This window comes from Cricetulus griseus, assembly GCF_003668045.3.
Source record: "Cricetulus griseus strain 17A/GY chromosome 1 unlocalized genomic scaffold, alternate assembly CriGri-PICRH-1.0 chr1_0, whole genome shotgun sequence".
Lineage (NCBI taxonomy): Eukaryota > Metazoa > Chordata > Mammalia > Rodentia > Cricetidae > Cricetulus > Cricetulus griseus.
The window spans coordinates 80,447,864-80,592,042 of record NW_023276806.1 but is presented as its reverse complement, the minus strand read 5'-3'; the positions used below and the strand labels follow the sequence as shown (position 1 = coordinate 80,592,042).

Sequence of the window (144,179 nt, the reverse complement as noted above, 5' to 3'; positions counted from 1 at the left end):
TTATGCTTCTAAGAAGTTGAGGGTGGCTGGATTTATGTTGAGATCTTTAGCCCATTTGGACTTAAGTTTTGTGCATTGCAATAGACCTGGATCTATCTGCAATCTTCTACATGTCCGAATCCAGTTATGCCAGCACCATTTGTTGAAGATGCTTTCTTTTTTCCATTGTATAAATTTAGCTTCTTTGTCAAAAATCAGGTCTTTGTAGCCGTGTAGGTTAATATCAGGGTTTTCATTTCTAGTCCATTGGTCTATCTGTCTACTTTTGTGCCAATACCAAGCTATTTTCAGAACTGTGACTCTATAATAGAGCGTGAAGTCAGGGATAGTGATTCCTCCAGAAGTTCCTGTACTGTACACATTGTTTTGGCTACCCTGGGTTTTCTGTTTTTCCATATAAAGTTGAGTATTGTTCTTTCAAAGTCTGTGAAGAACTGTGTTGGGATTTTGATAGGAATCTCATTGGATCCGTAGATTGCTTTTGGCAAGATTGCCATTTTTACTATGTTGATCTTACCTATTCAAGAGCATGGGAGATCTTTCCATTTTCTGGATCTTCTTTAATTTCTTTCTTTAAAGACTCAAAGTTCTTACTGCACAGGTCTTTTACTTTTTGGTTAGCATTATGCCAAGATATTTTATGTTGTTTGTGGCTATTGTGAAGGGTGATGTTTCTCTGATTTCTTTATCATTGTGTTTATCATCTGTATATAGTAGGGCTACTGAGTTTTTTGAGTTAATCTTATATCTTGATACTTGGCTGAAGGTGTTTATCAGCTGTAGGAGTTCCCTAGTAGAGTTTTTCAGGTCACTTATATAGACTATTATATTGTCTGTGAATAGTGAAAATTTGACTTCTTCATTTCCAATTTGTATTCTCTTGATCTTCTTTTGTTGTCTTATTGCTCTACCTAGAACTCTAAGTACAATATTGAAGAGATATGGAGAGAGTAGACAGCCTTGTCTTGTTTCTGATTTTAGAGGTATCATTTTGAGTTTCTCTCCATTTAGTTTGTTGTTGGCTGTTGGTTTGCTGTATATTGCTTTTATCATGTTTAGGTATGTTCCTCCTATTCCTGTTCTCTCCATATTGTTTATCATGAAGGGATGTTAGATTTTGGCAAAGGCTTTTTCAGCATCTAGTGTGATGACCTTGTGTTTTTTCTTTTTCAGTTTGTTTGTATGGTGGATTACATTGATGGATTTTCATATATTGAACCATCCTTGCATCCCTGGGATGAAGCCTACTTGTCAGGGTGGATGATTTTTCTGATGTGTTCTTGGATTTGATTCTCCAGTATTTTGTTGAGTATTTTTGCATGGATATTCATGATGGATATTTGCCTATAATTTCCTTTTTAAGTTGTATCTTTATGTGGCGTGGGTATCAAGGTAATATAACCTTGCAAAAGAGTTTTGCAATGTCCCTTCTGCTTCTATCATGTGGAATAATTTGAGGAGTACCTGTATTAGCTCTTGTTTGAATTTCTGGTAGAACTCTGCAGTGAAGCCAACTGGCCCTTGGCTTTTTTTGGTTGGTAGACTTTTGATGACTGCTTCTGTTTCATTAGGGGTTGTAGGTAGATTTAAGTTGCTCATCTGTTCTTTATTTAATTTTGTTAAGTGAAATCTGTCCAAAAATTGTCCATTTCCTTTACATTTTTTAATTTTGCATTGTACAGGTTTTCAAAGTATGACCTGAAGATTCTCTGGATTTCCCCAGTGTCTGTTGTTATATCCCCCTTTTCATTTCTGATTTTGTTAATTAGCATGCTCTCTCTCTGCCTTTTGGTTAGTTTGGATAGTGGTTTTTCTATCTTGTTGATTTTCTCGAAGCACCCACTTTGTTTCATTGATTCTTTGTAATGTTTTCCTAGTTTCTATGTTATTGATTTCAGCCCTCGGGTTGATTATTTCCTGGTGTCTACTCCTCTGTGGTTAGTTTTGCTTCTTTTTGTTCTAGAGCTTTCAGTTTTTCTGTCAGTTCTCTAGTGTGACTATTCTCCAGTTTCTTCATGTGGGCACTTAGTGCTATGTACTTTCCTCTTAGCACTGCTTTCAACTTCTTCTTTCTTAAAAGAACCAGGATTTGCTCCTCTGTCCATGAACCTATGCTATTTGTTTTTGTTGTGGTTCTTTCAAATTACAACACCTAATGAAGTATGGCATACAGAATGCTATGCAACTCCTGAGATTACATTTTATTAGAATTTAAAAGCCCATTAAATGAATGCCAGTTAATAAAGAATCCTACATGCTATATTTTACATGCTGAGAAGATAATTGCCTCATAAATTTATATTTATATGGAAGCATTTATTAGTTAATAGTAGAATCTTCAATTTTTAAAAAGTAGATTGGAGGGCTGTCTAGATTGATGTCAACCTGACACATGCTATAGTCATCTGAAAGGAGGGAACATGATTGAAAAAAATGACTCCCAAAGATTGGGCTGCAGACAAGCCTGAACAGCATTTTCATAATTAGTGATTCATGTGACAGGCTCAGTTTATTGTGGATGGTGGCATCCTTGGGCAGGTGGTCTTGTAAGAAAGCAGGTTGAGCAGTTAATGCAGAACTCCACCATGGCTTCCTCATGAGCTCTTTCTTCCATGTATGTCCCTGACCTGTTTGAGTTTCTGCCATGGTTTCCCTCAATGAACTGTGGTTCAGTTATGTAGGTTAATTAAACCCTTTTCTCCACTAGTTGCTTTGGTCATGGTTCCATCACAACAATAGAGATCTAAGACATGTGGTAATCTACCAGAAAACGAGAGAACTTGTTTGTTTTCTGTATTTGATTTCTGAGTAACAATAACAGATATAAGTGACATATTGGAAATTACAGAAATAAATTGAAAATTATTGGGAAAACATCATTATTCCTAATCACTGAATGCTACACTATGTCTAGTACATCAACATAGCACCTTGTGACAGAAGTTGATCAACCAGAGAAGCCTTTGATATATCCACAAAGAAATCAATGTACATAATAATGCCTGTGATCAATTAGTTACAGAATACAAACAAATCATATGGATTATATAAACAATTCATAAGTTGCAATTGCCAGGCAAGAAAACAATTATAAAGCAGAAAGTTTCAAGAGTTACAGTTTATCTTATCCTATTAATCATTAGTTAAATTGTAACAGTATCCAAGTATCTTTACTTTTGGTTAATATAAACTGAAAACTATACTTTCACCTTAGCAGAATATTTTAAATAATTTCTTTACATTTTAGCATGAACAATAATAATTTAAATTCATACTATCTTAAATGATTACAAACATTAGAATTTTTGGTTTTATATATCCCACTTGCTTCTAAAATTCATATAACTCTTGCTGCTGACATTTCTGTTGCCTAAAGTATTAAGAACTGCTTAAATGTAGTGATGTAAGTTGCTTCTCTCACTCAAATAATTTTATTTATTTTCAGTTTTATTTCTTTCCTGTAATCACCTGACTTATTATGCTCTGTATGTGTCAGATAATTTGACATTTTAAAAGCAGTTCTTGATCATTTTTACTTGATAATTTAGGGGACAAAAAGATTAATTAAATATTTTGCCTTTTATGTATGCTGAAAATATAATTTTAATCTCTGAATGGAAATATTATTAATATGCTACTAAAATATTTTAGATGTTAACTGCATATATTATTTAAAATCTTATAGAAATTATAAAGAAGATGCCATCAAGGATCACTCAATACAAAAAATGACTAGAAAGCACACATATTTAATATTACAATATTATTTAGAATTATGTGAATATTACACACTATCTGTGGATAATTCACACTGATATTCATATTTCTTAAATAGTAAGACTTCTAGATTTAAAATATATATGTATTTTATATTTCAAATGTGATTCTTAGAATAAATGTATAACCGAATGAAACTTTATGTCTTATCTTGAAGCTATCTGGAAAGGATGAATTTGTTCTCTCTTAACTATGGAGTATTTCCTTAAATACATTTTAGTCATACCAATCAACTCTGCAAAATCTACATTATGCATGTATTTTGTGGAGGGGAATAAGCAGTATATATTTGTTATTGAGTTCTCACATTGTTATGATCTATAAAATAGAAAATGAAACAAAATTTTGATTCACTTTAGTTATGGAGTTCATAAACTCTCAGTTTTAAATCATAGTAATTAACCCAGAATATAAATTAACAAGTGTTATTAATAATATTCATATGCAAGAAAGTTGAACTTGAGATACCTTAAACCCAACTTTGAAGTAGAAATTCTTTATGGTCATAGTGTTCATTGAGAGACCCTTGTTCCAAGCCTCTGAGATTTTACCCTGGCTAACTTCACCTAAGTTTAAATGCTTAATTCCCTAAAAGTGTAAAAGCTAAAGAAGCAGGCAAGGATTGTATAAAGTGCCTGTGGTTCTAAGAGAGAAATCTGCTTTAGCAGCATGTGTTGTTGTCACTCAGTCGACTTTATGGACATGACTGCCTATAAAGAAACATCAGGGAAGGGAAGATCATCTATTAAGTGCCAGGAGCATCCTCACTGTTCATAGACTGCCTGTGAAAGACCCACAAGGAAATGCATTCTTTGCCTGTTTCCATTATGCCAATCTCAAATTTTAATAGAGCTTATTTTGACTCATGCAAGCAAAATCTTCACTGCTTTACACACACACACACACACACACACACACACACACATACACACACACACTGCATATATACACATGCTAATACACAAATATTCATACATAAATATGTATGTGTTTATATTTGAATATATGCAGGTATATAAATACACACAAAATAAGCTTCATTATGAAATTTAGCAAAATTTAATGGGAAGAAAAATCAATTGTTACAAAAAAGGCAAAGATCAGAACTTCAAATATGTCTTAGTAGCAAATAAATTTGTTATCATAAGATACTCTTCTCTACACTTTTGTGAACATTGACAAAGATTACACTGTGTCTCCTTTGGCTCCTTCAAAAGAATATTGACATAAAAAACATTGCCTCCTCAAGCATATATTTGAACAATGAAACAATAACTTGGAAATTCACTGTATTTATAAGAATTGACTTTTATGCAGGTTAGTTCTCCCCTTGAATTCACCCACCATCTCTTTAATACCATTTCTCTGTGTATGAGGTATTCTGTATGGACAATTGCTTGCAGGCAGCCCTGCCTAAAGTATCTTTCTCAAGGAAGGCTAAATTCCATATGCACACAGGCATACATCTGTAAAAATATGTATGTGCACCAAATACATATTTTTCTGCACTAAATATTAAAAGTAAATACAAAGAAATTGTATTTTTGAGCTATGATGAGTTGTGGGAAGGCTTCTTTTACTTTTGAGTTTTGGTATTTCATGCCATCAGAGTGTAAGAACCTGTCAAAGATAATACTTCATAACAATCTTGATTTAGTTACCTGGAAACAAAGTAACTTAAAAGACACCAGTGGAATTATTTTGCACACATTCAAAAATCACAGCTCTTATATTCCATCTGTAGGTTAAACTTTTGTAGCAGGTTGTCATATATGTAAAAAAAAATTCTGTTTGTATCGATATTTGGTTCATTAAATTATCTTTCAGAAATAGTATGAAATGATTCTGAAATTTTTAAGAAAGAAATCTTTGTGAACTGCAGCAGTTAACGTGTTTTATAATGCTAACTGGTGCCGACCTTCAGTGAAATCCTGTAAGCTTGCACTGTTTCCAGATTGTGTAATCAGAACAAGAGTAAAACAGCCCTGTATTTCTTAAAATGTTCTGCATGAGCCATCTGTATGTGATAGCTGGGAATTACTTTATATAAACTTTGAGCTCAAACTTGCTTCAAATAGTAAATTATAAAACCTGTTAGAATAGAAATCAGAATGTGAAATGTAAACTTTTCTATATTGTTCTGAATCTATTACACTTAAACACTCACTTCCAATTTCCTCTTGCTAATGGAGAAGAATGGCCTTCAGAAAAAGACGGGCTGCAGTATAGCTGACTCACTTGTGGCTAAAAAATAGAAGGGATAGAAGAATTTCATATATACTTTTCCTAAAAATTATTTTCAAATGTCCTTATATACAGAAAGTGTAGAATATCTCCTCCATACTTTTGAGCAGGCAAGCTACTATAAATTTATAAATAAGATATGACCCTTGCAAACTGAATAAATTCAAATTAATAGTTGTCCACCAGTATTACATTATGAATACAGACACAAATATTTTTTAAATTTCAAATTAGTAAAAATGTGAAATATTTACTTCATAGATATGTTTCCCTAAAATGTTTTTCCATAATATGAAAAAAAGAACAGATAGTTTTATTACTATAAATGTAATTAAATTGTGAATTCAAACCTCAGTTTAAAGTGTAAAAAGTGGCAATCTCTGGAAACACAAAAACTAGATTTAAAACCTCAGATTATGGTTCCCATGCTGTAGAGCGAGCTCCATGCCTGAGAGTCTTCACAGGACTTGCTTTAGTGTGTGCTGACTGGGAGCAAGCTATGTATTTCATTTTTAAAATGCATTTTATATACAAATATGTGTGTGTGCACCTATATATACATATAGAGAGGGGGGACATAGAAATATTCATAATCATAATTTAAAAATTTAATAGTTCTTTTATTTATTTAAACCTGGCCTATAGTCGAAATCTTAAAAAAGAAAAAAAAAAAAAAAACATGTGTAGGAGTTTCACAGTTCTGCTAAACAATTAATTATTTAACAGAATTAGCATAAATTGTGGCCTGACCTTTCCAAGGTTGAATCATTACAGAATTTTAGTTCTCAGTTATACTCTTTAGAATTCGTCTATTTTTCTTACATCCCAGCCGTAGCCTTTCACCCAACCTCCATCCTCCCCTCCAAATCCCGCCCCCACATCCTCCCCTTCCACCCTCACCCCTCTCCTCTTCCATCTCCTTTCAGGATATGGCAGATTTCCTATGAGTATCAATTAAACATGGCATATCAAGGTGCAGTAAAGACGAAGTATCTCCCTTTTATTAAGACTGGGCAAGGGAACCCAGTACGAGGCATAAAGTCAGAAAAACCAGTAAAAGAGTAGGAGGCAGCCCCTGTTCCTGTTAGGAGTACCATAGGAGGACCAAACTACACAACAGTAACATATGCAGAGTGCCTAGATCAGTCCCATGCAGCCTCCTGGGTAGTTGGTTCAGTCTCTGCAGCCTGGGCCTAAGAGCCCAGGTTAGTTGATTGTGTGAGCCTTCCAGTGATGTCCCTGACCCTTCTAGCTCCTACACTCCTTTCATCCACTCCTCCCCAGGATTCCTGAACTCCACCTGAGGTTTAACTCTGCATCTGCCTCCATCAGTTCCTGGATGGCATCTCTCTGATGACAACTGGGTGAGTTTAGGCTAGTTATTCACAATGGCTAGGAAACTAAACTGGGGTCTTCCCCATAGACTACTGGGAGATTCCCTTGAATGAGGCTTCCACCAACCCCAAAATGTTCCCCCACCAGCAGTCCCCCTCAGAACCAGGTCCAACCTGATTGCTCATGCTCCTGTCTCTGCCTGCTCTCAGTCCACTCACAAAAATCTCTTTTATTTCCTCTTCCAAAAGAGATCTGGGCAGCCTCCATGAACTCTCCTTTTACCTAGTCTCTCCAGATATGAGGATTGTGGCATGCTTACCTTTTATCAGATATACTTCTTTATTCCAAAATAGTTAAAATACTAATCCTTTGAAAACTAGTGAAATGTCTCATCTTTATAAAAGAACTACACTTTGATACACAACTTTTTTATCTCTTTGTGTTAAATATATTTAATAAGATATAGGGTTGGACCAAAAGGCAAAAATGTTCCCCTATTGTGTATGGAAAATTGTCTATGAAAAACAAATAAACAAAATAGCAATAGAAGCAAAATGTAGATCTTACCTCAAAGGGAATAGTTTATTCTGGAGCCAAATTTGAGTAACTATGGCCCTGAATGCAAGAAACTAGGCTGGCCCAGGTTCCAAGTTCTAATGTGGAGGCAGTTTGAGAGTTTTTATTGGAGCACAACAAAGAATGTCATAAATCAAGGCAATTTGATAACCCACTGGTGGGTGTATCAGAGAAGCAAGTTGCAGCAAGGCACATGGGTTCAGGCACCATTTGACTGCATTCTTTGCTCTTTCTTGGTAAACAGAGGGTTTTAGGTCTGATAGGTCAAGGGCAAATAATGGCTCTTTTGAGGGCTAAAGATAGCCCCAAGGAAATTCTCAGTAGGTTATCAGCAACATTCTCAACTCTCCAATTCTTTAAGGTTTTATCAGCCACCAATTTTTATTCAAAAATTATCATTTAAATCCACAAGGCTGATGGCTTATTCAGTTCTGGAACTCGGGGTGGAAAGAAAGAACTCATTTGCTGTTTCTAACTGCATTCTACCTTTAACCCCACTTCCAAGAATATTCCAAACCCACATCATACACACATGCCTGCAAGCGTGGGTGAGCATGTGTGTGTATGTGTGTGTCTGTGTGTGTGTGTGTGTGTGTGTGTGTGTGTGTGTGTGTGTGTCCATCAGTCTATTGATGTGTGCACATGTACATGCAATAATGATAGTATTGTGAAGTTGTCTATGATGTTGTTAAATGTTCATATTAGTCTGTTCTTCCAGGAGTTTGTAAATTTTTACCTTTACAATTCTTTAGCTTTATGCCACACATTATTTCAGTGCAGATATGTAAAATGTTTACATATAAACATAAACTCCTGAATGGCAGAGATAATTGCAATAAACAGGAAAACCAAGGGTAGAGAGAGCTGAATCAGAAACAAGTCTAAAATGTGGTCTAAACTGCTCTGTGCCTCTTCCTTTTTTTTTTTCTTTTTTTTTCTTAGTTCAAAATTAGGAACAAGCTTGTTTCACATGTCAATCCCTTCTCCCTCTCCCTCCCCTCACCCTCACCCCTCCTACTGCAACCCGACCTACCCCCCATCCCATCCACCCTCCACTCCCCAGTGCCTCTTCCTTTTATGAGGTATATGCTTGCTACATTTTTTTTAATGACCTGGAAAAGGATAACCTTGTTTAAAGTTCCTCTTTTCACTGAGGTAAAAATATTCTAACTGTTGGAAGAGTTACATATATAGGAACAGAGACACTATTCCCTCTGCCCCATTTAAAAAAAAAATGTAGTCTATAATATAGACAAGAGGGCTTCTGCAGCTCTAGGAATAGAAAAATACATCTATGCGGCTCCTTTTCTCCATTATTGGGCTCCCTGTAGGCTACAAATACTCACACAGGCACCTATCAAAGATAAGAAGATCCTTATTGAGGCAAACAGGGTACACTTCCAGTTAGGTTGCAAAGGATAGAGGGAATAAGGAAAGAGTAGAAATAAAACCTCTTAGGAAGCAGATTGCTTTAATCAAGACAGTAAGGGGCAGAGGTCTCCCTGCTGGAGTAGAGACGGTATTCCTTGTTGCAGAAGGCTTGAGGGGGTCTACAGGGCGGAAAGGGGAACTTATGTGATGGGAGATTCCATTTCCCACACTTGTTTCATAGGACCTCAATGTATCAGTCCTTTCTGTGGATCAACAGTAGAGGGCTATAGTTGTTGCCCTCTACTAGAAAACAAGCTCACTGAAGGACATGAACATAGAAACTATCAGAAATGATATTATCAAGCAAACAAGATCTCTTATAATCTATGTGTTGCAACAGTTTATGGATCAGCCTTTGTGATTAAGTGGGAAGAACTCATAACTCAATTAATTGGCATTGCTGGAATGGAAGCTGATGTTTCAGATCATTTAATATAAAGTCTACAAAGCAGATACTTGAACTAAGTGTGTGAATTTTAAGAAAGAGAACAATCACTTTTTCTATTGTAACCTTTTATTCACCCTTTGTTAGACTGACATTCTATAAAAATAATTTAATCTAGAATTTTGGATGGGTGTCCAATGTTTGTCAACATGAATTGCTTCAGTTCTACTATATGACGAATGGTATTAGCTTTCTTGGTTCCATTCTCTACAACGGCCAAGTCATTCCTTCAACATGAGGTCATTCTTTTTTTCTGCTGCTTATCTTAACAATATGTGTTATAGTGTATTTTACATTAGAGTAATGTGTTTTTAAATTCCTTCCTGAAGCAAGGTGTTTTAGATCTCTCTCCTTTTCATTCTTTCCTCCCACCTTTCTCCCCTCTCTCTTGTAAATATCTTCCTCTCCTATATAGAACAGCATGAGAGTACTAAAGAGTGAGTTGCATTTACACTTTAATAACTGCTGCTGGAGTCTGAGTGATGACCATCAATGGTGCTAATCAATTTCTTTTTGTTTTTCAAATACAATGAATTAGCAACCACACTCTCAATAACAGAGGGCATACCTGCTGACAGAAGCCAATTCTCCACAGAGGCAGATGTTTGCATGGCCTCAGGTGGTAAAGAGAAAGCACATCATGCTGCTTTCCCAGTTATATCTGTATTAGAGAGTTGTGATGTGGCTTACTTTATGTCATGCAAAATGTATAAAACTCTAGTGACACCAGGAAATTGGACTTTAGTCATGCCTGCAATATGCAAAGAAAACAAACTTCAGAATGAATCACCTGCAGCACAGTAAGTCTAAAAGTATTTATATTGTGAACATGCTTAATTTAAAGGTTCAACTGTCCACTTGAAGGAACCAGCTTCCCTTTGGCAGCCATAACGGTCCAGCATGTGCTTCTATGACCTTGTCCTAGAAACTAGAAAGTCAGATGCCTGTCTCGTGACAAGGAACCAATCAGAAGTTAGCTGGTGGCGCTATGCTTTACGACCCTGGGTGTGCTTTACGGACAAGTGCACAACAATGACATAGAGAGCATAGCAACCACCCTGGGAGGGCCTATGGGCCATAACAACCAGTTGACCAATCAACTCAGGGCAAGCCCTCCAAGCCTGGAAGCACACCAATCGTGAGCCTGTGCGTAAGCCTGTGCGTACCCCTAGACACTCCCCTTACACTGCCCTGTAAAATCTTTTGGGAGACCCTAGGAGCCTTCTTTGCTAGCCATCCGCCATGGCGGGTGGGTGAAAGACCCGAGCTAACATGGGGTTAGCTCGTTAAATTACAATAAAGCCTCGTGCAGTTTGCAGCAAGCTCTCGAATCCGCCTGGTGATTGGGGTAACCTCGAACGTGGCCTGGGACCCCGAATACTTGAGTTTTCGGGGGTCTAACACACTAAAGCTACAATTTTATGATGTTGAAGATTGTAACATTATAGGTATGCAATTAGATGAAACATGAATAAAACTTACTGGAAATTTTACTTTTATAAAGAAATATTTTCTGAAAAAATAACTCAGAATGAGAATAAGAAATCATCGCTATGGAAATTTTCAAGCTAAACTATTTGTACAAGTTAGTTTTGAAAATGTGAACTTGAGCCTGGGTTTGGTGGCACATGCCTTTAATCCCAGCACTCGGGAGACAGAGGCAGGCAGATCTCTGAGTTCGAGGCCAGCCTGGTCTCCAGAGAGAGTGCCAGGATAGGCTCCAAAGCTACACAGGGAAACACTGTCTCAAAAAACCAATAAATAAATAAATAAATAAATAAATAAATAAATAAATAAAATGTGAACTTGATTTTGTTTTTATTTAGCAGAATTGGCAACAATTGCTAACATCCTACAAAACTACACTAATATAAATATATTATTTAAAAATACTATTCTCCACATAAAGAAATCAATGAAAGAAGTCATCAATTTCAAACCTGAAAGATAATGTTTAATAATGAAAATACTAAATACTAAAATTTTTTAAATGTGATAGTTGAATTATATATTCATTTGGCTAGGGTATATAGTTTGGTCAAACCCTAATCTAAACACTATTGTAATGGTATATGGTAGATTAACATTCATTATTACTTCATATAAATATTTTCTATCTGCTTAGATAGTTACTTATTCTATATATTCTTACGCATGGATGCACATATTCACAGCATGCCAGCAGAATTGAGGGGACAACTTTGTCCCATGTTACAGGTAAGACTCATTCAATAGTGTAAAGTTTTTAAATTCTAAAACTGATGATTGCAGAAAAGACATTTTTGTCTCAGATTACACATAGAAATCTTGTCCCAGTTTTCAATTCAATGTTCTGTCACAGATCCTCAACTAAATCTCCAACTGAAAGGATTCTGTTTGGAAATCTCAGATTTCCAATGTTCTACCACAAAATGAAAGGAACAGAAAAGTTTCAAAGCCAGCAGACTATAGAGGAGAATGAGCAGACTGCAACAGGCAGAGAGGGTGATGAAGGGCTCCCAGAGAAAAACGTTTCAACCTTAACTAAAATGGTGTGGATGGCAGAACCACTCACTGAATAACCAGATAACACACATCACTATATGGTCTGTTCCTAAATAATTTCACACTATGGCAAGTCCAGTGAATTAGATTCAACATTTGAGGATTGACACTAAACCTGCTGGCAATCACTTGATCACCACAGTTACCACTGAAAAGAGAGATGAAGCTGATTCAATTATGTATGTATGTATGTATGTGTGTATGTATGTATGTATGTATTGCAGACTGAGCTTAAGAAAAGAAAATGAATGCTTACTCAACACTTGGTAATGATTTTTTTCCTTATGTTTTTTTTAATTTGAATTAGAAACAAGATTGGTTTACATGTCAATCCCAGTTCCCTCTCACTCCCCTCCTCCCCTACCACCCCCCCAACTAAAACCCTACCTATCACATATCCTTTCTGCACCCCAGGGAGGGTGAAGCCTTCTATAGGGGGTCATCAGAATCTATCATATCCTTTGGGATAGGACCTAGGCCCACCCCCATGTGTCTTGGCTCAGTGAGTATCCCTCTATGTGGAATGGGCTCCTAAAGTCCACCCCTATGCTAGGGATAAGTACTGAACTACTACAGGAGGTCCTGTAGATTTCTGAGGTCTCCTCACTGAAACCCACGTTCATGGTGTCTGGATCAGTCTCATGCTAGTATACCAGCTATCAGTCCAGGGACCAAGAGCTCCCCGTTCTTCAGGTCAGTTGTTTCTGTGGGTTTCACCAGCCTGGTCTGGACCCCTTTGCTCATCACTCATCAGATTTTTAAAAAGCACCCCAACAAAATAGAAATATGTAGAAACAGCTGCAAGTTGATAACGTATAAGAATATGAAAACAGTGGAGAAGTGTTCCCCTTTCTCCACATCCTCTCCAGCATGAACTGTCATTGGTGTTTTTGATTTTGGCCATTCTGACAGGAGTAAGATGGTAACTCAGAGTTGTTATGATTTGTATTTCCCTTATGGCTAAGGATGTTGAACACTTTCTTATGTGTCTTTCAGCCATTTCAGCCTCTATTGAGAATTGTCTATTTAGTTCTGTACCCCAATTTTTAATTGGATTGTTTGGTGTTTTAGGTACTAGCTTCTTGAGTTCTTTGTGAATTTTTGAGAACAGCCCCTTGTCAGATGTGGGGTTGGTGAATATCTTTTCCCAGTCTGTGGGCTGCCGTTTTGTCTTGCTGATTGTGTCCTTTGCCTTACAGAAGCTTCTCAGTTTCAGGAGGTCCCATTTAACAATTGTTGATCTCAGTGTCTGTGCTACTGGTGTTATGTTCAGGAAGCAGGCTCCTGTACCAGTTAATTCAAGGGTATTTCCCACTTTGTCTTCTAATAGGTTCAGTGTAGCTGGATTTATGTTGAGGTCTTTGATTAAGTTTTGTGCAAGGTGATAGGCTTGGGTCTATCTCTTCTACATGTCCACAACCAGTTATGCCAGCAAGATTTGTTGAAGATGTTCTCTTCATTCCAGCATATATATTTGGATTGTTTGTCAAAAATGATGTGTTCATAGGTGTGTGGATTAATATCAGGGTTTTCATCTCTATTCCATTGCTCTACCTGTCTATTTTTGTGCAAATAATACAAGTTATATGAACGCAAAATGAAATATGTAGATATAGGTGTTAGGTAAGTAAAGCTCTGCATGAAGGAATCTACGGAAGTATTAAAGGATAAAATAATGTATAAATAGATGCTGACATGAATGACTGATATTATTAAAGTGTTACATTATATGAACAGGGAACTTGTATTCCAGTGACAATTAGAGTGTTAGCTCCTTGTAAATACATGAGAATAATCATCCTCTTCTCTATTTATACAACTGTCACATGTACGGGAGGGTCCAGGTCAGTCTCATCCAGGTTCCCTGGTTGTCAGTTTAGTCTCTGAGAACATCTATAACCTTAGGTTACTTGGTTCTTTGGATTTTCTTGTAGTTCCTTGATTCCACTGGGTCCTATAATACTCCCCTCCCGCCTGCTCTTCTGCAGGATTTTACAGCTCCCCTAATGTTTGGCTGTGGGTCTCTGCATTTGTTTGCATTAGGTGCTCAGTGATGTCTCTCTGATGACAGTTGGGCTATCTGTGAGAGCAGGGGATATCTCTGACTTTGTCGCCTGATTTTGGAACCCATGTCTCCTGTCGGATTGCCTCATCCAACCTTGGTTGAGGAGGCGGTGCCTTGTACATCAAGAGCAGCTTGATGTACCATGGTTGATTGATATTCATGGGATGCCCACCTGTATCTGTGAAGGAAGAGTGGATAAGGGTGAGATGGAGAAGGGTGGGAAGAGTGTGGTGGGAGGCAAAGAGTTTGTTAGGATGTAAAAACAAAGTAGTTTTTAAAAAGAATTTTAGAAAAAACTTTAGATAGTTTAAAAATAGCAAGAAACTCAGTCACCTCATACTTAATTTTAGCTTAAATTCTTGGTCTTGATGGTCACTGCCACCTATGATATCATTACCAAGGTATATCCCCTTTATTTGATTTTAGAGGCAAAACATAATAAAACAAAAAGGTGTGAGAAAATAATCACATAACTTGAAACGGTGAAAAAATAGGAAACATTTCATAAGATATACATTCTGTGTCTTAGTCAGGGTTTGTTCTGTTGTAATAGAACCTCATGACCTAAAGCAACATGGGGAAGAAAAGAGTCTGTTACACTTTCACATCATGGTTTATCATTAAGGGAGTCAGTTTAGAGGTTTAGTTCATTGTCATCAGGGCAGGAAGAATGGTGGCATTCTGGCAGATGTGCTGGAAAAGTAACTGCGAGTTCTACATCAGGATCCAAAGGCAACAGAAAGAGAGACAGATACTGGGCCTGGCTTGAACAGCTAAAACCTGAAATCTAGCCTCCAGTGACACACTTCCTCCAACAAGGCCACATCTACTCCAACAATGCCACACCTCCTAATAGTACCACTCCCTGTGAACCCATGGGGGTCTTACATTCAAATAACCACAGAAGACCTTCTTTCTTTCCTTGTCTATATTTTACCTCACCTTATGCAATAATATTCAAAAAATAGATCCTCTTCTCATATAGCCTTTCATATTCTTAAGTTCTAGATGCTTCACTGGAGACTTAACAAGTTATTTACAATTTACTCAGTTTGTAGTCTTTTTTATTCACACATACTGCTACTGGCTGTAAAAAAAAATGTTTTCATACACTCCGTTTAGATAATATAGTTTTCCTCCGAGGTTTTCACCATCACCCAGCCCAAACAACCTCATTCTCTCTCTCTCTCTCTCTCTCTCTCTCTCTCTCTCTCTCTCTCTCTCTCTCTAAGACAAAAACTGTACATACACACAAGCACATACTCAACACACACCCATACACACACACCACACAAATAAAAATCAAATGACAAAAAGTGCTAAATGAAAATAAAACAAGCCGGGCTTGGTGGCATACACCTTTAATCCCAGCACTCGGGAGGCACAGGCAGGTGAATCTCTGTGAGTTTGAGGCCAGCCTTATCTCCAGAGTGAGTGCCAGGATAGGCTCTAAAGCTACACAGAGAAACCCTGTCTCGGAAAAAAAAAAAAAAAAAAGAAGAAGCATGCTAACTGTTACTGAAATGTTATCTTATGTTACATGATTGTTACCTGTGACCTACTGATATAAATACTATTCTAGGTGTCAAGAACAGAAATCAACTCTCATGGAGTCATATATTTCTAATGGAGTATACAGACAAACTAGTCACCTAAGCTGAGGTGGAAACAAATAGTTTGGGCTTTTCTTCAATTCAGTTTGCCCTTGTACCTAGTACCAAGGATATACTTTCTTAAGTTGCATTTACAGAGTGAACCTGGGAAACTCGGAGGCAAGAAAATCATAAGCTCCAAGGCAACCAAGGCTACAGGGGCTCTGTCACTAAAACAAACAAATAACAAATAACAAATAAAATAAAACTTCACTGAATGTTGGAAAAATAAAAGGTCTTATGTCTCGGGCAGCATCATGGAAGAGTAATCAGAAAAACTGGAAGAGCCAGAGGAGACAAGCTTCCTATGAGGTTGCATCTCCAAGAAACAACACCCATGAAGTCACAGCAGGAATGCCTAAATAAGACCTGGATAAAGATGACACAATAGATAAGTTGAAATGGAAGGGATAATCCTCTAGGGGTCCCAACTCTAAACAAAGAACTAAAAGCAATTAATTAAGAATGCTGAGGTCCAAAGAAACAATAATAATCTTTCCCAGGAAATAACCTGCTATTTGGTTATCCAATACCAAATAAACAAACCTGAAATCATGTACATACATGTAAACATTATACAGAAAGAAATCATATTTATTTAAGAAATATTTGTTATTTATGTAGATGATTTCAGAGCTGACCACTTTGTCACACATGTTGTCTCCAGTGTCTCCATGTGAAATGCTCCTTTAGTGATCATAGTGTAAGTTTGAATAACATAATTTAAATTTTCATTATAATTGTGTATATGAAAATGTAAAATTTGAATCATAGAAATAGATTTCCAGATGTTCATTTACTATTAAAAGTAAAACAGAAACAGTATTAGATCCATTAACTCAGTAACTTTCTTTGCTAACACTATGGTAATTTATCTGGTAGTTTTGGTCATTAAAATATAATGATTTTTATATCTCTGTAGAAATGAGAGAGGGGGAAGGGGAAGGGGAAGGGAGGATTAAAAGAAATGAGTATTTACCTGCAAGTTGCTGCTGCCTTGTTAACTAGCCTGGTACCAGAACATGGCCCCAATCTTTTAACTGAGAAGAATATTTTCTAGCAAGTGACTAAGAGGGGATTTGTCTTCCTCAGAGTCTAAAACACAGCCTTTAAATAATTCAGAGCAACTCCTTGAAATTCAAAACAGAAGGAAAATATAAATATCTAAAGTGAAATGCCATAAAAACTCTCATCTGCATTCTTGGTTTAGATAATTCAATATGACTAGAAGAATTTCTGGCATGGTAATTTTCAATTTTGTAGTGGCATAATCCCAATCACATACATACTTGGACATTTATAGAAGGAAGGGTCACATTTATTTCAGAAGAGAGACCAATTTACAATACAGCCTCAACATCAAGGCTGTCTCCAGCCTTGTTTGAGCAAGTGTCCCTGTAAGTTTGAAGAATATAGCTTACATTTTCATTATAATTTGCATATATGAAAATTTGAATACTATGAACAGATTTCCTGAGGTTCATTTACTATTAAAGATAAAAGTTAAATAAACTCTCTAAGCTTTCAAAGGAAGATTTAAACTAGAGGGAAGGGTCATGGGGGCGTGCCCTAATCTTATTGTCTAAGAGTAAGAAATAAGCTACATAAACACTTGCTGTGACCATTTCATATGAAACTGTAAAACCTTCACTGTTACAATTACAAGTCTGTACAGTTCCTTAAGAATTGTAAGATATATTTTGTATTAGTTGTGACTATATGAAGGAAAAGAAAAACCTGAAATAAATGCTATTTGTATTTTCTGCTCTCACTCTATTGTTATAATTAAATAATATATTATAGACATCTTTATGTCCCCTGAATGTGTAAATAATGAACTCTCTAGATAGTGAACATCTCTGAGTGCCGTGTTTTTCAATTTTGACAAATAATTTCTTATCACAATCTTGTTTTATTTGGAAGAGTCAATGCATTGAATTTTTCTTAAGTAATAAACATAATGCAAAACTCTGAATAAAACTCTGCATGGTAGCACACATTTAGCATTCAGCCGTTTAGTGACATAGACAAAAGTGTCATTTCAATCACTTTGAGGCCATCCTGGGTTATATAGTTCTAAGCTAAAGACAGATATTTAGACACTTTGTCATAAAGTAAATATACATTAAATTAATAAACACTCCTAATACCTTTGCAATATTATACAACACACTTTAAACATTATATCAGTATGTTCATATTAATAGCATGTTCAATGTTTAGGAGTTCGTCCAGGTTTAAAATGAATGGTGCTCAATGTACAACACTGTGTCTGGAATGAGAACAGTGAGGAAATACTTGTGCACTTATTTTTATCACATCTTTTCTTCATATTAAACTAGACATAAAATACAATAAAAATTTTGCTTTCATATGCCACACTTTACATTTGCTTCTTACCTGCTGGCAAGCAAAAGAAGGCAACTTACCCAGCCATAAATTCAATTGGATTAAAATCACTTATTAGAGATAACACATATTAAAATTCAAATGACCACAATTTATTGATCATTTAAAATAGAAGCTATTTATTAATTAACAGATGGCTGTGTCTGTTTGTTCCATTGAAGTAATAGACACAGGACTAATTAATTAGACAAATTCACATAAATTGAAAGTGATTACAATTTAATAGAAATAATGCTGAGTCTTACATTCATCATAGCACTATATTCTGAGTTTTTTTTCTTGATTTTTTTTCTTTTTATAGAATATAAAAAGTCTTCATTGTGATCATTGTGTATATCTGAGTTTTGGTGTCTGTGAACACTACAAAGACACATTCAGCACCAAGTACTATTCCTCAGACTCTAACTTCAATACTTTTCAGTCATCATTACTTTTAGTTCATACAAATGTAGAAATGAATTGTTTTGTTACCATTATATTGGAAATAGTATAATAACAAAATAATCTAAATTTGTAAAACTATTTCCCACTAATACTTGATGGTATTGTCTACCTAATGAACCTTTCTATGTTTTTATATGACAGACATTTGTATGAAATTGCCAAGTGTCTCTTGAAAAAAGACTCCTAATAGAGAAGTTTCTCTTTCATATACAAAGAAACCATTTTTAAATCGTTATTATTTTAAGAACATTTTTCTCATTTTACATACCAATCCCAGTCTCTACTCCCTCCCCTCCTCCTGCTATCCTTTCCTTCACCCCATCCCTCATTCATTCCTCAGAGAGGGTAGGGCTTCCTATGGGGAGTCAAAAAACTCTGTCACATTTCTTTGAGGCAGGACCATGGTCCTCCCCACTATATCTAGACTGAACAAGGTATCCCTCCTTAGGGAATAGTCTCCAAAAGCCAGTTCAAACACTAGGGATAAATCCTGGTCCCACTGCCAGTGGTCCCACAGAGACCTTTAAAAAAATCCAAGGTGATACCCGTGGGCATGTATCTAAATGCCAAGTGAGCTAAGTCTTAGCCTACATTGATTATCATCCAAAGATAAGTTAGAAACAGTCCACACACATACATACATTATTTACTTTTTTAGAGTTATACTTTTTTGGTTTATTTTCAATCTTAGAAAGACTGCTTACCTTTTCCTGTAATGCATAAAGTGCCAATCATTAACTCCAATATCCCTGTGATAAATTGAAGACAAGCTCTTTTAAAAATATCTCATGAATAAAGTGTGGGAGGGAGGGAGGAAGGAAGAAAGGGAAAGAGGGAGATAATGTATATCCTATATGCCGGTACCTGGGGAAGCCAGAAGAGAGCATCAGATTTTCTGGAATTGGAGTTACAAACAGTTGTGAACTATATGATATGAGCATTGGAAATCCATGTTGGTCATCTGGAAGAGCACTAACCCCTATGCCATATTTCCACCCTTAGATTAAAATCTTTTTCAGTTTACAATTTATCCATCTATCACTTTGTGAAATTATTCATTTATCACATTGTTTTCTTCTATGATCACATACGTGCACTCTGTGCCCAGCAAATTGAACTCATGTAAAAAAGAAAAGCATGGGCCGGGCATTGGTGGCACATGCCTTTAATCTCAGCACTCGGGAGGCAGAGGCAGTTGGATCCCTGTGAGTTTGAGGCCAGCCTGTTCTCCAGAGAGAGTGCCAGGATAGGCTCCAAAAAGGAAAAAAAGAAAAGCACGTTGGTGGGGAGGTAGAATCTGAAGGTTCCTTGGGGCTTTCTGGCCAGCCATTCTAGACTAGTAGATACTTGTCAAACCTATGAGAGACCCTGTCTTAAAGATAAAGTGAATGTCATTGGAATGGTAGCTGAGATTGTCCTCTGCTGTACACCAATGCACACACTTACATAAACACTACACACACACACACACACACACACACACACACACACACACACAGTGTGTGTGTGTGTGTGTGTGTGTGTGTGTGTAAGCCATAGCCTGAGGTCAATATTGAGTATCATCTTCAATCTCTTTTCTACCTTACCTTTTGACAGGGTATCTCTCATCCAACTTGAGCTCATTGGTTGGTTAGACTGGCTGGCCAATGAATATTCTGTGTTCACATCCCCAGATCTTATGCCACAAGTATATTCCAGCTCACACACAACTTTCTTTTCTACACAGGTATCAGGGATACAAAAAAGCCCTTAGGCTTTTACAGAAGACACCACTGAATCTGTCTCCCTAGTCCCATATTCTCAGTGGCTTTGTTGTTATTGTTTGTTTGTCAGTGTCTCCTATGCATCCCTGATTGGCCTAGAACTCTATGCAAACCAAGCTGACCTAGAACTCTCTACGGAGACCAAGCTGGCAGACTAGGCTGTCGTAGAACTCTTTATATAGACCAGCTTGGCCTTGGACTCAATGGTGATCTTGCCTGCTTCTGCCTTCTGCTTCTGAGCATTGAGTTTAAAGGTGTGTATCACTATGACCAGCTATTCCTAATATTCTTTTTTGTTTATGTCATTTTTCAAGACAGTGTTTCTCTCTATGTAGTCCTGGATGTCCTGGAACTCTGTAGACCATGCTGGCCTCAACATCAGAGTTTCACTGGCTTCTGCCACCCAGTGCTGACATTAGGGGTTGAGCCACCACACCCAGGCTCCTAGAATTCTCTCTTTTTTAACATCATAAAAATTAACTTTATTTTCATTTACCTTGGGAGAAACAGGTTCAGTAGAGGCTAAGTCAAGATCATATAACCAACACTATAGTGTGAATTGTACTTCCAATTAAAAAAAAATCATGTGTTTAAATTCTAATCCCTAGTACCACAAAATGGGACTCTATTTGGAGACACTGAATTATGTTAAAATGTGGCCCATTCCTGTGGGCCCTAATTCAATCAACAGGTTAGTGGCCTTATAGAAACAAAACAAAGCAGAAACAGAAACAACGCCTCCCTCCCCAGAAAAAAAAAACAAATAAAAACAAAATTCCTTTTATTCTTCTCTCACACATTATATCCTGAATATAATGTCCTCTCAGACTCCTGCCATTCTGTTCCCCCAACTCCCCACTCCCCCAAATCTGCTCCTCCTCCTTTACCATTAAGAAAGAAAGAAATAATAAAAGAACAGGCTCCTAAGGATACCAACCACTATCCAACATGGCCTAACAAGATACAGTAACACTGGGCACAAACCCTCTTATGAAGCCTAGACAAAACAATCCAGTACAAAGAAAGAGGCCTAGATCCAGGCAAAAGAGTCAGAGACACCAACTACTCCCTTTGTTGGGAGACATACACAAATACCAAGCTATACAACCATAGGTATATCCAATCCTAACTCGGGCCCATGCAGGGTCTGTGTTTGTCCCTTCAGTCTTTGTGAGACCTTGGGAGCCTTGCTTAGTTGATTCTGTGGGCCATGTTCTCGTAATATCCTTGACCTCTCTGGTACCTACAATCCTTCCTTCTCTTTTGCAGGGGTTCCCATGACTTTACTTAGTGCTTACCTATGGGTCTCTGCATCTGTTCCCATCAATTGCTGCATGATGCTCTCTGATGACAACAGCAGAATTCCATTAGGACTCATTTCATTAACTTTTATTTTATGCCAGTTTGGATTGATTCTATCCCGTGTCTCTGAGCTGTCCTACCTCTAGTTCATGACTGTCCAGGCAGTGTCAAGCACGGGCTACTTCTCATGGAGTGGAGCTTGTTGTCATTCCAGTCATTGCTTAACCACTCCCACAAGTTATATACAACCATTACTTCAGCACATCTTGAAGATAGGAAAGATTTTAGGTCAAAGATTTTGTGGTTGGGTTGATATCCCACTCCCATTGCTAGGAATCTTGCCTGGTTATAGAAAACAGCTAATTCAGGCTCTGAAGGAAAAGTGCCCCAAAAGGAGGTGGGCCTATTAGGAGGTGTGCCGTTTTTTGAAGTAGATGTGGCCTTTTTGGAGAAGTGTGTCAATACAGGGGCAGGCTTTGAGGTTTCTTTTGCTCAAGTTCATTCAGTGTGATACACAGTCCACTTCCTGCTGTCTTCTGATCAAGTCACCTTGTTTGCCTATAAGCAGCCATGTAGGGGAAGCTGTAGCCACGCCTTCTTAGGGGCTGGCTACATGTGTGCCTGACCAGGCTTGTGAGGGCGTGGTCAGAGTGACGTAGTGTGACTGCATTTTGCGGTTTCGGTTTCTTTTTGGTTCTTGCTGTACAGGCTGCTGCCACCGGCTGGCTAGGTCGCTCTGTAAGTAAGGCTTTTCCCTATTAAATACCCTTATATTTCTACCTGACTCCGTATTGGTAATTTCCCACTATACAGCCATATTACCTGCAATGATGATAATGGACTGAACGTCTGAAATGTAAACTGTCTTCCGAGTTGCTGTGGTCATGATGTCACTTCACAGCAATAGGAACCCTATGAAAGGATCTCTATGCTTCATTATCAGGAGACTTTGAAAGTGTCATTCTCATAGAATACAGGGAGTTTCCACTGACCTAGGTTTCTACAACCCCCCAAATATCTCCCAATTCCTATTGTCTATCTCAGAACTCTCTTCATCCAGCCCTCCCATATTGCCTGATAGTTCGTGTTCCTGTCTCCATCCACCACTGGACCACTCACAAAATCTATTCTGCTTCTCCTTCCCAGGGAGATCCATGTGTTCCCTTTTGAGCACTCCTTGTTACTTAGCCTCTCTGGGTCTATAGATTATAGAGTGGCCTTTATATAAGAGTTAATATCCAATTATAAGTGAGTAAGATGTACCATGCTTGTCTTTCTGGGTCCCGGTTACCTCACTCAGAATGATTTCTCTTCTAGTTCCATACATTTGCCTTCTGAAAGCTGAGTAATACTCCACTTTAAAACAGTGCCACACTTTTCTTTATCCATTTTTTAGTTGAGGGACATCTAGGTTGTTTCTAATTGTGGTATTTTACTTTCTTAATTTAGTAACTTCCCACTTGGTTGAAATGAAGGTAAACCTACATACAAATTCTAATGTCAGCATTTAAAGGGGCCATTTAATTCACTCTCACAATTGTTTTGAATGTTTACCCATTGTTTAGTGTTCTTCAAAGCATTAACTGTACATCAGTGAATAATTCATGTTCCCAGACAGTACTCAGTCTGGAGACTGGAGAAAAGAAGACACAAATATGTAATTACAATGTCTAATTTAGGTTCCGTAGGATGGCTCAGCACTCAAATTGGGCATCTCACATGTGACGGTAAATACAGCTCCAGAGTATGTTATAAATACCCTCTTCTGGCCTTTGCAGATATCTGCAGCACATGCACATAACCACACATATACACAATGAAAAATTATGTTTAATTTTATAAATGTAACGTGTGTGTAAATATTTTATTTACAATTTAAGGCAATACTACATATAATATTTAAAAATTAAAACAACTCTTTTGAAAAGAGAGTAATACATAAAATCCCTAAATTTAATTTACATCTCTAATTTTAGTCATGATATGTCGGTTTCAAGGAAAAACTTGCTTTCAAATTTTTAGAATTACTTAGCTATAAATATCATATAGAGGCAACAACTTTATAATTTCAGCTAAATAGTTTGTGCAAGATTTGGGGGTAATTGTATACAAATCTCTATGTTCTAGTCTCTTTGGCATGAGAAAGTACTTTGCAGGCTACCAAAAGAGAGATATGGACACAACAACAGACAAAAAACCCTTGATCTACAATCTGTCCTGTCTGCAAAATATGCTAGGGCAATGGGGTCACAGAACTGGGGAGATTAGCCACCAATTGTCTGATTTGATTTATTTCCCATCCCAGGAGTAGGTATCCATACCTGGCACTGTTTCAGTAACCAAGGACAAGAGACTAGATAGGTCAGAGACTTAGGGTAAAACAAAACATTACTGGTTTTTTAAAAAAATCAATAAAATGTTCCTAAATCTATTCTTCTATACTCATGAAACAATGTATTATCCAACCATCATCAGGGAGGCTTCCTCTGGCAGCATATGGGAACAAATGCAGAGACACAAAGCCAGAGTTAGACATTATGTGGTGAGAAAGTCTAAATTGCAGATTTCCATCAAATCTCTCCACTCGGAATACTGAGAATCTGGCATAAGAGGAGGAAGATTGTAAAAGAAAGAGGGGGTGGAGGATTCTAGGAGAACAAGACTTTCTGAGCCAACTAAGAAAGGCACATATGAACTCTGAGAATAAAGCAGCAAGCACAGGGCCTTCGAGTGTCTATACCAGGTCCTGTGCATATACTATGGCTATTTGCTTGTAGGGGACAGTAAGCCACGCCTACTAGAGGCTTGCTACAGGTGTGCCTGACCACACCTGTTAGGATGTGGTCAAGATGAGGTCAGGATGATGCATGATGGGTTCTTAAGGGGCGGCAAAGCACATGGAGACCGTCTCTCTGGCCTGGCTGCCTTGCTGCCCTGGCATGCTCTGGCTTGTGTTTGGCTGGTGTTTATCTGAATAATGATATCTTAACCATATAAACTATGGATCAGCTCTCATAATACCTGGTGCCTTACATTAGCTTACTATTTTTACGTGACTCCTAACTTTGAAAATGAAGTCTCTGACTCTTGTGCCTGCTCTTGGGATTCTTCCTCCTGTGAGGTTGCCATGTCCAACTTCTATAAGATACTTTTTGCTTCATGTTATTATATTTTATTTTGTTATGTTTGGTATGTTGTCTAATAGAAGCCTGTTCCTTTTGAATGAAAGAGAGAAAGAGAATGAATCTGGAGGGATGGGCATTTAGGGAGGAACTGGGAGGCATAACTATAATTATGTGGGGAAATGAAACTATAATTTAGGTATATTGTATGAGAAAAGAACCTATTTACAATAAAAAAATCCTTAAGATTTTGAAAAAAATTATAAAACATATTACATTCCTTTAGTCTGTTCCTATGGAATAGTGATTATTTAGGTAGTATGTTAGGTAAAACAAGTCATAATTTCAATTATGGCTTTGTTTTTTAACAACAAAAAATCGAATCCTCATCCAAGTTGCCTGTCTACTATTTCCAGATTTCTGTGATATTTTTGTATTCTGTTCCACAGACTTAAGTGTCTATCCTCTCAATTCCAGTTTTGATGCTGATTACTTTAGCTATATTAAAATCTGATAACTCAGAGACAATCTATTTTAAGAATGGAAATCTATTTTGAGAATGAGAGCCCTCTAGCCTGAATGCCTAAGAATAGACAACACTATTTTTCTCCTTTTCATGTGAAGTGAAACTGAACAAAGAAAAGGATTTTTAATAAACACAGGAGTTCCATGTACTCCAAACACCAGTGTGGTGACATTTTGATGCAGATCCATTCAGGGTAATTAGATGATGAGGATGGAGTTTCCATAAAAGTATTCATGCCCATTAAAGAAGAGACTTCAGGAAATGATACCTCACTGGTTTCTCTGACAATATCTCCACACCAAAAATCTTCATGTACCCAAAAACTGTGAAAGTTTGAAGTTCTTGATAAAATACCATGTTTTATTAATTCATTATACTCTCCCAATCTGAATGACAGAGCTTCTTTGAAAAAATAAAAAAACAAGCCACATTTTATATATTTGTACACATTTATTTTCTGTTTTGTAAGGAAATATATATATATTACAAAATGATTAGATTGTGATTTGTTAAATAAGTTAAGTCAATGCAATTGAATATAATAGTATATAAAGTTTATATTACAAAAATTATGTTAATTTAAAAATCAATTCCTTTAATCATATCCTAGTTACATGCATACAAGTTTACAGGTTTAGCTGTTGCTTAAAAGGTAAGTATAATAATTCAAATCTTTTTAAACCTGCAAAGCAGTGGCAACCAAGTCACTTTAGTAGAACATTTTAGCACTTCTTTGATGTACTCGATGCAGAAATATTTAGATAAGGACAATGGTAATTCTGTTTTAAACAATGAAAGAAGTCAGGAGAGAAGTGTATGAAAGTGAACTATGACCCCATAACAATTCCTCCTTCGAAATTCAAACTGATGGTAATCTTCATGACCAGCTTATTTCTATTGGTTCATTAAGAAAAACATCCATTTGTTTCAGGTCAATTATTAGTATCTAAAAACAGAGAGTAAAGTTACAATTAATGGTTTAATTATAATTATATTTTTCCTGTTTCATTTATTTATTTATTTATTTTGGTTTTTCGAGACAGAGTTTCTCTGTGTAGCTTTGGAGCCTATCCTGGCACTGGCTCTGGAGACCAGACTGGCCTCGAACTCACAGAGATCTGCCTGCCTCTGCCTGGGATTAAAGGCATGACCCACCAATGCCCGGCTCCTGTTATTTTCTTTTTTAAACAAACATTATTTTCATATCAGGCCATCTGTAAGTAAACAGATACAGCTTCTCCTTATTTTGATGCTGGCATTCATACATGATTCCTTTTTGTGTGTGGTTCTAATGGGAGGGATGTTTTAGCTCACAGTCCAGTTTATAGCGCTTCATAGCCATGGAGTCAAAGTAGAATTTCTAAGTTGGGCACTTAAAAGAGCAAGTCATATCACATTCACACTAAATAACAGTAATAATGAATACATGAGTTCTTTCTAGCGCTCAGCTCACTTTGTCTTCATATAGTCTAGGACACTGACTCAGGGAGGGGAATAGTGCGCTGAGTCTTCCCAAGTCAATAAACATATTAAACTCCAATAGACATGCCCACAGCCCAACCTATTCTAGACAATATCTCATAGAGACTCTTGTCTGGGTGATTCTGGAGTGTGTCAAAGTGATTTATATATTGCACCTTTTCAAATTCTTGGCCTCTGTTTTCATTAGTTGTTGTTACTTATGTATATAATCCTAAATACCTAAATAAAATCTGCTTAATCTCTATAATGCTACTCACATGTTTCTTTATTTTCCAGGGATGACCATTTGGTACTGGGTAACCAACACAACTGACTTTGATGTATGTATTCATGCATGGGATTTATTGACATAGACTTACAAAAAGAAGAGCTTATAGTTGCTATTTTAAATGAATATGTTTTTATAAATCATTGAGATAATTTTATTAATATTCAACTTATTCTTGCATAGGTGTATAGTTAATGAAGCAAACTTCTTTTGAAAGAGTATGCTTTTAAATGGTATAATTCTCCCAAATGAACTTGAAATAACAAGTTCTGCATTTGACCCTGTTCAGCTGTAATTGTGCACTTAAATTTTATAGCAAAATTATCAGGTTTATTTACCACTGCTAAATAAATCAAGAAAATATAAAAGGAATGCCATCTGGTTTTTTCAATCTGACTACAAAATATTCAATACAACACAATTTATTTTAAAGTATGAATAATGACCAATAAAAACTGGAACTTGGAGAATTGATTTGCTTTTTGAAGGAAACAGTTTCTTTGTCTTCTACCTCTCACTAAAGGATTATTAAATAAGTATGATTTTTACTAGGAATTTTGTAAGTCAGAAAAATATTCACAAACAAAATAGACTCGAGGGACTACATTATCAAACTTTACCAAGATAGGGCACCGAATATTCCAAACTGCTACCCCCAAATTGACATAATTTAAATAAATTTAAATTTAAATGGTTTAATGTAAAATTATTAGAATGACTAAATTCTAAGTTGAAGAGAAACCCAATGTGCATAGAAGACATTACTATCAACACTGAATGCTCAGAGTAAAGTCAAAGAGCTTTGGCCTTGAAACCACTACACTAAGAGCCTAGGAAATTCATTAGAACCTAAGGTTTTCCACAGCTGCCTTTCTAAAAATTGAGGTTGGAAAATCTGATACTCTGTAAATCAAATGCACTTAAAGTGACTAATTGATCGCTAGCTTTTCTCATAAAAAATTAAAACTGAATAGTATATTTTTCTCACAGTTATGGTCATTAAGATGTGGCCTTACTCCTAGGAAACAGAATAAACTAAGTTCTTACATATATAATGTATTTGGACCACACTTATGAATCATAAATTCACACAACTTGGATGTAAAGGAACTGGTGAGATTGCATATTTCTACATATTTACCAAGTTTGGAAGAAAGACCTAAATTTCGAGTGGGAAATAAAAAAAAGAGAACAGTATCGGCAGTGGTGCTGTTCTAATACAAAAATCCCGATGCCTGGCTCAGAGTCTCCATCACCTCTCTCATGCAAATATTCATCATATTATGAGGAGCTACATTGTTTTCAAGACAATTTCAGAGACAATTTATCTAAGATGCATCCAATGCTCAAAACCAACCTTTCTTTTGAAAACAGTATTTGAGGAATTGTTAATTAATATTGCTTATTTTATATGAGGAAAATTATAAAATAGCTGTCATTAAATGGATTTGTATGGCAAGTTATTGAGGATAATGTAGTGACATCTTGCCAGGATAATGACATATAAGTAAATATGTGGGAGAAACAAGATTAAATTAGTGTCAAACACCACAGTTTGTAATTCTGTTTTAGCTCTGGTGATAACCTTGAGGAGTTGTGTAGATGTTTTACAGAGGCATGCTTGAGCAAAACACATCCATAAGTCACTTACCTCCTTAGCTGCATCTTGAGTAAAGTTAGTTTTTAGTGTATTTCCACCATAAGTCAAATTAACCTCGTTGACGCTGGTTGTTCCTTTCCCCCACACATAGACTTCTCCAAGTATCATCTCATATTTGTTTGTATGCCCATTTTTCAATATAGAGTTTGTTAAATTTTTCTATAAAGGTGAAGAAAAAGAAGTAAAGTCTCCATTTGTAAATTCAAAAAAATAGCCAGAAATATACATAGCTGGGAATCAAAATGAATCTCACTGCATAGAAAATTAGTGATTCAAGTATATTAAATAATGTTTTATTTAATGAACAGAGAATAAAATCCCACACATTATTCAGTACAATTGATTATAGAACATATTATGTACCTGGTTTAGATTGAATTGTATCAAGGTGTAGAGATCTCTTTCATAAGTGTCTGTAGAGAGAGAAAAATGCAAAGTGGTGTTATTTTTCAAAGAATAATATTAAATACTAACATACTTATTTTTCTTTCAGGGTAAAAATGGATGCCAGATGCATTTCTCACTAACGTCAAACACACAAAACGGATAAAAATATTACTTAGATACATGACTTTATATAAAGTCCATATTGCCATAATAAAAATATAGCTAACACAAAAGACTTACTGTGTGGCAAATTTTAGGTGCAATAACAGAAACACTATAGGGGATATATATATTATTTTTATCATCATCATTATTGTTACTATTTTCTTTGTAAAGAGAAGTAATCTGTCATATAAGAATCAAAGAAATGAAGAAACAAAATGTAAATATCATTTTCCTTGTAGTTATATAAGAACAGAGGATTTGGAAGATGGAAAAAGAAAAGCACAGTCACATGTATGATGGAAACGTAGAAAACCTAATGTCTTTCAATTCCCCCATCTACTTACATAATTTAGAATATGCAAATTATGGTCTATTCATGTCATTGTTTTTTTTTTTCAAAATTAACTTGCTGCTAAATTTTCTGATTCTAAAACTGATATTTTGCCACAAACATTTTTTATATATTCACATGACAGGAGCTAGTAACTTTGAATTTTTGTATCTGTATACATGTATGTGTGTATACATGTGTTTGTGCTCACTTATGTATGGAAGGTGCATGGTTTCAACTCCTTAATGTTTTGACACAGATTCTCCTATTAACCCAGAAATTGTCACATAAATGGCTCTGCTTATATTCACCCCCAAAATAAGGCTGGCTCAAATTCAGCACTGTAGGATTTCAAAGGCACACTACCATGATTTGGGAACACCCTAGGACAGAAATCAGATTCTCCTGTTTTCAAGGTAAGTAATTTAAAGCTGAGTCATCTTTGCTACTTTCAGAATATGTATGCTTAACGAAACCTTTAGGTATGCCTGATGCCAAGGGAGAACAAAACTTATATACTGAGAGTGTTAGCTATTTATTGTGATGTTAAACACAATTTTGAATACAATGAAAATAAATTTAAGTTTAAGATAGTTTCTTATGTTAAGATAGTTTCTTATGTTAAAAAGAAAGCCAGAAACAATGACAACAAAAACATATTGAATGTAAAAAAAAGGGGTGGGCAAAAAGAAGAACACAACATAAATCAATAGTAACACGTATTTTGTGCACCAATTATGCACATGGAACATGACGTGTTTGGATCATTGTCCTATTGTGTCAATGTAAATAGCACTGTGCTATCTTGTGCTGTAAATAACCTCTGCCTATACAATTCACTTAGCTTATCTTTTTATGTGGGGCTTAAGTATTTCTAAAGTAAGAGAAAAGTCCTTAAGTTTAAAATGTGTGCACTATTCAAGCAATTTTTATACTCTTTTTAACATTAAATGATATGTCTAGCTTTGTGCTCTGTTTTTAAGTACTAAGTAAACACAATGTAGGGAATATGCATGCTGTCAGCTCCATTTTGTCTGTTGAATGGAACACTCACCTATACTCTCTCCATCATCCCAAAATAGAGTTCCTTGTGCTGTTTGATTGTCATCTGCAGCAACGATGAGCCTCATGAAATTCTGTCGACTACAAGAAATACATAATTCTATTTGTGTTTTCAGACTAGGATATTTTATGATATTCATATAAGAATATGAATTAGAATGGAAGTTAAGAAAACAAATACCCAATCGGAGAAAATAAAGAACTTTTCTTCTACAAATGAGAAAAGAGATATAGAAAAGAAATTCATTATAGTCTATGTAAAAAATCACAAATATCATTTGGTTTAGGTGTCCACCTACTGCCTCTAACCAGAAGAGGATTCATTCATAGTAATTAAAGTCATTAAGTTTGTGGATTACTTTTATACATCACTATTTTAATCACTCTCTCCCTCCTGTTCCCTTTTTTGTTTCTCATAGTATCAGGATCAGACACAGGTGTGTCCAATATTCTGCCATTGAGCTCTAGCATCAGCCCTCTTAATAAAATTTTCAATACCTAAAACTTAAAATTTCTACAAATAAATCAATCACATATAATTGCATATTAAGAAGAATGAAAAGAATAACTAGATAGCCCAAAGTTCATTCTTTTTAATGGATAATGTCCCTCAGCTCATGCCTACATAGTTATATTTATGAACTAAACACAGCCCACTGTGTAGCACCATGTGAGAAATAACTTGGTTTGATGGCATCAAATGTAAATAATGTTATTGCTTTAACAAACTATTTTTCTGTCTTGCATTGGCAACCACAGATATTGAAACACATATTTTCCTGAAGTTTCCTAACATATCCAGAGTTTTAAAGTTCAATTTTTCAATAACTTTGTATTTAACTTTTAGATAAGCATCCAAAGCACAAATGTTTACATAAATATTAATTAACATTTACTTAGATAAAGGAAACTATATCTTATAAATATTAAAATCAGGTGTAGTGATATGCATAGTGGCATATAACTTTAATCCCATATTCCCATAGTTTTAGGAACTGGGATAGAACATCACAAATTCAATGTTCATATCTGTTACACACCAAAAGTCTGTCCTGAAAACAAAAATAAAACTCTGGCTGAACCCACAATTCATATATCTTTGAAAAATTATATTGATTTGTCTTATAGCTTACACTCCTACTTTGTATAAATGTAATGTCAATACCCCATATAACATGTGACCCTCAGCACATAAACAGAAATAAGAAGTAGAAGAAAGAATTCTCTCAGGAAACTGAAAGTTCTTCATGGTACAAATTACATATTCATATGTATATGTGAAAGATGGCTCAGGCAGTTAAGCAGAGTCTGTTCATAGTCACTGGGTTTTATCTTGTGGCTTTCCAGGAAAGTAGTCATAGGAAAGAATAAGGAAGCCAAAGGAAACAGTCATTCTTACATCAACCACATGACACTGACTGTATTCATATTCCTTGGAGATTGGACATATCATTAGGTGTCCTTATGAATTAGAAAAAAGAAAAGACCTGATGTCTTTTTTAAAATAATGACTAACAGTAGTGAAACTCAAAACAGCTATGTCTCCCTTAGTCTTCATACAGAGGAAGGCTATAGGAAGATTGAAAGTAGGTCTTGTTCCTTCAGACATCAAGAAACTTAATATTTTGAAGGAACTACTGTTAACTACATAGTTAATGGATATCTGCATTTTTGTAGAGTATAAGTCAAAAAAAAATGCTACAGAATAGAAAGGAAGGGGTAGATGCCAGGGTTCAAAGTAGAAATCAAAGGGAAATCTTCCAAATAAAATACACTTCAAATCCATAAGCTTCCTAAAATCAAATATTATTCAGTGAAGTAAGATGTCAAGAGATGGAAGAACTATGTGAGTATACTGCTAAGTAAATGAAAGTAATCTAAAAAGGCTGCATGCCATGTAGCTCAAAAAAATATATCATTCTAAGAGCTGCAAGTTGTGAATGTTAAATGCTCAGTGATTGCAAAGGGTTCCGTGGGGTTGAGTGGATGGAGAATGAAGGGTGTTTGGAGTAATGGAACTTCTCTGTGTGGTATTATTTACTGGTTTACAACCACAGATCACAAAAGATTAGGCATAAGCCTTGTTATAAACTATTGAAACTGGATGATAGTGATGTATTCTTGCTGGTTCATCAAATAATGGTGGTGCTGTTTATAATAGAGGTTCTGAAAATGGCAAATGCAGTGAAAACTCTAAGCCCTCCTCTTAGTTTTCTACAAATCAGATTTGTATTCTAGCACATCTTACAAAAATACCATTTTCAGATCCAGGAATGCAGCTCAGGTAGACAGCTAGCTCAGCATATCTAAATCCTGGGTGTGAACACAGGGCCTACAAAAGCTAGGCAAGGTGGAACACACCTGAAATCCCAGGGCTCAGGAAGGAGAGACAAGCAGTATCAGAAGATTAAGGTCATCCTCTGCTACATAGCAAGTTCAAAGCCTGTCTATATTATATGAAATCCTGCCCTAAATATTTTTTTAAAAAATTATATTAGTTAAAGACCCAGAAAAGAATGGTTTTAAGAGGTGTGATTAGATCCATGTTGTAGTTAAAAATAAATGATGACCTTGCTTAGGCAGCTACTCCAAAAATAAAGTATTTGTTTGCAATTACCTCTGCACATGGTATAGTGAGATCATGAAGTTTGACTTTGTATTTCGTCAGGAAGCCTTATTTCAAAGGGGATGTGTCACTCAAAGACAATTTCTCATGAGTTTTCAACATATGCACATTGCATGCAGAGAGATAATATTAGATTTTTAAGTCACATTTTAAAGAAAAATTTTTAGTAGGTGTTGTTGGATGACAGGGTCACATCTTAAAATGCTATAAATTACTGTCAAGATAAGGCTAGGTAGGTTTGTTGGAATCTCAACTGACTCAAAGCCTATAGTATCTACCAGGATGAGGTCAGTTCAGCCCAGTGGAACTAGGGAGTAGGGAAAACTGAAGTCCATCAAAAGCCCCTTTTTCTGCCATGCATTCTATATATTATTAAGCACCTGTGTTATTACAGAAGGATCACACGGAAAAGGTCAGATCCTTTCTAACTACTGACTTCTAGAGCAGAATATATTACAAAATAAAATGACAGTTACCTTAAATATGTGTTCTGTGCGGGCTCTTGGCATGGTAGAATATAACCTCCTCGGACATGCAGATTTATTTTATCAAAAGGAGCTGCAAATGTTTGCTTTTGTCCTCTGACCTTTATATCTTCCCCCTGGTAAGAAGAAAGAAGGGAAGAATGAGAAATGAAAGAATTAGTAAAGCAAGAATGTAAGAAGACATATTTATGAAATCAAATGTTACAATTTTCCACCTAAAAAATAACAAAACACATGATTCTTAAAAAGAAATAATCTAGTTTAAAGTGTGTCCTTAGGTCTTGGTTATATTTTTATCCTCGTGCATATTCCTTGTTTTCAAGATCTCCTATGCAGAAATGTGTGGATTTTGCAAGGTCACAAAAGATGAAGAACTCTACTATTTTTAATGATCATTTTTTCTAACCAAAAGAAGCAACAGATATTTGTAATATATAGTATACATTTTTGTGCTTATTTGCTAAAACAAAGCAATGTGCTAAAACAAAACACATTAGAACAGAATAAATGAATTGTTCCATGGTATGCTAATTTGATACACTGATAATTAACAGCATACAACTAATTTTGAATTTTAAGTGGAAAATAAACAGATATATAAGTTATCATATGAATCATCCAAATATCATATATTTCAGTTTAGTTAACTTCCAAGAATTCTTCCAAAACTTACTGTATAGTAGTCAAACCACCGAGCATTAGGGACATAGCCAGTCACACTGGTTCTGTACTAGAATTGAAAAAGAAAGTCATTGAAATCTTCTGAAATGAAATCAAAACATTTTGTGAATAAACACTTGGTCATACTTACAGGCTCAATGACAGGAGTCACCATAAATGCTGGACCCCACAGGAACTGCTCATATATTTCCCAGGTTCCCCTATCATCAAAGAACCTTCACAAAAGAATCACAAAGTATTCAGTTAAACCAAAGAGCTGGTTCTCTTGTGAACACTATAAATTGCTTACTCAGATGACAGTTTGCTGTAAGAACTTTTGTGAAATCAACAAAAATCATGCTCAAAACAATAGTTAAAACAAAAAGCTATTTTGTTATTTAAAACACAGTGTGGAGCATTATATACTTTATGAGTAAAAGCAAATTATGTATAAATGTTCTAATAAAAAGGATTGTTAAAGAATGTTTGAACAATACAATGACAAGTCCCTACAAAGTACAATTTGTATGTGGGGGGGTGTTAATACAGGTTTTTAAATATGAACTTTGTCTAGTAAAGGATCAGCAAAATTGGAAGCAGTAATGAAAAAACAGCCTGAAAAAGTTGGTGAAACTTTCATTATATGGATGTTTATTGTTTCTTTTTAATATTGTAAGAGGTTTTTTGTTTTTAGACAAGGAGTGTAGGTTTACACTTGTAATCCCATACATGAAAGCTGAGGCAGGAGGTTTGCCATGCGATGAAGACCAGTCTGAGCAGCATAAAGAGTTCCAAGTATGATAGTAAATTCTGTTTCCAGAATGCACATACTCTTGAAAAAATAAAACAAAAAATTAATGAAGACAAATTGGTGTAGAGATGCCTTTACCAACAGGTAAAGGACTAAGATAAAAATCTTAGAAGCTTGGAGTCCCACTGATGCATAGAGAATGCTTACTTCAAAAAACAAACATAAAAAATATCAAGATGGTGGAGGTATTAGTGGGGGGAATGGCCTGTCTTAGGACTCTTCATTTTTTTAAACATATCTTTTATTTTTTAAAATAAAAATATTTTTAAAATATTTTTTAAACATGTCATTAAAGATTCTTGCATATCTAAGTTGATTTCTAACTCTGAAAACCAAATGATCACAGAAAAGAAATATTACAAATTTGGAAATAGTCGCTAGCAAATGTTCCCATTTATTATGCTATTGAAATTAAATAATTAATCACTTTTTACAAAGTGGTTTTAGTTTTGCTTTTGTTTTCTTTCATTAGCAACTAAGAGTAGTGGTAAAGTAACAGTTGGGGTTTAGCCTTCAAAAAACTCCCTTGAGACAAAGGTTGAATCACTTTCAATAGGACAGAAAAATGTTCAGAATACATAACCAAACTCTCAAAATTTAGAAATGTAAGAGGGATTAATATGAAATGTTAAGAGTAAGAATGCCTGTATGATGATGAGAGAAACAGCAGAATGGCAGCATGTAAGAAGGTATTGGTGAGGTAAGAATACAACCTTGATGCACTTTGAAAGGAATTGGGCATTTTTTTTTTACTACAACCTTTATTCTTTTTTAAAAATTCATAATTTCCCTAAGAATTTATTTTGTGTTTTAATCATATTCACAACTGCCAGGTCCTTTAATTTCCACATCCTTTTGTTTCTCCACCTTACAGAAAGCTACTGGGTCCAAATAGTGCTACCTACATACTCTTGATTCTATGGCCATCTCCTGGAGCATGTTGAAACTCCCAGGAGCTACATACTTGAAACTAGTTCTCCCTCTCCTACCAGTCATCTATTATGATTAGTTCCTCAGCCAGGACTAGGATTTCCTGTCTATTTTCCCTTTCCATGCTAGCATTTTGTTTGGCTTGAGCCAGATAAGTCGTGCACACTGTCGCAACACTGTGAATTCATACGTGCAGTTGTCCTTCTGTGTGTGAAAGACACCGTTCTTTTTTAGTTGGCCATAGAATATGGCTCTTGCAATCTTTCTACCTCTCTTGCAGTGATTGCTGAGCCTGGGGAGGGGAGTTTCTGTATCAGTGTCCCATTTAGGGCTGAGCACATTGAAGCTTCTTGCTTGCCACATCTTTTAATCTTTAATCAAAAGTCAGGGCATAAAAATGAAAACTATTATTTTGATAAATTTATTTTGAGTACTAATACATAATTTATTCTATACAGTTGTGATTCTTATTACTTTATCATTAGTAAAAATTGGCAGGCCACCACATTTAATTAGTCATCTAAAATAGTTGGAGAGTTGAGAAGCAAAGTGCCTTTATGAATAAGTTAAAGAGTTATTTTTAAAATAAATATTACTTTGTAATGATTTGGCATGTTATATGTTAACTGGTTACATTGGTAGCTTTATTAGACTTATTTTGTAAACCCTTAAATTCAAAATATATAGTATTAGTTTAAAATATATAGCAACTACAAAATACGATACATGATACTCAATAGATTAAATGAAAGCTACTTGTGGAAGAAAAAATACATTTTGTTCTTACTCATGCATCAGGGGTCTGATGACAGTGCCACCATGAACATGGGCTTCATGCATCTGTGTGTAGAAATAGGGCAGCAACGTGTATCTGATTTCTAGAACATTCCTGGACATTTCAGCAAAAGTTTCATTCCAGGAAACAGGATCTTGCCTCTAAAATAAAGCATAATGTAACAGTCATATCTCATAGTTTAAATTTTAACAGTCAAATTGGAAAATAAAAGTAGCAACTTAACAATGCCATATGCTGTGAACTATCTTTACAAAAATCCCAAATGCTGTCTCAGTGCTCCTTTCATGGAGAATGAAAGTGTTACAATATTAGTATTTTTAAAGATAAAGCAAATTAAGCTGAATGCTTAATTTAGTATTAGTAAACATATAAAAGTATAGTTCATATTTTAAAAGATGATAAATACTCTGTCATCTATGATAATACTCAGTGACAAAATATTAAATCTAGCAAGGAAATTAAATGATTTATTAAACCAAGGTGTGTCCTGAAATCCAAGAAATAAGCCAAACTCCCTACACTAGACTTGTATGCCATACATGCTCAAATGAAATAGATAGATTACAGTATTGAATATTAATAATACAGGAGAGATCTTAACTGATAGCACTAGTCCACTTTGGAATATACATTTCTAGCCAAAGACGTAGTATTGATGATGCAGTATTAAGAATATACAAAAATATCTTTTGTATAAGGGAAATGAGGAAAATTGATTTTTGTATATTTTAATTTGTACCATGTATACAAACTTCACTTCCTCACAATTACAAAGAACTCCTCTCATGTTTGTTTATAACAATTATTGGGAACCCTTTTAAAGCTACATCATGTTTATGAACATTCCAACTTTACTAGATTTGGGAAATAAGAGAGTTGAAATGATAAATGGGTGTTCTGCCTAGCAGCTTCACTATTAGAATAAGTAAAGAATTGAAACTACATTACCCTAACAATTATGAAATTATGTGTGATCCTATGCATGTATATGTGTTAGTTATTAATACATACTATATTTTAGAATTTTCATAGTCAAGTAATTAGAAAGAAACAAAAATCATAGGATATGGCAAAATTATTTAATCTCATCTTTTGTTCTGTTGATATAGTAGTATATGTATCTAAGCCAATAAAGTGTTAAGTTCAATTTTATTAATTCATTCTTAAACAAGTTGAGTTTTATTTTCTGGCGACATTTACTTATAATTATTTCTTTCATCTGTTCTTCTTTCACTGTTATCTCTTTTCCAAAATTTTACCAATATTACCATCTCAGGGACTTTTGAATCTGAAATTATACATCCGAAAATTTCCTCCTCCAAATATTTATAATTTTCCGCACTGAGATATGTGCTCAAATGTCGCCTTGGGGAACTACATTCAGGTTCAGTATCTCCATGCATTTCTTCAACTTTATTTCCCTTAGCCCTTGCTTATTTGACTTTAAAGGGTTTTAAATATAATTGAGATATGAATATAAATATAAATAAATCACACTAGGATGTAAATAATCACTAGAATAGATACACTAACTATTTAACATATACACTTTGAATTCCCTAAATCACTCCTTTTTTATTTGTGCCTTTTTAAATGCTTGACCCTTTTCTCTGATGTCAGAATCTCCTATGTTTCTAACAATTTTCTATTATATTTTTTATATTTCTTTAAAATATTTCACCACAGTTTACCTGTCTTTCAAACTGCTTCAGAATTCAGTCCTAACTTGTTTTGTATCCTTTTGTATTTTGGCTATTAAGAAAATAAATTCAACTTTTCTAGTTCAAGTAAAATTTGCTTGGTACAAAATTTTCTCAGTGCAGCTTGCATCAGTTGATTAAGAAATATGTTTGGACTGTGCCTTTCTATTGTCAACCTTTGACTAATATGTTTTCTGCTCAGTTTGCCTTTTCTCTGCATTATTAACTAAAAGTTTAGCACAATCTAGTGCATAGTACAATATTGCCTGTAACTGTTCACAGTATTCCATGAAAATTATGCACTGTTTCATATAGCACTCAAAATTTGGATGCATGAAAATAATCAATAACTATCAGTGATTGGTACTGAACAAAAATCTGTTCCTATAATTCATGTTCTTTTCTAGTTTCTCAATTTATCAACTTGCTCTTTAAATATTTGATTTTAAATCTTCCCATTTAATACATCATTGCAAATGTCTCATATTTCTAATCAATTTTGTTCCAAGTTGTTGTTTTTTATTGTTGCTCTGCCCCAGTGTAGGACATTCTCCTAACTCTTCCAAAATCGTGTAGAACAGCTACAGTATGTGTGTTTCATAGCCAAGCCATGCACGATGGTTATAAATTGGGTTCTAAAAGTCTTTAAAAGATGGGCTAAGGCCGGACAGTGGTGGTGCATGCCTTTAATCCCAGCACTGGGGAGGCAGAGGCAGGCAGATCTCTGTGAGTTCTCTACCAGCCTGCTATAAAAGAGCTAGTCCCAGGACAGTCTCCAAAGAAAAACCCTGATTCAAACAAACAAACAAACAAACAAAGTAAAAAACAGATAGGCTAAGTAATATTTCATAAATATGAACAAAATTGAAGCATTCATTTCAAACTCTGTCAAGTAAAATGTGATTGAAACAACAACAAATAATCTAAGGTTGTGTAGGAGAAAAACAAACACAATAAAACAAAATTGACAGAAATGTAGTAATGACATACTCTGGTAAATTGAATGTTGTGGTTTCGTGAATATGGATAAAAGGCTCCAACTTGCATCCAACGAGTACAGAGATGATATTCTGAATCATTAAAAAAACCACAGATATCTGCTCCAACCTAAAAGACAGTTATATTTAGTGCATATCAAGTACTGTTCCTTAATGGTTATAGAATAAAAATATAAAATGAACAGATCTACTTACATATGGTATCCCAAAAAGATTAAATTCTAGCATACCTAAAAATTAGAATAAACTTTTAGTATTTTAATTTTATTAATGAGGATGCTATCGTCATATAAGTTCTTATTAAATGAGACATTTTAGTATTACTAATAAATTAGTCTTTTGTAATCATTCTTCTTCTACTTAGTAGTATTAATGATATTCTCAAAAATGAGAGATCATATATATGTTTTAAGACAATAACATTATAACATAATTTAATCACTAGTAAGTTATAAATACACCATAGTAACATAAGACTAAGTAGTATTATTTTCCTCAATTATATTTTTAAAAAGAAATTGTTTTTCTGCTATTATTTAATCATTCATTTTACCATATAAAACAAATATAATTACTTTTATTAATTAGTATTAAAATGATAACTTCAACATAATAGATTGCATGTAACTTCTCAGGTCTTTGGCAAAGTAAATGTTGTAAATGTGGTTTTAATGAATCTTTCATTAGTCAAATTGTTATTTGTGGTTTGAAATGATGTAGCCATTTGCTACTATCAGAAAAGACTTTGTTTTAATGTGTTTCTTCTTGATTACTTCTCTGTGATTCTTATTCTCCAGCAGATAATGTCTACCCATTTGCTTCTTAGATGTAGAATAGTGTCTCTTCAATCTCACACCTTCTTCAACTACGAAACTGTGTCCAAACCGGATAGTGATTTTTATCCAAATAAACTAGCTGAGTATCATCAATCAGTTGTTTGTCTGTAGCATCCTTGATTATGCCTGCCTGACTAGTGATGCCATAAGAATGAGGTGAATATTTTCATTCTTACAATTTAGTAGTGATATTTATCTAGCACAAAACAAAACAATATTTATTATTTTTTAAAAAATGATAAAAGATAATTATCACATACCAATGAGTGAATTTTCCAAATTTGCCCAGTTTGCATAATTGTCTCCGAGCCAGTGTCCCCCCCATCGACCAGCTGTGGGATATGTAGACCGAGAGATGACTATCCCTCTCAGGCCAGTGGTCTTCCGTAATGCACTATACAATGAAAACATACATACATTGCATTACTCATTTTCTTTAAATATTTCTTTTTGTCCTTGTTGTTTTGTAAGACAGAGCTTTTCAAAGTAGCCCTAACTGTGCTGGAATGTTTTTTTGTTTTTTTTTTTTTGTTTTTTTTTTGTTTTTTTTGTCTTTTTGTTTTGGTTAGTTAGTTTGTTTTTTTTTTTTCCAGACTGGCCTTGAATTCAGAGATCTGCCTTTACAGTGCTAGAATTGAAGGCTTGAGTTACCATGTCTGAGTTAAATGTTTCTGAATAAACAACTTCCATGAAAACATTGCATCTACTTTATGGTCAGACTTCCTGTCACAGTCAGCTCTTCACAACTGAGCCTTCACTCATTGTGTAGCATGACAAATAATTTTCTTCCCTTCTATAAATAGAGTGATATGCATATATAACATGAAATTTTCCTTTCTTAACATTTCAATGCATGTAAGTTAACTTAAATAATATAGTCAAGTTAATTAATCAAGTAGAACATTTTATTCTACTTAAATTTTTGACATTTAGTAGAAGTGTGATAACTCAATGCAGTTCTCAGCAATAAACAACCACTTCTATTGTACATATTAATCTGAAGAATGTATTTCCTAAGGCCTCCCCTGCTTTATAGTAAATAAAGAATGGAAAGATTTAATGGATCACTTATTTTTTAAAAATAATCATCATGCTTTAGCTGTAGAATTTATCCCAAGTCAAATCTTATCAAGAAAATATATTATACAAATTTGTTTATAATTAGTAGCTTTAGCAGGGCATTGGTAGCATAAGCCTTTAATCCCAGCACTCAGAAGGCAGAGGCAGGTGGATCTCTCAGAATTCCAGGCCAGCCTGGTTTACAGAGAGAGTTCCAGGAGAACCTCTACAGCAATACAAAGAAACCCTTTCTTGAAAAACCAAAAAAAGTAGCTTTAATGATTTATACATAATAAAACATATTCCAATTTTAAAATATAATATAGTAATACATTAATTTATCTGCATCTTTTTCACTTTTCTCTGTCATTCTTCAATTGCTTTCTCATCTATTACTCTCTTTCTCTGATTAACATATATATATTGTATATATATATATGTTAATCAGAGACATATATTATATATCCAGAAACATAATAATAATATATATTATTAATTGAAAGAATTAATTTCAGAGACATATATATATTACTAATATATATACAAATATATATATATATATATATACATATATATATATATTATTAATTGAAAGAAAATTTGTTGTTACTCAAAAATAACTATATGAATACAAACTATAAAAGAATTTTGGGATGATAAATGTGGTTAATGCCTTTAATCAGAGCACTCTGGAGGTAGAGGCAGGCACATCTCTGTGGGTTCAAGGCCAGCCTGGTCTTCAGAGTGAGTTTCAAGACAGCAGGGCTACAAAAAAAAACTCACAGACAAAAAAAAATTTCAGGACATGACAACCCAAATACATAATTAGGTAGTTTATAATATTGACTAAGTTCATCATCAGAATCAAATACTATTCTGGTCACAAAAAGAAACACTGTGACTATTATTATCTGCTTAGCTCTAACAATTCATTGTGTTTCTTCGTTATTCAAATGATGGTTAGGGTCAGCCACCAACTTGATATAGTCTAGAATATTCTAGGCATCTCTAAATACCCATGGGAGGTTATCTGGATTATGTTAATAACTACTTTAACTTGCATATTTACTGAAGCTTTAATTATGCATTTGTACATTCAACATTATTCATTGTTTATTGTGCTAAGTATATTTTGGACAACAAAATAAATATGGCTTATGATCCTGTGGGATAACATGAAAAAAAAAAACAATAAGAATATAATGAAGACAGATGGATTTTGTTTGATTGCTCAACTGATCATCAGGTTTCTGAGACTTGTGAAAGAAGAAGCAATTTACAAAGAACAATTGGAAATGAAAGAAATTTGGCAAGACTCTTAAAATATGTCTTGAAGCTGATATCATTACTATAACAATGAATTAGAAAGCCAGAGAAGAAAATGACAAACATTACTTACTCCAGAGTGGGTTTAACTTGTGACCATCCATATAAATTGTGCACATCATAATGCAAAACTGATGACCCATCACTAAGAATCTGTTCAGTTTCCATGCACATGGTCCGGAAATGTAACCCCTCTGTTCTTTTTGTGAGTTCTGGGAAAACCAAGGAAAATACAGTAATGCTTTGGAGAATATGACTTGAATTGTATAGATCATAACTACATATTTTTTAATTGTTAATGTTCAGATTCTAATTTTATTAATTATTTATAAGATTCATATGAAGTGCAAGGTAATGTTTTAATCCAGTACAAACTGGATAGTAAACAACTCAGAGTCATTAGCACAATGATCACCCAAAGCTTTAACCATTTCTTTATGGTGTATATGTGAAAACCTGTCCTTGTAAACATTTGGAAACACCATACACTATTGTAAGTTATATTCACCTAATGTGCCATATAAGACAGGTATCCTTTCCCTCAAATGACAAAATAGCATCTACTCATAATTTTTGGCAATCAAATTATGTGATTTCAAATAATTATTGATTTTTTAATCATTTGTACACTTTGTGTATACTAATTTTAAGTGTCTATAATCATCTGTATAATAGTCACTGAATCTTGTGTTTATATAAAACCTAAAACATGAATGCATTGTCAGTTACATACAAGTTTTAAGTTTTACTTTAAAATTTTTATTTATGTGTATATTTTCATGTACACAAGAGTGTAAATGCTCAGGAAGGCCAGAAAGCAGTATTGGATCAGCTAGATCTGGAGTTACATAGATAGTTTGAGCTGCCATATGTGGATGTTAGGAACCAAACTATAGTTCTCTACAAGCGCAGGGAGCAATCTACCTGTAAGCCATCTCCCCATCTCTGAAATGTCTACTACTTTTTATTCATTTTAAATGAATAAAATGAAAAATACTAATTCAGTACATTGTCATTAAAACAATTCAATTGATTCCCATAGGAGGCCTCACCCCTTCTGAGGAAAGGATGGTGGGTGTTGACAGGAGGTGGGGGAAGGATTGGGAAGAGAAGAGGGAGGAAAAACTGTGGTTGGTATGTAAAATAAATTTTAAAATGTAATACAAGAATTTAAAAATAGAAAAAGTATCCAATTGGAGCACAACTCTCAGAACCAATGTCATTATTGTCTTCACAAAGCTTTATGTTTGTTGCCTTCTTCCAGACATTAGCTGTTACCACATCACAAATGAGCAGAGAATATTTTTCTTCTATTTTTCCCTTCCTATGAATAATTACTGCAAGCAATTTTTAATGAGTAAAGAGTATTAAATCATTTAACACAGAAAATTCTGAGGATAATATAACAAAACAAATTAAATTAAGCTAGAATTATGGGTAAAGAAATAAAACATTTACCTTCCTCTCAAAACAGTGTTAGATTATTGACATTGGACCTGAGATTGGGCATATTGTACTGTGTGACTGACTACTGAAAATTTAGAATGAATTTCCACTTACTGCAACTTAGGGTCTACATAATCAGTAAACATCAATAATGATGCCATATTATAAAAAGTATAGCCATCAAATTCTACCTGGGAAATAAGGAGGGTAATTTAGTGTATCATTTCTGCATCTATTAGTAACTGTTCCATTTACAAAACTGGAAGGCTCGTTCATATCCTGAAAGAGAAAAGAAGTTTTAAGCATTTTACTACATATCTGTTGGCAATATTAATTGATAAGTAACACATGTTTGTAATTCCAGTACTCAGGAAACTGAAGCAGGGCTTTCATCATCCTGAGGCACTCTGGGATACCTGCGGAGTGGGGACTTTCATGGTAATCAACTTGGACTCTTGGAGTGCAAATAAATTAAATTAAACATTTTGTTTACTCCATATTTCAAAGCTTCAGAATATTTCACGAAGATGTATTGTTCAATTCAGAATATTTAAAGTGACTTCTACAATCTGCCTCATTTTAAAAACATAAAATACTCTATTACCCACTGTAGATTATGCACATGAGTGAATCTGAGTAATATGCTTCCATAATGTAAATTATGACATTATATATCTTATAAATTCCTCTCCCCTCAGCCTTCTTCAAAGGGACATCAATTGTTTTAGGTTTAAAAATACAAGATGTAGCTTAAATGTAGACAGCTTCAAGGGACATCTCCACGTTTGATATCAGCCATAGTGTCAGGATACAAGGAGCATCTGTAGAGACCACATGGATTAGAGGCTCTGTAGTCCTGCATGGTGGATTAGAGGCTCTGCAATTTTACAGGATGGATTAGAGGCTCTGTAATCCTGCAGGATGTATTAGGGGCTCTGTAATCCTGCAGGTTGGACTCAAATCTAAATATCTCTCAAGAAATGACTTCCCACAACTGAGTTGTCTTCTCTGACCCATGTAAACTCAAGGACACATTTGTGAAATATTTCTTACACTTCAAATATTGTAATATCAAATAAATATTGAATTTAAATTGGATAATATGCAATTTTTCATGTTGTATGTATGGTCATGGTAGCACCGACATTACATTTTCTTAGTTACAAACTAAGAAAATGCATGTATTCATTTGCAAATCATCCCAGAAAGCAATGCCACTCTAGAAAGCTAACAAGAATCACATACATTCTCCTGCATTAAATATTTACTGATAGAAAATTACATTCTTTTCGTACCACCTCATCACTAGACAGCTAAGTTTTTACTAAGATAAGAAAGTTGTTTGAAGGGCATTACTTTCTAAAAGTTCAATATTTGAGTGTGACATTCTTGAGTTAGGTAAAAAATAAAATAAGTGGTTAATATATTTTCATAATAGGACACATAGGCTATTTTGGTTGCATGATCAAGTTGAGAAGCCCAGGAAGTCATGTGTATATGTTAAATAGTTAAAGATCTATTTTTAGTATTACTTTGTATAACAATGTTTAGCAACAAAAATTTGAGCTAACCTGCATAGGGCAGCATGGGCATTATTAGATTTACAAAACCTCTATATAATAAATATAAAACAAAACCTTAACATCTCACTTACAATCCACAAGCCATCAAACTTCATTTTTTCATTGTAGAATTCAAAAATTTCTGTTGCCCACCACTCTGCTGTGACATTCTTGAAGAAGTCTGGAAATGCTACATGTGCTCTGGAAGCCTAAATAAATCAAAATGGAGACCCACACTCAAATTCAGAAAGTTCTCAGAGAAAGGCATATGTTAACAGAACTTTGTCCTCAGATTCTCTAGTTACACATGTGTAACAATGAATATGTTTTTTCTCCATTGTCCAGGGGCAATGGGACAGGGATAAAAGTGCACAGAGAAAGAGAGACCACCTGCCAATTTTAAGTGAGTGATAAGAGAACAGCTTGGCACCTGCTGGTGGCATATGCGCTGGTGGTGGCACAGGTCTTTAATCCCAGGGCTCAGGGACCAGAGGCAGGTGGATCTCTGTGAGACGGAGGACAGCCTGGTTTACAGAGTGAATTTCAGGACAATCAAAGCTGCTACAAAATGAGAGAGGAGGAGAGATGTGGGGGGGGGGAGAGAACAGCCCAAGGATTGCTGTGGAAGACAGGCAGAATAATTTGAAGACTTGGAAGTAGTAGATGGCTACAAGATGGACAAAATAGAGCAGTTTCACATATGAATCACAGGGTTGTGACAGCACACACAAGGTCTATGCAAGTTCATTCCAGACAAAGTCCCTCCATGGAGAGCGGAAGTATGCATGAAGTCCAAGCCCTAGCTGGAACTTTTGGCAATTGATAACTGTTATGAGGAGAGACAGGTAAATCTCTGTCTTCTGTGTCTGAAAATCTATATTCTTTGAGATAAGCATGATAATACTCCTCTTTTTACCATTGCTTTGAATCTAGTTGCACAATGCTGAGAAATATGGGGTAATAAAGGAAAGAAAAATAAAGCATCAATTCAATAACAAGATACTTAAATTCTTTTACATGTACAACGTATCTCATGTTAAGCATTATTAAGATAAAAATTTTAAATACTATTGTCTTATGAAAGCAATGTAAAATGCAATTGCCTCATTCTAAAATTTCATGTTGGAAAAAGTTTGATAAAGGTGATTAAAATTAATCCAATAAAATATAAAATATTTAAAAGTAAACTTCCTCCTTTTAAAGGAAAAACTCAAATTCAGTCATACACTAATGTGACCTTTAATTCTAAATTGTGAGTTTTTTAAGCTATAAAGTCCAGCAGCACAAAACTTACATTAACAGCTTCATCTTCTGTTAAACTCTCGTTTATTTCAATATTAGGTAAATCTGGCCAAACCTGCAAGAATGTATAAGTGATTTATTAATTCCAGATGCATTAGTTATGACTGCTATAAAAATTAGCAACATGTGAGTAGAAGTGTAGTCTAACTTTTAGACCCCTGGCACTTTATTCCCTATGGTTATATCTTATCTATTTCATTTTACAATATTTTTAGATTTAGAGAAAACATGATGAAAATTAGTGTATTTCCTTCACCTACCTTCCCTTTAACCACCACATATGCAATATGAATAACATGTTTAGTGCTTCAACTCTATCACTTTCATAATTAATACAATAATCTTGATACAATGACAACAATAAAAACAACCATAAATTAGTGAATCAGTAAAATAAAACCAAACTAAATATATAGTGAATTATGTCACCACCACAAGGATTTATGAAATTACTTCCATTTTAAATATCATTATTCAATGATTGGAAATTTTTTGTTAATATTAAAGAAATATTGTCCATTCCAAGGGCCTAAAACAGGCCCAAGGTTCTAGGAAGCATGTTATTCAGAGAATGCCCAGGAAATAACTAACCTTCACCACAGCCCATGAAGCCCAGAAGGTACAAAAAGAGGCACTTTGACTTATCTTATCTCAACCCACAGTTCATATAAAAAAGTTTCCAGTTCTGGCTAAACTATGACTTCCCTCCCTCCCACTGGCAGTTACAAAGAGTGTGACTCCTGATAGCCCTTCACTCTGCACCCTTAGAGCTGTCCTCCTGGGTCTTAACATGTCCTTCACACAAGACTATAGTCTGATCTGCCTGGAGAGACCATTCTGACTTTTCCTTCATTCAATTCACTCTGCCAGCTTGATCCTCACAAATACTATATGGGGGACATGGAGAATGTCATGGGGAGGTTCCAAGCTGGAGCACTGCTTACTAGCCCTAGCCACCTGTGGTACATCCTGAGTCCAATCACTACCCGACAAAGCCCCAGAGACCTGGAAACAGCCTCCCTTACACCTGTGGAAAAAAAACCCTAACCACATCAGTGACTGTTGCAGTCTTGGCCCCGCCTGCACCTAGAGGAACAACCACAAGAGGCACAGCTGCACCTGCACCTGGAAGAGTGATCAGCACAAACAACTGCACCTGGATGAAGAGTAACCACCTAAGCCACAGGCTCCACCTGCATCAGTTGGAGGAAGAGATGGGTAGATGTCAGTGTAAGAATAAGTGCTCAAAATGCTTGGCCATCAGAGAAATGCAACTCAAAACAACTATGAGATACCATCTTACACCGGCCAGAATGGCTAAAATCAAAAACACCAATGACGATCTATGCTGGAGAGGATGTGGAGAAAAAGGAACACTCCTCCATTGCTGGTGGGAGTACAACCTTGTAAGACCACTTTGGAAATCAGTGTGGCGGTTGCTCAGAAAAATGGGAATCAGTCTACCTCAAGAACCAGCAATTCCTCCCTTGGGCATATACCCAAATAATGCATGTTCATACAACAAGGACACATGTTCAGCCATGTTCATAACAGCATTGTTTGTAATAGCCAGAACCTGGAAGCAACCTAGATGCCCCTCAAATGAAGACTGGATAGAGAGAATTTGGTACCTTTATACAATGAAGTACTACTCAGCAGAAAAAAAAGCAATGGAATCTTGAAATTCATAGGCAAATGGATGGAACTAGAAGAAACCATCCTGAGTAAGGCAATCCAGTCACAACAAGACAAACATGTTATGTACTCAGTCATATAAGAATTTTAGATGTAGAGCAAAGGATTACCAGCCAACAAATTCTGTTCACCAAAAACATAAAGCACAGTAAAGCATCATCAGAAACTATTGATTCTACAATAAGAAGACCTGAAGATCACAATGCAGATGAAGCAGAAGAAAACAACCTTAAAAATAACTTTATGAAGATGATAGCGGTCCTTGAAGAGGAAATGAGAAATTCCTTTAAAGAAGTGAAGGAAAAGATGGATTAAAAATTGGAAGATATAAATAAATCTTGCAAAGAAAGCAAAGAAAGCCAATAAAGAATTATCATAAAGGTGAAGACATGGTCCAAAATTGAAAACTGAAATACAGGCAATAAAGACAGCACAAACTGAGGGAACTCAGGAAATTGAAAATCTAGGTAAATGATCAGGAACTATACATGAAAGCATAATCAACAGAATACAAGAAATAAATGAAAGAGTCTCAGGCACTGAAGATATGATAGAGGAAATAGATTCATTTGTCAAAGAAAATTTAAGTCCAACAAATTCTTAAAAAATATCCAGGACACTGGGACACCATGAAAAGACCAAACCTAAGAATAATAGGGATAAAAGAAGGCTAAGATCTAGCTCAAAGGCATAGAAAATATATTCAACAAAATCATAAAATCATAGAAGAAAACTTTCCCAACCTAAATAAGAAGATGCCTATGAAATTACAAGAAGGCCAGGCATTGGTGGCGTACACCTTTAATCCAGCACTCGGGAGGCAGAGGCAGGTGGATCTCTGTGAGTTTGAGGTCAGCCTGGTCTCCAGAGTGAGTGCCAGGATAGGCTCCAAAGCTACACAGAGAAACCTTGTCTCAAAAAACCAAAGAAAGAAAGAAAGAAAGAAAGAAAGAAAGACAGGAAGAAAGAACGAAAGCACAAGAAGATTACAGAACACCAAATAGATTGCACCAAAAAAGGAGTCCTTTCACCACATAATAATCAAAAGACTAAACATTTAGGAAAGAATATTAAGAGCCACAGAGGAATAAGGCCAAGAAACATAAAAGGCAGAACTATCAGAATTACTCCCAACTTCTCAATGTAAATTCTGAAAGACAGAAAGTCCAAGGTAGACTTTCTGCAGACACAAAGAAACCACAGATGCCAACCCAGGCTAATATACCCAGCAAAGATTTTAACTACCATAGATGGAGAAAACAATAAACTACATGTTAAAACCAGATTTAAACAATATCTATCCACAAATATGACCTCACTACACTATTACAGGAAATCTCCAACCCAAGGAAGTTAACTAGATCTGTAGGAAAAAAAACCCACAGGTAATAGATACTCCCTTGCCAGCAGAATAATCTCCTGAAGAATAGAAACACGAACACAATATCACCACCAACAGCAAAACCAAAATAACAGGAAGTAACAATCACTGGCCATTGATATCTCTTAATATCAATGGTCTCAATTCACACAAAAAAGACACTCTAACAGAATGGATATGAAAACTGGATCCATCCTACTTCTGCATACAACTAGCTTGCCTCAACTTCAAAGACAGACATTACCTTAGAGAAAGGGGTTGGGAAAAGACTTTCCAAACAAATGGACCTAAAAAGCAAGCTGGTATAGCTATCCTAATATGGAAAAAATAGACTTTAAACTAAAATTAATCAAAAGAGATAAAGAAGGACATTTCATACTCATCACAAGAAAAATCCATCAAGATGAAGTCCCAGTTCTGAACACCTATGTCCCAAATACAAGGGCACCCACATTTGTAAAAGAAATATTACTAAAGCTTAAATCACAAATCAAAGCCCACAAACTCATAGTGGGAGACTTCCACACCACACCCTCATCAATGGACAGGAGAAATAAAGGAATTAACAGATATTATGACTCAATTGGGGTTAACAGACTTCTATAGAACATTTCACCCAAACACAAAAGAAAATACCTTCTTCTCATCACCTCATGACACTTTCTCTAAAATTGCCCACATGTTCAGTAACAAAGCAAATCTCAACAGACAGACAGACAGACAGACAGACAGACAGACAGAGAGACAGACAGACAGACAGACACACACACACACACACACACACACACACACACACACACACACACACACAAAGAAAAATTGGAATAATCCCTTGCATATTGTTGGATCACCATGGCTTAAGGTTAGCATTCAATAACAACACTAATTTTAGAAAGCCTACTAACTCATGGAAATTGAATAATGTTCACCTGAATCAACACCAGGTCAAGTAAGAAATAAAGAAATTACAGAATTCAATGAAAATGAATACACAAATACCCAAATGTATGGGACAATATGAAAGCAGTTCTAGCTTAGCTAAGTGGAAAGTTCATAACACTAAATGCCTACATAAAAAAAAAAAAGAAATCTCATACTGTTAACAGCACACATGAAAACTCTAAAACAAAAAGAAGCCACACCCATCAGGAGTAGACTACAGGAAATAATCAAATTGATAGCTGAAATCAATGAAATAGAAAAGAAGAAAAGAATAGAAAGCATCAATGAGACAAAGAGTTGATTCTTTGAGAAAAATCAAGAAGATAGACAAACTGTTATCTAAGCTAAAAAAAAGACAGAGAAAGAATACCCAAATTAACAAAACCAGAAATGAAAAGGGGGACATAACAACAGACACTGATGGAATCCAGAAATCATCAGGTCATATTTCAAAAACCTGCGCTTCACAAAACTAGAAAATCTAAAAGGAATGAACAATTCACCGGATATGGATGATATACCAAAATCAATAGCAAATTTAAACAATTTAACTAGACATATAACCACTAAGGAAATAGAAGCAGTCATCAAAAGTCTCTTAATCAAAAACAGCACAAGGTTTCAGCTTAGAATTATACCAGAATTACAAAGAAGAGCTAATATCCAAACTCCTCAAATTGTTCCACACAATAGAAACAGAGGAATTTACCAAACTCTTTTTATGTGGTTATAGTTACCCTGATACCCAAACAATACAAAGATATAACCAAGAAAGAGATTTAAAGACCAATCTCCATCATGAACATTTTTGCAAAAATACTCAATAAAATGCTGGCAAACTGAAGCCAAAAACACATCAGAAAAATCATACACCATGATCAAGTAGGCATTATCCCAGAGATGCAGGGAAGGTTCCACATATAAAAATCTGTCATTGTAATTCACCATATAAACAAACTGAAAGAAAAAACACATAAACATCTCATTAGCTGCTGAAAAAGCCTTCCACAAAATCCAGAATCCCTTCATGATAAACATCTTGGACAGATAGGGATAAGAGGGACATACCTAAACATAATCAAGGCAATATACAGCAAGCCAACAGCCAACACCTAACAAATAGAGAGAAACTCAAAACTATTCCAATAAAATCAGGAAGAAGACAAGTCTCTCCAATCTCTCCATATCTATTCAATATAGTACTCAAAGCTCTAGCTAGAGCAATAAGAAAACAAGAGGTCAAGAGGATACAAATTAGAAGGGAAGAAGTCAAACTTTTGCTATTTGTAGATGATATGATGGTATGCATAAGTGACATGAAAAATTCTACCAGGGAACTCCTACAGCTGACAGACACACAGTATTGTGGCAGTATACAAGATTACTTCTAAAAACGTCAGTGGCTCTCTTATATACAGATGAGAAAGAAATCAGAGAAACATTATCTTTCACAATAGCCACAAATACCATAAAACATCTTGGGGTAACTCTAACCAAACTAGAGAAAGGACTATATGACAAGAAATTTAAATCTCTGAAGAAAGAAATTGAAGAGGATATCAGAAAATGGAAAGATCTCCCATGATGTTGGATAGGTAGGATCAACACAGTAAAAATGGCAATCTTACGAAAAGCAATCTATAGGTTCAATTCAATCCCCATCAAAACCCCAGCACTATTCTCCACAGACTTTGAAAGGACAACATTCATTTCACATGGGAAAAAAATGGATAGCATGGGGGAAGGGGAAGGAAGTGAAGGAGAGGAGTGGGAGGAGAACATAAAGAAACTGGATGTTCAATTTGGATGAAGGTCAGAGTGTGACAGCAAAGAAAGAGATATCTTGACAGATTATGGGGTTAGCAAGAAACCTGGTACTAGGAAAATTCCCAGGAATCCACAAGGATGACCCCAGCTAAGCATCTAAGCAATAGTGGAGAGGGTGCATGAACTGGCTTTCCCCTGTAGTCAGATTGATGACTACCATATTTGTCATCATAGAACTTTCACCCAGTAACTGATGGAAGCAGATGCAGCTATCCATTAAAGAGAGGGAGAATTGACAATACAAGCAAAGAGGTCAAGACCATGATAGGAGAAACTCACAGAAACAGGTGACCAGAGCTAGTGGGAGCTCGCTGACTCTGGGGAATCTGACAACTGGAGAATCTGCAAAGGACAAACTAGGCCATCTGAATGTGGGTAGCTGTTTACAGTTCAACTGCCAATGGGAGCAGAATTTATCCCCACTGTATCACCTGGTTGTTGGAGCCCATTCTCTATGGAGAGATACTTTGCTTGCCTAGATCTAGTGTCTAGTGGGAAGGGCCTTAGTCCTGCTTCAGTGTGATGTGGCAGAATTTGTTCATTCCCCATGGGAGGCTTCACCCCCTCTGATTAGTAGATGAGGTTGAGGCATGGGAAAACTTTGGGGAAGCAGGAAGAGGGCATGGAGGGGGAACTGGGATTGGTATGTAAAATAAAAAAGATTGTTTTAAAAATAAAATAACAAAAGACCCAGGAGAGACAAAACAACCCTGTACAATGAAGGAACTTCTGGAGGCATCATCATCCCTGACTTCAAGCTATACTATAGAGCTATAGTCCTGAAAACAGCTTGGCATTGGCACAAAAATAGACAGATAGACCAATAGAATCCAAATGAAAACCCTGATATTAACTCACACACCTATGAACACCTGATTTTTGAAAAAGAAGCTAAAATTATACAATGGAAAAAAGAAAGCATCTTCAATAAATGGTGCTGGCATGACTGGATGGTGGTGTATAGAAGACTGCAGATAGATACATATGTATCTATCTGCATGCCCAAAACTTAAGTCCAAATGGATCAAAGTTCTCTACATAAATCCAACCTCACTAAACCTCTTAGAGGAGAAAGTAAGTGCTACCCTTGAACAGACTGGTACAGGAGACCGCTTCCTGAATATAACACCAGTAGCACAGACACTGAGATCCACAATAAATGGGACCTTCTGAAAGTGAGAAGCTTTTGTAAGGCAAAAGACACAAACAAGACAAAACGGCAGCCCACAGAATGGGAAAAGATATTCACCAACCCCACATCTGAGAAAGGGATGATTTCTAAAATATACAAAGAATTCTAGAAGGTTTTCACCAAAAAAACAAATAATCCTATTTAAAAGTAGGCTACAGAACTAAATATAGAATTCTCAACAGAGGAATCTAAAATGGCTGAAAGACACATAAGAAAGTGCTCAACATCCTTAGCCATCAGGGAAAGGCAAAGCAAAACAACTCTGAGATACCATCTTACTCCTGTCAGAATGTATAAAATCAAAAACATCAATGACAGTTTATGCTAGAGAGGATGTGGAGAAAGGGGAATATTCCTCTACTGCTGGTGGGAGTACAAACTCATACAGCCACTTTAGAAATCATTATGGAGGCTCCTCAGGAAAATGGCAATCAGTATACAATAAGATCTATTAATTCCACTCCTAGGCCCATACCCAAAAAATGTGCATTCATAAAACAAGGACAGCTGTTCAACCATGTTCATAACAGCATTATTTAAAATAGCCAGAACCTGGCAGTAAGCTAGATGCCCCTCAACTGAAGAATGGATGGAGAAAATGTGGTACATTTCCACAATGGAGTACTACTCAGCAGAAAAAAAAGCAATGGAATCTTGAAATTCACAGGCAAATGGTTAGAACTAGAGGAAACCATCCTGAGTGAGGTTACCCAGTCACAAAAAGACAAACAAGGTATTTACTCACTCATATATGGATTTTAGACGTAAGCAAAAGATCGCCAGCCTACAACCCATACCTCCAGAGAAGCTAGGAAACAAGGAAGACTGTAAGAGAGCCATACATGGTCTCCTGGAGAAGGGAAAAGGGACAAGATCTCCTGAGCAAATTGGGAGCTTGGGGGGGTGGGGTAGAAGGATTTGGGAAAATGAGAAGGGGAAAGGGTGATTGGGAAGGTGGACATGAGGAAGCAGGAGGATCGATTCAGGGGAAGAGTAAAGGACAGCAGGAAGAGAAATGCCATAATAGAGGGAGCCATCATAGGTTTAAAGAGAAATCTGGCACTGGGGAAATCTCCAGAGATCTTCGGGTTTGACCCCCAACTAACCATCTAAGCAACAGTCGAGAGACTACCTTGGATGCCCTTCTCCGATAATGAGATTGATGACTACTTTATGTGCTTTCCTAGAGCCTTTATCCAGTAATGATGAAAGCAAAAACAAGCACCCACAGCTAAACACTGAGCTGAACTCCCGGAATCCAGTTGCAGAGAGGGACTGGTGATTACCAGGGGGAGTTGAGACCAGGGGGGTCAAGACCAGGCTGGAGACACCCATGGAAGCAGCTGACCTGAACAAGGGGGAGCCCATGGACCCCGGAATGATGGCTGAGGAGCCAGCATGGGGCTGTTCCACACCCCGTGAATGTGAATGTTAGTTTGGAGGTCTTGTTAATCTATAGGGCCTGTAGTAATGTATCAGTGTTTGTCCCTGCTGCATGGGTGGACATTGGGAGCCCATCCCACATAGAGACCTGGACACATGGGGAAGGGTCTGGGCCCTGCTCCAAATGATATGGCAGATATTGAAGATCCCCATGGAAGGCCTCACCCTCCCTAGCATCTGAGGATGGATGGAATGGGGGGTCGCTGGGGAGCAGGGGAGGAGGGGATCCAGAGAGAGCTGGGATTGACATGTTAAAGTTTGTTTCTAATGTAAATATAAAGAAAACATTTAGAAAAATACTATATGATAGCCAAATCCATATGTTGTATGATTTACTGAGATAACAGTATCACTGTTTGTAATGCCCAGTGAATGTATTTCCTTCTTTCTTCACATAAATTCAGTTCTCAAAGCACAACAACAAAACTTAAAACCAATGCTTACGCTTTTCACAAAAATAAAAATGCACAAGCATTTGTCACAGCAGAGCATCATGAACAGCCACTCCACTATTGGAAGTTTCATTAGAAAACATAAACCATATCTAAAATTGAATGAAACCCTATTTAGTCACTAGAAAATTGATTTAAGATTTCTATGCATCCCTTATTTGTGCCTAACAATTCAGATCTAGATCAGATAGAACAGAATATATTAGTTATTGAATCTATATTTTTTCTGTCATACCAAATATGCTTTTAAAATAGTCAGTGAAATAAATTATCTAACATTTTCAAAATTATTAAACAAAAATTTTGAGTACCTTCGCCCAACAAATATCATTTGTATTAGGCCACTTGACAAAGACATCTTTCTGTATTCCTCTATCAAAGGCAGGGTAAGGCTTTGTTTCATTTCCTGAAATTGCTGGATCCTAAAATTAAAGCAAAACAATAAAATAAACTACATATGGAGCCAATTACAACTTGTCGGGTGGCCATTCAGAGACAGTGTAGCTTTCTCCTTTTGCACTATCTTTACCTTCTGCTCCCATTTGGAGAATTGACCAAGCATCAATGCCACAGCTATAGTCTAAGAAATTCTTGAAAGAATCTGTTGAGAACTCAAGCAAGCTTATTGAAGGCTTCTTGGTTTCATCTTTTGACCTAGTGATTTTCTAGTTGTCTAGATTGCTCGTTAAAATATATACATTCACAAACTATTCTTTCCAATAATTATTTTTATTCAACCCTTTGAAAGGCAAATTAATGTAATGAGAAAATATCAGAAGAAATTCAGAAGAACACCTGAAAATGACTTGGGGTCAAAAGTATCTATTCTCACCCTTCAAAATTGAAATCAGTTTGTGACTTGAGTGGTAGTTAGAGCACAGCTTGCCTTTGGTACCTGTCACTTGACTTACATCTTTATACATATACCTTAATGTAACACAGATGGTAATAGCCTGAGCAAATAAAATACAATGCAATGAGGAAAAATCAATAGGTGGGAAGAGTGCTTGAAACTAGATTATTTTTAGCTTAAAATTTGTATTTATTTGTGTGTGTGTGTGTGTGTGTGTGTGTGTGTGTGTGTGTGTGGACACACGCATGCACACCACATGTGCCAGCTGTGCTGTAGAGGCCAGAATAGAGTATTGGATTCCCCTAGAGTTTTAGGTCATTGTAAACTGCTCAACATGGGTGTTGGGATCAAAACTCAGGTATTCTTAAAAAGAGGTAATTCTCGTAACTATTGACGAATCTCCAAGCCCAATGTTACACTCTTCCTCATTTTGAAAAGCCTTTATACCTGCATTTTAAAAGAGTAAACATAAACAAATAATATAATATATGTATAAATCAATACTGACCAAGATAATAATATATTTCATTCCCTCGTTTCTGATTCGTTCAACAAACTGGGGAAGATCCTTGAATCGTTCACCAATTGTGAAGTCTAGTTGCCTTTCCATGTAATTAATGTCTGTGTACTGGACATCCTGAAATAGATAATAACGACAATTTGATAAGAGCTCTTTGGAGGTTATGCCTAGCTTCACCTGCATAGCAAAGTCTATTAAAGAAGGAAAAAGGGATAAAAAATGGAAAGTAGTCTAAAAACAATTTTATGTGGATGATTGAATATTTGATGAATGGTTAAACAATTATTTAATTTGAAAAGTAAATATTCTAAATCAGCAATAATGCAATATTCATTTCCATGGAAAACAGAGACAAAAGTTTTTTAGTGCCATGAAGCTAGAGTAATATGGTCAGTTAAAAACTGACATTTCAATGAATTGAAGTACTTTTGTTCTCATGTTAACCAAAAATCATGTAGGAATAAATTAAGATCATTTTACCAGTGACAAAAGGGGAAATTCTTACAATTCCAGCAGTTGTTATAAAAATTATCTTCTCAAATAAATCAAATTGATTTTTGAAATAGCTTGATGATGCATTGTTTACACTTAAATATTTGGAAATATATTTAAACCACCAAATTTAAATTTCACCATGGAAACATCAAATGAATCTCAAATAACTAATTTTCCAGCCATGTTCTCTTAATCAACATTGCCCTTAATTATTACAGTTTTTGGGAAAACTGTATCTGTCATACTAGGAAAACCTCAGCTTCAATATCAACTTGCATACTTCTATATTTTCAATGTATGTAAATTAATGACTCCAATGTAGAATCAATGTCAGTGTCAGATAGTGAAGTTCATGATGTAAAATGAGGACTTACACAGATGTTTTACATACTGCAATGTTTATGTATTGCTGGAAATCTTTCATATTGATAAAAATAAACTGATTTGGAAGCATTGTGGAAAGAACATACCCTGTAAATCCTGCCATTTAGCCCTATGTACTCCAATTATATATCTTAAGGCTCAAATCATGCAGCTGCTTGTCTAGTTCCTTCAAATTTGCTACATTAAGTGATACTATAGATTACTGAAGCATAATGGTAATATGCATGACTATGCAAGCCACAAGTTATGAGAGGGAAAAAGTGTGAAACAGTTTCCTTAGAATCATTCAGGATCTTACTAAAGTAGGAAAGCAGGCAAAAGTGTAATACTACAGCCCCTTACTTATGTATGTGACAGAGATATATAAAAATCCCACATCCAATTATTGAGGTGCTACAAAAACATGAGCATTATTTCCAAATATTTAATTTACTCCTAAAGAACACTATGTTTAAATACATCCTTCTGTCTTACAGGCTCCATTTTATTGTTATACGTACATAGGGGATCTTAGCAGCCACCATAGCTTCATATAGTTGCTCAATCTCTGAAGTATTTCTGTATCCATAACGACATAATTGAAATCCCAGCGACCAGTAAGCTGGCATGACTGGATAGCCAATTACCTTTAGAAATATTATTATAAGTGAGATAAAAGAAGTATTTTACATTACATGTAAACTTTATATTTTTTAAAATGAATATGTAATCATACTTCATGGTATTGCCTTGTTGCAACTTCTGGGGTTGGTCCCAAAAACATGTAAAAATCCAGGATTCCTCCAATTATGCGGTAAGTTAGAGCAGGAGTTGGCTGGAATGTAACATCTGAAAATCCAAAATAAGACTTAATTTTTACCTGCACATGAGATATAGATTTGTAATTGGCTCACATTTCCCCTTTTCATAGGAGAAATTTAACAAATAATAGCTTTACCCATTCCGTTGCTGTTCAGTAACAGAACTCCATGAGCATTGCCCTCATCTTCCAAAGCCATATAATAGGGATGGAATCCATAGGAATTGAGTTTATACTGAAACATATAAAAACATAATGTATATTTAGAAAAAAAAAGTATAAACTAGACCAATGTTGTTTAAATTCATGTAGATTTTGTTTTGAAATTAACATATTCCTGGTTAGCTAGTCATAGTACTTGAAAAAAATAAATATACTTCTTCTAAAAATATTACTTCTTAGCTGGGTGGTGGTGGCACACACCTTTAATCCCACCATGAGGGAGAGGGAGAGGCAGAGGCAGAGGCAGAGGCAGAGGAAGAGGAAGAGGAAGAGGAAGAGGAAGAGGAAGAGGCAGAGGAATTTTTGTGAGCTCAAGGCCAGCCTGGTTTACAAAGCTACACAGAGAAACCCTGTCTCAAAAAAATAAAATATATAAAATATTACATCTTTTTTACTAATACTTTCATAGAGCATGAAAATGAATATGAGAAGATGTGATATCCAGAAATTATGCAACAATAACTGACAGCTACCCTGATGCTAGAATGGTTGTTTCTTTCAAGAAGTTAGGTTTCTGATTTTATCTGTAAACTATCATTTTTCCCAAAATTAAGCATCCTGGAAATAATCATAATGATGTAAATAATCAACCTGCCAAGAAGAAACAGTTTATAAAGATACTCATAACATGTAATTTGGGCTTCCAAACTTGAATTTTAGTAAACTATTAGAATGTGAAGTCAAGATAAGAATAATCAAATAATCATTATATTAATATTGAGGAGTTCTTTGGAAATAATTTTGATATATTCTTCATTTTATTCACAATGATACAATTTCAGCATGGTAAAGATAGCAATTAGCTGTTCACATCACCACAAAAATGAACTTATCAAAAATGAACAAGCAATTATCAACTTATTTTTTCCGAAATGTATATCTTTCAAGTAGCAATTACAAATAAAACTGAAGGTGAGCTAGGTCTTGAAACTTATTTATTTATGATAAACTTGGAAAGATAACAATTAATATTACTCATTGTTCAATGAATTATTAAAGAAATGTATTCTACTTCAAAACAGAACTGAGAAGTATCAAACTCATGCAAATATTTGCTAAGAATATGAGCAATAGTTTAACCAAAGAAAATGTACAATTTTAACTGTGGTATATAGAGGGACAGTATCAAATCACCATTTGATGTATATCATAAATAGTGAAATATAAAAACTGTGGCAGTTATTTCCAAGAATACTGAATAAGTATCTTTTGTTTTATGTGACTGGAAAGGTTGAGAAATTAGTTAGCTTTCATGCATGCTGGAAGGTGTTCTTCAGGTTTCTGGGAGTAGAAAAGATATCAGTGACTTTGTCCACTGTTAGAATCTGCATAGTATCATATTGACTCACACAGCAAGATTCACACATTGTTCAATAGAGGCTAGATAATATATGGAAGTGACCACCTGATGTCTTGATTGGACTTGAAATATACCCACAGGATGATTTCAGGCCTAATATTATAAACATCATCAAAAACCGTGGCCAGGAAAGTCTTAAGTTGTAGCAGAGAGCCTTCTGATGTTGCTTTTCTAAATGGGCATGATGTCAATTGTTTTTCAAATTCACTTTTATATCCCTAGATTTGAGTTGCTACCAGTCTGGCGCCTAGAAATTTATCATAGTGGGTAGTTGTGCTTAATGTACAAATGTTTCACAGTTTGAAATGGTTACAATAAGCAAGTAACTACTCAGTCATGAATATGACATCAATATCTCTAAATCAGCTTTGAAGGTTCAGATCACATTTTGGAAGACCAGGCACAAGAGCTAGAAATAGAGAAGAGTTCTGTGAAATGCTGTCCTGTCGACATAACATGCATGGCTGCTGCACACATAAACTCCCAGCTGCTGCATTTGTTTGCAGAGGATCTGTATATGGATTAAGGGAGGACAGCCAGCAACCCCCACCCTCAGCTGAGGGATAGTGTCCATTAATGAGTGCCAGGAAGAGAGAAGCACTCCTCTCAAAGGCCACTGATGGCTTCCCCCTGCTCCACTACATGTTCCAATGTCCATGTGTATATGGAGGTGGCACTAACTGGACTCTGGCTTCAAAAAATACATAGATTTAGAATAACTACATTTCCAAATATAAAAAAAACAAAAGCTTGAAGTAAAATTTTAAAAAATTGTTCAATATGCCTTTTTAAAATACACAACAAACTGCAATTTCTCTACTTTTTTTTCAGTGATTTCTGACAATATTGTTTATGTTTTCAGAAAATCACTGTATCAACTCTGCAAATCTCTGGCACCCTTTACATTGTTTCAATCTTGAGCAATTACCCTACAAAGAAGTGGCCTGGATCCCCATCACTGTCTTAGCTGCCTCATTAGGGAGTCACATAAGGATACCTACACCAGGAGGTTGATCTCTTGTGAACATTCCCCAAGTATGCCAGTTCAAATCTCTCTTGAATGCTGTGTGTTCTGCTTCCCCAAAACCATATAAATATTGTGATGGCAGACGGCTAGATATCTGAATGAATTGGTCATTGAATGCAAATCCAGGAAGGCGAGAATCCCAGCTGAAAATAAAAAGAAACAAGGCTATCACTGTAAATATGTGTAAAATAACAAAGTAATAGCTATAATTATTTTTGTTGTCTTGAAAGCAAATCAATGCTTTTTCTATATGCAAACACAAAATCACATTGCAAATAATAATGTTAATTCTTCATTTGTGATCTTCATTGTGATCATTATGAGAAAAGTGTGTTTATCATACCCCTAATTACATACAGGTATCAAATGGATATACATAATTACTGTAAAATAGTTTTTCTTTTGACAAAGTTAATGACCTAACAAATAAACTGCATTTTATGTACCATTGTGTGAAATATATGATGAGAATATAATTATATGCATTCATCATTAGTTCAGTATTGTCTTAAAATGTTAAAATTGGGAAAATATTTACTACAACTCAAACTGTTAGTGTATTGCTCTTTTAAACTAAAACTTTTCTACTTTGTATCAAATAATTTAATCACTTACATAAGCCGTCCACTACTTCTCCTTCGAACCTGGATGCCAAAAGGGTTTTCCTTGATTTCAACATCATAGAGCCTATTTTCATAAGAGCTTGTAGGGGTCTCTGGAATGTTTAATGGTACTGGAACTTCATATCTCTTATGATCGGCATCATAAATCTATTGCAGAGAAACAGTAACAACACGGGAATATTCATTCTTATTGCTGACAGAGCACATGTTTTAAATAATATCTCCAAAAGTATCATATAGAATTTTCATCTGATTCTGCATATGTACCTTATATACAGCATTGCATATGCAGAAACTGATGAGGTCAAGTAAAATATTAAATTAACATGTATCTACTAAGAAAGTTTATATGAAACTTACCTTAAACTGTAGCATGTCATTTTTGTGATATTTTACTTCCACACGGAGATTGGAGATGGGATTAGAAGGAAGGCGTATTCTAGCTCCTGCAGTATTCAATTGGAGTTCAGCTGTTATACCCGTTGGTGAAAATTGAGTTGAAGTTAACAAATAGGGATTGTGATCTTTAGGAAAGTAGCATTCAGGTGCACCGGATAGCCCACTAACCTAAAGGAGGTACATAATCAACACCACAAAGTGTAAGCATTGCAACCTTCAACTTAAAAACTAAACCAAAAATGGAAGTTCTCACACTAGCATAGTAACAATTTGTGTGACTCATAATTTAAAAAATCTATTATTCATGAGATATGCTCTAAATTATTACATTACATATTTACATATCGATTCTAATGTGAGAATAGTAGAGATAAGCAATTATTTGCTTTTCAATGCAAAATAATATAAATTGTGTTCTATTACAAAAATTTCCATAATTTTGCCTGTATTTAACTTTATGCTTTATAATGCTGCTATTTTTTCTTCCTGAAAATGACTGTAAAATACAAAGTTGTAGTTTCTTCTCTTCCACATATTTTGATAATAATACAGTATCTTTAATGACTAGTTTTGAAAGTTGCAGGTAGCATCCCTACCAAGATTAAAAACAGGAACTCTGAACAGAGATATTTTGTGTCTGCTCTTTGACACAGTAGAAGACAGCACCCAAAGGCAAATTGATAATTAAGGTGTTGAGCATTAAATAGCCTAAGACAGACTTTTCTCACAATCTTCCATAGTCATTGATTATAGTTTCTGAAAAGCAATACATGTCTCCATATTTCAGTCTATTTTTTCTGAAATTGTATAAACCACCCTATTCTCCTTAAAAGAACAGGATACAGACTAATTACATAAAGATGGTCTTTTCCTCCCATCTTCCTCATATTGGTTAGCTTGTAAATATAATGTTAATACCTCTGATAAACTTTGAAGACAAAACTATGTGGAAGAATCTGACACACTAATTACATTAAAACGCTGGTGAATGAAGCCCAAGTTTCTGTTCACAAGAAAAAAATGAACTCTGTTTTGCTTTATGTACTCAGATTTTAAGTATTTAAAATATCATTTTAAAGCAATGTTAAACTATGAATATTGTGGCTATCATTTGAAATGCAGTTTACACAATGGTCACCTTTAGACAGTTTCAGTCTATAACTCTATGAAAGCAATTTTCCTAAATTTCATCACAGCTCTCTTATTCATAGTCCCGATCAGAACTGGTAATTTTTAGAGTATGTATACTTTAAAGTTAGTAACTAAGGAAGGGTTGGATAGATGGCTAACTAGTTAAGAGTACCAACTTCTCTTCGGAACACATGAGTTTGATTCTCAATACCAACGAGGTGACTCACAAATTTTTGAAATTCCAATCCTATGCCATTGGACATGCAATTTTGACCTTCACATGCACTGAACATATGTGGTTCACATATACATAGACACATGTAACATGCCACTCAATATAAAATTAGTAAAAATATACAAAAATAATTGATAATATAGTCTAAATATCTAAGTAACTATATGATAAGTACTCAACAGAAAAATAAATAAACAATTTGTGTTTTCCAAAAAATTTATAACTGCCTAAATTTAAAATATATGATTAAAAAAGGCTTATTTATTTTAACATAGCTCTGTCAGTGTGGCAATAAATCTGTTTATTAGAGAATTAAGTAAGTTGCTGTGACTTTAGTGTTGTAGCTCTGACTAATTTAGATATGAGGTTTTCAGCTGGAATCAGACCAATTAGGACATTTAGAGCTCAAGAAAATTGTTGTCAGATTAAGAAGAAACATGTTAATAAAAAAAAAAGACAGTTAGTAACTTGTAACAATTCTGAAGTTAATGGGAGCCATGGCAAGTGGTCTTTGGTATTAATTTATCCTGAATCTTTGGTTTAAATTTTAAAGCAGTTACAGTACCAAAGATAAATAAGAGAAATTGTTTCTCACATATAGGTAACATCTAAACAAGAAATATGAAGAAGTGTTGAAATGCACTTCCACAGAGCCTTTCTTATAACATGTCAGCATATTTGAAGTATTCACATTCATGTCATGGCATGAGATGACCAAGGGAGTGAATATGAACTGAAAAGGGAAGATCAGTTCAAAAAGTGAACTCTGAATCCTCATGGTACTCCACTGGGAAAATAAAAAATAAGTAGCAACAGTATTAATTTAAAATTTTTGTTGGTCCTTGGAGGTGAAGTGAAAAGTTCATCTTTTCTCTTTTTTTCATTTTCCTTTTTAAATTTCCTTTCAAAATTTAAATTAGAAACCAGTTTGTTTACAAACCTCTCTCCCTTCCCTCCTCCCCTGTCTCCTTTAAGAGGTTTAAATGCATATTGCTACTTTACAGATGGATATGAACTTCTATTAGGAATATTAACCTCAATGTATCCTAGCCAGCTCCTCAACCACAAAGACTTTTCAGTCTTTGCTAATGCACTTCTTTTCTCCCAATTGTTCAAACCAATGTGTAACATAAAAAGTAACAGACCCAGAGACTGATAATGGGGTTCCTTTGAGCTTCAAGCTCAAGGTCAGAAAAGCAAAGCAGTCAGCCACTAGCTCTTACGTCTACCTCAGCTCAGACAAAATGGGTAAACCTCAGATGATTCCCAACTTCACCGCCCCTCAGATTTACTCAGACAGCTAAGCTCTCCTCAACATGGCTAGAGACTAACTCTCAGACTGAAAGCCTCTAGTTTTATACCTCTCAAATTCTGGGATTTAAGGCATGAGCTCTGAATCACTCTCCAGTAGCCCAGGGTGGTCTTGGACTTAGAGATCTGTCTACCTCTTAATCCTGAGTCCTGGCATTAAAAGTGTGTGTGTGTGGCTTTTATGGCTAGCTAGTATGGCTGCTTTGCTATTTTGATTTCAATGGCTTTAACAAATCGTAAACAATACTTGTAGTATTGAACCAATGACTTGAAGTCAAGAGTTACTCTTCTCTTTTTTACACATTCAATGAGAAACAAAATTTCTCTGCTTTTTGTTAAATATATGTAAGATTAATCATAGATTAACTCAAATAGTACCACACCAAACTAATTCACTGGCTAATTCAGTTTCTTCAACCAAACTAATTCACTGGCTAATTCAGTTTCTTCAACACAATAACAATAATGGCTGCATTAAAATCGAAGTTCATATTTGGCATTTGTATATCTTAACAACCACCTCCCTCAGGCTAAGACTCATTATCCTTAATGGTACTTAAGGACTACCTGATTGATCTAAATTGTTTGTTTTCATGTTTCTATAACACAATTTATCAATCTTATTCCACCACTAATTCTGTTTCAGATGTACTTTCCTTTTTGATATTTGTGAAACGTGGTTGATGAATAACCACTCCTTTCATGCTACTAGTTGGTATTTCTTTCTAAAGTATTACTAGCTCTGTGGAAGTGCATTTCAACACTTCTTCATGTTTCTTGTTTAGAAGATACCTATGTTTGAGAAACAATTTCTCATACTTACCTTGTATTGTAACAGCTTTAAAAAATTAAACCTAAGTTTCAAGATAAATTAATACCACTTGCCAAGGCTCCCATTCACTTCAGAATTGTTACAAGTAACTAATTGTCTTTTTTTTATTAACATGTTCCTAATTAATCCTGAGGCTAAATACTATGGAGTTTTTTAACCAGAAAGGAGAGGGAGCATTTGTCTGTAAGCAGAAATTATGACTTATTTCACCCAAGTAGAAACTCTGAAAAGTTGATGGATAGTATGCAGTAGCTTTAGTTCTATGATACAAAAATTTAATTACCTGGTTTTATGGATTAAATGCTGCCTGCCCTCAACACTCAGAGACATAAGAAAGGGCCAAGAACTGAATAACAAGCATAGCAAGTGAGAATGTTTCACATCCATTCCTCTGCCCTGTAGCACTGATAAAAATGCCTGCTATACACAGCTGTCATTCTTCTTCCCAAAGAGTGACCAAAAAAATCTAGTGCATCTCTTAGTGTTATGTATCCAAGTTTTTATAAGTAGAAAACTCATTTTTTTTAAAATACTTGTTAGTTCCAAAGCTACACAGAGAAACCCTGTCTCGAAAAACCAAAAAAAAAAAAAAAAAAAAAAAAAAAGAATACTTGTTAGTACTGAAAAAAATACCTTGACAATTTTTCCAGGCACCTATAGTCAATGTATAGTATAAGTACAACAAAATACTATTTTGTAAGGGAAACTTTTATCATCTATTTGCATGAAAAGTGATCTATCTGTCATTTGCCAAGCTATGTCTTTAAAGAATGGATTTATCTAAAGTTTGATTGTCTACTAAATGTTTAAATTTCAAATGACAAATGATTCATAAATGTATGTAATTTATATATTGCTGAATTTAAAGTGCATGTGCAAACTTCCCACGGATATATGAAAACCACATATTTATTCACAAGAAAACTGATAATACCTCTTTCCAAATGCAGCCTCGCTGTACACATAAGTTCTCAGTTGCCATGCCTGCATCTGGATAACAACCAAATCGCTCATTGTCTGAGAAAATTTGATTCCATCTAACTATAAAGCTTTTTCCAAGATTAAAGTTGAGATCTGTAATTGAGAGAACCTATGGGAAAAAATAAATGGTTAATTCTTTAACATGATGTCCAAATTTTAAAGTAGGACAAAGTACAACAAACCAAGTAATTTTTCAGACATATTTTTTTGAAGAACAGAAATGTGAGGGGGGAGGCACGTGACTTGAATATTTAGAACTTCAAGGGGAATATCAGGGCACATAAAAAACAAATCAGACATTTTAAAGTGACCAACTTACGTTATTGGAAGCATCAAACGTGAAAGCAAGATGATCCGCCATTTGTTGATCATTTTCTCCTGTTCTAACTTCTGTTACAGTGTCTGTCAGCCCAAGGATTTTGATTGTTTTAAAAGCAAGGGCAGTTCCTTCTGAATATGACGAATGTGTGCAATTAACAACCAAGATATTCTGAGGAAAAATGGTACATAAAGTTAGCTGTTAAGTCCTCTGATATTAGCTAGACTGGTAGATAGAATATGGGAAAAGAAAACAGTTGAGTCATCCACCACTCCATCCTACCAGTTAGCACTGTGCTTATAACTCGTTTTGTTTGTATATGCCATAAAACTTTATTTTTAGAATTAATGATGAAATCATATATGAGGTTACTCATACATAAAACCTCTTATTCTAGCCCCTGTATGGATAAGAGATAACTCAGAATTTTTAGAAAGAAGAAAGAAATATAACTCCTGTGAAAAAACTCAGTAGCTATTTAAAAAATTAAATGTGCATGTATTTTTCATTCTTATTGCCAAATGAAGATAAATTATAATTGACATACTAAAACATATTCATATATAGAACTATCCACCAAGTTGTGCACATATTTTTATCCTTATTGTCAAATGAACATGAATTATCACTGTGATTGACAAATTAAATCATATTGAATATATTGAAATTATTTTCCATGTGAAGTTAAAAAATAATTTAAAAAGTACAATTGATGCAATGTGTAATGTCACTATAAATTCAATCTAATGCAGTTAATAAAAGGTTTTGTTTGTTCATAATGTACTAATTTAAATTTAACAACTAATTTAACAATTTATTTTACTGAAAACTGGAGAAAAAATTTAGGCACTTTCCAGAAGCAGCGTATAATAAATTATAAACTAGACACTAAAACATACATATATTTTCCAAAAAATTCTTACATTGGAAACTGAAAAGGTGTAAAATATGTAGCTTCCATTTTCTATGGTTCCTGAAATAGAAAAATAAATAGTTATTAGATCAAAATGAATTAAATTTTATTTTCTTATTTTATATTTATATAATACTTAGATATTTTGAAATTATACTAATGAAATGCTGTAAACAATTTTACTTTTACATTTCTAGTAGCTGGACTTGGAGATTAATTCTTGTACTAGGAAGTAAAAAGGGTAGGAAGTTTAGAAGAAAAGTGATTAGGCAGCTCCAAGGAGAGTTGAAGGGAAGCAATGTGTGATGAATACAATTCAAGTCTCAAGTTTGTGGGCGAGTGTTCCTGAGGTGTCAACCCCACACAAAGAACGACAGGCAACAAAAGACTGATGAGACTGAGAGAAAGTCTTCCCAATGGAAGAGACGCCATTGGTTATCCTGCATAAATTGGTCAGTCCTGAAAAAGTATATGATCAAATAAGTGATACATAATGAGTAGAAGATATGTACACATACACATATAAGCATGTATGTATGCATGTATGTATATATGTACATATGAATGCATGAATACACCAAAAACAGTGATGAAAAGAGGCCATGAATTTGAAAGGTAGCAGGAAGGAATATATGGAAAGGATTTGAGATAGAAAAAAAAAGGAGAAATGTTGCAATTATGATAAGTTATAATATCAATGTTTTAAATTAAAACTAATATACACAGGCATGTATTTTTCAAATACTAAATAAGATATTATTTTCTTATTTCATTTACTTGTTTCAAAAGATATTAAATATATTATTTGATTTAGTTTAGTCATGAGTAGTAAAATAGTCTAGAAATTCAGAAGAAAACAAAAGTTATTATAGTCAGAAGTAGTAGCCAGTTTTGGAGAGGCAGAGGTAGAGACAGGAGAGTGAGACTGTTACCCATCCTGGGATATATGGGAGTCTGTCTCCACTAATAAAGCAACAGCAAAGATTATTGAGGATGATATGTTGCTTAAATTACTATTTAAAGTGATATTTACATCTTAAGTTCTAGCTATGAAATAATGTGTTTTTTCTATGAAACATGTTATAGCACAATTCTATTTCACATCTCTATATTTACTATTTTTCATTATTTTGGAAAATGAATGAATGAAGAGAGATACTAAATCAGATTTAACTTGTAAATGAACTAGCCGTTAATGAGTGAAATGTAATAAAATAATGATATCTGTATCATACATGAGCTAAAGAATACTAAGTCACTGTTCAAAGGAAACTGAAGATTAAGCTAGTCAAATTTGAAGGAAATCAAAGATAAAATTTAATGACATTTGAAAAGTAATGAGTTCAAATGGAAACTATATGATATTTGCAGACACAAATAAAACTATTATTAAATAAATTAAAATAATTTCAGTAAAACTTTTAATGGTAAATTAATTACTTTAAAGGATTAATTAATTTAAAGGATTAATTAAACCTAAAAGCATAAAATTAATAGGCATGACTTACATAGTATAATAAAATCACTCATGTTTTTATTAATTATTTAGTATATTTCTGATTGTATTGAATTCTCAAACTATAAACTAGAGGATTCTGAATAATGGAAAGGAATATTTTACCTTAAATAATTTGACACTGACATCAATTAACTACATCTGAAATTATTGGTTTTGTTTTTTGTTTTCATTAATAAAATGTTATGGTAAAGATTACAATGAATTACCCAAAATATTTGGAAACACAATGCAATTCCTACCCTGAAAATTAGACAAATTGTATCACATTAAAAGAATTAATGTAAGATAAAAATTACATACATTTGTCAAAAAGGTTCTAAAACATACCAATTCACAAAGTTGATATGTTAATCACATATACAATCAAATAGTGATGTAAATTTCATATATGCCACCTGTATGAATGAAGCTGTTGAATAGAAGATGTTGAGACTCACCGTTAGTTTCACCATCATCCCAGAAGAAGTCTCCTTTTGCTGTCTGATTTTCATCTAATGCAACAATAAGACCTAGAGGATTCTTACGGCTACAGTGTAAAAAAAAAGGTTTGTGTAGAATTCAAAACAATTTTGTAATCAAATTATAACTTATAACAAATACTATTCCATGTAAGAATTTTTAGTAGTGTATTAACATAAAAAGACATATATATGTTTATATATATGCATATATATATTCCATTCATGATTTTCAATATACTGTTTGGAAATATACTGTTATGAGTAAAAACATAATTCATATACATGTAAACAAACAAAAACATAACATATAATTATGATGATATTTAATTGTTGAAGGATATGACATGTGCAATATTTAAAACAATGGAACATTCCAGTTAAAACTGAAAAATTAGATGTGTTTGAAGAATGTTCAATTTACTGTGCTGGAGAAATTGTTCAGTTTTAACAAGACTCTTGCTACATGAGGACTTCTGTTTGGTCACCAGTGTCACCATTTAGTGGAGGCACAACTGTCTGTAACTTTGTTAACATAAATACTACAACCCCTTTGGGTCTCTCTATGCACTGCACACATTGTGTACATATAGACAAGCAAGCTTGTATACATACAAATAAATTTTAAAAGTAAATAAGAATGTTCATTTCAACTAATATAACCTTAAGTTGAAATGCATTAATTACCCTACTGACAAGAAAATATGGCAGTCATGGCTAATTTTATGTCAACTTGACACAGGCTAGAGTCATCTGAGAGGAGGGAGCCTCAACTGAGAAAATGCCTCCATATTATTCAGCTGTAGGCAAGCCTGTGAAGCATTTTGTTAATTAGTTATTTATATAGGAAAGCGCAGCCCGTTGTATATTGTACCATCACTGGTCTGGTGGTCCTAGATTTTATAAGAATAAACCGTGGAGAGTGACCCAGTAAACAGCTCTGCTCCATGGCATATGCATTAGCTCCTGCCTCCAGGATCCATCCCTGTTTGAGTTCCTGTCCTAATTTTCTGCAGCGATGGACTACAATATGGAAGTGTAAAACAAACAAACAAAAACAAAACAAAACAGAACAACCAAAAAACAAAATAAATAAATTAATTAATTAAAAAAACATAAAACAAAAACCCTTTTCTCTCCTGGTTCTTTTTGGTCATTGTGTTTCATTATAGCAATTGTAACCCTAACTAAAATTTTGGTAAATTTAAATGTTAAAAAGACATATAGTAATTTCCAAAGTGAAGTTAGTTGGGATGGGAATGAATCATGAGGTCAATTGCATATCTTCTTCTTGCTGTATCACCAGAACATAACACTTCCTAGGCTATAGGGTCCTAGTCACTGTTCAACACAGAGTATGTAACAACACTAGACAAAGTTTTATTCTGTTGTTCAGGAAGATCTGGAAGGTGATTGATGCTTGAGAACCTTTTCCTGAAACAGTTGTAAAAATAATCATTACCGTAAAACCAAACTATGAAACTGCTAATATATACTCATGTACTTGTATTTCCTCAAAAAAACATAGTTGCAGAAAATAGAAATCAGGCACTGTTATACATGGGTTATAAATTTGTGAAAATTTGAGTTCCTACATACATGAAGTTTGTAGTCTATGATACCAGACACACTGCATACAACAAGTAAATCATTGTAAGACTACATGATTATGCCATGGTCCTTCATTTTACCTCGCTGTTGTTGTTACATCAGGTTCCTGGGTTGGGATGATATAGCCTCCTCTAAGATGCAAACCTATCTTATCTGCTGGAAGGTACATGTTAACCCTTTGCTTTCTCCATGGCTTTTTTTCACCCTATAGTTAGAGAATAAATATTATTTTTACTGTTAATTCATATTTTAAATCCTGCTTCATAATGATTATAATTTATACATTTTATTCTTGTAATCAAATATTTATTTATTATTATGGGGAGAAAGCAATTTTCATTCAGCTTTGTATGCATAAGAAAATAATTGCATTTTAATCTAAAATATAAAATAGGGTAGAGAGAAATATTTCCTCTCTACAATTATTAACTATTATAACCAAATTTTCTACACTCTTTTTAAGTTATCATGCTTTTAGTCATTATGATTCTTCATTCAAATGGACATCTATATTTTAGAAAGAATATGTGGTATTTGTCTTCAATGTGGCTTTTTTATCCAATAGAACACTTCTAGTTCCACCCATTGTTCTCCAGAAGACAAGATTGCACTATTTTAATGTGAGAATAGTAATATATTGTATGTAAACCACATTTGCTTTGCACATTCTTCAACTAGAGAGCATGCAGCTTGATTTGATATATTATTATCAGAACAGTGCAACCCTAAATATAAGATATTATCATTTTGAAACATCCTTGCCACTTCTGTCTATATATTCCAAAGAAACATAATTTTATAGTAAAACAAATATGTCAGTAGATTTTGGAGGAACTTCTGTGCTATTTTACAGAAGGGAAATAGAAGGAAATTTTGTAAGAGATGCCAAAACACAATTTGGCTAAGAATGTAATAAATGAATACCATTTTTCTATACCAGAGTAGTGTAACTATCATCCAAAAGGAGCAAGAGAATTACAAATTTCACATTTTATAGCAGTAACGGTTATTAGTAGGCAGAGTTCAAGTACAGTGCAGAATAGGCAATGATAAAAGGAGTGCAAATGGTAATTACATTGATTTGATCAGTACTGAATGGACAAACCAAATGAAACATTACACTGAACTCATATATATGTGCATTTTTCATGTTTCCAACAAAGCGTCATGTAACTTGTTTGGGATGCAAGTATTCACTTATTTGTTCAATACACATTTCATACTTGCATTAAGTTATCAGGTTACTCGATAATATGTAATTAAAATAATAAAGGAGTAAGTAGCAGGAAAATGATACACATAAAATAAAGTTTGCTTACCTTTAGAAAGTCTTTTCGTACATTTTTTCAACTAAAGGTCTTGCTCAGTCAAACAAATTTGTAAAATACATTCACTTCAAAAATACGTATTTCTGAATATAAAGCTGTCTTAAGAACCCCCACTTCCAAAAAGTGAATTAAAAAAATTTAACCATGAATTTCTGAATGTATTATTTTGGCTTTTCTAGTTGGCCACGAAAAATATTTATAATGATTCAATTTGTTACTTAAAATCATATAAGTCTATCTCAATTCTTCTGGCAAATAGGCAATATAAACCAGGAGAAAAGAATTAAATATGCCTGCATTCCTTTCTAAGATACTCCTTTAATTCCATTTAAATACAAAAATATATTTGTTTGATAAAAATATGACTTCATATTAAGAACCTGGCTCATATGTAATGGAGAGTAATTTTTTACACCACTTTTTACACAGAATTCCAGTTAATAAACATTTCCTATAATACTCTTATAACTCCCAAACATAGATGCAGATACACTGTGTGTGGAAACATGCTTGTGTGACGTACATGTATTTAGGATACTTACTGTTTCATAATCATACCAGGTAGCATCAGGAATGTATGCACTCACATATTCTGTTCCCTAAGTTTAAGAAAATCAGTGTAAATATAACAAAGGATAGTAAATATACACGAGATATTGTGCACATTTTTGAAACTCCAGTTCTTAAAATAGAATCGTCTCAAGGGAGACATAAAAGGGAGAGAGGATCGTCTCAAATCATCTTATTTTAGATTCTCCCTTTTCAAGGGAAAAATACTTAACTGTTCTTACACTCCAGTAGTTCTGAATTGTTTGCTTTTCAACATAATGTAAATTATGCATTGTAGTGGCAAAGGGGATACTATTTAGGTGACAATTATAATTCATATATGCACTTGTGTTGTTATAATACACATGATTATTATGATTTAAAACATTCATTCATTACACAGACACCAGAATTTAGGCATAGAAGACACATATATCCTACTCCATTTTTTGCTTTGCATATTCTTAAGGTCAGTTGTTTTACATGGCCATTTTGCTCATATCTTAGCAAACCTTCAATGTTTATATCTCCCTAATTGTAAGCTAATTAATGCTATTGTAAGTGTTTAGATAATGCAATAAATATAAACCTTTCAATCTAATACTGATTATACACACCCCCTTGCTAATGTGTTTATTATATTTTATAATCTAGAGGTATCAAATAACTCTGTAAGCATCAAAAGTTTTTGGCATTTTAAATTCCAGTAAGAGATTGTGAACTTCAAACTGTTCATTGAGAAATAATGTTATCCAGGTGCATCTTAACTATGAACAGATTTTGCTATGAAAAATTGTCTTTAAATGATAAATATAATAAATTTATAAAGCCCACCTGTTTCAAAACAGGAGTAATAAGTAGTGCAGGGCCCCAGAGAAATTGGGTGTCCTCAATCCAGCTATTAGGGTCTTCATAAAATCTAAGAACAATGATAAAATATAAGATATTATAAAACAAGCAAAGCTAAATTGCTCATTTTCTTTATCTTTTGAGTTCTCTGAGAATTACTATTTTAAATTTATTTGTTTAATATGACACTATTATTTAAACAATAATTCTAATGTAGTTCCTACAGAATTCAGGAAGGAAGAAAGGCAAAGAGAAAGGAGAGGGAGTAAAAGGGAGAGAGGATTATAGGCATAAGTTAATACCATAGTCAAAACTCCCAGAAGTCTGCCACAGATACATGGCTACTTTTAAAGTCTAATAAGCAAATTTCTCTTTATAATTTTCTTGTAAGGCAGGTTAATAAATTTATAGAATATATCAGTTGAATTTCAATATTTTTCACCAAAACATCTAAAATGCATTTATAGGGAACATTGGGTCAGTCCCTAAGAAACATCCTGTTTATTTATAACAAATAAGCATATAGACAATGTACATTTTTGTAACTATGCCACACTATTGATCTACATTTAGGTGACTTTACAATACGTAATTGTTACATTTTCAGTAATTTTAGGTTACATCTTTCAGATATTCATGATATATTTTAAATGTAGTTTCCTTTATAAGTTCTGCTAATTTCTTATTTGCAGCTTAATCTTGTATACCCAGAAGATTAATCACAACATTGCATATATCAGAAATCTTTCTATACAATCAGAAATAATAATAACCATAGATCCACTTTTCATCTTGACTTATTTCTATTATTGTTTTATTATGTGTTTGAATATACAGTTTTCCTATGATTTCTGTGTGTTTATGTGTGTGTTACGATGTGTGTATTATGTGATAAATGTGTGTATTATGTGTGTGTGGTAGTATTATAAATGTACATGTATGTAGTCTATTGCATGCATGTGGATGCTTATGTGTTGTGTGTGTTTGTCTGTATCATAATGTGTGTATGTGGTGTGTGTGTAATAATGTGAATATGTGTGGTGTGTGGGTATATGGTTATGTGTGTAATGTATGTGTGGTGCATGCATGTGAGTCTGAATGTGCACATGCCCATTTTCACATGTACAGATGAGAGAAATTTTCTTCCTCTATTTGCTCTTTGCCTTATTGCCTTGATCAGGGTATCCCCTTAACCAGATGCTCACCACTTAGGCTAGGTTAAGCTAGAAGTCTAGCTAGTTCTTGGGACCCACCTCACTCTGTGCTCCTAATATTGTGGTTACATTCAAAAGCAGCCATCTCTAGCTTTTTTGCATGGGTGCTGGGGATTAGAACTTTACCCCTCTTTTTGGCAGAGTGAGGTCTCTAACCCTCTGAGACAGCTTTCCGACCCCTCAGCTCACAATATTCATTCACAATTCCCAGGACTCACTCATGAAGAAATGGCCTTGCGACTGTCTCTCCAAACATATGGGCTTTGTAGAACAGGGTGTAGAGGAAAGGGAGTAAGGTGTAGCGGATGGTTAAGTAGTGCCTTGATGTCTTCACCAGAAGAGAGTCTTGTCCAAAAAATGCAGGATCTTGCTCCTGTATATTATCAAAAAAATAGAATTAGAAAAATGTAAACAAACATTTAAAATGGAATCATTTTGATTATTGATTAAGTAAATTGCTTGGATTTGAGCTCTTCTATGAAAGGTTAAATACTTCCCTAATATAATAGCTTCTTTTTGACCAGATGGTTCAGGGTTCGTATCCTCAGTTGAATTTTAAATCAATTCTGTTTTGAAGCATATATTTTTCACCTAAATATATATATTTTGAAAAGGCGAAAATGTCCAAATAGAAACTTTTAAACTGTTAATTCTTTTATGATGATTCAAATTTGTCATGTTCTCAAAAACCTTAATCAAATACTCTGTGGTTTTTTTCCAAATATAACAGCATGCCTAGTATTGAATTTGTGCTCAGCTACATGGTATACTTGACCAAAGGGTTGTGGGTAACACATTCAAGCATAGGTCTGAAATGTACTAAATTCTGTCCTGTCCATAGCAATTGACCTCCAAAGGAACAGAACCACACGCAAGAAAGTTTCCTGGTCAGTTAGCAGACTTCAGCTTTGAAGTTCAACACTCCTCCTGAGCCCAAATGATCCTCTACCTAGGTAATAACTGCCTCCCTGTACCAAGGAGAACCACAACAATAAAGCTTGTTTACACAATTTGCTACAGGGTTCCTGAATTTAATGAGGCTTCCTCTTAAATTTATAGTGAAATTATCCTTTCTATTCTCTAATCCCAGCCACATAATTCACAATAGGGTTTCTGTGGCTGACGCTTTTATGGAGAATCAAAGTTATTCCAGGGGGTCCTGTTCGCCTTAACATCTTTCCAAATGACCTAGCAGAGTCTGTCAGAAACCAGCTACTGTTTGGTTCTCCCTATCCCATCACCACCCTTTTGTCAACTTCATGAGGCCCAGACCTCAACAGTGGATTGAAGTCTCACCACTCCACTGGCTTGTGGTCTCTCTGTTGTCTTACACATGCATTTTACTAATTAATCATTACCATATTCAGGCATCCAGAAATACTTGTATATATCTCTACCATGGGCATGGTTTCCTTGTAATCTCCTTTGTGCTATTTGGCTTGATTCTCTGAAGTTTCCTTACAGCCTGAGCTGTGCAGTTGGCATTTCCCAAATGGAACTAAGATTTTGTATGAGAGCAACATGTGAACACTGAAACCCTTGATCACCATGTACTTAACCGTCTTGAAGGTATAAATGGATGTTACCTTTCTCTCTTAAAAATGTGTCCATGATAGACAACAGCATGCAGATTGCATGGGAGAACAGATGGATTTTCTTACACTTCTCTTCCTACCAGATCAGAAGCACACTTTAAAAGTTACTGGTGTGTTTGCTGACATGTTTATTACACTCTTAACAATCATTAAAAAATGACTTTGGGCTCAAATTGTAAGTGTCTTGAAATTTTTGCCTTCTTTTAATAAAAAAATCTAGGAATCTTGCATAGAATGTTATATTTGTTATAAAATAAATCAATCCTTTCACTATTAAAATCCAAGACAAAACATGGTATCAATATATTTTGTTTGTGATTTTTATTTGTCTACTTTTAGACATAAAGTGTATTGACATTTGAGAAGTGGATTTCCAACATTTTCTATAAACTAGTTTACATACTTTTTAATATTACTATATTTATACTGATGAAAGAGCATTGTTTCAAAGTTCAGTTGTCCAGACTGATAGATGGGAAGTCAGCATAGGACCACACAGACCCCCTGAACGTGGGTGTCAGTTAGGAGGCAGGCCTGGGCAGTCTATAGAACCTCTGGCAGTGGATCAGTATTTATCCCTAGCATACAAATGGACTTTGGGAGCCCATTTAACATTCAAGGATACTCCCTGAGGCTAAACACATGGGAGAGGGCCTAGGCCCTTATCCAAATGATATGACAGACTTTGAAGATCACCCATGGAAGGCTTTACCCTCCCTGGGGAGCAGAAAGGGGATGGGATAGGGGATTGGTGGGGAGGGGGGGAGGGACTGGAATTGATATGTAAAACAAGCTTGTTTCTAAATTAAATTTTCAAAAGGAAAAAATACAGTTGTGTTTCTTTCAAAATATGAGGAGCAGGAATCACTTACCGCATAGCCATCAGCGTTATGGTTTCTAGAAAATGGATAAAAGGCTCCAAGTTGCATCCACCTTCTGCAGAGTTCCTCTGTAGTGTCAGCCACAAATCCACAGATGTCTGCTCCAACCTAAACAACAGTGTCTACCTTATTCCCGTGTCGACATTCTACTTTGTCTGCAGCGTTGTGGTGTATGCACCAACTAATGGGCATTGCTTAAGGTCTACTTGCTTTATTGCATTCCTGCGAATCCTCTAAACTGACTTACTCTCCGTGTTTAATTCTTCTTTTTATCTATCCACATTAATTTTATTCTCTGCCTCCCATCTCCCACCTTTTTTCACCTCCCCACCCTAATGTTCCTATTGTTAATTTTCAGAACACTTCTTGATGGCCAGGCTTAATTATTATCACTGGTTTACATGAAATATGTCTCAACAATGTTTAGCTTTAACCTATTTGGTTTCTGTCTAGGTTAAGATCTTTTGAAATGTTTGACTATTGTTAGTCACACATATTGCAAAGCTTTCTGTAGATTCCCAAACATTTTCTTGTTTTCTACAGATTTATAGTAGACATTGCAAATTCAATACTAATCATTTGAGATTATATAAACCAAAATTACCATTTCTAGGTAGGTTAGTCGCTTTCTACTTTTAATATTAAGATTTTTTGATTAGCAAAATGTTTAATTTTATTTGAATTCAATTAATTGTCTTCTGTGATTTTTTCCATTATATTCTGTTGGAGCATTATTTCATTAGCATGTCATAAATTGTACTCTTACATTTTCTTCTAAAGTGATTAAACTTTACTTTAATCATGTTTTTATCTACTTGATATTGACATTTTACAGAATATGTGAGAAATAGCAATATGTTATTTTGTATTTTCAAATGTATACTTAATCATCTATGTGAATATTTGATACCTTCTATATCTACAGTGATTTGGATCATTTAGAAGTTATATATATATATATATATATATATATATATATATATATGAGCCTGTGACATTTTTTTTAAATAGTAAGCCTACTTGAAAACCCACAGACCATATTCAATGTGTTAATTACTATTTCTTTATCTGACAGAGCAGAATAATGTGTGTTGAATTTGGATTTCAATTTGGGAACAGTTTCTGTTTCTAGTATAGTAGTTATTTGCAAATGTGGTATAACTCTTCGATTTATTTAGTAATCCTTTACAGTTTCTGACTTTATAGATATTAACAGGAGAATGGAGAGGACAGAAACGAAGGTAGGTATTGGAATATACATGGCATGCTCAGATGAGGAAGGAGGCCCACAGATTGACTGAGCCAATATCGAAGCACAGATGGAGAATGACCCATGAAACCCCACCCCTTGTTAAGGAGCTACTGATAGTAGATGGCTTTTGAGGGTGAGTTAGATTTCTTCAGAGATGTTACCCCTGAGAGTGTCTTTGTTCTTCTGCAGATTGTTCTACACTGATGTAAATGCTGGCTGCATTAAGCAGCCTAGGTGTGATTTAAAAATAGAAACAAAAGTTGGAGGTGATAGAGGAGGAAGCAGAGGGAATGGGAATGGAATGGAGAGTAGACTTGATGAAAACATGTTATAGGCTGATATGAAATCTACATATGATTAAAAAGGAGACTGGGGTCAAGAAAGATGAGCTGGAACAGAGAGGAATGAATAGGAATAAAATAAAGTGACACATATGAAAAGTTAATAAAATGATTCAAAAATAAATGCCCTTTGTTAATACCAGTGTTTATTGTTTAAAGAAGATTTTCTGCTGAAAATCTGTTTTTATTAGCACATGCTTTAAAGTGTTTATTCAAATTATCAGATAATCACTTTTGTACATTTATTTCACTTTGCTTCACTGAAATAACCTTTCTTTCATTACTATACATTTTAAGTTAATTTCTTTTCTTTTCCTATATTTAAATTCATGCACTAATTAAAATTTTAATAACTGTGTCTTTGACTTTTATTTTCATATGCATACATTTATTTGTTTTGTTTCATTTATTATTGTTTTTCAAGAAAAATATCTTGCTATATATCCAGTTATTCTTGGTCCTTAATACTCACAAGTCTACTCTTACCTTGTCTAAAGTTTCCCTAATGCAATGTTTACAGGCATGCCCAGCATGCTCTCCTGCTTGTGTTTTTGATTTAGTCTTTAAGACTATAAGTTTTCCTGATAGTTGAAAACATGCAAACTTTGATGAAGAAATATCAAATTACTAACATTCAGTAATGAATTAATTTTCCTTCCTTATCTGAAAGTCACCTTGAATTTGGTTGAATTTACTTGTTTACGTTATGACAATGTTCCCTTCCAAATTCAATATTGTGTGTGTAAGTTACTTTGTTTCATTGGGTTTTGGGTGTTCAGTTTATTTGTGTATATTAAAGGAAACTGAACAACAATTAGACATATGCTTCAAGTATTTTGTGATGACTTTATATAATATCGACTGTCTGAATTTTACGCTAAATTTTTGTTAGATTTATTGTCAAACATTTCGTAATCCATACTTAGAATTTACTATATTTTTATCTACCTTAAAATTTTTGAACACTGGCCTGTCCTTATCTTTTGACTAGTACTAAATGGTCTTACCAAAGGCATGCCAAACAGCCCGAACTCCAGCATTCCCGTGATAGACCATTCCATCTGCTCCCACGAGGCAGTGTTATCTCCCAGCCAATGAGCAGCATGCTTCCCAGAGCCGGCAAATGTTGACCGAGTGAGGATGAAACTTCTCTTGTTAGGAAAAACTTTCTCCACAGCTCTAAAAATACAATCAAGTTAAAACATAAATATTACTGCTAAATAAAATTGAATTCATTAACTTAAAAATGTTACTCTCAAATGTATATTTGATCTCAGACACAAGACATAATATTTTGAAAATATCGTGAAATTTTAATGTCAGTTTGCATTTAGATACCAAAATGCAGCTCATTTGAATACATTCTGATCAAACACATGAGAAGGATATCTTTGAAAAAGACACTTTTCTGCCAAAGGAAAATCATCAGAAGCAAAAAAGAAAACTAAAATTACTTCAAAAAATGAAGCCAACCGGAGTTGGTTTGTAATAATATGATATCCTCACATGCCTTTTCCATATTATAAGCTATATTATATTGAACCATAAGATATTGCCGGTTTTTCTGCAATAAAATAAGTACTTAAAAATGTAATGTTTCATACTGCATCCAAGTTTTATTGGTTTAATTTTGAGGGTTATTAATTAAAATAAACTATAACATCTCCCTACTCCATTTTCTCTCTCCAGGCTGTGCCAGTAAGGCTCCCTCAAAATCATCCTTTGTCCTCCGCTCTAAGTTAATAACTTATTTTTCTTTTATTATTATTCTTACATGTAGGTGTGCACAAAGAGAAGTATCAACCTTATGATGAAAATATACAAAAGTTTTGTAACATTGTACTATTTGCCACCAGCAAAGCATTAACACGTGTGCATTTACTTGCAGAGACCAAGAGCTGAGTGTGATAAGTTACTGCTCTGAAGAAACTTAGAGATCACTAGCTAAGGAACAGAAAGTCAAGGAGTGCTGGTTGTCTGCTTCTGTTTTGTGACGTGTTACTTATTCTATTATACTCTAATACTTAGAAACTGGGTGAATGGAAACACATATTTTTGGAGAATAAAGAGCAGTTACTGTATCATCATTTTCTTACATCTAATGAGAACTTCAAGATTGATAAAAAAAAATCTTCATTATTGTTTTCCATAGAAAGCAAACAGAAGAAATTCTTAATGGATAAATTTTATGAATTAAGCAAATCTTTGTTCAATGCACTTGTCATGTGATTCTTGATAATATACTAATATTGATAACATCTATATTAGTAAAAGAGAACGATATTTGAATTTCACCTTGAAAACACTTGCAACTTTCTATCTAAATTGTTCAACTTCCAGAAGCACATATCTAAATAAAAATAATTAATTTTTTAGTTTCTGCATGAAATTTCACATACTTCTCTGTGGCTATGGCCATGCTGTATCCATACAGGCTGTGGACATCATACTGCTTCCCCCAGTACTGTACAGCATCCATGCAAAGGGTTTTGGAATACAGAAGTTTGTCAAGAATACCTTAAAGAAAATAATGTAACAGTCTTGTGATATACTTTATGATAAAATTTGTGTCTGTTTTTCTAATATGTTCCCCCATTCCTAAACAAACAAACAAACAAACAAATCACAGAAGACTACATATAGTTAAGCAATATCCAGTTAGGTTCGTGCATTTCATTCCTGTGGAAACTGGAAAATGATTTTAGCTACAGTAAGTGTAAATACTTTACCCACTAACTACATTACACTTCATGTAATTTAACTAAACAATATTCTATGGGTTTAATAATAAATAAATTGATGGAAAAGAGTCATTGATGAGTGAATTGCATTTTATACACTTATATTGTAGAGCATTTCCCCAAATACTAATTTTAATCTTTTATAGGACACAAGTTGATTTAAATGAGATTTTGGTTAGGAGCTGGGGAGATGACTCCATAAGCAAAGTGCTCACCACACAAGCCTGAGAACCTGAATTTGAGTCTCAAGCACTCATATGCAAGGTACACATGCTTGTGAGTTGTCCTCTTAGCACTGGGAGGTAGATACAGGTGTATCTGCAGAACATTCAAACTCTCCCCCCTTTCCTATTTCTTTCTTTCTTTCTTTCTTTCTTTCTTTCTTTCTTTCTTTTTTCTTTTTCTTTCTTTCTTCCTTCCTTCCTTCCTTTCCTTCTTTCTCTCTTCTCCTCTTCTCTTCTCTCTCTCTCTCTCTCTCTCTCTCTCTCTCTCTCTCTCTCTCTCTCTCTCTTCTAGTCAATCAGTGACCTCTAGCTTTAGTGAAAAAATCTTGTCTAAAAATGAATTTTGAGGAACTTTGGCTTAACTATTAAAAAATTTTACTCTGAAAACTCAGCTAGGAAATTTAGATCCCAGCACCCACATAAGAAGTTGGATATATTGTGTGTCTATAATTCAGTGGGGTGGAACAACAGCCATTAGGTTATGCTGGGAAAATGTGAGTCCCAATTGCGAGGAGAAACCCTACCTCAGTTGAACAGACAGAAGGAGATAGGAGGGTAGAACAATCCTCGTTTCTGTGCATCTGCACAGGCATATATGCTCATGAACACGTATGCATACAATTATGTAGACATAATAAATAAATAAATACAATTTGCAAAATAAGATTGAGAATGATAGATGAAGAATTTAGTATCTTATTTTCTACGTGTTAATGTGAAAACATACAAACATGTATATACACATATAACATAGAAAATATCAATAAAAATAAGGTTTAAAGAACAGAGAAGGCCCTCATAATCTCTTATGTAAACATGAAAACATGTATACATACATATAATACATAAACAAGTAAGTATTAAATCAATGTAACCACAATTACTATATTGAAAAAAGGAAAGAAAAACTAGTGATTTTAGGATTAAAAATTATAAGAGTTTGTGATTTAGAAATATATTTTAGAATTTATTAGTTAACAAAACTTTTGTCTCAAGTACGGGTAATTAGGTAAGCAAATGGAATTTACCAGGAGTGAAAGGGGGGTAATTCATTTCATTGACGCTGCACCCTTTCAGAGAACCTTGAATAAAGCTGGAAACTTCATTCATGTCCTGAATGCATAGAAAAGGGAAAATAGCAGCAGTTAAAACTTATGAACAACAGATTTCTTATGCTATTGAAAATGACATCCTTGAAATTGTTTGTTTTAGACTTATAGACGTAAAAATGGGGTGCATATGCTACAATGGGTACCTTAGACTGGAGTGAATGTTTTTAAATGTTGCAATACCTCTCACTTTACAGAATTAGAAATCTACACAAAGCACGTCTGTACATTCAATGAACATCTTTCAGATAGTATTGTCTGTGTTCACACTCTGATGCGCAGGTATCTAGTTTTCATCATGCACTCAGCCCTCTGCTGGAACCAACTTTCACTTACACCACAGCTTCTAAGCATTGTAACAACTTGAAAGTTTTCAAGGAACCTTAAGTTTGGTTAATTTTATTCTAAGAACATGTTAAACAAATTTATTTTTGAAAAAGTGTTGAGAAATCATTTTATAGTACATGTATTGCTATTCTTGGTTGTCAATTGGGTTACATCTGCAATTAACTCAAACTCCTGCAGCTCAATACACCTGAGAAGATTTTTCTTAATTAAGCCATTTGAAGTGATCCACCTTAAATCTGGGCCATAGATTCTTGTGGCAGCTTAGATGAGAAACATGGAAGAAGGAAGTGCTTGCTTTTTGCCTGCTTGCCCTTGCTCTTTCTCCACCTGTATTGGAGCCTGCTTTTTCAGGATTTTGACATGTATAGAAGACCAGCTGAGTCATCCAGTTTTTGTGGACAGAACAACTGATGGATTCTCAGACTTTCCATTTGGAGATAGCCATTGTTGCATTAGCTGGACCATAGCCTGGAAGGCATTCTGATGAATGTCATATATCACATAGCTAATATATGTTAGGTTATTCGTGTGGAAAAAGATGAAGTGAGCTTAAGTTGGGCCAAATGATTATATACATATATTTCTAAATATATATAAACAGACATATATATATATATATATATATATATATATATATATATATATATATATTTCTAGCTGTTCTGTTCCCCTAGAGAACAATGACTAATAAAGGATATTAATACATTGATCTCGAAAATGTCTTATTACCTATTAATAGTACAATATAACCATGAACATGGAGGCTTGCACTAAAAGAACGATGCATAAATATATGTATAATTTTATATCATATCACTCAGGTGAAATATATTCAACCCTTCTTCCTTTCATGCTAATTACTTGAAGCATGCCTATGAATTTTCCCCACAGTTTCTGGAAAAAATCTGCTGCTCTCAAAGAAAACTCTGTTCTTGAGTTTTCTAGTCTAATCTTTGGTTTAATCTTTTAAGCACCAAATTGGTTTTCATCTTCATAGTTTCACCTTTCATTTTCTCCTTTATTTTTGTTTTGCTTTGTTTTGTGTCAGCTCTCTACCGTATTCTTTAAACAATTTATTCCTGTTCTGATCATTAAGTCTATTTTTTCCACTACTTTGTAAATTGCCATGAACACATAGCTAAAACTTCTGAAGTCTACCACTGTAGGGTCCCTACAAGAATAATAAACACAACATTTGCAAAGGCATAATGATGAAACATCAGTATTACAGTTATAATTTGCTCTTGTTTTTAACCTTCCCTACATACTGGCTTCTTTTGACCCCAGAGTACCAAAGACAATTACTTATGTCTTTTCTATATGAAATGAAATGAGACACTCAGAGTTTTGAGAAAATATGTTCTTCAACATACCACAAAAGGTACTTGATACCTTATACAAAATGTGTTCTAAATAACTATGGATGAGAAAATATGCCAGTATCCCAATGTCTAAAAAACAAAAAGCTATCTTGATGTTTGGCAATTGTCTAGAATATTATATTTATTTCTGTCTATCTCTATGAAGTGAAATTAAGTAATAATATTTTTTTCTCAGACTAAAGTGTAGATGAAACTAATTTTCCATGACTCTAGCAGTTAAATTAATGAATAAATGACCTAAATAAACATAGCTTACATATGGAGTTGGTGAAATAATTTAATTTTATGCAAAATATACTTAAGGAGGGAGTAGTAAAATAGCTACCAATTATTTTTATGTAAGATATATTTGAGTATGTCATCTCAATAAGGGATATAATTTCTTTTCAAACATTGTAAAATGAATTAGTATATTTCTTCACTGAATCATTCTTCTTTTGATGCATTAAACTACAATATAACATAACTGCAAAAATATGCTTGTAAGTAGAGAAATCCCTGTGAATTTGAAAGTATTTGGTAGCAGCATTGGTTTCAAATCACGGCTTCAGTGCTAACCATTTTAGCAGGCTCCTCTTTGTCAGATATTAGGAGACTGATATTTTCAAGAAGGATTAGGAAAAGGGAGTCCATTTATATGATATCCTATGTATAAAAATCCTTTTGGCTACAATTAGTTCACAGAATTTCTCAAAATAGTTTTAATTTTAATTTTTTACTATAAAACCCTTAATATGAAATCACAAATCGGTGAATTTATAAAAAGTTTTGAACTTGAGATAAAAATACAACTCATAAGGTAAATCATAAAAATCTTTTCAGTGAAAATTCACTCTATTGGGAAAAAAATTTAAAAAGCACTAAAGAAAAAACTTAGCAGTAGGATTTGCTGATTTAAGAATTGGAGCAAAAGCGACCACTGCTCAGAAGTAGTAAGTGCTCATTTATTGATATCTATAGAGCGCTGAGTAAATACTGTTTGTGATGTCTGATTTGAGATTTTAACCCCACCTTTGGAGATGTTGTTGACTTCAGTTTTTATTAATTAAAGTGTGTATGGGTTAGTGAGGTAGAAAAGATAAACTGCTGTTCTCACATATGATTACAACTTGTTTCCATTTTTCAGTCCAGTTATTCATGATTCAGCAAATTCAATATTATCACTTATAATACAACCAAGCCTTTTCACTGTAGTATCATGTAATTGTTTTCTAAGGAACTCTTGAATGGGAGAAGAAAATTACTGACTTGGAGGTTAGTATAAAAAACTGAAGCTAAAACACATCATTCATATCTTATTATCCCTCTTACTAAGTTCTTTTATTTGTTTGTTTGTTCATTTAATTTTTAGTTTTTCAAGGCAGGGTTTCTCTGTAGCTTTGGAGCCTGTCCTGGAACCCTCTCTGAAGACCAGACTGGCATTGAACTAAGAGGCCTGCCTGTCTCTGCCTCCCAAGTACTGGGATAAAAGGTGTGCACCACTACCACCTGGCTTAAGTACAAACGGTGTGACCTCATAAAATGAGAGTATCCATCCTCTATACCCTCATACTACTGATGTCTGCACAGGAATCCTGCCATCATAAGCATGACTTCCCCTGTTTGTCCTCCTCAAAACACCTAACACATGGGAAATGCAAATAAGTATGTCTTAAAGAAATTGCTTCCTGATTAGATAGATTAATAACTAACTTACTATACATAGAGTGAGCTCACAAAGAAGGAAACAGACTGAAACAACCAAGAAAAACTCCTACAATATCTATTATTCTGTAGAGCTGCTACACTTTTCCCAAAACCTCTGTTTTCTGTGGGCATGCTAAGGTTTATAAGAAGTTTATCTAAACTTAGGGTTTAGAATCTTGAGGTATTTTGTCTCTCCAGTGGTATTATATTCACCATAAAGTCGTTTGCCTTATCACATTATCTTATGTGACTGTCCTATAGGTGGCAAATTGTTATTAAGTATAATTATAAAAAATATCCCATGAATTTCCAAACATTATGGTTTTCCTTAGTGACTTCATAAATAACTTGGTAATTAAATTTTAATTTATTTTGAAATAAACTACAAGCCATTGTCAGTTTTAGCTTGTTCTGAAACATCAGTTACTAGAAAGAAAGCCTCCTAAGGAGGACACTACTGGTTCACAGTGCTGCAGTTGTCTCCTGAAGATTTTCATACATGCTTTGCAATTATGCTATTTTAGGCCTATCCTCAACTTACCACCTTCTCAGAAAAATGATAGGTTATAAGGGTACAACTCCTTATGTAAAAATTAACATTATTCTGCAAAGTCTACTAGTGGGGGAAAAAGCCTAGTTTTTATTTTTTGTCCCTTTCTTCCACATATATGGTGTTTTTGTATCAAGAAGTGATAGAAAATATTTATATTTTATTTAGAATGCATTCCCCTTTTTTGTTTCTTTTGGGGTTTTTTCCAGACAGGGTTTCTCTGTGTAGCTTTGGAGCCTATCCTGGCACTCACTCTGGAGACCTGGCACTCACTCACAGAGATCCGCATGCCTCTGCCTTCTGAGTGCTGGGATTAAAGGCATGCACCACCAATGCCCAGCTAGAATGCATTCTATAGATATAGATTGTGTGTGTGTGTGTGTGTGTGTGTGTGTGTGTGTGTGTGTGTGTGTTTATAGACAAATTGTTTTATGGGTCAATTAATTAAACAATAGCTACTTACAATCCAAAGTCCATCATATTGCACTTGCTGGTGGAAAAGACTGCATTCATTTGCCCACCATTCACTGGTTTTTGGATTAGTAAAATCAGGGTAAACTGTTAATCCTGGCCATACCTAGACGAATAGACAATTCATATGTACACATGAATAAAAGGATAATTTAAAAATAATTGGTATTCAAAAACATGTACTTAAAAATTTCTCAGTATTAAATTTCTAATATTATAATTTAGTAGGTATGTATGACTCATATGCAAACTATATTCAAAATTATCTTGACATTATGTTAAACTCCTTTAAGGAAAATGTTTAAAATAAGTATAAAGAAGAATCATTAAGTATTGAAAAGAAAGAAAATGAAAGAAAAGAAAAGGGATTAGATGCCATATGGAGGGGAAGTATTTGTATCTTAATTTCCTTGTAGTTTATATTAGCAAACTACAAGAATATTAATTAAAAGCATGTTACTACATTTCCAAACACATCTACTTCCAAGAGCTTCAAGAGAAGAAACTTTCACAATAAACACTAGTTATTTTCTGTGTTCTAAATATTTTTGTAATTGTTAAACACTATTCACTAGAAATTTGGGAGACATACTTTTGTCATCATTTTAAATATAAGGTAGGTAAATTAAATCCATTTTGCAGGTGAGGCAAGTGACACACAGGCATATCAAGTGGAATTTTCAAGCCTATACTCCTCAGAGCTGGTCAGCAGGAATTTAAACTCAAGGTGTAAAAGACCTGACCCTATGATATCAAAGATAAGGTATACTTTATTGCCTCTTGACTATGTATTCCATTTTTTAAACTATACTTCATTATTTGTTCATCCAATAACAGCATTAAGAAAAAAGTATTAATTTTAATTAACTAGGACATGTTAATATGTTAATATGCTTTTAAAAGTATATTATATATACATATAAACACAATTGTTTGCCAGTTTGCCCAGGATCGCAGTGACAACTGGTAACAAAACATAATCTGTGTAATATTAATGAGTAGTAATGGGGAGTGGTGTATGTGGATATGGAGGAGACTATAATCATGGAAAGAAATTTTGTCCTGAAAATATGTTTATTTACTGCAGTAAGGTTAGGAAGGATATTTGTCATTATCAATGATAATCTAATAAATATACATTTAAAAGTTGTTATTTCCTTTTACAGTTTCATTTAGTTTTATTAAACCATATCAGGGGATTGTCAACTACAGGTGCCTAGTCAATATTTGATTTTGACATGACTCATGAGCATGATTCTAAAAGAATATTTATTCTGCCCAGAAATACACATCACAGGTTGGACAGGTGGCTCAATCAGTAAAGTGTTTGTCATATAGGCATGAGATTCACATTCAGATTCCCAGAACAGTAGCACATATCTGAAATCCAAGAACTCTTAATATGAGATAGGGTAAGAAAAGAGTCCTTGGAAACTCCTGGAACAAGCCAGTGAAGCAATCATGGGCCCTGTCTCAAACAGGGTGGAAAGCAAGAACTGACACCCAAAGTTGTTCTCTGATCTTTACATACATGCCATGGCACATAGGTGCCTGCAATCACGTACATGTACATATAGATTTACTGACAGATAGATACATACAAATGTAATTACACATATCTAAATCTAGTCAGGTCTTGAATTCTTTCATAATTGGCTCAATGATCTTTGAAATTTTAATCCAATTTTCAATATTTTAGTTTTCTTCCTTGAAACAATTTCAATAACTACACAGTGTATTGAGGTTTAAATGTGAATCAAAAATCTCAGTGCCTAGTATATAGCTACTCAGTTTGTATTTGCAAATATTTTATATTAAATTATCTAGGCAAACATTTCAGAACTTTTATAAGAACTTAGTGTATCAGATTTATTGGTGTTGATTTTGATTATTGACTTTAATGACCTGCTGTCTACTTTTCTATAACTAAATCCCTTTAAGGACTAATGATGTGTCTATGCTGACTAAATCATTCTTGCAAAATTATAATTCATATCCAAAGAGGAAAATATCACACACAAACACACCATTTACACAATGTTTGCAAAATAGGAAAGCAGAGCCACATGAATTTATTGGATGTGAGAACTTACCTCTCCAATAAGTGGTGTAGTTCCATCTGACTCACTCACCCAAACATTTTGTTCATTACCCCTCACATACGTTCCATAGTCTGCTCCGTTAGCCCGCTTATTTATAGATATCGCTGGGTCCTGATAATAAAATAAGACTCTGTAGGCACTATGTGAAAGTACAAATGTATAATAATAGAAAAGCTTCTACTATACAATTTGTCTTTACCAGGATGATAACATATTTTTGTCCATGGTTGTGTAAATCCTGAGCAAATTCAGGAAGCCCTTTGAAAGCAACTTCATCATAAGTGAAGTCCTTTTTGTCTTCCATGTAGTCAATATCGGTGACTTGGGCATCCTGAAAATTAGCAAACTGCATTTCAGTGAGAGTAGAGAGGTTTTTTGTAGCATAAACCTTTAAGCATAAGCATTTGCTTGTTAGAGAGAGTAACCAGCATAACAATGAACCTAGTCATGGGAGAGCAGGCTAATGTAATTTAAGCTCAATATTTGGAAGGTGAAGTAGGAGGTCCTCAAAATCCAGGCCAGCCTGAGTTACAGAGTGAGATATAATTTCAAGAAAAAACAAAAGAAATAATAAATTAATTTATAATTCATATTATTTCCATAAAAGAAATAATATCGCTTATAAAACTATTTACTTTTTTCATTAAGTTGGTTATTTTCTTTCCTCTTTTTAGTACTGGTTAGGAAATCTAGAATCTAATGAATATTCTACTACTGAACCACTCTTCTGGCTATAGATTATCTCATTTTTATGTGTAAAAGCCTTAAACTGGTGTTAATTGAAATTTTTCATTAGTGAGTTCTATCAATTATATATATATATATATATATATATATATATATATATATATATATAATTTAAAAAAATTTTAAAAACAGCATGTTATTTTTTCACATTTAAACATATATACCTAACTGTATATAATTGCTAACTGCTTTCCTCATACCCACAGATAAGTATAGCTTTAACTCCTAATCACAGAAACTTCTTTTAGGAGCCAGTGGAGACAATTACAGTATACAACTGTTGAAAATGCCTAGAACAGCTGATCTTGATGTCTCCAACCCAGACTGATACATCTACAGTACAATCCTACAGACTCAGGAATATTGCAGAAGAATGGTCAGGAGGATTATAAGAGTCAGAGTTCCAGGACATCTGCCATGAGATAGTGACTAAATGTGACAGGAAGTGGCACCATGAAATCTTAACAATATGGTCACCTAAACTTGAGCTACTCAATGATGTTGCCAGTTGGTGTATCAGCATGAATGGTAGAAATCTCACAAAGTCCCAAACTTAAATGAAGATTCCTAGGAAATAATGACTTCTGAGAGCGGGGGAATCAATTTTCTGCAGGGACAATCCCTGGAATAGGTTATTTAACCATAAATGCCCCCCTTAAATACATACAGACAACAGAAAATGTTCTCAGGAGGATGGACTTACATTCACATTTATGTGTACATAATAGTAATTAAATATGAAGTTATGAATTTGGGAAGGAATGATGAGAACACAGAAGGAATTTGAGGATGGAGGAGTGTCCACATGATTACATATAGCATTCATTTATGAATTTTCAAAAATTAAATTAAAAATTAACAGCAAATTTTTTTTGTTTTAATACAACTCCTGGTAAAGTTTTCAAAATTATGTATTTTTAAGCAATCAAAAGAGGCCATCAATTGAACAAAGCAAGGAGGTGTAAAATACAAGGCCTGGAGGGAGGAAAGGAAAGTGAGAAATGATGTAAATATATTATAAACTCAAAAACAGAAAAAAGTAAATGAATTGAAATAACCTGTAAACACAATATATGGATATAGAATACATTTACCATCAAATCAGTTTTATAACTATACTCTAACATACTTTATCCTGACACCATGAGTCATTTCCTATTATGTTATAATGCTTGCCCTCCATTCCCCAATCCCTAGCAAACTTCCTCCTTACATATGGGATGCGGGCTTCCCGGTTTCTTCTTACTACTTCTTTGACTGCATCTAATGACTTGTAATTCCAGCGACTCAGTTGAAAGCCAAGACTCCAATATGCTGGCATTGCTGGTCGTCCAATGAGCTTGAGGTGAATGGACAGTAAGTTAGTTTCAACAAAGAGCAATGTCTTTAGAATTACTAGTATTAATGTGCTTTTTATTCTACTATTCCTCTAATACTTACAGAACAACATGCTATAAATACAAAATCCCATTAAAATTCTATTTTTTTTTCTTGCAAAATCTCCCAGAAATTTATTATAAAACATTGCTTTGTTCTGCCCACATCCTTTGTGTATTTTGAGTTAAAGAAACACTCAGGAAAAAAAAAAAAAACATTTGCAAAGATCTATTTGTCTATCATATAAAACTAGTGACAAGAATTAGAGTATCATAATAAAAAAGAAAGTATAACACAATGGAATTCTTTTTGTCATAACTCATTTCCTATTTTGATCAAAATTGTCAATGACATACACTTTCATTAAATATTTCTATTCTGCAAAATTATATGCTTTCTTTTGCTTTATTCTATCAAAAATAATCATGACTAAATAAAATTTTAATATGTAATAAGTCAAATAAATATGACTTTTAAGCTTAGCTAACTCATTATAAAATTAATCTAAATAAAATTATATATTTAGATATATACAGATTGCATTATGCAGGGAAGAAATAAAATTTATCAACTCATGTCTTTAAATTTTGATACAAGTATGCGCATGTAAGAAGTCTTATATATGTAACAATAAATTTTTAAACAACTTATAAAGCAAATTATTGTAGGAGATAATTGACAAGTTCAGTCTGAAACAAACCTCTTGGTATTGTTGAACTACTTCTCCTGGTGTGTCTCCAAGAAATATATAAAAGTCTAGTATGCCACCAATAACTCTGTAAGTAACTATTGGAGTTGGCTGGATGAAAACCTCTACAAAATAGAAATAGGAAAAAAAATACATAATGTGAGAAATGTCCGTATTGATAAAAACAATTGTTGACACGCATTTAAGAGTATCTTGTTAATGATATCAGTACACATAACATTCATTCTTTTAAGAAGGAAGCTATTGAAAACAGTAATAACTTTAGAGAAAGAAAATTATTCTTCTTGTAAGGCTGTGATAGTACAGCCAAGACTTCCCTTTCCAGAGTTGGCAAGGTTCCTCTGGAAATTGAAGAGGAGGGCATAGAGGGACAGACTCTTAACAAGAACAAATGTCTTGCTAAAACTGTATCTCAATTAGTTATTGCAATTTAAGATTAGTTGAAAGATCACATCACCATACATTAGTTTCTTAAAAAAAAAATCCTAAAAGTTCTTAACCTTGTCCAAGTAATCGGCTAGATAATTATGGAAAACACTTCTCTTGATGAACAATTGTAACTTTTCAACAGCATTAAATCACTTATTAAGATATTCTGTTTACTCCATTCAGAAAACAAAACAGCTAGGAAACCTGCATGGGATCAAACTAGACCCTGTGACTGTGGGTGACAGATGTGACTTGATCTGGTGGGGGGGGGGGCTGGCAATGGCACCAGGACCTATCCTGGGTGCATCAACTGACTTATCAGAGCCCATTCCATATGTTAGGACACATTGCTCAGCCTTGATACAGGGGGAGAGGCTTAGTCCTGCCTCAACTTGATATGCCAAACTTTGTTGATTCCTCAAGGAAAGCCTTTCATTCTCTGAGGAGTGGATGGGGGAGGGGCAGGGGATAGGTGAGAGGAGGCAGAGGGGAGGGAAGGGAACTGGGGTTGGTGTGCAAAATGAAAACTTTTTAAATGAAACAATAACATTTATTTAAAAATAAAGAAAAAAAAGACTCTACATAACTTGAAATGAACTTACTCCTTCTATGACCAAAAGACCTTTCTGCTTGTTGTTTTTTTTGCTTGTGGTTTTACTTTTTGTTGTTGTTCTCCTGAAAGTAGTATTTTAACTATCTTGACAGTGAAGCTGAGGGGAGCCCCTATTTGTGTGAATACATTTCAGCATTATTATGATGGGAAAGAGATTGCCTATATGTCAAAACACAACATATACTTTCCCAAATAGAAACAGTCACAGTGAAAATCTAATTTTAAAATCTTCCAATACAATTTCACATATTGCAATTATTTGCAAAATTGTTTATTTTAAAGTCATATAACTATGATGGCAATAGTACTTGAACATGTGAAGATAAATTTCATGTAAACATTATCAAATAAATCATGTTTACCCATTGCATTGCTGTTCATGAGAAAAACTCCATATGACTTCCCAGAGTTATCTTCAATGCCCATGAAGAATGTCTGATGCCCATAGAGATTATGATTATTCTGAAATATGAAGTTCAAATTTTAGATATTGAACTGAATCCAAAGTTAAGACAAAATGTGCTAAAATGGACATTATACATTCATTTACTTTTGCAATTTACCCTTCTACAGCTCTGTATTAATTTTTCTCAAAATATATCACATAATATATATAAAGATTATGGTATAAAATAATATAATATACTTCAGTTAATAATTTTATGTTAGCAAAAGGAAACATTAACATATATTAATAGATTGCTTGATTTTCTTTGTTTTATTATAATTAAATTTATTTGAATAAGCCATGCTGATATTATGGCACACCCATCAAGAACCATTTTTTTCATAAGGTACACATAAAGATGTCTATCTTAGATTCTTCAGTGTATTTGTCAAGAAGAAAAAGTGAGATAAGACAGACAAGTCCTAAAAGCAATGACAAATGGAAAGTTAAATCTTTCTAATTGGTTTTATACAGAAGCTAAAGGAACACCTGTATAGAAAGCATGAAGAAACTTCCAGTCTGGTGTTTATTTCAGAGCACAATGCTGTCAGCACTAAAATAGATGCTAGAATTCATCAGTAGGTTTATTCCAAGTGAAGTTCCTTAAAACAACTATCCATTTACTCATTTTGGAAAAATAGTGTTAGCACTTGTGTACAAAAGTAATAAAGATACACCCATTTTCTTGATGGAAATCAGTCTACCACAAGATCCAGCAATTCCATTCTCAGGCATATACCCAAAAGAAAATGTGGTACCTTTACAAAATGAAGTACTACTTAGTGGGGGAAAAAAACAATAGAATCTTGAAATTTGCAGGAAAAATGTATGGAACAAGAAGAAACCATGCTGAGTGAGGTAACACAGTCACAAAAAGACAAACATGGTATGGACTCACTCATATATGGATTTTAGACATAGAGCAAAGGATTACCAGCCTACAATCCACACATCCAGAGAAGCTAGGAAACAAGGAGGACCCTAAGAAAGACATACCTGGTCCCCAGGAAAAGGGGAAAGGGACAAGATCTCCTGAGCAAAATGGGAGCATGGAGGATGGGAGACGGAGCTAAGAGAAAGAGAAGAGGAGAAAAGGAGGGGAGTGGAGGACATGAGGGAGCAGGAAGTTTGTTTAGAGGGAAGAATAGGGGAGAGAAAGATAAGAAATACTGTAATAGAGGGAGACATTATGGTTTAAAGAGAAATCTGGCACTAGGAAAATGTCCAGAGATCTACAACGATGACCCCAACTAACAATCTAAGCAATAGTGGAGAGGCTACCCTAAATTCCCTTCCCTGTTAACGAGATTTATAACTATCTTATATGACATCCTAGAGCCTTCATCCAGTAGCTGATGGGAACAGAAGCAGACACCAACAGCTAAACACTAAACTGAATCCTGTTGCAGAGAGGGAGGAATGATGAGCAAAGGGGTCAAGACCAGGCTGGAGAAACCCACAGAAACAACTGACATGAAAAAAGGGGAGCTCATGGGCCCCAGACTGATAGCTGGTAAACCAGCATGGGACTGTTCCAGAGTCCCTGAATGTGGGTGTCAGTGAGGAGGTCTCAGCAATCATTGGGGACTCTGGTAGTAGGTCAGAATTTATCCCTAGTATATGCATGAAGTTTGGGAGCCCATTCCACATAGAGTGATACTCTCTCAGCCTAGACACACAGGGGAGGGCCAAGGCCCTGCTCCAAATGGTATGACAGACTTTGAAGATTCCCCCATGGAAGGCCTCAACTTCCCTGGGAAAGCTGAAAGGGGATAGGATATGGGGTTAGTGGTGGACAGGAGAGAAGGGGAAAGAGAGGGAAGTAGGATTGGCATGTAAAACAAGCTTGTTCCTAATTTAAATTAAAAAATAGAAAAAAGTAAAGTGGCAGTCAAATAAAAAAAATAAAGATAACTAGGTAATAAGTAAAAATAACTTTAGTTGTTGATCTTTTAGCCTTGCATGCTCCACATTAATGCAAGAAAAAAAATCCATGTAGAAAAAAAGGCATTGTTAAGAGGCACTAGAAAGTTCTAGAAGCTTAATTCTTTGTGGGAAAGTCTGGGAGAAGTTCTTGAATTATGGTACATCTTATAACCTAATGTGTGAATTACAAATAATCTGAAGTTGTTGTATTTACAAAGAAATCAACTCCTTTGAAAAAACTTGATGTTTAGGGTGATTGTGTGGTATAAATAAGGAGGTAGTTGATAAAACTACAATGAATACTGAATAAATGGAGGTGACACTTCATCCTACGGAGAGCCTGGTATTTGGGACTGTTCCAGCTTATTGTCTTTAACTACAATAGGATTAAAAATAGAATAATAAAATACAAAACTGTAATAAAAAGCAAACAGTCACTATCTGGAGATACATATTCAAGTATTGACAAAAACCACTCAGTAAAGATATATTTCTATCACTTTTTATTAAGATAAGCTAGATCTACATATCTTTTCTACATGGAATTCATATAAATAACCCAAAATTGCTTAAATTTCTTAATTTTAGAAATTAAAAATGCTTAAATTAGTGGAGAAAAATTAAGAGTTCATGTGCAGAGAAGAACATGTTGGTCATGTCTCTAATAGCAAAGTGGTGGCACCATAGATAATATAAAATTAAAATCTTCATGGAAAAGAAGCTATGAGCAAAACAGAAATAATCTTAGGAATTAGAGAAAATATTTGACACTCAGTGTTACAGACTGAGTGGTTAATAACTAGACTCTGTAAGGAACTGCAAGACACCCAAAGAAAGTATCCAATAATCAACTGAAATAGTCAATGGAATAGGTAACTCTGAGAAGAGAAAACAGGAAAGATCAATAAAGATTTTAAAATATATTCAATATTTCCTTATCCATTAGGAAAATGCAAACTAAAACAGCACTTAGATTCCATTTTCATCCAAATGAAACTAGTTATCATCAAGAAAACAACTGAGAGCTGGAGAGTTGGCACAGTGGTTAAGAGTACATGGAACTCTTTCAGAGGACCTGAGTTCTATTTCTCGCACCCACAAGAAAGCTCCGAACCATCATTAACTCCAGTTCCAGGGGATCCAAGACCTCCCCTGACCTCTGCAGGTCAGAGGCATGCACATGGTACATACACATAGGTGCAGACAAAATGCACACACATATAAAAATAATACAAATAATTTGCGGGGAGGGCAGTTTTTGAGGTAGGGCTTTTCTATAGCTGTGGAGCCTATCCTGGTCCTCGAACTGTAGATGAGGCTTGCCTCGAACTCATAGATATCCTCCCGCCTCTGCCTACTGAGTGTTTGGGTTAAAGGCATGTGCCACCATCACCTGGTAATATGTTTTAAATTAACAACAACAAAAAAAAAACCTGCTGAAAACCTAGATGAGGATTCTTGTGTAAATAAGAACCCTTATTCACTAATGTTGGGAATGTAAACTGGAAATCTGTATGGGAGTGCCTTAAAATTTTTAAAATAAAATTACTATATTACTGATTACTGATTACCATTTTATTTACATAGAGTCAAAAGGCTCCATATCCGGCAACGGAGATGTCTTATCTAGGTTTACAGCTACTCTATTCACATTAGAAAGGGAATGGACCAGTATAGATGCCCATCAACTAATGAATGAATGACCAAGATGTGTTAAATGTACACATCCACATTTTATTTGGTTTAAAGAAATGAAGTTTAGAAGAAAATGAATGGAGCTGGAAAATATCATAATGAGCTAAGCAATCTGTACTCAGAAAGGCAAATGCCACATGTTCATATATTTCTTCTTAGATATAAGTACTGGCTTTAAATCCTGATCCTCTCATTTTTCTTTTTCCCTCTGTCCTATTTTGCATCATGTAAACAGAAGGTGAATGTTATGAAAAATAGATGTTGAGAAGGGGAAGGGTAACAGACAACATGAGACAGAAAAAGTAGAAAGGTTACTAGGTGTAGGGGGTACAAGTATGGAAGCAGGAAGATGAGAAGTTTCCAAAGAGGTGGGGGAGAATCAATAAAAACAAATTATGTTTGAAAATTCTATAGTAAAGTTGATATTTTGCTTGCCAAATATAATTTTAAAACATATTGAAAATCAGTATAATTCTAACATAGATATTTCTGTCATGTAAATAATTTAATCAGCAATAGCATAAAATAATATTGAGAAATGGATCAACTGCTCCAGGGTAATCATTTAATCTATAAAGCCAAGATAATATCGTACATCACCAGGAAGTTCATCTCGAGTAAATATTGGCCATGTTTTCCAGTATAAGTCATGACGAAATCTCTTATGAATATGTTCCCCAAAGCCATAAATATAGTCACTTGGAAGTTTTGCTGAAATCTGTAAATATTGGTTGGAATACACCAGTGGACCAATACTGGTGTCAAACCTGAAACACAAAAGAAAAAGAAATGTTATGTGTATAGATGACATATTCCCTTGTTTTAGTTAAATGTAGACATCAGCTAAGATATTTGATTTCTAAAGTGTCAACTGTTAGCTGCAGTCATAATTGGAAAAAAATAAATTGTTCCATAAATAGAACTTATTTATGGCATCCACACAAATTCATATTCATCTATACAGTTTTTCACAGGCATCCTACTTCTAGTCCTCCTCACAGTTGCAGAATATAACTATCACTGTCACATGTGTTGCACAGATGCCACTTACACATAAATAAATAATAGATAAATAAATAATTACAGAAAATCACTTTTTCAACATAAATTGTATTCTGCAATTCAAATATCAATAAAAGATGTCATGCAAAAATCTTGAAGACATATTCTTCATGGCTAACTCATTAGCAAAAGTCTTCTATCTTCCACCACCCAGAACCAAGATAAGTATTGTGTTGCTCAATTCTTATGGTTAGAATTGTCTAGAGTTCACATGTAATTGATTCAGTGAAGTATTTAATTTAAAATTCTGCTCAGAATTAAGTACATTTTGGGAGATAGCACAAAACAAATAATAAAAATGTCCAAATCTATTTAATTAAATAAATGTATGAGATTTGGTTTTCAACACTGTTCCATGTTACCTGATAACATGAAGTCTGTATCTTCTCTTTTCTCTGTTATAAATTCTTTTATTTTTAAAACAATTGTGTTTTTGAGATTATAATTACTACACCATTTCCCCTTCCCCCAAAACCTTCCCATAAAGCCCCATTTACCCTTTTTAAAATCTATACCTTTTTATTATTAATTATTGTTATATATGGTGTGTGGGTGCGTTCGTGCGTGCGTGCATGCATGTGTTCGTGTGTGTGTGTGTGTGTGTGTGTGTGTGTGTGTGTGTGTGTGTGTGAAATGCTACCTGTATGAAGCCTGGAATTTTTACAGGAAGTTAGTGAATTCTTTGTAACAATTACTCCTTGCCCCAGACAATACATTCTAAATGAAACTATTCAGCTTATATTTAGCTTGATCTGTGTGAGCAAATGATTTTGTTTTGATATTGCCATGGAAATTCATACCTCACTGAATAGAAATGGTTAAATTCTGAATGTTCTTTCAGAAAAGAAGAAACAACAAGGGTAATGTTAGCAGCCATTCTTCCATGTGACTAATATTGATGATGGAAAACTTTAGCAGCACTTTCCTCCATCTTTGACTTGGTTGGGATTAATTGATACTTTCAAATTTGTATTTTGCTTTATTTCTTTAATGGCAATCAAAATTATTCCACCATCATAATCTTTATAGATCTTTACTTACACTTTTGGGGATATTCTTTGTGAACTGGCACTGACATTAAGACATTGTTATCCTCTGAGAAGAGAATAAAATTGGCCACCAATTTGGACTGATGTAAACTCAAAATGAAAGCATCACTTACAAGACTCTGTTGTTGCTTTTCCTGATCACTTTGATGCTGAAAGGTTTTTCTGTGACCTGCACATCATAAAGTGTGTCAGCTGCCGGGATTCCAGTAACGTCCTTTACAAACTGATGTGGTACTTCATATCTCTTATTATTTGGATCTGTAATCTGCCAAGAGTTTAATACATGAACAGTAAATACAGACATCCCCACCTCTGATTTATTGCACACAAGCTGTGAAATTTATATAATTTTAGAAAATATCTATTAATGGCACAATATAAATTTAACATTTTAATCATTTGTGCAAAGATCAACAATATAAAAATTATATTTAATTGGTTAGGATGTTTCTGCTATGGTTGGGTAAATATATTTATTGATGATATAAGAAGGATATTTTCGAGGAGCATTGGTGGTGCATGCCTTTAATCCCAGCATTGGGTGTGGGAGGGGGAACCCAGGTGGATCTCTGTGAGTTCAAGGCCAGCCTGGACTACAGAATGAGTGCCAGGATAGGCTTCAAAGCTACACAGAAAAACCCTGTTTCAAAACACCAAAAAAAGAGAGATATTTTCACTAAATATCATTTAAAACTAGCCTTTTAAGTTTATTTTTATAAGTGCTATTTGTCTATTTTTATAAATATTCCCATGTGTACTAAATATTTTATTTTGTATTTTTAAATACCTTATTAAAACCCTCACAAATAAAAAAAATAACACAATGAAATTAATCACATCCAAAATGGATACATCCCAATGGATCTTTAGATTATAAATAGTCATGAGGATGGAAGCTGTGAGGCTTTGCATTGGATTTGAAGCTTGCAGTACAGAATATTTTCTATGCATTTATCCATCATCTTGACAGGATTAAAACTAGAAAATAACTCCTCTTTACTACCTCTATTCAGTATCTCCTCCACCCATTATTCTTATAAATTTTGTGATTACATTTTTTCTAGAATGGAATAATATACAATACACACACACACACACACACACACACACACACACACACACACACTTATCTATTTATCTGTTTTTTGACAGATAGTTTTATTATTGTTATTTGCAATAATGAACAAAGTTTTAAAATTGCTGGACATGGTGACACATGCCTTTAATCTCAGCACTAAGGAAGCAGAGGAAGGCAGATCTCTCAATTGCAGCCTGGTCTATAAAGTGAGCTCCAGAACAACCATGACTGCTATACAGAGAAACTTTGTCTCAAAAAAACAAAAACAACAACAAAAAAAACTACACAACAAAAGAGTTTTAAATGGTATTTTTTGTCATACATTATGGTAATACATCACTTTTTTAGCCTATTCATTCACATGGGTTCTATCCTTATCAGTGAAAAACTGACTCAATACATTTATAATTTAAGTCTTTACTTTTTAAATGTGTTCCTAAATATTTGCAAAATCATTATTTTCTTCTCCAAATTATATGTATGTATGTGTACACATGTGCACAGACTAAACCCCTTCTACAAGCCAGCAGTCTTACTTTAATCTCAAGAATGAAGTTTCATCCATTGCATTTATAGAGCATTACTAACTTTTATCCAATCAAATTTTAAATTAACATCCTGGAGAGATCTCTGGGTGGTTAAGAACCCTCATTGGCCTTGCAGAGAGAGGACCTAGGTTCAATTCCCAGGAACCACATGGTGGTTAACAGATATCTGTAACATCATTTCTATGTTCTAATACCTGTTTCTGGCTTTTGTAGGCATTTGACATGCCCATGGTGCTAAAACATTCAAAGAGGCAATACATCCATAAACACAAAATAAACAAATGATTTAAATATATTAAATAACTGTCCTATAGAGACCACTGTTGCATGTCTTTAATACAAACATTTATTGAGCACAAGTTCTTCTGAAGACAATAACTTAAGTATTTGAAATACAATATGTATCTTTTGGGTAAATATTTCTCACAGTGGACAATACATGGAAGGAAAAGAGTGTGATCATCAAATATACTTTATGAAATTTTATTTCTTAGAAATATTAAAAACCAAAGGAGAGATGACTCTATAATTATTGTCTCTTGCAGCTCCTACAGAGCACCTGGATTCAGTTCTCAGCAGAATCATGGTATCTCATAACCATGTATAATTCCAGTTCCATGAGGTCCATCAGCCTCTTCTGTCTTGTATGAGTACTGCTCTCATCACACACACACACACACACACACACACACACACACACACACACACACACACACACAGAGAGAGAGAGAGAGAGAGCCTGGAGGGGGGATTTGCACTCAGAAAATAAACAGAAGTAAATCTTTAGAAATTGTAAAAATCAAACCTTGAAGCGCAAACGATTTGAGGTTTGACTCTGAGTTGTGAGGAGGACACTATTAATATCGTCCCCAAATAGAGTAGGAGAGGGGATCCTGTTCAACCTGGCTTCAAGTCCTTAAACAAAGACAGGAGAGAAGCACATAAAATTAAGATAAATTATGGATACAAACAACTATTAAGAATTTATCTTATGTTAATAAATGTCTTATGATATCACAAATGACTGTTTCTTTTTTATATTTATATTGCATGATGAAACCATGAAAAATGCCTCGATAGGGTATTTAAAAATTTTGCTGTATGTACTTATTGGATTCTATCAAAGATAACTACTTTCAAAGTAAAACTTAAAATAGACTCTCAACATAGAACATATGCTGAAGTATTGTTACAGGGACACTGCTTACCAGTATCTTTTGTAGTTACTGCCTCAGCATTGTAGCCATGGTTATTTACAAAGAAGCACCAAGGAATGATGGAGTTGTTCCAGGGGCGCCAACAACAGCCACGTTCTTCACATTTTGCCTGGTAAATATTTTAAATGAATAACATAATTGGCACCGGAAGCAGATGTATTAATGTCTATTTTACTTAAGTGTTATCATTCTAAGCATGCATATTTTAAAACATTTTGCCCTCTCAATAATTATTTTTTCCCTTGAAGATACTAACTAAAATGAATTTGAATACTAAAGTTGTGTTCATTAAGCATCAAAGACAGGTGAATTTACATAAATGAAAAATCTAGACTGAATTCAAGCACACATAACTTGAGGAAATGACTAGGGCTTAAGAGCAGGACCCTTTCATGCTAGGTAAGTACTCTACCCCTTAATGACAATCTCAGTCTACAGTTTTATAACAAGTTTTCAACCACTTATTAGCTAAACCTCATAGCAGTTGGGTTATTTAAATAGTCACAAAAATTACCATAATTACATAAACATTACAAAATGTTGACTTATAGTGATTTTACCAACTATATGAAAAAAATCACAAATGTAGAAAAAGTCATAAATGCATGCATATTTAAATTTTGAATGGCATGGTGATGTTGAACGCTATCAATAGCATAACAGAATATCCATATAATAATTTTTTCAATTATGACACAGTTTAACAGTTTGAAAACTCGTATGATGGTTTCATAACTATTATTGTGAAAAGTTTTTCAAGTTGTATGTGTTAGTCATCTGAAATTACACATCTTTGTCTTTATCTTTAGATCACTTTAAAAGGGCTGCATGTACAGAAACATACACATATATACATTACACAGCAGAGTGCAAAAGGATCAGTTGACACCTCTCATAACATAAAGTATGTAAAGACTTTATTTGGACAATATTGTCCCTAGTTGAGTAACCTATCAAAAGATACTCCAAAACACAAAGATATGAGGTAAAATAACTAAAACAATGGTCATTACATCAGTCTTTCTAAGATGTTTTGTTTGAGCTTAGTTGAAACACAAAAGTAGAACCAGTCATAGATACAGTAATTTGAAAAGTTGTGAGGTTATATTTATAAAACAAAAACCCAGCACATTATTAGCATATTTTGATAAGCTAAAAAGCTAGTAAAGTGAAATTATAGCAAACTTATCAAAATACTCTCCATTAGCACTTTCCTATGGCTGCCATAAAATCCATGAGATAAAATGTGGGTTAAAGCAAAAGAAATATATTCTCTCAGAGCACTACTGATTGGACATCTTGACTCTAGGGGTCTGGAGGAGAATCCTCCTTTTATCATGATTTCCAGCGTCTCTTGGAAGAGTTGCCATCCCTTGCACTAATGTTCATTCAATTTTATTCTGTCCGTCACCCTGCATAGATTTTCCATATAAAGTCAACAGTTGAAACAAATCTCAAAAACTCTCTGCTAAATAAGACTCTGTTTTGGGACTCTTCTAGTTGCCATAAATACTTGGCAGGCATAATGTAGTCACAACATACATATATAATAGTTTTAGTTTAAAAATAACATGACTTTTAACAGAAATGTTTATTAATGTTTGTTCATCTGTGGAATTTAATGTTTTTTTTTGTCTGTTTAGCTGCTCTTTCTCTTATTTAAAACTTTTAATACTTCTATTTACTTCTCTAATTTCAGGTTTCTTTCTGTCTTTCTTGAAAGACAGAAAGCTAAGAAAAATTAAAAATCCATTAGTAGTCATAATTTCAATAAACTCCCATAAATAAAATTGGAAAAATTCTCAATTCTTATTTAATTGTATGGCATGACTACATGAATATACTATAATCAGAATTCTATTGCATACTTATATAATACTAAGTTGAGTCAGGGTATAAACAAAATTGTTTTCTCAAATTGAAGTGCTGTAGGAGGGCCTTACCTCCTCTTCCCATATTGTTTTACTTGGCAATAGAGCCATTAGGAAGAATAGGGACTAAACTAATGTTATAGCATGGTGCCTCATTCAAGCGTATTGAAGCTAGTATAAAATAATTATTTTTCCTTCTGGTGTGCATCCTGAAGAAATGTTCTGTGATCGTGGCAAAAAGCACTATTTACAATAAGAGTAGTAAGTCATCTTACTCTCAGAGAAGTAGATACTTCACTCCTGATGTATGAAGTGTCCTTTTGCAGCAGACAGAGACCATACAGAAAGCCACCACTTCTCAAAATAGAGACCAAACAATGGTGTGTTGCCTAGCTCCAACTGATATATGTATAGCCGCACCCTCTCTACCTAAGGCTCAAGAAGAACAGGATCTCTATTGTTACACAGTGTCTTCTAAATATGACATGGAAGATGCACCCATGAAATACAAAACAATTTGTTTATCTGCACGAGAGCTGCACAATAATGCAAGTAGTGGATACGCCATTGTGCGTGGGAAAATCTCAAAAGGTCCCACTCCTAGATGAAGAGGTACAGGCAGTCAAGACTGCTAATAGAAAGAGAAACAGTCTTTCTAAATAATAAGAGCCCAATACCAATACCAAGCAGTCAACTCTGAAAACATAAACAACCCTATATGGATTTAAAAGGTTGTATTTATTCAATTATCTATGTATATGTAATAGTAATTAAATTTAAAAATGCATGAGTGTAAAGGAGGTGGAGGAATAGAGATTTGTTGAAAGAAAAACAGGGAGGGGTGGGATTGATGTAAATAAGCACATATACTTCATAACAAATTCAGAGTCCTCACTATAGATTAGTGAAAATGACTACTTTGTTTGGACAACTTGTACACACTTGCAGAATTCTTGTAATATATTCGCTTAGCCTTGATAAATTCTGAATTTCCAGTTATGTCTAAAATTCAATGCATGATAGTTCATTTAATAACAAAATTTTATTTAAACTATTTTGACCAAGCTTAAGGTTTCTGTTTTTTTGTTGTTGTTTTGTTTTGTTTTTTTTGTTTCTTACCTAAATGTGAGGAAATTCCCTTTCTGTCACTGTCTCCTTCTACCTCGACTTAATTTTCTGTTCTTCAAATCCATCCCAGACTTTACAAAGCTTTGTTAGCACTCCAGCAGCTGAGGTGCATTGGACTTACACTCTTAGTAAATTTACTCAGGCTAGCCTCAGACTTATGCTCATCTCACCTTAGCTTCTCCAGTTGCAGGAATCACAGGCATGAAACACAACAATGAACTCACATTGTGTTCTTGAATGGCAAATGCAGATATATTTGCTAAAGTAGAATTTTTTACTTCATGTGCTTATGTTATAGCTAAGATTATTGCTATTAGTTTATTACTAAGCATATGAAAATGAAAATTTTTCAGCAACTTAAGGTTTTCAGTAAAGACCATAAGGCTGCATCAAAGTTAAATCACTGCCTTTTTATATGTTCTCTATATTCTTCCTAAAAGGATTCAGTGAAAATCTTCCATCATTTCTTGTAAAGAATAGTAATAAGAGTATCAACTTCCCTCCATCTGTAACAGTAATAACTGATCTATTTAGGTGCATCATCGACACGATCTAACAATGAGTAATAGGAATTATTACTGTTTAATATTATAATGAATATTTCATTTATTTACATAGTTTCTGGGAAATTAATAAGAAAATCCTGTGTAAATTATAATGCATAAAAGGTCTGGTAAATATTTTATTTTGTTTGATGGGGAATGTTGAATTAGGATTCAAACACAGTATTTTTAGAATTTGTCAAATATGGGCATAAAAGCATGTACTCATTGACTTTTATTTTCACAGATTTTATGAGTCTCAGTATATATATATATATATAAATATATATATATATATATATATATATATATATATAATTACGTGAATCCAACCAGCTACTCTGCTAATTGTCCTACAATAAAATATAAATATATTGAAAATGATTCATATTTAATTTTCTAGAAATTCTTCTTAATGCCACCACTACAAATAATGTGATTTAAACTATGATCAAGTGTTACTCAAGGGCCCTGTTCTATCACAGATTATGCATTAAGAAGAGGGAAGAGTGATGAAAATTTTATAAAAGTTTATAATATCAACAATAGCTTGGTAAATATGAATGGTTATTAATCTCCCAATTTGAAATGAACAAAGGAGTTGAGAGCAGGCTCATCAATATCAATTCTGTCATGTGCTTATCCAGAGAAATAATGGGATAATGGAAGCATGAGTAAAGTTTATGTTTAGATCTTTTATAATATGGCGATAAGGGCTGGGCGGTGGTGGTGCATGCCTTTAATCCCAGCACTCAGTAGGCAGAGGCAGGTGGATCTCTGTGAGTTTGAGATCAGACTGTTCTACAAGATCTAGTTCCAGAACAGCCTCCAAAGCCACAGGGAAACCCTGTCTCGAAACCTCCCCCCCCAAAAAAAAATAATAATACGGATTTAAAGTATATTGAGCAGTTATCTTTATGTAATGTTGTATATATTCCTAAAAACATCCAGATCATTTTTGGCAGACCTGTGTTGGAGTTTGGTCTGGAATGCAGTTTATTCTTTCATTGATAGGATCATTTGGTTCAGTGGGACACTTTCCAGGATGAGATGAACTTTGAAGTTCTGGAAGAAGAAAATATTAAAAATTATTTTGCATATTTTTCAAGTAATGAATACTTTGTTTACCAAGTAGGTTAATTTTGTGTATAATTAAAATGAAGTCAATTTCTGATTTTAGGAGACCTAAAATGTCAAGCCTTGGACAGTAAAACAAAAGGTTTGAATAATATTTTAAAATTATATGTATAGTCTGATTTCTAGTAGAGATGAACATTGCCTTTATAGAGATGCCAACAATAGGGAGAAGGTATGATAGTGAGAGTTGTAGGATCTGTAACTAATGTTTGACTCAAGTATAATGTATAACATCCTTTTCAGTCCTTACTTGCTTAATAGAAAATGGTAGTGGAAGAGACAATTTACATATTATTGTAAATGTTCAGCAACTCTGATTAGGATAGGAAAAGTTCATTAGAAACATGAAGTCTTAAGTCACATATTTTGTACTTTGTCGTGTACACTGCATTCCATCAAAAATAGCAAGGACAAAGAGAATGTTATCTGTATCATCCATGTACTGCTCAGATTTCTGAAAACCTTAAGCAAAAATCTAGGCATCCTCCAAGCTGAGGGATGAGATGGGCTTCAAGTGATATCCCACTGGCAAGTTATTCCACCTGTTTAATTCTTTGCCTCTTTACTTCATTTCTCATTCTTAAATAATGTTTTCTGGGAAATCCACTAATGTCAAAGTACACAGATTCATTAATTATAGTCCTTTCCATTGAAAGTATCAGACTCTGGTAGATAGAAAATGCTGTAGCAGTTTTGTAATGTACACTGAGTTCTTCATATTTCGTGTGCCTTTTGATAAATTCTTTAAAAACTATTTTGATCTCATTTATTTATTCATTGGTTGGGTCCGGGCATTGCTTTGGTGCTATTACATGGTTATAAAAGCAAGAAGGCAACTTGCAACTTTTTAAAGTTAGTTCATTACTTCAGCCTCTCTGGCACCAATAGAGTTTTTAACACACAGCTACTGTGGAGTTACTTTCCCTTAACTTCAGTCTACTCCATAACATGAATAGTATTACTTACCTTCCACAGCAGGCACCTTTGTTGCTAAGACAACAACTAGAGCAATAGCTATTATTGTTACTATGATAAAGAGGACAATCAGAGAGATTTCTAATCCGCTGAACTTCTTCTTTGCCATCTGAGGAAAGAAAGGAATTTATACTTCAATGTAATTTTTTTCAGTAATACACAATTAATTACAATTTTTTGTCTATTAATTTCTAAGGCAGCAGAACTTTGGGCAATTATATATGTAACAACAATAATAAAACAAAGAATTTCCATTATTTTGTAGGTTTTCTGCAATTTGTGTTGTTGTTGAATTCTAACTTTAAAGCATGGTGGTCTGATAAGATACAGGGGATTATTTTAACTTTTTTTGTGCCTGTTGGGGTTTGCTATGTTGCCAAGTATGTGGTTGATTTTAGAGAAGGTTCCATATGGCTCTAAGAAGAAGGTATATTCTTTTTTATTTGGATGGAATGTTCTATAGATGTCTGTTAAACCCAATTGGGCCATAACTTCTATTAGTTCCTTTGTTTATCGTTCTGTTAGCAATAATTAAATATGGAAAAAAATCTAGAATCTATTCTGCCTATACAGGTATATATAAAAAATACTTTCACAATACTTGAAGCTTTACAGTATTTTTTATGGTCAAATCTATTTTCTGCTACAAAAATATTTAAACAATACCAAGATTCCACCTATATTTGAAACAATGTGTTACAAGCTAGAAAAAAATGCTTATATCTTATAAAATTTGAATTTGTTCATCTACTTTTAGAACAAGCAACATACTTAGAATGATACATTTACTATTTGATGATTTTAAAACTACAAATAGGAGTATTTCTAACACAATTAAATTCAAAACATATTTGCTTAGAAACATGAGCATAGAGATATAGTGGGACTTGGAGACTTACCTTAGCTCATAGCCTGTTCTATTTGCTGTGTTGCTGTGAGTGGGACAAGGCTGTTAGAGTAATGATCAGAGAAAATTGCTCAGGTATATATTGACTACACATAAAGTTTTATTGCAGTTTCATAAGCTTATCAACGTTTAATGTTCTTCTATTCAACATTCAATTGCAGAAGTCTTATCCCTGAATGTAGTTTATATAAATATACCTCTCTGCGATCCCAAGTTAATTAATAACTATGTTTTAAGCTACCCTTTGATGTCTAGCTATTAGGAAATTTTGAAAAACACATAATCACCCTTTGAAACTGGCTTTCTTCTTTTAAAAGTCTGTTTTTATTTCAATATTTGGACATGGTTTTATTAATTTTAACTCATGTTATGAACTTTAAATACATTTGAACAATATAGATTATAAAATATTTGCAAGGACCAACACTTAGTGAGCATTTTCTTGCTGTGATGATCAAAGGTTGGAGCTGATACCTTACATCACAAGCCTTCAAATGGCCTGAAAAGAGTCATAGACCCACTGAGTATGGCATGTGAACTATCAGAACCTCTCCTGAGTTTTCTCCATTGTCTGCCATACATGGCACTGAATCTGTGTCTTCACATATTGTTTGATTTTGTTCATTCTCATGCTTGCATTTCACTGTAGAAAGAAATAATTAAAATCAAATTCATTCAGGTGAAAATAATAAAAAGATAATACTTCATTACAAAATAGTGATTATATAAGAGTTAATCATGTGTATTACTAACTCTAAGGCTGCAAAACTGAGGAAATTTAAGAGAAGAAAACTTAAATGTAGGGCCTAAGCAGCATACATTTATTTTTATGTATGACACTAATTTATTTTACAAAAACACAATGTAAATATTTCTCAGTTCATACTAAATATTTTATAGAACTAATAATGTTGGTGGTTGAAGATATCATTGCTATGTTATTTTTCTCTAGATTATTTAGTTAAATGAGAAACAAACTTATTTTAAATATCAATCCCAGTTCCCTCTCCCTCCCATCCTCTCATGCCCACCACCAACCAACAATCCCATGCCCCTTCTGCTCCCCAGAGAGGGTAAGGCCTTCCATTAAGAATCATCAAAGTCTGTTACATCAGTTCGAGGCCAGCCTGGTCTCCAGAGCGAGTGCCAGGATAGGCTCCAATGCTACACAGAGAAACCCTGTGTCGAAAACCAAAAAAAAACAAAACACAAAACAAAACAAAACAAAAAAAAGGGCCTAGGCCCTCCCCCATGTGTCTAAGCTAAGAGAGGCTCCCAAAGTCCATTTGTACACTAGGGATAAATACTGTTCCACTAACAAAGGCCCCATAAACTGCCAAGGCCTCCTAAATGACACCTACATTCAGGAGGCCTGGTTCAGTCCTATGCTGGTTTCCCAGGTGCCAGTATGGGGACCATGCACTCCCTCTTGGTCATGTCAGCTCTTTCTGTGGTTTTTCTCAACCTGGTCTTAATCCCTTTGCTCATCACTCCTCCTTCTCTACAACTGGACTCCAGGAGTTCATCTCAGTGCTTAGCTGTGGGTCTCTCCTTCAACTTCCATCAGTTACTGGTTAAGGGTTCTAGGATGGCATATAAGGTATAAACTAAAATCTGGCACTAGGGAAATATCCAGAGATCTACAAGGATGACCCCAACTAAGAATCTAAAGAATAGTGGAGAGGCTACTTTAGATGCCCTTTCCCTGTAATGAGATTGATGACTACCTTATATTACTATGGATTTTGAGAGCATTTCTGTGTCTGGGGTAAAAGTGTTTTATTTTAGATGTACTGATTTGAACTGTGTACTCCATAGCCACTTATTTTCTGTAGTTGGGCCAGGTGAGGAGCTTCATAATTGTATTTCTGAATGGAATGTGGATAAGATATGAAATCTGAACTTATCTGTGTGTATGAAGATAAAAATTTATAATACAGTTGTAATCTATATTGTTTTAAGAAAATGACAGGTGTAGGTTCTTTTCTGGGATCTATAAGCTCTTCAATCATGGGTCATTGGCTGTGTTTTTTGTGTGAGACATATATTCCCTCCTACTGAATAGGCCTTAAGTCCAATTAAACAGTTATTGGCTATTCCCTACATAAAAGTGCTACTATTTAACTGGGACAATCATTGTCATGGTCCCTAAAATTTTCATCTGTTTTTCTCCTTTGACAACTTGTATATAACCTTCCAAGGATATTAAAGCCTGTACTCAGAGAGGAAACTACCAGGTAATTTCCAGACTAATACTTCAACGAATGTGTACAAAGTTTGTGGTTTCTTCAGTAGAGTCTTAAATTCAAATTCTGGAAATAAACCCAGGTCAATGGAAATTACCTAAATTGTTTTGAGAGTATCTTGCACTACTAGGAATTTAAAAGTAGGTTTTGCATAGCAAGGAGGTACTGGCTATTTGTTATATAGGCTATGGTTCTTGTGGAGAGAATTAATTCATTCCATATGTCTTAACTTCATTTAAACTACATCTGAATCTATCTAAATTTCTATCCATATATCATCTTTCCATCTTCCATATATATATATATATATATATATATATATCAGTATATTTTCCATTTCTAAACATAAGCTTAGAGATTCAAGGATTTTATTTTCATTCACACCTAAATAGGATTCTGTTTTATATATGTGCAACATTTTCATTATCCATTCTTAAAGTACTTTTGGGTTGTTTCTATTTTCTATTATGAACAGAGCAAGTGAACACAGATGAGCAAGTATTTCTTTAGTAAATCTTTTGGATGTAGGACAATCAGTGTTATAGATAGCTTATCCAAATGGCAGAGAGACTGTAAGGGCCAGCAGAAGATGTCTGCTGTGATATGATGTCTCTTGTGCATCATATGGAAGTTGTGTCCATAAAGTCTCAACAATGAGGTTTCCCAAAGAAGATATGCCTAACAATAATTCCAGGTGACATGCCAACATGGCTGTGGAAATTTTCACAAGGCCCCATCCCTAGATAAAGAGCTATAGGCAGCATTTGCTGTTCAGAAAGAATCTCTAAAGATCCCTGATAGATTATCCAATCCCACACGAGATGGCAACCTTAATCACATGTGCACAGTAGCAACACTAAATAAACTCAGTGAGATACATGTGTGTGTGATGTAAAAATATGAAATTACATGATTATTAACTCTAAAGAAGCAATATCAAGAGGAGAGAAAGCTTTGGGAAGAAGGTGAGAAATTGAAGGTGAAGAGTGGAAAAAGAAAGTAAATATAATATTCATCTATAAAAATAAAATATCTATTGAAAATTCTAGATAAGTGAATTTTGTATCAAAATTTTCATAATATCTTGATTCAAACTTTCCTTAAAATGTAAACAATTCAGTTGCCAATCCTATATATAAATACACTGGCAAATTACTCAGCAGCAAAAATTACTGATTTATGGAAATAATATAAATTACTTTTAAGTTTCAGTTTAATTCTTTTAGTATCAACTTTAATTCTCTGAGGGTATAAGGAAAAACAGTTCATTCTCAGTTTGGATGAAGCTGTCAATTTTAATTATTCCTCTTTCACGTTTTCTTATATACATTAATACATCTTATGTAAAGGCTTTTGTCTTTTCCAATTACACTGAGTTGACGCAGATTTAGAAACATAAAAATCATATGATCTCTCTCCTATGTGGAAACTAATTTGAATGTTTGTGTGTACTTAAGTAAAGCCATGTGAGAGTGCCTGAGGCCCTGCTACTAGATAAGATAGCATTGGAGCTGGTGGTGTTGAGGTGGGGGAGGAGACAGAGAATCACAGGTGTTGACAAAGAGAGATGCCAAAGGACACATGTGAAGTATAGAAAACTACCAAAGTGTGAGGTGATATAAAAGGGGAAGGGAGCGAGAGTGGAGATAAACAGAACCACAAAATGTTTGTTTCAGAAATATAATTATGAAATCTAATATTTGCATGCTAATAGAAGTTTATTTTTAAAGTCAACTAAATCTTTATAAAAATATGTATGGTTACATTTTCATAATTCTCTTCTGCTAGTCCCTTCTGCCTGATAGTCCGAGTTTGCCTTTCCCTTGAGCAGTTTATTTTATCCTTTTCTTCCTTTGCCATTGTTTTATTTGTCTTCTCACTCTCCTCCAACAAAAACCTTAAATAATCTATTTAGAAATTACTGAGTCATTTAGTTCAGATAACACCATGATAGTTATTCAGTTACAAACAAAAGCAAAGTATATGCAGCAGTCAAAAATGCTTCTAACACAAATTATGTTGCAATTTAATACAAATGTGAATTTCTAAAGATTTATTTTTAACTTTAATTGTGTGCATTTCGGGGAATTGGGTATGTGTGGGTTGTCCACAGAGACCAGGGGCATTGATTCCTCTGGTGCTGGAGGCAGTTTGGGGCTGCCTAATTTTGGTGCTGGGAACTGAACCCAGTTCCTTCTGCAAGAGCAGTGTCCTAGTTTTCTTTGTGTTTCTGTGGTAAAACACTGGCCAAAGGCAAACTTGGAAGGAGAAAGTTTAGCTTGCTTACAATTTATAGACCATCATTGAGAGAAGCCAAGGCAAGAATGCAAGAAAGGACCCTGGAGGCAGAAACTCAAGGAAAGCCCATGAGGTAATACTGCTTACTTAATTTGTTTCCCTGGCTTGTTTGGCTACTTTGTTAATTCAGGAGAAACCCATCTTTACCTAGGGATAGCATTGCCCACATTGGTCTGGGACCTTGAGAATTAATAATCATACAAAAAAATGACGCAAAGTCATGCCCACAGGCCAATCTGATGTAGGTAACTTCTTAATTGAGGTCCCAGCTTTCCAAATAACTAGTTTGTGCCCAGTTCTCAAAAACTAACCATCATCAGGAGAACCTGCTACCTGGCTCTCCAGCCACAAAGTTTTTAGTTGTTGAAATACAACCTGTACAAAAATGATAAAACTGAGACAAAATGACTCATATTGAGTGAGTTAGAAAATAGGCAGAAGATTTTGTAAACACTAGAGTAAATTAAATAAACAGTGAGTGACACTATAATCAAAACAGATTTATACTAAAATGTTCTCTTTATTGATTGATGTGCTTAGACATATTAATTAGCATTTCGGGATTTGAAATTTTTGGTAGCTAAACTGTGTATATCAAATATGCACATTAGAGTAGTAATTACAAAATATTTATGGCAGAATGCTGATTTTTAATGTTTTAGAAAGAATAAGTGACCAAACTTTAACATTCACAGAAATAATAGATACTTAAAAACACTGAATTATCTGCAAGTTCCTATTCATTTCAGAGACTTACACAAAAATATACCCAGAAATGAAATGAAAGTAACCAGCTTGGGAATGGAACAAAGTTGACTGGAGGCCCCAGGATTTGAAGAACTTGAGCTTTACTCATAGAAGCTAGAAGCAAAAGTAGATATCAAAGTTAAAAGGGAGAGACACTGATTCTACATGAAGACATGCCAGAAACATCACAAATAAGGAAATGAAAGAAAATAAGAGGAGAGGAAACAGAAGGCTGGAGAAGGAAAAGAAGAAGGAGAAAAGCAGAAAGGTGAGATGAAGGAGAAGGAAGGATAGAGAGATGGAGAAGAGGGCAGAAGGAGAAGAGGAGGAAGATGAGGAGGGTCATAAGGACAAAGGGTAGGTGTATAGGTCAAGAGGAGAACAGGAAGAGAAAGCAGAGGACCACAGTGACACAGGGGAGAATCCGGAGTTCAATAGGAGGATAAAGAGGGAGTGAGGAGGAAATCAGATGTACAATGAATAAAACAAAGAAGACAAAGAAGAACAGGGTAAGTATGGTCTATTGGAAGAGGAGGAGAATGGAAAAAGGAGGAGTACAAGAGGAAAACAACAAGGGACCCAGAGGTCATCATCATTAGGGAGATGAAAATTTTTGGTGTCATGCAAAGATCCTTCAGGAAATATAACATTTAAAGGGACTCAATGTTTCTGAGACTATTAGGCAGTGACATACTGGATAGATGACTGTAGGGTTCAATCTCAGTATCTATTCTGCTAAGCTTCATAGTCATATTTCTAGGTAGTTCATCTTCAGTTGATATGCAATAGCACTCTGTGAACTCTAGTTCTTTATCTCAGTATTTCTTCTTCTCAAAATCATGGAGATTCAATTTTCCCAATTTCTCTGTTGAACATTGTGTGTTGACATTTTCTATACAAGTTATCTCTAATATGTAACTCTTTCTGTTCATTTAATACTGCTATTATATTTATAAGTTCAAGACTAAAATGTCTTTATGATTCAATAATTTGAATTACTTCACTTCCCCTAAAGTAATTGCACTACTTCTCCCCCAAAAATGATTCTGCTAGTTATAGCCATGACATTGTATTTCAATGTCACATTATCAGAAATGCAAAAATAAATCTTTTATTATGTTTAAGCTTTAATTTTTATTGAAAATCGATTTCATACAAAATATTCTGCTTATGGCTTCCCCTTCCTCAGTCCCTCCCAAATCCTTCCCACCAAGTTATCCACATCCTTTCCTTCTGTCTCTGTCTCTCTGTCTCTGTCTCTCTCTCTCTCTCTCTCTCTCTCTCTCTCTCTCTCTCTCTCTCTCTCTCTCTCTTTCTTCTCTCTCTCTCAACAAACAGGCAATGTAAAAAAAGAAAAAAAAAAAAGAAAAACCAGAATAGGACAAAACAGACAAAATGAACCAAGAAAAAGAACAAGACACTTATACAGACACAAAGACAAAAATACAGCCACAGTACTATGAGACAAAACCCTCCAAAAGTATCATTTTAAAAATCTCATACACTTCCATCCCATTTTGTTTTTTTCTTTGTTTTTTATTTTTTATTTAAATTAGAAATAATCTTACTTTACCTATCAATCACATTTCCTTCTCCCTCCCATCCTCCCATTCCCCCACCACCCCCTCATCCCAACCCCCATCAACTTCCCAGGTAGAGTGAGGCCTTCCATGGGGGAATCATCAAAGTCTGTCACATCTTTTTGGGCGATCCCATTTTGTATTAAATCCCATTGTCAATGCAATCTGCTTCCACTCTGCCTCACCCTGTTCAACTTTTATAATCTCTCGTCTATGTTTACTTGTTCCCACATGTAATTTTTACTTTCTTAATGCAAGTTAAAGATTTACATCCACAGATAAACACTCAACCTAACTCGTGGAATCCAGTTCCAGAGAGGGAGGAGTGATGAGCATAGGGGTCAAAACAAGGCTGGAGAAAAACACAGAAACAGCTGACCTGAGCAAGGCTACTCATGGCCCCCAGACTGATAGCATAGGAGTGATGCAGCTCCCTGAATGCTGGTGTTAGTTAAGAGGCCTGAGCAATCTATGGGGCCTCTGGTAGTGGATCAGTATTTATCCCTGTGTACAAATGGACTTTGGGAACCCATTCCACATAGAGGGATACTCTCTCAGCCTAGATACACAGGGAAGGGCCTAGGCCCTGCTCCAAATGATGTGACAGACTTTGAAGATCCTCAATGGATGGCCTCACCTTCCCTGGGGAGCAGAAAGGGGATGGGATAGGAGGTTGGTGGGGGTCAGGGGAGGAGGGGAGGGAGAGGGAACTGGGATTGACATGTAAAACAAGATTGTTTCTAATTTAAATAAAAAGATTTACAGTAAAACTTATATTAATTCCTAGGACTTTATATAAGTTATCTAAAATTTTAAGTCTTTTCAGTGTTTAATAATGATAGGAAGTTTTCAAGAAAACATGAACAAGTGGTCAATTTGAATTTTGGTGGCTAGTTTGTCAAACCTGACACAAGCTTGAGTTTTTTGGAAAGAGGTAACTCAACTAAGAAAATGCCTCCATCAGATCATCTATGGACAAGATTGTAGGGCATAATCTTGACTAAGGATTGATTGGGGAGAGTCCGCCTCACTGATGAAGTGTTATTCTGGGTCTTAGATTGCATAATAAATCAAACTAGCAAGTCCTTGGGGAATAATTTGGTAAGAATCATCCTTCCCATGTTCTATTCTTCTATTCCTGTTTCAAGATTCCCACCTTTATGACCTCCTGCCTTGACTTCCCTTCATGAAAGACTAAGTTGTCAGATAAACCCTTCCCTGCTTTTAGTTGTTTTTGTTGTTTTATCTCAGAAATAAAAAAAGTCAAACCTTAACTTATAAAACGTTTATGTGTTGGCTCTCTGTTACCACAAGGGAATTTCAAACAATTATCAAAATAAAATATTGACAGTCATAAGAGAATCTTTATAAATTACCATGTCTATATGATATTCCTAATGTTACATCTACCAACTCACAGCACAGGCTTTCTATGTCCACAACAACCGCCATTTAAATAATATGCTTCCAGGAAGAAAAGACAGATAGATATAAAGGGTCATTTAGCCCATATATTTTCTAAACCAATGAACAGCAATCGAACCAAGAAAACCTTCCCAGCTCAAATATTCGTAAGTGCCACATTTGAGATTTTTGTGACTATGGTTACATGTTAATGTGTTACATGTTAAAGTAAAGACAGCTGCAGTATGAATAAAGCTGCAATCAACATAATTGAGCAAGTGCTGCCTCTTAAAAAGAAACTCTGCACACTCTTTTGGATTATACCTTAGCCAATTACTCATTTAGCCTCTTCCATGCTAATGACAACTTCGCACACTGTACCCTCCATTCTTCTGAACTACAATAGTCATTTACATAAGTAAATATTCACTAGAAGTGAGTATGATTCAACAAAATTAATAGGTCAAGTTGTAAATACTTTACATGGTAATTATATTTTTATTATGGACATGATGCTGATGCATATTATGTGTTCTTAGAATATCCCTAGGAGGCATAGTGACTAAAATGTTATTTTTATGGCATATGTTTGTGTTCAAGGTCTATTAATTTATTCAATAATTCCTCTGCAATTTCCAAATATCATGTTCTACTATAGATACACAGAACAAAATGTGTTTTTAAACACAGTAATTTGTCTTACAGAGCCTATCAGGAAAGGACAGTCAGTGATTAAAAATATAATATTTACCACTAATCAAATGGAAGACTTTTTTATTAATAATCTTAAATCAAGTCCTTTCCATCTCTTTGTCTAGTGTATTTAGCTCGTTATTTCTTTCTCTAGATTTGGTTACTACAGTCAATATGTAATATGAAATTTGTGTACTTATCACCATGTAAATACTATAATTAGATCCATATGTCATTACTGTGCATATATTTGTAATTTATTCCTATGTAAATAATTTATTGAGTAAGCAACAAATGCAGTTTTCCATATTTAATTGTTTTTAATTCATCCTATGTGCTGTTATTTTCTTCTAAATTTGCTTAAATATCAAACTTTCCCATAATAGTGTACTATTCAAGAAAACAGATGTTTATCTGTCAAGAGTGATAAGAAGAAACATGAGAGGTCCTTTGTCTACAACATGTTACCAGTTCTTTTGATCAATATATACTACTCATTATAGCACACAAGTAAGCTAAGATTCCTAATATGCTTGTGATGTGTCGTAAAATTGCCATAAATAAACTTTAGATAAATGTCTTCATTGAAAATTTTAAATAAGTAAAATTATACACACCTCAAGTAACTTTGAGTGAAATGCTAAATGATTCTTTGGGAGTATATATGTGAAATATACATGATGGTGTGTATACACATTCATATGTGTTAGCACATGTGTTTGTGAGTGTATTTAAACAAATGCGTGAGAGAATGTCGAAGCTAGTAGTTGCTGTTGGGTATCATTGGTCATAGTCAATAATTGCTATCTTATATATTGAAGCAGGGTCTCTTACTTGAACCCATAAATTCGAGGTTCCCATAGCCTGGCTAGTCACCTTGCTGAAGGTACCCTGAGTCTTTATCCCAAGCTAGACATTGGAGTTGTGGGCTGTCTATCATTCCTGGCATTCACCTTGATTTTTGGATCTGAATGTTCATCATCATGCTTGTACATCAATGAATTTACACACTGAGCTTTTTCACCAGTAACAGCCACCAATTATTTTGTTCTAAAAAATGAAAATGGTATGTGTACCATTATTTAACTTTTCCTTCTACTGTTTATCAGAAACAAGTCAGAAAGAAAAATGCAGTTAAAAACAATATCAAACTAAGTGTTTTATTATAACTAACTTCATGTACAGACACAACTCACCCTAAAGCTCAAGAACTGTCCGTATATATGATTCTTCTTTATAATAATAGAATTCAGATTAAGAAACTATAAAAAGTGAACTGAGAGATAGCTTTGTGATTAAGAGTGCATTCTGCCCTTGCAGGGGTATGGAATTTGATTCACAACATCCTTGCCTTGTGGCTCACCACTGCCTGTAACTTCATTTGCAGGGGCTACAGCAATTTTGTGGCATCTGTAGACTGGGGGCACTTACACTCATTTTGCACATTCCAACACACAGATATACTCAGTTTATAATAAAACAAATCAAAATAATCTTAAAAGAACCCATGAAAGCTGGGAATAACCTAAAAATATAGCTTTTATAAAAAATAGTAATGGAAAATGAAAGATTTCTGTTCACATCCAATTCTGGATCTTGGCTAAAAACATTTTTAAAATGTGTGTTTACCTAACCATTTCTGGAAAATAAAGATAATTTTCCTATTTCTTTAATGTTTTCTATGCCAAGCAGATAAAGTATTTGGATGGGATAACTTTTTCCAGAAGAAAAAAAATATGTGGCTAGCTTTAACAAAGCTTTGTTAAAAGTATGTTGCTTTAAATGGAATTTGATATAAGCTTGTGTTTTTGAGATAGGTGTTTGAGGCAGCAGCTTTGCTTTCTGAACATGGACCCTTCATATTTTTCATGATTGTCAAAAGAATATTGAGCTAGATATCAAAAGATAGATCAACAAAAAATTTTATTGGCTTTTAAAATTACTTTAGACCCATGTTTTTTCTTACAATCCTATTCCTCAGAGAACTCATCCTTCAATTGTCATCTTTGTTGAAAACAGCTAAACTTGTTTTTCTACTTTTTCTTCTCACCTAAACTACAGTATGTTGAACTTTCTCCTCTATATTATTTCTATTTTCATCTTCTTCTCTCTAAGACCACAAATATATAACATTCTACTGTACATTTTTACTTGAATGATTTTTCATTCCTCAAGGTCAATAATTCTGGATCCAAACTCTATATCTTTTCTCTTGGCTTTTTCCTAAAAAATTCCAAGACATATTTGTGCCACCAATTTTAACGAAAGCATCAAGGATGCCCTTTTGTCTTTCAAGTTTTAATTATTTCATTAAGATTTGATTATTCAGGTTCTCAGGGTGGCTTGGTTAGTAAAAAGATGCCTGGTGCCAAGTTCAAATTTGATCCTTAAAGCCAAATGTCAAAAAGAAGGAAACAACTCATTTAAGCAGTTTTCCTATTACCTCCCCATTTGCTTGGTGCCACTTGTACAACCCTGCTACACAAATTCATATACAAAACTTAGCTCTCAATGAACTTTCCCTTGTCAAAACTTTTACGTTATCATTTTGTGGGTGTGTGTATGTGAGTGTGTAGTTTTTGGTTTGATATATCAGATAAAATAAATTTACTTTGAAAAATACCTTAAAATTCATTTTACATTATGTATATCTTATATTATTATCCAGTGACTTCAGTGTGTGGGACATAGCATGTGGACATTTATGAAGTTGTAAATATTTTATGTTGTCCTCCTTACACAACAAAATTCTCCTAAGTAGAAACTGTAATTTCCACTTTACATATAGTTCATGGTTTATAATGATACTAATATCTCTGTCTCAAAAATCACAGGATGAAAATTCAGTTTAGTTCTATGGTGATTTACATAATATCTTTTTAGGTATATCTGAAGTGTACCACACTCCAAAAGCAATTCAGATATTAAATAAATAACTGTTGTTGATCACTGATGAATGTGAGACTTTTAAAATGGAGACGATTCTACTGGTAATGGAGAAGGAGACACCAGCTTTCTTGGATAATAAAATCATTGTTCATTCATGAGTATTCTGGGTTATTTATAGTTACAATTAAGACTTGTTGAATCATACATAATATAGAAAAAGCAATAAAATCTAAAATTCAATGACAGGTTGGCAAATGTCAACATGTGAAAACTTTATAAAGCATGATATTGAAGAGGGTGCTAAAGGACAATATTGATTAGTTTTACAAGTTCAAAAAATATCTAATGCAAATAACATAAGCCAATGTTATTTTAGTAAATCATAGAGAATAAGTCAAACAGACTTCAAACAGACCCTGGGAAGAAAGAATTGTTCTTAAAATATTGAAATCCTTTCTGTTAAAAGAAAGTCCTTGGCACCTTAGAAATGAGGACCATTCCAGATAGTCTCCTTTCTCTCAACAGCAACATTAACTGTGACAGACAGAAGCAACAGAGCTGTGGGGCAAGCAGAGTGGGCAGAAATCAAAGTCCTTCCTGGGGTTTTAGCATGGTTTATTTCAACCACTAACTTGAGGCCTCTGGATTCCAACTATTATCCTAGATTATCATTAATGGCTGCAACCAAAGGAGTGCTTGTTAAAGAGGCTAGGTTAGAGACCTAAGTATGCATGTATAATTCCAATGTTAAAAGAATATGGGAAATATTAGGCAATATAAAGTAATATACTCCACATGATGATTATTAAATGTGTTAAGTTCTCAATGTGACTTCAGAGTTATTTCAAAAATGTCACCAGACATGCAGTCTTTAACAAAAAAGTGTTTATACTCAATTATATTAATCCATACTGAAAATCAGTCTTTATCCAATATTTCATTGAACATGACAGTCTTTTTGTCATCAGTTTCTATTTCAGTTACTTCAGCAATCACAGTTTCAAAGATTCCTTAAAGATCATTATCACAATTGAAAACATGTTTTGATCACCAGAAACACAGAGCCAATATAAGAACCTGCCAGTGATAGGAGGAATACCACATAATACACACTGGGCTTCAGTAATCATGGAAGTTAGAAGTCCCTGTTAAACATTTAGAACTTAAAAGAAATAGCTCCCTTATTAATAACCACCAAGTACCCTCTGGATTCTGGTTCAGACTCTAGGTGGTCGCAGATGAGCTTGTTGATAGGGTGGCAGATAGATGATCAGGTGAAGAGTGAGGAGACTAGATAGGGGTGTCTCTAACCAGAGTTCTGAGTCAGGCTTCATGTGTTACTAGATCTCATTTGTGCTGGGGGTGACTGAAGGAGGGGATGTGAACTGACTCTGAGAATTCCAAATTCTTGTTAAAACTCCCAATTCAGGTTCCAAGCATTCCCAGATCAGTGCATTTAAAACAAATGAATGGATGAATGGATGGATGGGTGGATGGATGGATGGATGGATGGATGAATGAACACTTAGCTTTTATGGTAAATGTTAACAACTGAACTGTCATTTATACCTGATTTGAGAGGAAAAATCAGTTTTCTTTCAAGAGACTGACACAGGCCCAACATATAATGGACTCAATAATTTGTGTGTGTGTGTGTGTGTGTGTGTGTGCTTTGTGTATGGCAAAGAAATATTGCTGTTCAACTGTTGTCATTTGTTGCTATAAAAATTTCTGGGTCTAAAATTACGAAATTCTTTTATGTACATAATCTGAATTTATGTACATTTTGTGAATTAGTCTTAAGTTTGAGGATCTAGACATTGAGGATAAATACAAATCCCAAACTCTTTCTTCTTGATGTCCATATTCTTTCCCCACATCTTTGTTCTTTATAATGATGCAGTTATCCTTTGTGGCTCATTAATCCCTTCATTTCCCTCTAGTATATCATCATGCTGATAATATACCCACTGATGCATGCTAGCTGTTAGAGAAAGCTTCTTTCATTTAGGATGACTGAGAAAATTAGGAAGGTCTGCACATCCAGTTGACTACTGTTGGGGAACACCACAGACTTGGTCCAGAAAAGACAGGAATCATAGTAAACATAAAAGCACAAAGATGGATATATTGAGGACTCAAATGTAAAAGAATTTTAGTTTTTATGGCTAAAACATAACTCAGAAAGTGAAAAATAGAATCCCAATCTGTAAAATAGATAGGATATTCATTTGTTCATCTGTTTCTAGTTTCAGGGTCAGCCTGAAGACATGAATAAACACAAGAAAAGGAGTCACAATCAAGTTGAATTTGGAAAAGTGTCATTCAAAATTACTCCTTTGGCAATTTTTGTATGACTTAATTTTTAAATTATATTACATAAAAAGGAAATTAAAGATATGCAAGAAAAACGGAATATTTTAGTATTGTATTGGTCATATTAAAGGTATTTAAAAAAAGAGAAACTATATGCTATTTATTTAGCGGCAATCTTTATATGCTAACATCTACACATAGATTAATGGCTGTAAGACTATGCAAATTGTTGGGGCATAATTAGCATTTTCTTTTTCAAAGCTAATAATATACAATTAAAAAAAGATTCAACAAAGATCTAAGAAGGCAGATAAATACAAGCTCTATTATAGGCATGCAGAGGTTAGAACACATGAAACACAAGAATAGTGAGAAGTTTAAGGTCATTTAACTTGTAAAATTGTCCAATGTTAAATGACTATGTGTTGACTTTTAAAAACCTGCATATTTGTGAAATAAAAGCAATTACTTGAAGTGGTTTGCCTATTTCAGGCCACAATCTGAAGTCACCTTCTTCTTGAAAGAGAAGTCTACCTGAGAAGAATTGGGTTCTACAAAAATGATTTAAAAATTAAAGCATGTTCAAATAACTGTACTGTATGAAGTGAGTCATAACAACAGATTGTGGGGTAAATTAAAAGATCTGGGATTATGTACAAATTCCATGTCAGGAAGGAACAGAAAAAGGAAGGGAAGCCATGTGTGTGTGTGTATACTATGTGGCCTTTCTAAAAAACAGAACTACTATATTATGATTTGATTTTGCTGTATACTCAAGGAAGGGGATTGAAGGAGACATAGGAAGGGAAAAGGAAAGAAAGAAAAGAAATCCATGAGTAAAATGCATGTTCTCAAACACATGTTCAGCTGTTCTGTAGTTCAATGTCCATATTCAGTGGAAATTCCATAGATTTATATCTCCAAAGACAATGCTCTTTCCATCAATTACGAACAACTTTGGAGTTTAACCTGTCATATATTTTGAATAATAAATAATAGATTGATGTACAATGTAAATATTAGAAGGCTTCTCAGCACTATCTGAATAACCTGAGTAAAGTCCCAAAGTTCCCAGGGTCACTTTTATTTATAAGAATTCTTTATCTTGATGTAATAATACACATGCAGGAAGCACGTGCTATAATGTAGTGGATGCTAACCAAGCTCTTTATCAAGAAACGCAAGTTTCATTTCTCTGTTATCATAGTGAATAAAACACTGAAAAAGGGTGACAGTTTAGACTTCAGCAAATGAATTCAAATGGCAAATAAATTGGGTCAACAATATGTTTTATTTGATAGAGGACTTGTCTAGTATGGTCTAGGTTCATTGCCTAGGATGACAAAAACCAGGCATGAGAGAGCATACCTATCAGACCAGCACTCAGGAGATGGGAGCAAGTATAAGAAAACTTCAAGGTCATCAGCAGCTACACAGAGAACTAGTGATCACCCTGGACAATAAAGATGTGACCTAAAACAAAAAATAAATTAAATAATTTAATTTACTATATACCCAGCAGGGTTTTATAACCTCAGTTCATCAAAGACTACCACCAGATATTGTTATATTTAATAATCCTAGAAAATTTCTTTAAATCCAATGTTTTATGTCTCTGTTATTCCTCTGTTTTCTTTTGTTTGAGATTTTTGAGACTATGTCTCAGGTTTTTGTTTTGTTTTATTATGGCATGTAATGTTGCATATAGCCCATCTTACCTCAAACTCAAAATATCTTTTTCCTTAGCCTCCTATGGAATAGGATGCAGGCATTTACCACCATATTGGCCTAATTTAGATGTTTGTATTTTTAAAGAAGGTGGTAACCATAGAACTGCTTTAATGTTACATTTTAAGGTTTTTTAGTTATTTGGTTTCATACTGCAGTCACTTGCCATTTTTAAAACTCTACACATGTGCAAATATTTCTAATAGAGTTTACATTTAAAATAACTCTTGCCTAGAGAATTAAATATAATGTGTTCAATAAAAGAGTAACTTTCGAAAGCAATTCCCAGAGAGAGATAAGATGGCTCATTGGGGAAAGGAGCTTTTTGCCAAGTCAGAAGACCTGAATTTGGTTCCCAGGACCCAACAATTGGAAAGAAAGAATTGGACATGGAAAGCTTCCCTCTGAACTCCATATATGTGCAGTGGTGTGCATGCCCCACAAGAAAAGTAAAAATAATAAATATTATACTTTTTAATCTCTAAAATGGAAAAAAACATGAAAATTATTGAACTATAAAAAGAATAGAAAAATAAAACAGCTACCTGGATTCTTATTCACACTTTTCTTTATTAACACAAACACTTAATCAGGAATGAATCTAAATGTGTTTCAGAACTAGTGTAATACACTGGGAATTTTAATAGGAGAAAATCTAAGTATATTCATTATTCAAAATACTGTAAATCAATAGATGATTAAATGAAAACTTGAAAAACTCTAAAATCTTCTTGGTTAGTTATTTAAGCTGTACCTCCTGACATTTGTGACATCAGGGATAATAGTAGTACCTATTTCTAAGCAATGCCAGGAAAAACTCTGAGACTAAGAAAGTCTACATACTTTTTTTCAAAAGAGATTGTTACCGGCAATAAAGTCTTGCTTTAACTTTAATAATGTACCCACAACATCACAGAATACACTCTCACACACAATATCCATTCAGGAACTGTAAGGAGATAAGTGCACACATGCATTTGAGACACGTGTATGTATGCGTTTGATATATTGCTTTTGACATAAACCCTATAGCTATTATGTAATTTCAAATGATTAAAGACTGGGAGGTTATCAGTATGTTGACGTTAGTTGCTTATTAACTGTTGATTGGGTTAAACAGTGAAAGCTGAAACAACGTTTCCTTTTTTTTATCATATATTTCTTCTTAAGATAATTTTAAGTAAGGTTTGGTTTTGTCCTGGGGAAATCCACAGAAACAGCTGACCTGAGCAAGTGGGAGCTTATGGACACAGCCAGACAGCTGAGGAACTGTACTTGGGTGACAGTTAGGAGGCTTGGGCTGTCTGTGGGGCCTTTTGCAGTGGAGAATATCCCTCACAATCCTCCCACGCCCTCCACCATCTCCCCACCCAACTCCCATCCACACTCCTCACAGAGGGTGGGGTTCCCATGGGGAATCATCAGGGTCTGTCACATCATTTGGGGCAGGACCAAGGTTCTCTGTCCTGTATCTAGGCTGAGCAAGGTGTCCCTTCATAGGCAATGAGCTCCAAAAAGCTAGTTCATCCAATAGGGATAAATAGTGGTTCCACTAATAATTGGTTCCATAAACTGCCCAAGCCCCACAACTGTCATCTACATTCACAGAGTCCAGATGTAGAGAGGGAGGACTGATAATATGAGCAAAAAGGCCAAGACCATGTTGAGGAAACCCACAGAAATTACTGACCCAATCAAGTGTGAGCACATTGACTCCAGATTGACAGATAGGGAACCTTCAAAAGAATGAACTAATGATTCAGATAAGCTTCTATACCCACAGGTTGGAACAACTTCATCAGAGAGACATCTTGGTAATTAACAAAGAGATCCACAGCTAGACAATATGAAGAGAGTGAGGTACTTCGGACTACTCAGTGCTAAATGAGACATTTTTATGAACCCACACTCAAGTCTCAGGGATCTATGTAGAAGAGGAGGCACAAAGATTGTAAGATAAAGAGGGAAATTGTCTTTCAGACACTACAAGACTGATGCACTATGAACTCACAGAGACTGTAACAACATGCACAAGACTTGCACTGGTTCATACTAGACAAAATCTCAGTACTGTGAAGTGGAAGAGAACAAAATTCCTCATCCTTAACCATGGTGTTACATGCAATAGAAACCTGCTTGGTGAAAGAAAATTGGATTTCTACAACTTAATGCTATTAGTTGGGTTTGTCAACCACATCCCAGGGTAAGTCCCATTCCCAGGAGTAGTTGACCAACGCAAATTGGACACCATTTGTTGTTGTTGTTGTTGTTGGGGGTAGGTGTTATGTATTTTAATAATTTGTTAGCTTGTTTTTGTTTTTGTTTTGCTTTGCTATTCCTGAAAATAGAAAGGGAAGCTGAAGAACATAAAGTTGTTTGGGTAGGAAGGTGAGAGAAGCTGAAGGACCTGGGGGATGGAAAACAACATAATACAAATTTTTGAATGGAAAAGGGTTTAATAAAATATTAAAATAAGTTTATGTCAGATAAAAGAAGGACATGAAAGTAACAAGAGTTTGAAGGATGTGGTAGAGGAATAAGAAGTGAAGCAAATTCAATTGATAGTGTAAACATAATTAAAATGCATTATTGTACCGAACTATCTCAGTTGGTACAGCATGAGACTCTTAAAATACATTATACATTGGGGACAATAAAAACCATGAATTTATTAATGTAATCTGATAAAAAGGAAGATAGAGAATCAAAGTTTACAGATGCATTTTGAAACATTCCTTAGACACACTAAGAGTTACTAGCTATGGCTATAGTTTCCTCATTGGTTTAGTAATGAATTTTATAAAAACATGCTCCTAACAAAGATCCCAGCATTAATTATTAGTGCATGTTTCACCAGATTACCCACCTCTCAGCAGGTATGTGGACTTGTTAGACAGAGATCCTAAGATCCATCTATGACCAACTGAGTCCATGTTTAACAACTGTATCAACTTATTCCTCAGACAAATATATTTACAACACAGTTTCTGCTAAGTCACTTGTTCTTAATAACAGTTGCTCAGGCCAGGTTTCTACATAAAATTGTCTTGTTCAAGTTTATATTATCTCTGAAATTAACCAACATTACTGGGAACTGTTTTCTGAATTTCAGATATAACAGTATGAATAGATCCATTGCAATCACAAATTCAAAAAATAAATAAATAAAGAGAGAAAGAATAAATATGAGGAAACACTAAAGATCTACTACTTTGGTTCATTACATCAGGTAATGGAGTGAAAGCAGAGAAAAATATGACAGTGGCATTTCCAATGTCACCTTTCTGAGCTGAACAGAGCAGTAATACTAGCCTTCCTACCTCTCAACTTATAATGTATTTTGCCAATAAAAAGTTAAGAAAAGCCTTCAAACACTTTGAAGGTGAATTAATATCTGTACAAGAAGTCAAGAATAATAAGCATGGTGAGATGATGCTTTAGCATTACACCTGTCACTAGAAAATGGCAACCGCACAAGAATAAGGATGCTGGTAGCAAGTACAAGGCAATGTGTTGGATCTCTAGGATTACAATAAAAAAATAGAAAGAAAATATTTTAAAACTCAAAAACCTAATGTAAAGATGCCAGATTGCTACTTGTGTCTCAATTTAAGGAGATTTATTATGGTTAAAAACAATCATTGCATGAATATGACTATCATAAATAATGAAGTCATACTATTTTTAGTCAATTTCATCATCTTGACACATTCTAAATAATTGGGGACCTTTGACTATGTTAAGAAAATCATCTGGTCTGACTACAAAGGGTGACAAATTCCTAAACTTTCTGGTACCTGAATCATTACTGGCCAAACAGTCTCCCTGTCTACAAGCAGCAAACATGTTAAGAATTTTTTGATATATGCCAAAAATACTTCATCAGTAGCCTAAAATTTCCACTAAATCAGGCTTCTGGGCCCCAAATATAATGCCTCAAAACCTTAAAGTCAGCAGCTCAGGAATCTGCATAGATTCTTAGGCAAGTAATGTGACAAAATACCTAAGGGACTCTCTGCACCCCGAAAACTGTGGTCCTTGTCCTGGTACGATTCTGCTCTTGCCACTTAGCTCACATTGACAATGTCAAAAACTGTCATCCGTAGAGGAAACCCTGTAACACTAATGCACACTGTCTTTGAAGATATCTCTCTCAGAAAATAGCTAAAGTATTAGGATAACTTTCTTCAGAATCATTTAGCATTGATTTTTATGTGACTTCAGAGGGCTACAGAAACTGACAGAAGAAACTATTTCTTACTTAAATCTCACATAGATAATGTTTTGCGTCCCACACCTACCAAGCATCTCTCTTTGCATTTCTTTCCAGAATCTGAGGTTGTTTTTATATGCTATACAAGTTTTCCATTCTTATATTTCCTACATTGTTGCAAAATGATCAATTTCAAGTGACCTACTTATCAAAATTTATGGCATATCTCCCATTCCTGTTTTGTAAAATAAGCTTGGAGCTAAGACTGAGCCCCTCTTATAACAATCTACACAATAACATTTTCCTGAGCTGGTTTTAAATTGATCTTTGACCAGCTGACAAATGGCATAATAATCACTGCCATAAAACTCTTTAGATAGCACAGACAACATGGGGCAGTTTTTCTCCACGTGAGGCAAAGCGTGCTTTCAGTTAGCCATATGCTAACTCAAACAAAAGAATCAGAACAAAATACAGAATCACATGACAAACTTAGTATCTACCCACCAGGTCTGCCAAGGAAAAAATCAATTCAGTTCCTTCTTCTATTTTTTTTTCTAGTCTTTAATAGCAAAGAAAAGCAATAAACACTGGGTTGTACAGAAATTGATGCCCAAAGATGATGCCATTTACTGAAGAGCTCATTGATGGCCCAAGACAGCCAGTGCATTTCAGATGGAGATTATTCCAAGAAACAATGAAGGGTCAGCAGGATACTTGTGTGGTGCCATCCTAAAACAGCCTAAATAATTTATTGATATGACCTAATTTCTTTCAAAATATTTTGAAAGACAAATGCTTTCAAAATTGTAGAATCATTTAGGTAAGCTGAATCCTTTAGTGATAACTGTTAGTATTCAGGCATCTTTACTGGCCTGTCCTTGGGGTTCTGACGTGACCTGCCTTCAGCTGCAGCCACTAAGAGCACCACCTATGCACATTCACTACATTCCCTTTTAAAAAGGTTCTGGGCATAGGCAATCTATGGAGCCTCTAGCAGTGGAACCACTATTTATCCCTGGTGCACAAAGAGGCTTTGGGAGCTCATAAATTATGGAGGGATATGTTCTCAGCCTACATGGGGGAGGCCTAAGTCCTGCCCCAAATGATATGACAGATTTTGATGAGCCTCCATGGGAGGCCTCACCCTCCCTAAGGAATGGATGGGGTTGGGATGGGGAGATTGTGGGGGGAAAGGGAGGACTGGAAGGAGAAGGAACTGGTATTGGTATGCAAAATAAGACTTTTTAATTTAAATATAAATTAACTAATATAAAAAGTAAACAGAAATTATTCATACAGTATTATCATTAAATAAGATAGACTTACTACTTTATTTTTACTTGTAGATAGTGATATTTACATTCACTTTATTTATGTTATAATAATTATAAAAGTATTCTCCTATCCACAAAGAGTTTTTTAACTTTTTTATTCTGAGATTATGAAATTACATTTTTTCTTCCTTCTATTTCCTCCTTCCAATCTCTCCCATATACCTCTCCTTAGTCTTATTCAAATTCATAGTCTCTCTTTTCTTCAATTGTTGCTATGTACATATATGCAAGTTACATAAATCTGTATACAACCTGCTTAGTCTATATGTTATTTGTATTTATAAGTTCTCAGGTTTAACCGTTAGGTATTATGTAACCAATTGATGTGCTCTTCCTTCAGGAAGACTCTTTCTCCCACTCTTGGCATTCCATATTTGTCTTTTCTGTAGTTCTTTGTGGAGGAATGAGTCCTCCTGATCTTTTTCCCATGTACTTTGGCATGTATATTGTTACTTTGTTCAGTTCCTGTTTGGGTAGCCATGTCCATGAGACTTTCTGGGTGTGGCTGACATTACTAGATGTAATCCCACAGGTAACTCCCTGATCCTCTGGCTTTTAGAATCTTTCTGCCCCATCTTCCACAATGATCCCTGAGCTTTATCTGCAGGAGTTAAGTGCAGGAGTTCCTTGTCTGTTGTAAAGAGAAATCTGATTGATTAAGAGTGTGGAGTATACTGATCTCTGTGTATGAGGACAAGTATTAAGTTAGGGATTATGCTGGTTTAGGAAAGAGGCAGAATTTTGTTTGTCTAGTTTAGTTAGTTTAGTTTTGAGAAATTGTCTCATACAGGTCCAATGTGACCTCCAATTCACTTTGTAGATGAGTCAAGCTGGGAGTTCCCCATTCTCCTCTCAGTTCCTGGGAATTCAGTCTCATGACCACACCTCGCTTCAAATCACAAAGGTATTTTTCCCATTTTTAGTTATTTTGAGTCTTGCTTTTACATTTGCAGCGTACATATGTATACATAAGTTCATATGTAACTTCAGTGTAGTTGATATGCACAGTTATACTCCCCTTTGGAGAAGTTTACTTGATCAGATCATACAAAGGCAGGCACAAGTGTATATTTGGCCCAAGTTTTGGACTCTAAGCAGTTTTTCCCTCTTCAGTGTCCATATGTAAAAACTTTAATGGAATAATCATATGATCTACATTGTATGATTGATTGTATCTTTTAACTCACAAGAGAACCAATTCTTCAGTCAGCTTTGCACTTACACCATGGGAACAACTAATAGTCTTCTAAGTAGGCTCAATGTCTACTCAACACAAGGCAATTCTTGCCTGGAACTGTAAACCTAGCCAACTACTTATGGCTAGTGAACCTACTCTTCCACCTTTTATTAAACAATTATGATTCCTAACTGCATTCTAATTTCTAAATATCAATATTCTTTCTCCCACAAATAATGTAGCTCTCACACCCCCCACTGAAGACACTTGTATAATGCCGTTGACACAGAACATTTTAGAAATGCACGACTGTTCAAAATGCAGAGAACTGAGCATCAGTGCCCAGCCCCACATGATACATCTGAATACAATCATTACACCCAAGGCTCAGGTACAGTCTCAGAAGTGGATGCAGAGCCAGAGGATCAGGAAACCTGCTGAAAGATGTGTCTTCTAGATATGACAGGGAGGCTGGACCCATGTTTTCAACAATATGATTGCCTAACAAAGACCTGGATGATGCCAGCCCCAGTTGACACCAGGAACCACTACAAGATTAAGAATTTCAGAAGTTAATGGCTGCTGAGGATAGGAAAAAAAGTGTTTCCAATGAAAGAGCAGCCAATTGATTATTAAACCCCAAGTAATTGTTTCTATAAACATGTGTGTGTGTGTGTGTGTGTGTGTGTGTGTGTGAGTGTGTGTGTGCGCGCGTACCTATAATTAAATGGATAATGGATTCAGTATCATTGTATTTATCCATATCTATATATACAAATATAAAAAGAATATGTCATAAATTTGAGAAGGAGTTGTGGAGGCATAGGATAGATTACGAAGGGGGACAGATCTAAATGCAGTATTTAATTTTTGAAAACATAGAACAATTTCAAAAATAAATTCATAATTTTATAGAAGTTGTTATGCTTTTGCAAGACCAATAAACACTAAGAATATCATTATTTTTATTTAAATATTATTATGTCACTGATATCTAGGTATTACTACTTTAATAAAATTATTAGGAACTACTTTTTTCTGTTTTCTGGAAGAGTTAGAAATGAAACACTTTTTAACTATTTCTCAAACATTCAGTAAAATTCACAAGTTAAATATCTAGGCTAGAACTAGATATTTAGAAGGCATTTTGAAGCACCCTGTGTGTGTGTGTGTGTGTGTGTGTGTGTGATTTCTTTAATAGTTCTGTTGTCACAATATTACCTACCTCACATTTTATACTTTGTGATTATGATTTTTTAGTGTGATCTTTAATTTATAATTTTTATAATGTGTCATAACCACAACCACTACTATTACTCTTCTTAACTTTGTCTCCAGGTTCTATATTCTGTTGGAAACTGTTTACCTTTTGAATTTTGTCATGTTTTTATTTTGCTTACTTTATTGATTCTTTCAAAGAATTGCTTTTTCACAGATATTCTTTGTTATTTTCATATTTTCAGCTTCATTTGATTTTCCTTATGTTGTTTGTTTCTCAGTTCTTAGTTTTAGAGCTCCTATTATTGAATGTAGTTGTCTCCTCTTTGTTTTAATTCTTAGTAATATAACAATTGCATCATATATAAGCAATTTCATTTTCATTTGGTCAACTGTATATTTCAGTTCTCTTGAGACTTCTTCCTAATGCTTTGGATTATTTTAGAATTTTTCTTTAAATTTTTATGCATTTTCATATTTTCTGCTATTCTTCATCACTGAGCTTCAATTTTACTTCAATAATACATGTTGTAGGGCTCCAATTATTTTAAAATTTGTATTATGCTCTTGCCTTAAGTTTATTTTATGTTAGTGAAATTAAAAGAATTGGTGCTTTGATGCTGTTCACTAAGGAGTTCTGCAATATCCTTTGGATGCTGTTTCTGATATTTTATACATCCCTTTTATTATAAGTTGTTGGAAGAAAAATATTAAAGTATCAAACACTTGTTGTTTGAAATATCTGCTTATCCTTTAAATGTTTAACTATTTGTTTTAAATACTTTGCAGTGCTACTTTGTGACTCCTACTTGTAATGCTGTAACAAATATGTGTGTAATACAGAGGCTTTTAGTTTTTAACCTCAGTTCCCAGGTTGTAGCTCTTTCTTGTACAAAACATAATATCTGTAATCTTTCCTCTCTTTGGTTCCCATGAATCATCATGTGACCCATTGTCTTTGAGAATAGAACACAAGTTTCTCATGTCAGAGGATCCTGCTCCAACCATGGGAGGATGTCATGTTCTCTCTGTCTCTCTCTGTCTCTCTCTGTCTCTCTCTGTCTCTCTGTCTCTCTGTCTCTCTCTCTCTGTCTCTCTCTCTCTTACCCTCTTCCTTGCTTCTTTCATATCTGTTTTTCGAGAAAATAGCTTGCTATGTATTTCAGACTTTCCTGCCCTCCATCTCATTATCCTCCTGTTTCAGCCATGTGATAGGATTACAGTCTTGCATAATCAGGCCTGTCTCCTCACCAAGTCTTTTAAAAAATGCCCTTCTGGTATTCTCACAAGTTCACACAATTGTGCACTTGTGAACTAGCAAGTCTCAAACCTTACCTGTGCTATTTGCAGTTCACACCCTTTGTCTTATCTTTTATGATAAACTACTAAGAACTTTCCCTCAGTTTTGTCAGATCCTTGGGCTAATTAATTGTACCTAAGTAGGAAGTTGAGGAACTCTTGATTTGTAGCCAAGGCAACATAACTAAATCCACATGGGGCTAATGACAGGCATCTAAAGTGAAGGTGGAACAATCTTCTATCAGGATTTCATCTGTGTATACCAGAATACAATTGTATATGAGAGAATCCACCCTGTTGTCTAATACAGCAGAAAATAATTGGTTTCTTTCCGCTGGGGAGAAAGCTAGGCATTCTAATGTTACCAATGTTTTCTGAGTTGATAGTTATTACATAATAACACATTTTCCATAATCCATTACTTAGAATAGTTGAGTCTTCTTGATAGAATGACACATTAATTATTACACAATGTCTCCTTTCTGTCTGACAAATTGTGTTGTTTTAAGACTTCTTCATCTGTAATTAATATAGTCATCCTTGGGTTTTGTTAAAAAAAATCCCATAAACTCTTTACTCATCCTTGTACTTTTGACTTAATCTAAATTGCTGATTATTACATGAGGTTGAATGTGGACTCGTTGCTTTTAATCTAATCAGAAAATACTATTTGAGTTAGTGTTTGCATAGTTAATGCAACAGTTGATATTCAGTAATTGTGTTCCTTTTAAAATTCTCTTTGTTTTGATTTTCTGTGAGTTACTTACAGTTTTCTTAGAGTTCCTTTTGGGGGTTTGTATAATGTTTTCCTAGTTCTTGTTTGACTTCTTTGAGTGTTACATTACAGATTATATAAAATATCACAGGATACATGATTCATCAGTTCAAGGAGTTAGAAAGAGCTTACCTTTTTCATTGTTTTGGCCTCCCTTTTTAATAGTATTATGCTTTTCTTTTTAAAATTAGTTCTTTGAGAATATCATACAATGTGTTGTTTTGTTTTCTTTTGTGAGACAGGGTTTCTTTGTGTAGTTTGTGAACCAGGCTGGCATGGAACTCATAGAGATCCACCTGCCTCTGCCTCCCCAGTGCTGGGATTAAAGGTGTTTTTTTGATTGTATTCACCCTCAATTGCTTCCAGGTCCACCCCCACTCTCTCCCCTATCAAAACAACTTTGTGCCTGTATGCTCATCCTCTCTCTTTTTAAGTTAACCCTGAAATCTTGTTTGTGTTGTCCATACACCCTTCATTTTGTGACCTTCCACTGACATGTGGTTGATTTATGAGTGACTACACTTTTGAAGGAAAGTTACTCTCCCTCTCCCAGCAGCTATTGTCAAAATTTCCTTGACCAAGGGGTGGGATTTCATGCCTAATTCCTGTCTCCATGGTAACATTTGGTTTGGCTTGAGCTTGCACAAGTCTTGTGAATGCTACCATAACTGCTTTTATTTCATGTGTGTAGTTGCTCTGTTTTCTTTTCTTTCTAGAGATTTAGTTTCAATTATTGTTCATACTTAGCAATTTTTATTTAGTCTATCTTCTAATTTCCTCTTCAGTCTCTGATCACAAATCCACTGGAAATTTTGTTTCTGTATCTTGTCCTTATATTATAAACATTCTGTTTTATGGATAGAATCTTTAATATTTTTGGTAAAGAGGGTTTTTTCTGTTGTTTGTGTTTTCTTTCAAGATTTGTGAGTGCTTTGGGGAGCATTTTTTTTTAATGGCAACTTTGTCAGGAAATTATTTTTGTCAAAAAATTATCCTGTCTCTGCTATTTCAGTGCTATTTCAGACCACCACTGATCTATGATTTACCTTAAGTCTCAAAATCTTTCTGGTCTTCAGATGTGGATTAGTTCATGTTTGTGACCTGAATATTTTTATATCATATTATATCTTACATAGTACCAAAATGTCATTGTTGTAAGAAAATTTTCCATTTTAATTGGATTTTTCTGACCCTGTTTGATTCTTCAAAGAAGAAGGAGAAGTGTTCTCATTGCAACATGGTAGTGGCAAATGTTCAACATACCCAATGGTTCTCCATTTTAGCCTAGATTGACATTGATTTCATGGCCACTCTTTTTTTTTTATTCTTATCAACTTCCTAAGAGCTGGGATCACACCTAGGAAGCAAAAGATACCTAGCAACATAATTTTCTAATTTTGTTAGGTGATTCTATATACAAGAGTAAATTAAAATCATATTCTACTGAATAAATAAAATTAATTCAACAAATAACAATAGAGTTTATCAAGAATGCAATATTATCTGCATATTGGAAAAATTTGGATACTTATTTTATTCATTGTACATTGTCATTAAAACACCATTTCCAAATAGTGATAAAATCCAGTTGAACAACTCAAAAAATATCCAATAGACATCACTGTATTTTATTTTCTTTAAATTAGAAACCATCTTATTTTATATATCAATCCCAGTTCTCTCTCCCTCCCATCCTTCTATGACCCCCAACAACCCCCACCTCATCCCTTTTCTGCTACACAAGAAAGGGTGAGATCTTCCATAGGGATCATCAAAGTCTGTCACATTATTTTGGGCAGGGGCTATGTCCTCCCCGTGTGTCTAGGCTGAGAGAGTAACCTTCTATGGGGAATGGGCTCCCAATACCCTTTCATACACTAGGGATAAATACTGTTCCACTACCAGAGGCCTCATAGACTGCCCAGGTTTCCTAACTGACACCCATCACTATATTTTTGTCTATTGAACTTTTTATGATCAACAAGTAAACCATTACCAATACATTGAGTACTGGAGAACAAATGACTCAAAACTCAAGTCACTTAAAAGGACAAATTCCACAGATAATTTTCACATGACAGAAAAGATGTCTCAACTTCAGTAATGTATGATCCATGTGTACCATTTAATTTAACTTTGTTACTCTATAGAATTTGAACTTAGATAACCTAAGTTTTCTCTATTTCCTCCCTTGTAAAATGACGTAATTTGAACAACTCTATCTCAACTATCCACTTCAGTTTTAAAGCTTTATGATTTTATCATCCAGGTCTACTTATAACTTAGCTATTTGTGTAGAATTCCAAGGGTCAAAATCTATCAGTAACAGAATGTGCTACACTGCTGTATCACAGTCCTACCTAGTTATACTTACCATGCTACTTTGCCTTAATATCACTTGTAGCACCTTCACTTTACAGCTCTAGAAAGACAAAGCACTCACAATTCACATGCACAGTTGCCTCTTGGACCTGACTCCAAACAGCCTCCCTTCCATAAAACAAACTCATAATTCTTCCTGCCACCCTCATCTTCCCAGCATTCTTTTGCCCACAATTCCTGACTATACAATTCCTTCTTCATATTATTTCACTGATAAGAACACTAAATTTCCAAATCAACAATCTCTGTACCATCAAAGTTGTCATGTATATAAGTTTGCAATTTAATTCCTCAACACGCCATCCTCATAAATTTCTGTTGAGTTATTATGTTGTAACCACTGCTATCCCTTCCCTAAAACAAAAATCTCAAAGGTTAGAAACTCAATAACTAAAGAAATAATGAAATTAAAATTAATGTATTAATATTTACTTTGCTAGGTACCAAAGACTATTGTCAATGATATACTAACCATTGGGAAAGGATTGAGATACATTGCTATTGTCTGTAAACTATAACTGAAATAGCAGTTGCTATAATTTGAGACTATCAAGGGATATCTACTATAAATTACTGTGTCTTCTCTTGGGCTCTTTCCTTCTGTTTGTTGGCCTTATCCAACTTTGATGTGATGTTTTTTTTTTTACTTTTTTTATTTTGTTGTGTTTGGTCTGCATCTCTTAGAAGCCTATTTTTTTCCAGTGAGAGAAAGAAAGGAAGTGGACCTGAATGGGAAGAGAGATGGAGAAAAACTGGGATGAGTATAGGGAAGGGAAACCATAATCAGTATATATTATATGATAAATGAATCTATTTCTATTCAATAAAGAGCAAAACAATCCTATAAGAAAAAGGAACAGACTGGTTGGTGGTGATGCACATGATACACACCTTTAAATCCAGCACTCAGGAGGCAGAGGCAGGCAGATCTTTGTGATTTCAAGGCTAGCATGATCTATAAAGTGAGTTTCAGGATAGACTCTAAAGCCACACAGAGAAACCCTGTCTGAAAAAAAGAAAAAGAAAAAGCAGAGAGAGAGAACAAGCAGCAAAGAAAAACTAAGAGGAATTGGCTTTGGATAAAGTCATAAGGGACTGGTATTAGAGAAGCCCACCCAGAGAAATAAGGTTGAATAAATGAAACCAAATACAGTACACATTTTTTTGTATTAGTTCTAGTTAGGGAACAAGCTTATTTCAAGTCCCTTCTCCCTCTCCCTCCTCTCACCCCCAACCTTCCTCCCCCACCCCCAGCCACCCCCACCCCATCCACCCACCACTCCCCAGGCAGGGTAGGGCCCTCAATGGGGGCTCTGCAAAGTCCACCAAATCTTCCTGTGCTGGGCCTGGGCCCTTCCCCATGTGTCCAGGGCCAGAGTGTAACCCTTCACGTGGGATGGGCTCTCAAAGTCCCTTCTTGCACCAGGGAAAAATACTAATCCACTACCAGAGGCTCCCTGAAGTGCAGAGGCCTCCTTATTGACATCCATGTTCAGGGGTCTGGATCAGTCTTGTACTGGCCTCCTAGAGAGCATGTGGGGTCCATGTGCTCTCCCTTGTTCAGGTCAACTGTTCCTGTGGGTTTCTCCAACCTGGTACAGACCCCTTCATTCTTCATTCCTCCATGTCTTCAATTAAATTCCCGGTTTCAGCTCAGTGTATATCTGTGGATGTCTGTCTCTGCTTCCTTCAGCCACTGGGTGAGGACTCTAGGATGGCATAAAGAGAAGTCATCAATCTCATTTTAGGGGAAGGGCTTTTGGGTTATCCTCTCCACCATTGCCTGGATTGTCAGATCGTGTCATCCTTGTAGGTCTCTGGAGATCTCCCTGTTTCCAGATCTCTTCTAGGGCCTATAGTGGCTCCATCTGATATGGTGTCTCTCATCCTGATCTCTTTCCTCTATTCTTCCCTCCACTCAATGTTTCTGCCCCTCCATTTCCTCTCCTCTACTCCTCTTCTCTTGCTTTTATTGTAGCAGCCTCCCCCCCCCCCCACCCTCATGCCCCCAATTAGTTCGGGAGTTCATGCCACTTCCATTCCTGGGGACAATTTATCCCTTAGAGTCCTTCATGTTTCCTAGTTTCTTTGGTGAAGAGCATTATAGACTGGTAATCCTTTGCTCTATGCCTAAAATTCATATATCAGTGAGTACATACCATGTTTGCTTTTTGTGACTGGGTTACCTCACTCAAGATGGTTTCCTCTAGTTCCATCCATTTGCCTGCCAATTTCAAGATTCCATTGCTTTTTTTCTGCTGAGTAGTACTCCATTGTATAGATGTACCACATTTTCTCAATCCATTCTTTAGTTGAGGGGCATCTAGTTTGCTTCCAGGTTCTGGCTATTACAAACAATGCTGCTATGAACATGGTTGAACATATGTGCTTCTTGTATGTACATGCACTATTTGGGTATATACCCAAGAGAGGAATGGCTGGATCTTAAGGTAGACTGATTCCCATTTTTCTGAGCAACCGCCATACTGATTTCCAGAGTGGTCTTACAAGTTCGCACTCCCACCAGCAATGGAGGAGTGTTCCTTTTTCTCCACATCCTCTCCAGCATAGATTGTCATTGGTATTTTTTATTTTAGCCATTCTGACAGGCGTGAGGTGGTATCTCAGAGTTGTTTTGAGTTGCATTTCTCTGATGGCCAATGATTTTGAGCACTTTCTTAAGTGTCTTTCAGCCATTTCAGATTCCTCTGTTGAGAATTCCCTATTTATTTCTGCACCCCACTTTTTAATTTCATTGTTTGGTGTTTGGGTGGCTAGCTTCTTGAGCTCATTATATATTTTGGAAATCATTCCTCTGTCAGATGTGAGATCGGTGAAGATCTTTTCCCATTCTGTGGGTGGTCGTTTTGTCCTACTGACAGTTTCCTTTGCCTTGCAGAATTTTCTCCGTTTCAGAGGTCCCATTTATTAATTGCAGACCTCAGTGTCTGTGCTACTGGTGTGATGTTCAGGAATTGGTCTGCTGTGCCAATTTGTTCAAGGGTAATTCCCACTTTCTTTTCTAGAAGATTCAGTGTGGCTGGATTTATGCTGAGATCTTTGATCCATTTACACTTAAGTTTCGTGAATGGTGACAGGTACGGATCTATCTGAAATTTTCTGCATGTCCGAATCCAATTGTACCATAACCATTTGTTGAAGATGCTATCTTTTTTCCATTGTATAGATTTAGCACCTTTGTCAAAAATAAGGTATCCATAGGTGCTTGGGTCAATATCAGGGTTTTCAATTCAATTCCATTCGTCTATTAGTCTATTTTTGTGCCAATACCAAGCTGTTTTCAGAACTATGGCTCTATAGTAGAGCTTGAAGTTAGGGATGGTGATGCCTCCAGAAGATCCTTTATTGTAAAGAGTTGTTTTGGCTATCCTGGGTTTTTTATTTTTCCATATAAAGTTGAGTATTGTTCTTTCAATGTCTGTGAAAAACTGTGTTGGGATTTTGATGGGGATTGCGTTGAATCTGTAGATTGCTTTTGGCAGGATTGCCATTTTTACTATGTTGATTCTTCCTATCCAAGAGCATGGGAGATCTTTCCATTTTCTGGTGTCTTCTTTAATTTCTTTCTTTAAAGTCTCAAAGTTCTTCTTGTTCAGGTCTTTCACTTTTTTGGTTAGTGTTACCCCCAAGATATTTTATGTTGCTTGTGGATATTGTGAAAGGTGATGTTTCCCTGATTTCTTTCTCATTGTATATATCATCTGTATATAGTAGGGCTACTGATTTTTTGAATTAATTTTGTATCCTGCTACCTTGCTGAAGGTGTTTATCAGCTGTAGGAGTTCCCTGGTAGAGTTTTTTTGGGTCACTAATGTAGACTATCATGTCATCTGCAAATAGTGAAAGTTTTACTTCATCCTTTCCAATTTGTATCCCTTTGATCCCCTTTTCTTGTCTTATTGCTCTAGCCAGAACTTCAAGTACAATATTGAAGAGATATGGAGAGAGTGGACAGCCTTGTCTTGTTCCTGATTTTAGAGGAAACGCTTTGAGTTTCTCTCCATTTACTTTGATGTTGGCTATTGGTTTGTGCACATTGCGTTTATCATGTTTAGATATGTTCCTGTTATTCCTGTTCTCTCCAAGATCTTTATCATGAAGGGATGTTAGATTTTGTCAAAGGCTTTTTCAGCATCTAGTGAGATGATCATGTGGTTTTTCTTTTTCAGTTTGTTTATATAGTTGATTACATTGATGGATTCTCATATGTTGAACCATCCTTGCATCCCTGGGATGAAGCCTACTTGATCATGGTGGGTGATTTTTCTGATATGTTCTAGGATTCGGTTGGCCAATATTTTATTGAGTATTTTAGCATCGATGTTCATGAGGGATATTGGTCTGTAGTTCTCTTTCTTAGTCATATCTTTGTGTGGCTTGGGTATCAAAGTGATTGTAGCCTCGTAGAAAGAGTTTGGCAATATCCCATCTGCTTCTATTGTGCGGAACAGTTTGAGGAGTACTGGAATTAGCTCTTGTTTGAATTTCTGGTAGAATTCTGCAGTGAAGCCATCTGGCCCTGGACTTATTTTGGTTGGGAGGCTTTTGATTACTGCTTCTAACTCATTAGGTTATAGGTCGATTTAAACTGTTTATCTGATCTTGATTTAATTTTGGTAAGTGATATTTATCCAGAAAGCTGTCCATTTCCTTTAGATTTTCCAATTTTGTGAATACAGGTTTTTAAAGTATGACCTAAAGATTCTCTGGATTTCCTCAGTGTCCATTGTTATATCCCCCTTTTCATTTCTGATTTTGTTAATTAGCATGCTCTCTCTCTCTGCTAGTTTGGCTAGAGGTTTGTCTATCTTATTGATCTTCTCAAAGAACCAACTCTTTGTTTCATTGATTCTTTGTACTGTTTTCCTAGTTTCTACTTTGTTGATTTCGGCTCTCAGGTTGATTATTTCCTGGCATCTACTCCTCCTTGGTGTGTTTGCTTCTTTTTGCTCTAAAGCTTTCAGTTGTTCTGTCAATTCTCTAATGTGACTTTCCTCCAGTTTCTTCATGTGAGCACTTAGTGCTATGAACTTCCCTCTTAGCACTGCTTTCAGGGTGTCCCATAAGTTTGAGTATGTTGTGTATACATTCTCATTAAATTCTAGGAAGTCTTTAATTTCTTTTTTTATTTCTTCCTCAATCCAGGAATGGTGCACTTGGGTGTTATTCATTTACCACGCAAATGTAGGTTTTCTGCAATTCGTATTGCTGTTGAATTCTAACTTTAATGCATTGTGGTCTGATAAGATACAGGGGGTTATTTCAATACTTTTGTAACTGTGGATGTTTGCTTTGCTGCCAACTATGTGGTCAGTTTTTGAGAAG

The 144,179-nt window shown here is 34.6% G+C and overlaps 1 protein-coding gene across 1 annotated transcript; it reads right to left on the bottom strand.

Moving 5' to 3' along the window:
* Positions 1-26,288: 26,288 nt before the first annotated feature.
* Si (sucrase-isomaltase) lies at positions 26,289-109,733 on the bottom strand. The gene is made up of 47 exons (XM_027391630.2): positions 109,616-109,733; positions 108,480-108,577; positions 103,963-104,080; positions 103,560-103,669; positions 101,242-101,393; positions 99,613-99,784; positions 95,311-95,410; positions 93,898-94,010; positions 93,034-93,159; positions 91,273-91,404; positions 91,065-91,184; positions 88,964-89,077; positions 84,454-84,538; positions 82,860-82,977; positions 81,468-81,639; positions 78,859-78,975; positions 76,610-76,764; positions 75,163-75,247; positions 74,322-74,378; positions 72,532-72,656; positions 70,820-70,908; positions 68,874-68,923; positions 67,951-68,121; positions 67,585-67,740; positions 63,103-63,309; positions 62,735-62,889; positions 62,094-62,262; positions 59,649-59,745; positions 59,427-59,539; positions 59,212-59,337; positions 57,821-57,949; positions 56,771-56,881; positions 47,520-47,582; positions 46,318-46,434; positions 44,855-44,942; positions 43,291-43,429; positions 41,093-41,226; positions 40,192-40,226; positions 39,989-40,105; positions 37,290-37,438; positions 34,913-34,997; positions 34,775-34,831; positions 34,093-34,217; positions 30,983-31,071; positions 29,409-29,458; positions 29,037-29,204; positions 26,289-26,581 (listed from the first exon to the last, which is right to left on the bottom strand). The coding sequence occupies exons 1-47, from the start codon at positions 109,731-109,733 to the stop codon at positions 26,513-26,515; spliced, it is 5,445 nt and encodes a 1,814-aa protein (XP_027247431.1). The 3' UTR covers positions 26,289-26,512.
* Positions 109,734-144,179: the final 34,446 nt, after the last annotated feature.

Bases quoted from the DNA above. Each gene is read 5' to 3' on its own strand.
- Si (XM_027391630.2), bottom strand. From the start codon at position 109,733: ATGGCAAAGAAGAAGTTCAGCGGATTAGAAATCTCTCTGATTGTCCTC. The intron at 72,657-74,321 runs GTAAGTATCCTA...CTCTAACTATAG, and splicing joins CCTGGTATGATTATGAAACA to GGTGAAAAAAAGCCATGGAG. The intron at 59,338-59,426 runs GTATGATTACAT...ATATTTCTAAAG, and splicing joins CAACAAGGCAATACCATGAA to GTAATTGGCTATCCAGTCAT.